At 41.2% G+C, this 121,018-nt stretch overlaps 1 protein-coding gene across 8 annotated transcripts; it reads left to right on the top strand.

The window, feature by feature from the left end:
* Nucleotides 1–29,080: 29,080 nt before the first annotated feature.
* Nucleotides 29,081–111,540, top strand: PLEKHA1 (pleckstrin homology domain containing A1). Of its 8 annotated transcripts, none has more exons than XM_027826634.3 (14): nucleotides 29,146–29,411; nucleotides 39,218–39,306; nucleotides 51,760–51,920; nucleotides 56,200–56,256; nucleotides 58,187–58,232; nucleotides 64,073–64,170; nucleotides 86,254–86,385; nucleotides 87,372–87,515; nucleotides 91,481–91,549; nucleotides 97,893–97,957; nucleotides 102,029–102,092; nucleotides 105,520–105,609; nucleotides 106,811–106,851; nucleotides 109,016–111,540. In XM_027826634.3, the coding sequence occupies exons 3-14, from the start codon at nucleotides 51,780–51,782 to the stop codon at nucleotides 109,236–109,238; spliced, it is 1,170 nt and encodes a 389-aa protein (XP_027682435.1). In that variant the 5' UTR covers nucleotides 29,146–29,411; nucleotides 39,218–39,306; nucleotides 51,760–51,779; the 3' UTR covers nucleotides 109,239–111,540. The 8 variants fall into 8 exon arrangements, with proteins under 8 accessions (XP_043406353.1, XP_043406352.1, XP_007064270.1 ...); XM_007064209.4 differs by having other exon boundaries at nucleotides 106,811–106,881; XM_043550418.1 differs by lacking the exon at nucleotides 39,218–39,306 and having other exon boundaries at nucleotides 29,081–29,411.
* The last annotated feature ends 9,478 nt before the right edge of the window (nucleotides 111,541–121,018 follow it).

Here is a 121,018-nt window from a genome sequence, read left to right as displayed (position 1 = left end):
ATGTCCTGAGCCTTTCCAGCCCCCAGAACAGCCCGGGAGCAGGAGTCCACAAAGATGGCTTAAAGCTTACCCCACCTCTTAGAGGTGCAGCCCAAAATTTGAACCTTGGTATTTAGTCAGCTAAAATCAAATGTAATGGATCTCATCTAATCTTATTAAATCCACAAACTGAGTCTAAACTACATGTTTAGGATGTTTAGGAAACTAGGATGTTTCCAGCATTATCCGCTACAATGAGAGTTTTGCTTCTCTCCCACAACAGTCTGCTTTAACATACCTCTTGATGAGAATATATATTCAAGATACTTTATGTAGCAGTAGTGACTTGGTTTTCAGGTTATTTACGTACAGTAAAACAACAGCTGCTGTGGTCTCTAGGACAAGGCATGTGACTTGAAGACAGTAGGCCAATTCTGCTCTCATAAACATCGGTGTAGTCACTCCATGTTCAACCTACTCACTCTCAGGTATTAGTCCTGGCTGTGTCACTGACTCACTCAACCATTGTTTACACCACAAACTTTTTCCTGACCTTTCCTACTGTGGTAACCAGTGGTTCAGCTCCACCAATGGTAAAAGCAATGGGAGCATTAGTGTAGACAAGGTACTAAGATCTGCTGGTGTTTTAAGCACTGTGCCACGTAGAACTGAGAAAGGTAAGGTGACAAGGCACTTAAAACACAGATGGCTATTCTATACTAGCACTCCCATCTCTGAACCCCACTGGTGGAACAGAACCACTAGCAGAAACAGGTTACAGTATTGTACACATTCATAGATAAAATACAGGCAAAAAATGTAACATACCTAACCCACAGAAGTAGTCAGTGTCAGAACTGGGATTCCAAACTATGGATGAGATCCTCATTCCTGCTCCAGCCTCTTTACTCTAGCTAAAAGGCTCAGAGCATGGAAAGCGCTCTAAAAGCCTCACTTCCAGCTGGGAGGTGATTCCCCTGGAACAGAAGCTATGACAGTTGTAAGGCTGTGGAAAATCCAGACAGCATTGCTACCCCTAGGGCTCCCTTCATTTATATAGGGCACCAGAGCTAAATTACACTGTGGGCTTCTACAGCCCTTTCAGAAGCCCAAGATCAGGAGGGTGGTAAGGGTGGCTTAAAGCCACTTTATCCTTCTCCCCATAAAATGTGAGATCTGTATTGTGCATCTCAGAGGGGCAGCACAGAGCTTCACCCCAAGAGTTCCTTGTGCCCCATCCTGTGATCAGACAACTAGCCCATGTCTGTATGAAAAATAAGAGAATGCTAACAATTATGAAATCATGCCATGGGAGAATAATGTTGCTTATTTGTCAGAAAATACATCTCTGAGGAGTTTTGTTTGATTCTCACACACACACTGTCCCCATTATAATCCGTCGCTTTATGAAATGTGACCCAATGGCATCTGCAAAGTTCTTGGCATCTCGAAACAGCTATGAATAGATCACTATATATTTCTGATTAAGCCACTTCATTTGTAATTCCAGTCAGACTTGCATTCCTGTAAATACATTTACTCTCATGATTTTTACTACATAAAATGCAATTTTCTTGCAGATATGGGGGCAGGAAAACATTCTTTTTAAGACCGTCTGCACAATTCTACAGCATGAGGTTTATTTTATGTTGGCTAATACAAAAAACAGGCAGTTCCATGTGTATTTTGTCCCTACACAAAATTTAAATATATATATATATATATATATATAAATATTTCAGCTATCTTATATTTTTGCAGTCCCTTCTGTAAAAGTATACCCAGTTACCAGATGGCTAAGTCTTTCACTCTAAACTTTTTCTAAGAATTCTACAATAAATCCTTGTTTAGTTATCAAATAGTGAAATATAAACATTGGCTCATTTTAATGAATCATCTTGTTACTGAAGTGGTTTCTTCCATTGTGATCCAATATTTTATCCATTATAGTTTCTTTATGTTCCCCTTTATCCTAAAGAATTGCCTAATGAGCTAAAATAAAAATCAAGAAGCATTTGTATTTGGAAAATAGGGTCTGCAGCAGGGATGCAGAGAGCTGGGAGACAATTGGGCACACACGCTGATCTTTTTCCACATACTCGTAAACAAAAATCTTCATTAAAAGAGAGTTAAGGTTGAATGTGCACATCAGTGGAGTCCAGCCAACACCCTTGACAATATTGTAATTTCTTTACAAAAAATTCACACTTAATTTTAAAAAAAAATTACAAGGCCAGAGCCTCTGCCCTCCAAATTCACTTTGTGCTACTGAAGTAGCAAAAATTAACTTGAAAGCTGCCCTGTTAGGTCACCAAGGATTCAGCCCACCCCATGTTGCAGGAGACAGGCCTGGGGAGTTGTTAGGAGACAGATAGAGTGGAGCCACTGTGTAATGTGTTCCACCAATGCCCAGATAGTGGACCAGTTCCTAGGGGATCTATTCTAGCTGCTCTGAGTTAGTTAAGCCACCAGTTTTGCCCTGGTAGCCTGTGACTGGGAGAGATACAAAGATGGTTTCCTGATCTCTCCACCACTGCACCCTGATCAGCTGATGATTTGTCCATAATTTTTGGAAATGGATGCATCTTTCATCACTCACTATCAACCCAGATGACTTACGCCACCCATCCATCTTAACTTTGTCCCTTAAAATTTGCAACTCCCAAACAACAATTAACATTAGCTGTGATATTTAAAAAGAAAAGTAAAGCTAAGGGTGTTTCAGCAAATGTAACTATGCTAAGTTTATGGCAAGGGTCAGCATGTGATTGTGGGAAATTGCAGGAAATGTGATGTAGTTACTGAGAGAATGCAGACAGATGTCAGAGATATTTTTGTATTTGTAAACAAACAGTTGAACACCCAACCCAGGTCTTTGCAAAGTCTAGTGGAAAAATATCCGTCAGCCAAGTGAAGGAAAACAAACTTGAATCACACAGCAGAAATACATGCTGTTTTCTTGATCCTTTCCTAGACCTTCAGGGGGAAGCGTTTGAGTGTCTGGGAGACAGGGATGGCATACTTTGTTCTTTAATCATTTCAAGAAAAAAAATCTGCCATATATATATTTGCAAAGGTACAATTTCAACATCATCATGTTCTTCCAAAATGATACCTAATTCTTTTCTTTTTTTTTTTTTCTCTTCTGTTTTTGGATACTCACCCCCACCACTAATCTCTCTTCTTTTTACATCTTTTCCACATCCGTCTGCTCAGCTACTCCTATCTCTTCCTCCATCTGCTTTGCCCTTGCCTGCTCAATATCTTTATTCCCTTCAGCCACCCTTGACCTCCCTAACGCTCAAAAAGTCTTCTGTGTATTTATGACGTTCATGACCATTGTCACTATTTCAGTATCTTTCCTGTTGTTCCTTCCCTATTGACCTAAGTAATTCACTGGACACAGTAATGCCTTCTTAACCTAGGGTCTGATTCTGCCACCATTAGGGTACGTCTACACTGCAATTAAAAACCTGTGGTTGACCCATGCCAGCTGACTCAAGCCAAGGGGCTTGGGCTAAGGGGCTGTTTCACTGTGGTGTAGATGCTTGGGCTTGAGCCCGGGCTCTAAGACCCTGTGAGGTGGGAGAGTCCCCAAGGTTGGGCTGCAGCCCAAGCTTGAATGTCTATACCGCAGTTAAACTGTTCCTCAGCCCAAGCCCCGTGACCAATGCTTAATCTGTGCCAGGACTTGCCAGGGGTGAGCCCCGGCACCTGGAGGCTTGGCAGTTTATAGCCCCGGAATCTCTGGGTTTGCTGCATCAGTTATAAATGTACAAAAATTGCTTGAGCCCTGGCACCTCTTTCATTACAAATTAAGCACTGCCTGTGACCTCAAGTTAGCTTCAGATTTTTAGTTGCAGAATAGACATACTCTTAGTCATGCTGAGATTTCAGTTACTTGTAGTTTGGAGGCTTTTGATGGCAGGAACCTTTCTCTTTAACTCATGGCATTGAAGAAATAATTATTAATGATTAATAACAAGACCTTGTAGTTCTGCAGTGTTGCCTTTCAATGCCTTCTTTGTTTCATTTTAGGTCATGACTCATCTTAGAGGTGGGTGAGGTAATATCTTTTACTGGACGAACTTCTGTCAGTGAAAGAGACAAGCTTTCAAGCTTACACAGAGCACTTCTTCAGGTCTGGGAAAAGTACTCAGAGTGTCAGAGCTAAGTACAAGGTGGAACAAATTGTTTAGAATAAGAAGCTAACACATATTGTAAGAGACCATTCAAGATGAGGTGGCCAGTTAACAGCTAAGAGTACAAGAATGGGCGTAGTGGGTCAAACGAGTGGTCCATCTAGCCCAGTATCTTGTCTTCTGACAGTGGCCAATGTCAGATGCTTCAGAGGGAATGAACAGAACAGGGCAATTATCATGTGATCCTTCTCCTGTCATCCAGTCTCAGCATCTGGTAGTCAGAGGACTAAAAAGGGTGGTCGGTGAGATACAGATTATTGTAATATGCCATAAACCCAGTGTCTTTATTATGTCCATGATTTTTAGTAAAAATATGAATTTAAACTCCCGTGCTCATCTTTTGAAGCTGTTGTGAGGTTTCCTTTGCAGATGAGGAGAGAGAGGTCACATATGGAGTGATTGCTTTGTGAAAAGTGTTTGACCAGGGGTGAGATGGTGTTTTTGTCTTTTATCATTTTTCTGTGTGAGTTCATTCAAGTGTAATGATTGTCTGGTTTCACCCACATAATTGTGACTGGGACATTTAGTGCACTGGATGAGGTACAGCACATGTTGTGTTAGGCATGTGTGGGACCCTTGGGCCTGGTCTACACTACAAGTTTATGTCGGATTTAGCAGTGTTAAATCTGAATTAACCCTGCACCCATCCACACAACGAAGCCATTTTTTCGACATAAAGGGCTCTTAAAACTGATTTCTGTACTCCTCCCCAACGAGGGGATTAGTGCTGAAATCGACATTGCCGTTTCGAATTAGGGTTAGTGTGGACGCAATTCGAAGGTATTGGCCTCCGGGAGCTATCCCATAGTGTACCATTGTGACTGCTCTGGACAGCACTCTGAACCTGGATGCACTGGCCAGGTGTACAGGAAAAGCCCCGGGAACTTTTGAATCTCATTTCCTGTTTGGCCAGGCGAGCTCATCAGCACAAGTGACCATGCAGAGCTCATCAGCACAGGTAACCATGCAGTCCCAGAATCGAAAAAGAGCTACAGCACGGACCGAACGGGAGGTACTGGATCTGATCGCTGTATGGGGAGAGGAATCCGTGCTATCAGAACTACGTTCCAAAAGACAAAATGCCAAAACATTTCAAAAAATCTGAGGCCAGGAGGGACAGAGGCTACATCAGGGACGCAACACAGTGCCGCGTGAAACTTAAGGAGCTCACACAAGCGTATCAGAAAACCAAAGAATCAAACAGACACTCCAGGACAGAGCCCCAGACATACCGCTTCTACACTGAGCTGAATGCAATTCTAGGGGGTCCGCCACCACTACCCAACCCCTGTCCGTGGACTCCGATGATGGGGGTACTCTCCGCCATGCCTGAGGATTTTGGAGATGGGGAAGATGAGGAGGAGGAGGACGAGCTTGGGGAAAGCACACAGCACACTGTTCTCCCCGACAGCCAGGATCTTTTTATCACCCTGACTGAAATACCCTCCCAACCCAACGAAGCCGGAGAAGGGACCTCTGGTGAGAGTACCTTTTAAAATATAATACATGTTATAAAAGCAAGCGTTTTTTAATAATTAAGTAGCCCTGAGGACTTGGGATGCATTCGTGGCCAGTACTGCTACTGGAAAAGTCTGTTAATGTGTCTGGGGGTGGAGCGGAAATCCTCCAGGGACATCTCCATGAAGCTCTCCTGGAGGTATTCTAAAAGCCTTTGCAGCAGGTTTCTGGGGAGAGCAGCCTTATTCCGTCCTCTGTGGTAGGACACTTTACCATGCCATGCTAGTAACAAGTAATCTGGTATCATTGCATGACAAAGCCTGGCAGTGTATGGTCCCAGTGTTTGCTGGCATTCAAGCAACATCTGTTCTTTATCTCTCTGTGTTATCCTCAGGAGAGTGATATTGTTCATGGTAACCTGGTTGAAATAGGGGAATTTAATTAAGGGGACATTCAGAGGTGCCCATTCTTACTGGGCTGTTTGCCTGTGGCTGAAAAGAAATCCTCCCCATAGTTAGCCAGGCGGTGGGGGCGGGGGCGGGGGCATTGGCGCTGAGCTGTTCGCGTTTGGCTAGCAGGGATCTTCCCTGATACTGGCCAGACAGTGAGGGGAGGGGTAAAGCGATCATCCCAGAGAATTGGATGAGGGGAGGGGGTTAGTTTGGTTTCTGCTGCTGCATGTTAACAGGAAAACCGCAGCACTAAATGGCCAACTCAATGGGCTTTGCTTGGTATGGGAAAGGAGGGCGCTGCTGTTATGAAGGTTGCAGAAGCCGAAAGACTATGGCTTACCATAGCTGTCTGCAAGCCGAATTCTGTTGTCCGGCACTGCGTGTGTTATCTCTAACACCAAAGCCACAGGCACTCAATATAAGATGCAAAATGCGACCTTGTACCAAAATCACATGTGCTATGTAATGTGAATAGTGTTGTTCACCGTGAAAGAGTATAGCCATTGTTCTGTAAAATGTATCTTTTTAAATACTTCACTCCCTTTTTTTCCTCCAGCAGCTGCAAATGTTTCAAGCCTCCCTCCTCCATCCCAAAGGCTATCTCAGATACGGCGGCGAAAAAAACGCACACGCGATGAAATGTTCTCTGAGCTCATGCAGTCGTCTGGCATTGACAGAGCTGTGTGGAGGGACACAATAGCAGAGTACAGGACAGTGGCCGATGAACGTTAGGAGAGGTGGCGGCAGGAAGATCAGAGGAGGCATGAGGCAATGCTGGGGCTACTGCGGGATCAAACGGTTCATGAACGGCAGCAGGATCACAGACTGTTGCTGCAGCCCCTACTTAACCACCCTCCCTCATCCCCAAGTTCCGTAGCCTCCTCACCCAGACGCCCAAGAACACGGGGAGGCTCCAGGCACACAACCACTCCACCCCAGTGGACAGCCCAAGCAACAGAAGGCTGTCATTCAACAAGTTTTAAAGTGGCCTTTTCCTTCCCTCATACCCTCCTCCCACACCCCACCGGGCTACCTTGTGAGTTATCTCTCTATTTTTATAATCAATTAATAAAGAATACATGTTTTTTAGATGATAGTGACTTTATTTTCTTTGCAAGCAAGCTGTGATCGAAGGGGGGAGGGTGGGTGGCTTACAGGGAATTTAGAGGCAAACCAAGGGGGCAGGTTTTCATCAAGGAGAAACAAACAGAAGTGTCACACAGTACCCTGGCCAGTCATGAAACTGGTTTTCAAAGCTTCTCTGATGCGCAGCGCTTCCTGCTGTGCTCTTCTAACCGCCCTGGTGTCTGGCTGTGCATATTCAGTGACCAGGCGATTTGCATCAACCTCCCACCCCGCCATAAATGTCTCCCCATTACTCTCATAGAGATTGTGGAGCACACAGCAAGCAGCAATAACAATGGGAATATTGGTTTCGCTGAGGTCTGAGCGAGTCAGTAAACTGCACCAGCGACCCTTTAAACATCCAAATGCACACTCTACCACCATTCTGCACTTGCTCAGCCTATAGTTGAACAGCTCCTTACTGCTGTCCAGGGTGCCTATGTACGGCTTCATGAGCCAGGGCATTAAGGGGTCGGCTGGGTCCCCAAGGATAACTATTGGCATTTCAACATCCCCAACAGTTATTTTCTGGTCTGGGAAATAAATCCCTTCCTGCAGCCATTTAAACAGACCAGAGTTCCTGAAGACACAAGCGTCATGAACCTTTCCTGGCCATACAACGTGGATGTTGGTGAAATGTACCTTGTGATCCACCAGTGCTTGCAGCACCATTGAAAAGTACCCCTTGTGGTTTATGTACTGGCTGCCCTGGTGGTCCGGTTCCAAGATAGGGATATGCGTTCCGTCTATAGCCCCACCACAGTTAGGGAATCCCATTGCAGCAAAGCCATCTAGTATGACCTGCACATTTCCCAAAGTCACTACCTTTGATAGCAGCAGCTCAATGATTGCGTTGGCTACTTGCATCACAGCAACCCCCACAGTAGATCTGCCCACTCCAAATTGATTACCGGCTGACCGGTAGCTGTCTGACGTTGCAAGCTTCCACAGGGCTATTGCCACTCGCTTGTGAACTATGAGGGCTGCTCTCATCTTGGTATTCTTGCACTTCAGCGAAGGGGAAAGCAAGTCACAAAGTTCCATGAAAGTGCCCTTACGCATGCGAAAGTTTCGGAGCCACTGGGAATCATCCCAGACCCGCAACACTATGCGGTCCCACCACTCTGTGCTTGTTTCCCGTGCCCAGAATCAGTGTTCCACGTCATGAGCCTGCCCCATTAACCCCATGATCTCCAAATTGCGGGGGACTGCAGTTTTAGAGAAAAGTATGCTCATGTCCTCATCACCCCGCTTCCGTCGCCTCCTCGTCTGGTTTTTCAGGTGCTGGTTCTACATAAACTGCATGATAATGTGCGAGGTGTTTACAATGGTCATAACTGCTGCGGTGAGCTGACCGGGCTCCATGCTTGCTGTGCTATGGCGTCTGCTCCTGCTCGGGCAATCCAGGGAAAAGGGCGCAAAATGATTGTTTGCTGTTGCTCTGATGGAGGGAGGAGCGACCGACAACATGGCTTACGGGGTTGGCTGACAGGGAATTAAAATCGACAAAGGGGGTGGCTTTGCGAGAAACAGAATGGCCCCCTCAAGGATAGAACTCAAAACTGGGTTTAGCAGGCCGTTGATTTCATGGAGGGAGGGAGGAAGGGAGGAGAAAATGAATACAAAACATATCTGGTCTATTTCTTGTTTTGATCCACTTCATCTATCTTTATACATCTTGCTGGCAGAAGACTGTGCAGTTCGACTGCTAGCCATCATCATCTCCTGGGTGCTCGGCAGAAGATGGTTCAGTATGACTGCTGGCCATCATCGTCTCCTGGCTGCTCATTAAAAGACGGTGCAGTAGGACTGCCGGCAGGACTGAATCGCCATGAGACGAAACTTAAAAGGATAATGACTTGGCTGAGTCACTCCCATGTTTGCCCAGGCGCCCCTGACCTCATCGAGGAGGGTTAAAAGAGCAGCCCAGACTACATTGACGATGGCTACCAGTTTTACTGCACTGTCTGCTGCCAAAAGGCAATAAGCTGCTGCTGTGTAGCAATGCAGTACCGTGTCTGCCAGCACTCAGGAGACATACGGTGATGGTTAGCTGCCTTTGCTCAGCCCCTGCCTGAGGGCCTGAGCCACTGACTCTTTGCTGCCCGGCCCTGACCCAGGGCTTGGGCCTGCCAATTATATAACTGTTTGCTCAGCCCCTTAGCCTAAGGGCCTGAGCCATTGACTCACTATGGCCCGCAAACCACTGGCCGGGCGTGAATAACTGTTTGTGTTTGCCTCTATTGCTGCCACTGCGAGAGACTCCCGCTGCCCGGCTAATTCCCCACCAGCAACTGGAAGGAAGTAGCGAGGCGGTGTGGTTCCCTGCTGTACCGGAGGGGAACGAACCCCAGCCAAACCCCTCTACATCATGATTAATCGCGCAATTAAAAAAATTAATTGCGATTAATTGCACTGTTAAACAATAATAGAATACCATTTATTTAAATATTTTAGATGTGTTCTACATTTTCAAATATATTGATTTAAATTACAAAACAGAATACAAAGTATACAGTGCTCACTTTATATTTATTTTTGATTACAAGTATTTGCACTGTAAAAAAACCAAAAGAATTGTCTTTTTCAGTTTACATAATACAAGTACTGAAATGCAATCTCTTTATCATGAAAATTGAACTTACAAATGTAGAATTACTGTATGTACAAAAAAAAACTGCATTCAAAAATAAAACAATGTAAAACTTTAAAGCCTACAAGTCCACTCAGTCATATTTCTTGTTCAGCCAATCATTCAGACAAACAAGTTTGTTTACATTTGCAGGAGATAATGCTATGCCCGCTTCTTGTTCAAAATGTCTCCTGAAAGTGAGAACAGGCGGTCTCATGGCACTGTTGTAGCCAGCGTCACAAGATATTTACATGCCAGATGCGCTAAAGATTCATATGTCCCTTCACGCTTCAACCACCATTCCAGAGGACATGCATCCATGCTGATGATGGGTACTCCTTGATAACAGTCCAAAGCAGAGTGGACCGACGCATGTTCATTTTCATCATCTGAGTCAGATGCCACCAGCAGATGGTTGATTTTCCTTTATGGTGGTTCGGGTTCTGTAGTTTCCTCATTGGCATGTTGCTCTTTTAAGCCTTCTGAAAGCATGCGCGACACCTCATCCCTCTCAGATTTTGGAAGGCACTTCAGATTCTTAAACTTTGGGTCGAGTGCTGTCGCTATCTTTAAAAATCTCACATTGGTACCTTCTTTGCGTTTTGTCAAATCTGCAGTGAAAGTGTTCTTAAAATGAACAACAGTGTGCTGAGTCATCATCCGAGACTACTATAACATGAAATATCTGGCAGACTGCAGGTAAAATAGAGCCGGAGACATACAGTTCTCCCCCAAGGAGTTCAGTCACAAATTTAATTAACACATTATTTTTTTAACGAGCGTCATCAGCATGGAAGCGTGCCCTCTGGAATGGTGGCCAAAGCATGAAGTGGCATACGAATGTTTAGCATATCTGGCACGTAAATAGCTTGCAGTGCTGGCTACAAAAATCCTATATGAACGCCTGTTCTCACTTTCTGGTGACACTGTAAATAATAAGAGGGCAGCATTATCTCCTGTAAATGTAAACAAACTTGTTTGTCTTAGCGGGTATGTCTACACTGCGAAGTTGTCAACAAAACTTTTGTCTTTCATGGGTACTTAAAAAAGCCTCCCCGTGAAAGACAAAAGTTTTGCCGATGCAAGTGGCAGTGTGAACGTGGCTTTGTCGGCAGGTGCGCTCTCCTGCTTACATAGCTAACGCCACTCGCAGGGCTGGAAGTATTTTGTCGGCAAAAGTGCCAAGAAAGTACCAACAAAGTGTTTATGCACGCTGACTTTTAGCGACAAGGCTGTGTCGACACAGCCTTGTTGCTAAAAGCTGCGTGCTGTAGACAAGCCCAGTGATGGGCTGAACAAGAAGTAGGACTGAGTGGACTTGTAGGCTCTGTAACAAAAAAAAAATCTACATTTGTAAGTTGCACTTTCACGACAAAGAGATTGCACAACAGTACTTATATGAGGTGAATTGAAAAATACTATTTCTTTAGTTTATCATTTTTACAGTGCAGGTATTTGTAATAAAAATAATATACACTTTGATTTCAATTACAACAAAGAACACAATATACGTGAAAATGTAGAAAAGTATCCACAATATTTAATAAATTTCAATTGGTATTGTTTAACAGTGCGATTAAAACTGTGATTAATTTTTTTGAATTAATCACATGAGTTAACTGCAATTAATCAACAGCCCATATTATATAATATTATCCAGGAAATGCATATTTTCAAATATTACATACAATAATTCATGGGCAAATGTATAACCACATGTGCATCTGGATTTACTGCCATTGCTTGATAAGTTTAATATATTTATGCACAGAGTCTAACCAACCTTCTGCCTGGCTTATCTGATTTGCTATGCTCAGTAGAAGTAATTTGCATTATAATATTGCACTGTAACATACTGTAATTGTACATTGCACTGTAACTGCCCCAGAATTGCATTACATAGCATGGTAACTGCACTATAATTGTGGCACCTTAGAGACTAACCAATTTATTTGAGCATAAGCTCACTCACGAAAGCTTATGCTCAAATAAATTGGTTAGTCTCTAAGGTGCCACAAGTACTCCTTTTCTTTTTGCGAATACAGACTAACACAGGTGTTACTCTGAAACCTGCACTATAATTGTAACAGCAGTTTTTCATGGAGTCTCCAGCATGCCATGGTACCAAACTTCTATGACACAGTCCCTGGTACTAAACCAGGCGTACCATGGCTGAAGCAAGCACTGTAGGTGCTTCAGTTGCTAAAGGTCTTTGGACTCGAGTATCTGGCACACTCCTCCCACTGCCTCCGATACCATGCTCTTATCAAAGTGCCAGAAACCCTGCCTCTGTGATTAAAGCCACTCACTCCTCATCAGCTGCCTCCAAATGCCACAGAATCTCTTATGAGGCCTTCCAATTATTTGCTTATTTGCAGAATATTATTCAGCCGCTCTGCCTCTGCATGCTGCATTGAGGGTGTAGTCCTCTGTAAACAAGGGAGACAAAGCTGGAACTCCAGTGGGGTGGGAAGTCTGATTGTGTCTGAGTTTGTAGTTGTTTTATTTAATAAACACTCCCTGTTTAAGATGGCATTTAATTCCATATACTATGACAGACTCAATCTTGCAGTTCCTATGCTAGCAAAACTCTTTTGAGTCAAATGACTGTAGGACCAGTCCTTTATTTAGTAGTCTGGGATGATTCTTAAATCTCATGCTGCTTCTCTGAAGCCAGAATAATGAATTTATTAGCATAACTGTAACAGGGTGGCATGCACCTTTAAGGGCCAGAGGCCTTGTACCAGTCAGTCTTGTTCCATTAGCCACACCCTGATACACCTATGCAGGGTTGATCATTGAAGGAAGGAAGTCCAGCAGTAGGGTGCTGGCTTGAGAGGAGACCAGAAGGCAGACAGACGCCTGTGAAAGACTCCAGCTAGTAAGGTGTGTGAGTGGCTGCTCAGAAGAGAGCAGGAGTGACCTAAAGGATCCCACGATGGGTTAAGGGGAAAGACTGAACCAAACTTGGGAAGGGCTGAAAAACTGTGTCCAACTTGGAAACCGGAAGACAGACAGACCCTCAGAGAGGTGCCCAACTTGAGGCAGCGGTGGAAGACTCATTTGTGTTTGTTTCCAACTTTATGTTAATAAACGAGACCCCCAAGAAGGGCTATTGTTGTTGGACTTGTGAAAGCCTTTTGTGGGTTACTGAGGAGTCCAAAAGGGAAAACTGAGACAGGAAGCCGCAGAGCTGCCCCAGCCCACATTCCCAGTCAGAAACCTGGCCCAAGCCACTACACAATACGATTAAACTTTGCTGCAGAGTGTGATGAGCCTGCCAAATGATGAGTGAAAGCATGAGTCATTTCTATTTTCCGTCACCCACGATAAAAATAGGATTGACAGATTCACTCGTTTCTTCATTATCCCTGTCTGAACTGCACTCAATCACATTTATAAAAAAAAAGGTAAGATATCTTTTGTAGACCAGTCAGCAACCACAGAATCACACTGGGAGTCTGTAAAGGCTCTTAGCATAGTAAAACTGTACAGTCAATTCTATTGTGATTTTTGTGACTGTTGTGACCCAGGTACCAGGGGAACAAGACATTGATACAAAGCCCAGTGAAGGCAATGGAAAAGCTCTGTTAACTTCAATTGGTATTCTCTCATAGAATCATAGAATCATAGACTTTAAGGTCAGAAGGGATCATTATGATCGTCCAGTCTGACCTCCTGCATAACGCAGGCCACAGAATCTCACCCACCCACTCCTGTAACAAACCCCTAACCTACGACTGAGCTATTGAAGTCCTCAAATCATGGTTTAAAGACTTCAAAGTACAGAGAATCCTCCAGCAAGTGACCCTACCACAAGCTGCAGAGGAAGGTGAAAAACCCCCAGGGCCTCTGCCAATCTGCCCTGGAGGAAAATTCCTTCCTGACCCCAAATATGGTGATCAGCTAAACCCTGAGCATGTGGGCAAGACTCACTAGCCAGACACTGAGGAAACAATTCTCTGTATTAACTCAGATCCCAGCCCATCTGACATCCCATCACAGGCTATTGGGCATATTTACCGCTAATAGTCGAAGATCAATTAATTGCCAAAATTAGGCTATCCCATCATATCCCTTCCATAAACTTATTAAGCGTAGTCTTGAAACCAGATACGTCTTTTGCCCCCACTGTTTCCCTATCAGGCGCCAAGAAAGTCAGATTTCTGCCTTACAAAACTCTGGTACATTTTGATATTATACAACAAAGGCCTGCGTTTATATGAAAAACGTATATGTGACATTAATTCATTGGTGTAAGTAACTTTCTAAGATGCTTCCTTATCCATATTTGCCTAAAAGTTCAGTTAGAATGTAATGATAAGCAGGGAAGGCTACATCTGCAAAGTTACCTCATTATCCCCATTCAAGTCTCTTCTTAAAAAGCTCCTTTTGCTGTGATGCCTACAAAAACCAACAATGGTTAGCAGCTGGCGTGATCAGATCACTGTGTATCATGTCTTATTCTTTTTTTGTGTTCCCCCGTGTGTTGTTTTCTTGTGTTCCCCTGTGTATCTATCTGTAGCCATCTGTTGTCTCTTCTCTTATGCCTAAATTGTAAGGTCTTTGGGTTAGAAACCAACTTTTTGTTCTGTGTTTGTACAGTAACTAGCACTGTGGTCCATAACTGGGGCTCCTAGGCACTATCACAACACAAATAATGAATAAGAAGCTGACAACAACTAGATCTTAGCTTTGTTTTAGAGAATAAGCCCCTCATGAGAGGCATTGATGTTCTCAGATGAGAGGCATTAAATATAAAGTATTATAATCTACAGTTGTAAATGTCATAGCCTCTAAAGAGCAGGGTTTCTCAGCCACTGAAATGTTACTATATCTTTTTATAACTATGTTTCGTATAGATTTGATAACTGGTAATTACTCCAAAGAGGTGTGTATACCTTCCTGTACTGATAAACCACAAACCATAGGCAACATCTGCATCTTGTATACATTGATTTAGTGCCATTAAAACCAATAGAGCAGCCTTGATTTACACCAGCTTGAGACCTGGCCCCGCATTTTTTGTATGGTCAGTGAGGAATGTAATGTAATGAGCTTCTGAAAGTGCAGGTATAGCCTGGAAAGTGATTTTAAAAATAACAATGTGATTACAGATTGATTATTCTCTTAATTCCAGATCAAACCTGTTCTATTTAGGAAAAATGCCATATTTTGAGTTTTTCCTGTCCTGCTTGTAAACTCAACCCGGGCTTTAAACATTAAGTTGAGTCTTTTCTGGTTCATGCCTCACCACTCAGAAGCAAAAACAGATTCTGCATTCAGAATTTAAATATCAGGAATGACACACAAGCCACAGTAGACTCCAGCTCTCTCTCCCAGGATTTTGTTGGCTCTGTAATGATAGAAGTAATAAATAATAAAAAAAAAGCCAGAAAAGCGTCACTAAATCAAGTGAACCAAGCTGCAATAGCTTTGACTATGCTATGGCTGTATCTATAAGGAACTACGTGTGAAATTCTCCCACTATTGCTGCAGCATCAGGAACATTAGGGTAAACTGGTCACCAGCATTCTTTTTACCACTGCATCCTATCACCTTGTAAAAGAGTGGGGTTGCCCCTGGAGCACCAACTCATGGCTGGGCATGGTGGAGCAGTTCTTGTCCCAGCTAGCACCCCCTGCTGACATCCACTTCAGGCCTCTGGTTGTTCACCCTCCCTTCATTTAGCCCTCCAGCCCAGTCACAGTTTAATCCCACCCTTTTCAGGGTAATAGGGAGTCCAACAGAAAACAATCTAATTTAACAATCCAATTCTCAGGGCTCACCAATTTTAAACCAGAAAAACTACCTGTTTCCCAAATGAAACAAAAATGCTGATTTCCCCCCTCTCCTGCAAAGCCCTTGATTACACTTGTGAAGGAAACCAAAGTAGTACTTCACTTGCAAACTTTATTTTAATGTGCCACTTCTTAAGCAGTGCTAATACAAGCCCATATAGGAAAGCTCAAGGGTCTGCCCAACTCCCATTGATGTCAGTGGAAAGACTCCCACTCAAGCCCTAATTAGGATGATGTTCCCTCAGATTTGTGCACAATGACAAGGCTAATTCTTCACTGGCATCTCAGCCCCCCTTGCCATGTTAGATGCTGACACTTGTATGAAATGCCAGGTCACACTACTGTCCATGTCCACATACATCAAGTCACCCCTTCTTGTTCAAGACCTCCTCTCCCACTCAAAAAGAGGATGGCCATAATTTGGATTATTTCTTACATAATGAGATTTTTACCCCTAATTTGGGATGAACTGATACAGTTGAACTGATACAGTTTCTCTTCATTTTTACTAAAACCATCTGCAAATATCAGCATTTAATCTAGCAGTCACCAGGATAGAAAATGTGACATATAAGCTTTCTCCTGCTTGGAATACAGATTGTTTAAAATTATAGCACGGGAGCATACAGTGGTGCCTTATATGCAGTTTCCTTCTCTCTGCTCTGTCTGTTATTTATATTTATAGGTATAGGCCTACATGCACAGTGCGTGTTAGCCAAAGCTATTGTGGAATGGCTTGACATGCAGCTTTCTATATAGAGTACAAATCAGAGTGAAAGGACCAAAGGTAAGATTCTCATCCCTGCTGCAGCCTCTTTACTCTGCATAATAGGGCCAGAGAGATGCAAAAGAGCCTTAAAAGCCCCAGTTCTGGCTGGGAAGTTTGGATAATAGGCTACTTCCAGAAGACCCCCTACCAAGCTTGAGCATAGGTAGTGGGCTGCGGGCAGTAGAGTGTGTTGGGAATGGGGCCATAGCAGAGCTTTGTAAATTAGGTTGGGGACCTCTCCAGCCCTCAGAAAAGCCCAGGATCAGAGAGCACGCACGTGGCTAAAAGCTGCCTTACCTATCCTCCTTCTGGGCTCTGAGTTCTGTATTGTGCCTCTTAGAGGTGCCACATGGAATCTCACCCCAGGATTTTAAGCTGTCTTGCTCAATCATGATCTCCCCTCTGGCACCCTGGTGAAAAAAGACATCAGAACAACTCCAAGTCTCAGAGTCAGTTTCATTGCAGTGTATATCAGATACTGTATATTTCATGATAATAAACATTATTTTTCTAGTAGAAAATCTCCATTCTGTAGTAGTCACTATTAATTATTCTTTGCAATAGTATAGCACTTTTTCATCTGTAAATCTCAACGCCGTTCACAAAGGTAGGTAGGTATCGTTAATCCATTTTATAGCTGGTGAAAGTGAGGCACAGATAGGTGATGTGGCCTGCCCAAGGCCACACGAGGTGTCTGTGGCAGAGCCAGGAATTTAATCCACACGTCCGGACTGAATCTTAGCAATAAGACCATTCAAGCATTAAGTGTTGACTTTCACTTAGGCATTTTACTGCTGAATGTAATAACAATAAAAGATAAAACAACACTCTAAGTTGAGCACTAAGTGGCTGCAACAATGATAAGAAAACTACCTGAAAGCTCTCTGGGCAACTTGCACGTATTTCAGAACAGAAAATACGCCCTTCATTCAAGCAGAGACTAAACCTTCATCTTTCAAATGTTGGAAGTAGACGGCAGTAACCCTTGACCAAGAAAAGATTTTCAAACTTTGTATCAAAAATAGTCTTTAAAGAGAATTTTCCCAGCTGTTAGCCAGGATGACTCTTGGCTAGAACAGAAAAGAGGGTAGCTTGTTTGTTCTTTTAAAAGAATAAATATTGTATCAAGCAAACCACAGGAAGAAAGCTAGGAATGTAGTTTGGTAGTTACTAGAGAAGGACTCAGATATTTTTCAGTTTAAATTATGTGCACATAGGAATGAGGAAAATATCTTTAAGAGAAATATTTACGAGGAAAAATAAAGCATGTAAAGGGCTCTTTTTGACTATAAGCAAAAGAAAAGTTTCAAATAAGACTAGACACTCAAATGGCCTCTAGGGAAAAGATTGTAAGTAGGAAAGAGGAAAGGAAAGGAGCCTTGACTGAAGGTATCAGCATCTAGTGAGAAAATGACTACATACTGATTGGTCTCAAATGCAAGCTTACATGCATACACAATTTTACTAGAAATTGCTACCGTTATTCACTTTTCCTATTAAACTAAGAATACAGCATTAGTCACAAGAAACAGACATTAAAAATACTTTGCCATAACATTGTACTGACAGTGTCTAAAAATGTGAATGCATGAGGATTTTTTTTCTGAGTGTTACAAAGGGGATCAAAATTAGCTTCATAATGTAACCTTAGTTGCAAGTGTGGCGATCCCACCTCCTCTCAAACCACATACAGCTGCAGCGCACAGACTAGAGAGCTGGTCCTATTACTTAAAAAACACACCCCTTCTTTTGAGCCTACGGAAGAGTGCTGTTAACTATCAGTTTTAGAATGACCCTTATGCTTTTTGTAAGAGCAAAAGCAAATATACACTTATTATAGCTCGGGCTCCTACCTACTCCCATTTGAAATCAATGACCAAAAATTTCTACTGGAATCAATGGGAACAGGACTGAATACAAAACTAAACACAATAAAAACAATTAGTAACTTGGTAACAATTTCTTTTCTATAAATACTGCTGCTGGATGCATTTTCAAGGAGACATAATTATATGGAAAGTGTGAAGGGGTCATAACAAGCCATTTTTGAGGTAGGTTTCAATATATCTCAATTGAAGATTTCAACAAATTGTTGGAAATCGATGGGGGATTTTTAAGGCAAACAAGCTTTTGTTTGTGAAAACAGTTCCGAAAAATTGTAACAGTAAGCAAAACAATCTAGGAGAAGTTCATACTTGGCCTGATCCTGATTCCACAAGCTGACTGCATGCATTGAAGGCTTTCTGGGCATAGAGGCTTTGATTTAGCACAGTATGTAACTTAAGCACTTAGGTAGTCCCATTGACTTCAGTGGAAATATTCTTGTGCTTAAAGTAATGCTCATATTTAAATTCTTTGTTGAATAGGGCCAAAGTCTTTGCAGGATTGGACCCAGAATCAAAGGATTTCAGTGAATGCACTCTGTTGTACACTTAGTAATTCATTGCCCTGACTCCTTCCCTGTTTTCCACTGTAATATAATGGCTAGTTTTAACAATAATGTTTTGTCTGCTGCAAAATAATTTCTTAATATCAGTGAAGGGATGTTTTGGTCATAGTTCTTTATTTCTATGTATATGCAAAGTTGTTCAGCTTCCGCTATGGGATAAAGTTACCTATCCAATCATGAACATGGCGTTAGAAAGGTATTTGGGGACTAGTTTCTACATTTCCACTTCATTCCCCAGATACTGGAGGGGCATTAAAGTGTACTTGAGAAGGAGTTTCCCAGTGATGTTAATGTTGGATCTCTTTGTCTATAGGAGATTTTTCATAACTTTTAAAATATCAGTTTTAAACTCAATTTAGAGCAAATTGTATTAAAGTGAAATATATGGCAGAAGCAGCAAATTAGTTGATATGACTATGTAGCTCAGGGGTGTAAAAATCCACACCCCTGAGTGACGCAGTTAGACTGACCTAACCCGCATTGTAAACGGTGCTATGTTGACAGGAGGGCTTCTGCTGTCGACATAGCTACCGCCTCTCGCAGAGATGGAGTATCTAGGCCAATGGGCGAAGCCCTCCTGTCAGCGTAGGTCGTGTCTTCACTGAAGCACTGTAGTGGCACAACAACGCTGGTGCAGCTGCACCACTGCAGCATTTTAAGTGTAGACCTGCCCTATGTGTAGACATACCCTAAGTTACTACAACCTCCTCAGGCTGCCCTATTTGTGGTAGTGCTGCTCGAGGGCACTGCATGCAGGAACCTTGTCCCTACTACTCCCTTCCCACTGTGACACCACCCTCTGACATTTTGGAGATCACCCAGACCGGTAAGGGGTTCTGTCACTGCCTGCCTTGTAACCTTGGAGCGCCATGATGCTGTGTTGCTATGGCTCAAGTCCGTTATACCAGGAGTCTGCCCACGAGCTCAAGGCCTCACCCTGGCTTCCACCATGCCGAGTTACCACTTGCAGGGTGACGCCAACAGACCTTCCAGTCCCATGTCTCCCCAAATTCGTCTCTCCTGAGTTCTTAACTACCAGACACTCAGACTTTTTCCTTCTGGTTCATCACCCTCAAAGGTGTGAAACCAGCCCCCCAGATACCAGCTTACTTTGGCCTCCACACAGTTGGCACAATAGAGACCTGCTTGGGGTAAACAAGAGGTTTATTTACAAAAAAACCCCACAGAATCAAAGATGAAATAGTAAGGGAGAGCAAACGTGTACAAGTTACACAGAAAATAAGCATAAAGATGCAAACTCAGGCTTTACACCCTTTTCTAATACAAGTTACCTATTGCCTTTGAACAGTTTCCCAGAGGGATCCAGAATTTCGCAGACAGCTTCCCGCCTCTAGAGGCTGTCCCTCAGTTTCTGGACATAGGCACCGACTCCGTGGGTGCTCTGGGGCTGGAGCACCTACAGGGAAAAATTAGTGGGTGCTCTTCACCCACCGGCAGCCAAGCTCCCTGCTTCACGCCCCCACCCCCATCTCTGCCTCCTCCGAGCGTGCCGCGTCTCGGCTCCTCCCTCCCTCCCAGCGCTTGCCACCACCAAACAGCTGTAGCAAGCTCTAGGAACGAAGGGGGAGGAGCAGGAACGTGGCGTGCTCAGGGGAGGAGTGGGGAAGAGGCAGAGCCGGGGCGGGGATTTGGGGAGGGAGTCGAATAGGGGCAGGGAGGGGGCGGAGTTGGGGTGGGGACTTTGGGGAAGGGGTTGGAATGCGGGCGGGAGGGGGCGGAGTTGGAACAGGGAATTTAGGGAAGGTTTGGAATGGGGGCAGGGCAGGGGTGGAGTCGGGGCGGGGCTGGGGGCAGAAGGGAGTTGAGCACCCACCGGCGCCAGAAGAAGTCGACGCCTATGTTTCTGGATGCCTTTCACTTCAAATCCCTTCCATTTTAAAAATGTTTCTAGGGTTTTTTTTTTTCCTGCGGTCACTAAAGATACTCAAAGTGGGGAAATCCCCAATTCTCTCAGTGTCTTTCCATTAACTTTAATGGCCCATCATTGTCTTTTCCTGTGTTGTGCAATGGATCATTACCTGAGTTTGGTTTTGTGTAACATCTGGCTTGGAGATTGTCTCCCCCTGTCTGATCATTCACTGCCCTGCTATGAGGTGGAGTCAAAGTTTTGAACACAGTTCTCTATATACACAAATACATAACAATTGCATATATATATATATGTGATTATTAAGTTTAAAACATTACAAGCTTTCATAAAGGCCTTACTCAATAACACAGTATACAATCAATTGATTCAATTGCCTATTCTTTGGGGTTCAAACCCCCTGTTCTCCCTTTGCGGTGTCTGGGCCCTAATTGTCATCCCCGCCCCCCATGTGAAGTCTTGCAAGAGTGTCCCTGGAAGAGAGTCTTATGACTGTCTTTTGCAGCTCCTGTGTCAGGAGAATTCTCTCAGGAGGATTCAGGGTTTTTGGAGCCCTTTTACCACATTTTAGCCCTTTTATGCAGTGTAAAGTGGTTGGAGCAGAGGTCAAATCTTACCCATAGGGTATGATTCTGATCTCACTTGTAAATCAGCAATAATTTCACTCCATTGAAGTAAATGGAATTACACAGGTGTAAAACAGGCATGAGATCAAAATCAGCCCCTTAAACAAAATGTTCTTAAAATCTACCATTTTTCCTCTCTCATTAACAATGTCCTCGTGAAATGGTAGAAAGCACAAAGGTAAGAGTTAAGCAGACCTTCCTATTTAAAATACCAAGAAAATGACACATGCCTGGACTTGAACAGCAATTCCTCTCCCAAGTCTAGTACTTTAACCTAACTACTAACAGCCAGAATATGGTCCTTTAAGGCACTTTGCCCTCCCTTGTTAACCGGGCTGGGATTACAGAGACAACATTCCTTCTCTACAAGGAATCGTTCTGTGTAGAATGAATGCCTGTAAGCACAAATGCACTGACATAAATATGATGAAATAACTCAAGGATACGTAATTGTTTAAAAAAATAGAATGGGCAAACCTCCACCCAAGTCAAACAAACAACTATGCTAAGCTGACCGTAGTTATACATGGGTATTGAACTGCTATGCATCCATCACTGTGGCACTTTAAAGACTAATAGAACATCCCGAACAATAGGAAAGTAGCAGTGAAAGACTATAAAAGGGTGGAAAAAACAACTCAAAAGAAGTCAGAAACATGAACTTAAAAAACCTAAATAAGAGAGAAACATGCAAGAAGGGTTGTTATAATGTTCATGCTTCAACCACATTCACCTATATTTCAGTCATGCAATTTGCTGTCATCTGCAGATGTATATGGGCTTGACGGTCACTATGCAAGCATTATTAATAAGTACAGATTTTATTTTTAGTAATAGGAACCTTGCTAAGAGTATGTGTAAAGACTCCCTTTCCCATCGCAATGACAGGATTCATCAACAATTTCTGCATAAAGGATGACTACAAAAGAGGTCTGTTAGCATTTTACCATGACCTCAAGAACTACTCTGGGAATACCTATCGGCTTTTGAAAGCTATAAATAGTAACATCTGTAGAGAAAAATAAGGGCCTGTCTTATAATTCCACTGGAGAACACAGGGATCTGAGCCACATTCTGTACTGAAGTCAATGTCTTAAGCCAGTGCAGAATTTGGCCCAGAAAAGTTCTGGGAGGTAGAGAGTGGGAAAATGATAGATACTTAGCAGAAAAAAAGTTTCCATCCTTCCTAAATAAGGAGTCTTTCTTGGCATATATACTTGGTGAAGCAGAAGGATGGGCAAGCATCCATGTGTGAGATACACTTTCTGTATAAAAAAAAAAAGATCCTACATCTTTGCCTTGACACCAATATATATTTAGGCTTGCTAATTTCTACACTTCATAGGAAAGATTGATGAAAATACTGGCCTCTTATCTAAACCAAGTATTTCAGTGAGTTCAGCTGAAACTTTAATAATCTGTGAACCAGTAGCCTACAGTAAAATACTGGAAAACTGGAACAATCAACAGTCTGTTATTGAAAGGAACACTTGCATTAAATAGAGGGTTAGAGATGACTATATTTAAGTTTCTATACACAGAGGGTGGTCTTAGAGAGCAAAGATTGATACTTTAATGGTTCAGTGTGCAGAGACCCTGTTGTGCCCACCTGCACTCTGTGTAATTTATGGCGGAAGAAAATCTTGCTTTTGTTCCTCTTGGTCTCTTCTTATCCGTCACAACCATTAGGGAAAAAAAGAGAGCAAAGTTAAAAGGACTTATTAAATACTACGAGCCTGGGCTCAATACCTCACGACTCCTTTTAAAATCTGTGAGTTTTCTGAAGCTCAAAGGATCAGGTGTTGTGTGAATACTTCATTTTTCTGCACCGAATGAGCCAAATTTCAAACCAGAGTAATTAGCTATAACATTTCTGATCCAATCCTGTAGGGATTCTACTTCCATGGGTTTCACTCAGGCCCACATTTTCAAAAAAGGCCACTATTTTTATGTGCCCAACTTGAGATTAGTATATATTCAGACATTGTAGACACAGCTGCCAATTAATGTATTTCAATAGTCTAGCTAACCCCTATGTGTTTCCTAAATGTAAAAGGGCTAAGAGATATGGAGAGGATTACAGCAAATTTAGAAATACTCCAGGATTTATCTGAAGAAAGGTTTGAAAAATTTAAATAAAGTATTATTACAATACAAAATGACTTCAAAGAGGAAAAGAAAGAAAAAGAAGAAATGATATAGCCCACATTATATTGGGAACCCCAGGAGATCAGAGCCAATATGAGGAAGGAAGGGAGAGCAGGGCCTGGTTCCCCCACTAACTAGCCCTGGACTCAGCACATGGGCACAGTGGCCTGTCTCCTCTTCTGAGGGCATCACTTATGGAAGGAGATCTTGCCACCTCCTGGGGAGGGTGGAGAAAGATGGTCTAGGCTGCCCACAGACGCAGCCTATAGCCCTAGTAGTCCATTCGCCCTTCTCCCTCTGTCCCCATCCAAGGAGTTAACAGACTTCTCCTGCTGCCAGCTAATGTGAATCCTGTAGCTCCAGTTGCTGTAGTGCTGAAGGCTCAGGTTCAGACTCTACTGGTGATTCATAAGGTGGGGATTGTTAAAGTTTCACATATTAGAATTTGTTTTTACCCTTTTCCTTTAAAAAAAAAAACTTATATACAAAAGAGCTATGTTAAAAGAAAGTTGTTTAGACTGCAGGGTCAAGCAGCTGAAAGTTAAAAAATGCCAGAATTTAGATTGTTTGTGCAATTTTAATTCTGTCTCTTTGTTTATAAGCATAATTAAACAATTTTTTGTTATGTGGTCACAAACTGTTTTTTCCACAGGACCCCTGTCTCATTCTGCACACAGTACAACTGTGTGCCACATCCCGTACTCTTTGCATGACCACTATTCCCCAGGCAATTTTGTGTGCACAAGTAATGCTGAATTGGGGGTCTGTTCCCCCCCCCGCTACTGTACTGTTGATTGCCTTATATTAACTTCACTAAAATACTGGTAACTAAAAATCATTTAAAAATGTATGAATAATTGTGAATGGAGTTCATTTTGAAAGGCTTCTGGCTCACACAGCTGCAAATTGTGTGACCTATCAAGGATTTGATAGGAAAAAGTTGCCATGGGAATTGTAACGCATTGTTCAGAGAGCTGACTTCAGCTTTCATTGTTGTACTCTGATTATAGCTTTTGTTTCACTGTAAAGTACAGTTATTAAATGCCAGTCTGGAACAAAGATGTATTTACATGCAAGGACTGAGTTCAAATGTATTCTATTTTTAGAGATGTCACTGCTCTAAGCTAGGAAAAGCTTTTCTTTATTACTACTTTGGACCACATTAAATATTTCAGTAGAAATGATTGTGTTTAGAGTGGAAGCAGATTATTATTAAAACTAGTTAAACATCATTATTGGAAATTGTTATTGGTCACTGGTGTCTGGAGGCTTCCAAAAGCTTAGCTGTAATGTCTGAACTTATAAGCCTTCTGTATTAGAGAGAGACACTTGCATGTGATCAGAGTATTCATTACTTAATTACTGGCTCCTCCTATTATATTCCTAAAAAATAAGAGCTCTTCAGTCACTGACATGGGAAAAAATCAATTTTATTGTTAATGAAAACAATAGCAGAGAGACTATTGAAACTAGATGTATTTGTTTGGATTCCTGTACTATCTGATGCTTTAAAGTGTGTATAGTGTGTAGCCAGTATATTAATATGATATAAAATTAGAGTAGATTTCACAAAAGCGCATAATATGGGCACCCATCCTGCAATTGACTGCAATAGATTTTTTAGTACCAGGGGAGAGTAATTTTACAGTAAATGGTAAATTACTTTGTAAAATGGGATTATTAAATATTACTGGACTATGAAGTCAAAATAACTTGAATTTGACTATGTCAGTCCAGGATGAAAATGGAACAAATCACAGGGCTGCCAAAAATGAGGAAAGACGTATGGTGGTCTGAGCATAGTCCTGAGAGCCAAGAGCTCCTGCATTCTAACAGTGACTCTCATAAGGTCTGACTCAAACCTCATTGAAGTCAATGGGAGTCTTTCCATTGACTGCAGTGGGCTTTGGATCAGACCTGAATTGACTCTGTGATCTTGTCCCTCATCCTGGCTCCTGAAAATTCTCTGACTCAGTTCCCCATCTAGAAAATGAGGTTAATAACATTTACTGTAACTGTAACTATTGGTGACTTTATCATGTGTCTGTGGCCTGGAAATAAGAAGCATATTTTTACCACCACTCATGTGTCACACCATTACTGCACATAGATGCTTCACCTGGTTGTCTTGAGGATGAATGGATGTTTATATCATGCAATGCTTTAAAGATAAAAAGTGTTATATTAATGTTAAGTATTACAATTGGAATTTCCTGTCAAATACACTGTGAAAGAACCTGTGGTAACATCTCAAACCATGTAATTATTTCCTAAATCTCTCCCTCCATATGAATTAATATGGTGAGGCAGGGAGATGTCCAGGAAACTAGCACTTTTTCAGTTTTTTAGATTGTAAAACTTTTGCACTAAGCATTGTCATTTACTATATATTTGAACAGAGTCATCATAATGGAGCCTCAACCTTGTTGAGGCCTTTAAGTGATCTGGCAACATAAATGTTAATTATAATATTGAGTGATGCCAACTCTCATGATTTTATCAGGAGTCTTGTGATAGTATATGTTTTTCTTAAAGCCCTGGCTCCTGAAATCAGGTAATTATATGACCATCTCAGGTTTTATTTTAAAGAAGGAAAGTTTGTAGTCATCATGGTTGCAGAGAAACACCCAAAAAAGTTACCAAATGCCCATAAACCAGAAGACAAATAAAAAGAACCTTAAATATCTGTAAAAATCTCATGATTTTAAGCCAATCTGATGATTTTGGGATATGACTCATGATTTTTGAACTCCTAAGGTTGGTAAAACTGACCACCTGAGCATTGTGATACCATCAGCCAGTACTAGTAATATGGCTGATGTGTCTTCACATGAATGGTCACCATGATTCCAGTGTTAGTATCCAGTGATTTGTGTGTGTGTGTGTGTGTGTGCTGCAGCAGGAGACAAGTGGAGATTTTATTAATGAGAAGAAGTCTGTCCCCGGGATTCTCACTGTATTATGTATGCAGTGACTATTTATACTATAGCTGTTCATAGGAAAAATGACTAGAGCAAATTTACAATTTTTCTCAGAGCAGCCCATCATGGATCTATGGGACTGTCAAGGGGTTAGGGTAATGAACCACCATTTGACCACTTAAGATGCTGCACTTTGTAGAAATACCCAGTTATAGTCTTTCATTTGGGAGTTTTACTGTTAATGGTAAAAATAAGTTTTCCTTTGTAGGTACTAGATAAATAAGAACATAAGAACGGCCTACTGGGTCAGACCAAAGGTCCATTAAGCCCAGTATCCTGTCTTCCAACAGTGGTCAATGCCAAGTGCCCCAGAGGGAATGAACAGAACAGGTAATCATCAAGTGATCCATCCCCTGTCACTCATTCCCCGCTTCTGGCAAACAGAGGCTTGGGACACCATTCCTGCCCATCCTGGCCAATAGCCATTGATGGACCTATCCTCCATGAATTTATCTAGTTCTTTTTTGAACCCTGTTATGGTCTTGGCCTTCACAACATCCTCTGGCAAGGAGTTCCACAGGTTGACTGTGTGTTGTGTGAAGAAATACTTCCTTTTATTTGTTTTAAACCTGCTGCCTATTAATTTCATTTGGCGACCCCTAGTTCTTGTGTTATGAGAAGTAGTAAACAACACTTCCTTATCTACTTTCTCTACACCAGTCATGATTTTATAGACCTCAATCATATCTCCCCTTAGCCGTCTCTTTTCCAAGCTGAAAAGTCCCAGTGTTATTAATCTATCCTCATACGGAAGCCGTTCCATACCCCTAATCATTGTTGTTGCCCTTTTCTGAACCTTTTCCAATTTCAATATATCTTTTTTGAGATGGGGTGACCACATCTGCACACAGTATTCAAGATGTGGGTGTACCATGGATTTATATAGAGGCAACATATTTTCTGTCCTATTATCTATTCCTTTCTTAATTATTCCCAGCATTCTGTTCGCCTTTTTTGACTGCAGCTGCACATTGAGTGGATGTTTTCAGAGAACTATCCACAATGACTCCAAGATCTCTTTCTTGAGTTGTAATAGCTAATTTAGACCCAATCATTTTATATGTATAGTTGGGATTATGCTTTCCAGTGTGCATTACTTTGCATTTATCAACATTACATTTCATCTGCCATTTTGCTGCCCAGTCACCCAGTTTTGAGAGATCCTTTTATAGCTCTTTGCAGTCTGTCTGGGTCTTAACTATCTTTAGTAATTTTGTATCATCTGCAAATTTTGCCACCTCACTGTTTACCCTTTTTTCCAGATTATTTATGAATATGTTGAACAGGACTGATCCCAGAACAGACCCCTGAGGGACACCACTATTTACCTCTCTCCATTCTGAAAACTGATCATTTATACCTACCCTTTGTTTCCTATCTTTTAACCAGGTACCAATCCTTGAGAGCACCTTCCCTCTTATCCTGTGGCAGCTTACTTTGCATAAGAGCCTTTGGTGAGGGACCTTGTCAAAGGCTTTCTGAAAATCTAAATACACTATATCCACTGGATCCCCCTTGTCCACATGCTTGTTGACCCCCTCCATAGCCTCTAAATGACAGAAAACATCAACTATCAAATTATTGTGCATTAATATCTGTTATACAATACTTTACAATTTGAAAGCGTTTTCTGATTTGTAATATAACACAACAATGTGACCCCAGATAGCAACTGTGAAAAATCAGGACAAAGGGAGGGGGGTAATAGGCACCTATATAAGACAAAGCCCCGAATATCGGGACTGTCCCTATAAAACCGGGACATATGATTACCCTAGGAGGGCCTGTAGTATGCTGTGATTCATAATGATCCAACTTACAGCAGTGGCCAGTCAGAGATGGCAGGCCTCATTAGGCTGTGTAGCATCCAAATCTGAGCTATGGCTTTACAAAGAATTTGCTTCCCAGCATGCAAAGCCCTTCCCTCATGCATCCTCGAGGTAAGGCCCTGTTTCTTTCTCTAAACATCTACACATCCATTAAAAAGGAGTGTCTGTCACTTGTTCTCATGCAGAACTCCTTCCCGTTCCAGTACAGAGGTGAAGCCCTGTGAAGACCAGGGGCCTCAAAACAGGCAAAGCGTTGCCCTCATCCAATACAGAAATGTGGCCCTGCCCGGCAAGTAGGTCCAGACTGTTGCCAACTGTCATGATTTTGCTTATGTGAGAATGTCAACTTTCATTTAACATAATCGATGCCCTGCCCACGTGCCTGTAAAGAAAAGCTTGGAAATGGGAACCTTAATCAGCTCGAAAACCTCCAGGCAAATAACAGACAGCCCAGAATTTACTGTTTTTAGAATCTCAGGGTATTGCGGCCAGTGCATTATTCAGGAGACTTGCCTCGTGATTTTTGGACACTAGGCATTGCCCGCCCTCGGCAAACACGCCGCGGTGTTACCACCACGCAGGCGCGTTAGCCCTGTGGTTCGACGCTCTGAGACTGCAAGTCCCAGAATGCAGTGCTCCCCTTTCCTCTCAGTGGCGAGAGCTCAGCCGGATTGCCTTTCTAGAGACTACACGTCCCACGATGCTTTGCGGCCAATGGCCTGTCCCCTCCCGCCCTGCATTGACCAATACCTTTAGGAGAATTGCACGCCCTGTGCTTCTAGGTGGCCTGATTGGAGGTGGAGGGGCATCGGCGCATGCGCAGTGGTTGAGGTCCAGTTGCTCTCCCGTTGCTGTTGTTTGTGCGGGAAACGGATAAAGTTTCTTCATTTGAAGAAGAAGAAAAAAAAAAAAGAAAAGTCAGTCGGCGACGCTGCGCTGTCTTGGGCCGCTGCGCTGTGCGCGGAGTGGGTGAGGCGGCGGCGGCGGCTCTCGGAGGGGAGCCGCGCTGTGTGCTGTTCCCCCCCCTTCCCTCTCCTCACTGGGGCTGCCTCTGGACCTGCCCTGGACTCCAGTGAGTAGCAGCCGCCCGGGAGGGGCCGGGCTTCCCCAGCAGACGCGCCCCGAGCGCGGGAAGGGTGTGGGGCCCCCGTGTGTGGGGGTGGGGGTAGGGCCCGGCGGTGGGGCGGGCAGGAGGCAGTGGGAGATGGGTGGGAGGTGAGGGTTATTTGCGGGAGCCTTTGCGGGTTTGGGGTTGGGGGGGGGCGCGGGGCAGAGGGATGAGGTGTATTTGAGGGGCTGGTGCCGGGGTGGGAAGCTGAGGGGTATTTGGGGGGGGCATGGAACATTTCGGGGTGTAGTGGATGGGTGGGGCCATTTGGGGGTGAGGTGCGGGGGCAGAGGGGTATTTGGGGGTGTGGTGTGGGTGAAAGGTATTTCTGGGTATGGTGCATGGATGGGCAGAGCGGTCTGGGCTTGTAGTGTCTGGGTGGGAGCATTTGGGGATGAAGTGTAGGGAGTATTTGAGGATATGGTGTGGGGGGCAGAGGGGTATTTCTAAGCATGGTAAGGAGGGGGTTGAAAGAGGAGCAGAGTATGGGGGTGGGGCGGGGGCATTTTGGGATTAGTGAATGGGTGGGGGCATTTGGGGGTGAAGTGTGGGTCAGAGGGGTATTTGGGGGTGTGGTGTGGGGGCAGCGGATGAAAGGTATTTCTGGGTATGGTGCATGGATGGGGCTGAGGGGTGGAGGTGTAGTGTCTGGGTGGGAGCATTTGGGGATGAGTGTGGGGGTGTATTTGAGGGTATGATGTGAGGGGCAGGGGGGTATTTCTGAGTGTGGTGAGAAGGGGGTTGAAAGAGGAGCAGAGTGTGGGTGGTGTGGAGACATCCAGGGTATGGGACACCTGTGTGTGTCTGGAGGGAGTTTATTTTCACTGCTGGGCAAAATACCTTATTTTACTATTAAGTCTCTTGAAGAAAGGCTTTGTTTTGTAGTAGCTTTATGGTATGAGACACGTTTCAGGCTCACTCTTAACAATCACTGCCTTGGTGAGGGTTTTCAAAGTGACTTTACCCTGGGGAAAACTTATGCATTTATGGTGTAATTAACCTGGTAAGCATTTGAGACTCTGTAACACCCCCAGAGGTAAGAGGCTGATCTCATTTTTCTTTGCAACTTCTGTCTTCTGAGTGTGAGACACACTCTGATGTTATCTACTTTGAAGCACATGTTGGCTGGTCTGTGTGTGAGAGAGAGGTATGCATGCTGGGATCAACTCATGTAGCTTTTCAAAAATTTGCATATATGTATTACATTGACATTGAAATCTCAAACTGCAGTTTAAAGATAAGATGAAAATTGTGATTGACTCATTGAATTTCCAGATTGGTGTAGCTTTGAAGGGGTTGGCTTTCACATGGACCTGTCTTGCATTAGGAAAAAACTTTTCTTTAGTATGAATCTGGTAGACTGGCAAGAGAATCCTGTGGTCATGACAGGATTGTGGACATGATTTTGTAACTTGATTGGAATCTGGGCTGGTTATTTAGCTAAGCAAAATATCTTTGAATGGATGATGCGTTTACCTGCCTGTTTGACTGTAAATTTATATCTGGCTGTAAGACTATAACTAATCTAATTTAATTTTATTTACAATTTAAGTTAACAAGCATATAGATTTCAATTTTGTTGGAATTTTACAATATAGTTAAGTAGTCGGAATAAGAAAGCATATATGACAGCCTAAATAAACATAGTACAAAACTTTCCTAAAGGGCATGTAGTACCTGTTGACATTTCTGGAAAGAAAATGCTGTCCTATTCAAACTGCTTTTTTTTTTTTTTTCTTTCAAGGCTCCATCTACAAGAGAACTAAACTATGAAAGTCAAATTGTTTTAAAAGCATTGTGTTTCATCTTCATTGTCCAGACACACCATTTTAGTGTAAGCCATTTAAACAAATGCTGTTCAGTTCCAAGTGTGGATGAGGTTTTAGTAGTTATTGCATTTATTCGAATTTGATAACGGAATTGTGAAGACCGTTCAGTTGCTTATTCAAAAGTAAAGTTAAGGTAAAAGCATTAATTTTGGCAACTTCCCTTCATTTAGATTTTGTCCATGAGTAACTTTATCGCAAGAGCATAGTCACTTCCAAAGATATTAGTAAGCCATTATACTTGTATTGAAGTCAACTGCACCATATCTGTTTTGTCATTGGATTATTGAGCTCATTATATGAACTTTGTAGTCCTTTTTAGTGAAGAGATAAGTTTCTATTCTTTCCCTTGTTCTACGCACTGCTAAATATGTATTTTATGCTGGAAGACAGCGCTATATTTGAACAAACAGTTTTGACAACACAAGTGAAAGCAATAGCTTTGGACAATTAAGTCACAGTGTGAATCTGTTGGATTTGTCTACTTTCTTTTTATAGACTTAAGCTACACTTTACCACAGTGCAGCACAAAACTGTCTAACTGAGATGAAGCTTTGCTCTGTAACTTCCAATTGTTGTTGTACGATTAAAGCTAAAACTGGTCTTGGTTTAGTTTACTGATTGTCATAAAAACTAAATTATTATAACACACTTAACTGTGAGCTTGTCTGCAATGTGTGAGATTTGAAAGCTAATTTTCATTTTAATTAAGGTAGGACCCATGTCTATACCTATTTTGTCCATCAGTTGATTTCTCCCCCTGCCTCCCCTCCTCCCTCCCCCCCGTCACCCCAACCAACGGGCTTTCAGTTAATTAGAAACTATATTCAACAGTCTGCAGAGATAGTATTAAGAGGCAAAAAGAAAAGGAGGACTTGTGGCACCTTAGAGACTAACAAATTTATTCGAGCATAAGCTTTCGTGAGCTACAGCTCACAAGTACTTCTTTTCTTTTTACGGATACAGACTAACACAGCTGCTACTCTGAAACCTGTTGTTAAGAGTTAGGTTAGGATTCTTCCTTTCAGTTATGCTGTGCGTTTTGAGCCTGTCATTAACTTCCAAAAAGTGAGTTAAAAGTAGTGGCAGGTACTTCACCTGTCCCTGTTACTGCCTGCCAACTGTTATGGCTTTGAAACCAGAATCCCATTTTTGAAATGTTTATCTTTTTGTTATTGATATGGGGGGGGGGCACATAACTGGCAGTACAGGGGAGACTGTGAACTTGACAGTACCTTATATACTGTCATTTACACTAAGTAAACAAGCAGAAAAGAAAAACCTATATTGAATTGGAAAAGACTAAGAAAAATTTATCTTCAATATAACAATAGTAGGATATATAAAGGTTGGACAGGTGTGGTTTTAAAAAACTTGATAGTGTTTGTGTTAGCAGCAACTAACTGGGTCAATAATTGGATGGGAGATTTCTCAGGCTATGTCTAGACTACTGCGGTAAGTCGATCTACGCTACGCTACGCAATTCCAGCTACATGAATAACGTAGCTGGAGTCAACGTACCTTAGGTCGAGTTACTGTGGGGTCTACACCACGGGGGGTCGACGGGAAAGTTTCTCCTGTCGACTTACCTTACTCTTCTCATCGGGGGTAGAGTACAGGGGTTGACTCGAGAGTGATGTGCTGTTGATTTGGGGGGTCTTCAATAGACCTGCTAAATCGACCGCCGGTGACTCGATCTCAGAGTGTCGATCCTGGCTGTAGTGTAGATGTAGCCTCAGAAACACTTATGTGCTGCAGAAAATGATTCAATAGTTGTCGCTATTTCCTTTGAATCAGTACTGAACTAATTCCTCAGTATGGTGTTGGGGGGAACTATATTATTGGAGGCTGCTTGGGCTAAAACTTAAAACAGTTTATGGTCCTTGTGTTGCTTTTGCTGCTGTTAATGATCTCTAAGACCCTTCATTATTGGTTTTTACCTTTTTTTTTTTTTTTTTTAAACGAAAATTTCCCAGATTTTTGAAAAAGCCAGTCTTTGGGTTTTTCTGTTTTTTGTTTTGTTTTTTAAACGTGAATTTTTACTTTTTTGGGACCCAGGAATTTTCCACAGGGAAAGCGGACAGGGCTGAAGGGCTGGCGGAGTAAGGAGGAGGCGCTGTCCTGCAAAAGGGCCAGTACTCAAAAGGTGCAGTCTTCTGCTCCGTACCTGGCCTTGGCCCTTCAGCGCAGTCCCATTCACTTCCCTGGTACAATGGGAGCAAGATGGGCAGGGAGCTGGGTCCTGGCAGCTGAGATGGCCTGACTGCTGCAGGGAGCAGAAGGCTTCCTCAGCTGTCTCATAATGAGTACCCCTTCACATCTGCTGTCCTTTTTCTGTTTTTACCAATTTTCTACTGTTTTTAATTTTTTTGAATAAAAGCTGATAAACTTCCAGAATTAAACCAGAAATGAAGGGCTTTAAAGATCACTTAACATTATTGTGCAACTGTAGAATTTTTACCCAAGGTAATACCTCTACTTCCCTAAAGTCACTCTGGTAGTTTTAGTAGAAAAATGTATTCTTTGTTTAAGCTGGTATGTTCCTCTGTGCTATTACAGTTGGGTTGCTAACTTCATCCACCTCTAGATATCTCCAAGGAAATCTTTTATCCGTCTAAATTTGTGAAGAATCTTGGGATATTTTAGAATAGACAGTGCTATGTAAATGAAAGACTTAGTGGCATGCAGGTATGTAGCAGTTGATTATAATATATATGGTGATACTGCATAGGATTAAATGTTTGAGATGGTGAAAAACTGCTACTTCCAATAGTAAAAGCTAATTGCGAAATTGTAGGTGGTGTTCTGTTAATTTTGTAGTAAAAATAAACTACTGATGTCCTCATCAGGCCATGGGGAAAATTGAGCCACACGTATGAAAAAAGGGCTGTCTTTTTATTCCCTGGCTTAATTATTAATTGTAAAAGGGAAAAACGGGGGTGGGGCAGGAGAGGATATTCAAGTGCATTCTGTGACTTTTCTTAGTAGCTCTGACTGGATTACAAAAGGAAAGGAGGTTTAATCTCCAGAATAATAAACAAAGGATGACTATACCACAGGATAAATATATATTAATCCAACAGAACAATTTTTGCAGATTTCTGGTAGTATAGGAAAAGTTTAGGGCACTGCCTATATGCATAAAAAGTCTCTGCTTTTAATAGAGAATGAAATGCTGGTTATAGTAGTGCCAAGCACGTCAAACATTCAAAATGTAGTGTGTTTCTGAAAACTCCATGACTGTCTCTAAATTGTTACTTCATATTTTTGGGGCCCCGTTTTGCAGAACTGATGATGCACGTAACAGCAAACAGTTTCTTCAGCAAGCCAGGAGCTTTGTGGAAGGAAAGTCAATAAATCTTACAGCAAGGAAACTTTTCAGCCTGGGGAAGTGTGCACTTTCTTTGATTCCAACAATCTGTCAAAATAATAGTTTGTCAGCGTTTGACTTTAACAGTAGCTTGTGATGAAAGACAGTGTCTTTTCTGTAAAACTGTTTGAATAATTAGCATAATATAAAAATACCTTTACAGTGGAGTTTGGAGCCCTACAAATCCTTGTTCTCATTTGTCTTATAGGTCTATGAGTACACACATATAATTAATTCACGATCCTTAATGCCAAAAAATATGGTAGCTCAGATATTTGCTGCCTAGAATATAACTACTATTGTGCAAATTGGAGCAAATAGTTAAAATATCGTCACTAAGGTCCAAATTATGCTGGCAGTCTGAAAATAATCCATGCTTTGAGTTTTTTATAACTGAAGTATAATTAAACAGCTCTGGAAACTGATGGGTAGCGATCTTTTTCAAAAGTGAATGAGTTTAGATTAGACCTATAACAATTAAGTATCAGAATGCTAGCGTCTATGGTCAGACAAGCAGGGTTTTAAAATACTCATATAACAGTTAATTTTTAATCTTAATTTTTGCTTTGCTTTAATGTGTTTTCATTTTATTTCATATGTAAACTGGAGAGGTCAGAACTTTACTATTCAAATTCAGTTTTTCAAGTGAAAATCGGATTTGTGTACAGACATTGAAATGAATACATACAAGAGGTATGAGCAAGGCTCTATTTCTAATAAATTTTCATACTCTTTAGGGGATCTCTGAAATTATGGCTTTGAAGAACTATTTAAAATAACTTTCATATAGGTTTAAGGAACTCTTGATATATGATGAAACCTAAGTATTTGTGTAAACGTTTACGTATGAATTGATATACTATTTTACCAAAAAGACTTTCCTGTTAGTGCTAGGTAGAGCACCAGGATTTTGTTACTATGAGGGAAGGAAACTTGGTTCATTTTCTTAACTGAAGAGTATTTTTCCCTTCAAAGGACTTGCAGAAGCATCTAGAATGTGTAGGTGTTTCTCTAATGTTGGAGGAATTGCATTAAGTTTTCTGACTGAAAGAATTACATGAGCCATTTAGCTTTGACTTGAAGTTATCTGGATAGGGAGGTGTAGGCCTTGTGCACATTTATGGCCTTCAACAATTTAAACGGTTTCCAGGTTGGAACCTAAGCCTGTCTTTGCCTAGAAAAAATCTGAATAGTTTTAGGTATTACATGAAGCAGGTTGGTTCAGTGGTTTCGGATTAAGCCTTGGACTTCGGAGACTGGCTCAGTTCCGTGCTCTGCTGCAGACTTCCTGTGTGACTTTGGGCAAGATACTTTGTCTCTGTGCCTCAGTTCCCCATCTGTAAAAGGGGGATAGTAGTACCTCAAAGGGGTGTTGAGGATAAATACATTAAAGATTATAAGATGATCAGATAAGTACCTTAGATTGCAAGAAGCAGGGGAAGAGGGCAGGGGCCGGAGGAATCCGTGAGGTCACAAAAACTGGGGCTTTGGGGACACACTATGCTAGGGAAATGGTACCATTAAGGCTGATAGGACAGCAAAGTGGGAAAGGGCATACAAGGGGGCATGGACTGAAAATCTACAGTAGGAGGGAAGAAAATAAAGGCAAATTTGTTTAAAATATTTTGCTGGGTAGAACAGCAATTCTATTTTTAAAAAAATGATGTGCAGTTCCGTTGTGTGTATTTGTACTATCAAATATGCTCAGTTCATTAGAAAAGCATAATTTTTACTTCTGTTCAGTCCTGAAGACTTGGTCTTATGGTTGCCTAGTTTTTGTATCTTGAATTTTGACCTCAGTGGTGCTATGCACATTCATTTTCTTTGAATTGTGCCTTGAGTTGACACCTGTGCAACCCTGAGTGACCTTAATGTGGTTGCACAGGTGCAAGTGATTAGACCTTGGTAAACAAATCTGATGCATAGAAGGAATAGACTGTAGCTCTCTCTCTGTTTGTTTGCTCTGCAGTTTTATAGGTCTTTTCAAAAAAGAGGAAAACACTAAAAACTGTCATTACTAACATTCAGATCTCAATACATAAGCAGCAGTCTGAGTAAGGTGGTGGTGATGATAAATGTATCCATTTTTGCATTTGGGCTGCACTTTACATTTAGGGTATTAAAGCTCAGATTTTAGCTAGCAACTTTTTTACTAGCTCTGTTGGATTGATTGAAAAAACTTTGAAATGAAATGTGATCTGTTGAATCCCCTGTATTTGAAAGACTGTAGGAAGAGAATCAGTGTTCTCCCCCAAGACAAAAATACATGTAAAGGCCAGTGTGTTTTAGAGGTGGGTGAAATAATTCTATACAGTACATAAAGTGCTTTGGGATGTTTCTGGATGCAGTGAGCTATATAAATGTAAGATAATATTACTAATACTATAAACTAAATGTGTATAGCATACGATTGCAGAGAATAGAGTTGTCAAACTTTACAAACATGAGCTTCAATTGTTAAGACTCTGCCTCAGGTGTAAACTCTTGACTGAGCTGAAATATGCTATATATTCACATGTTAAACATGGTTATTTTGAAGCACATGCTTTTTCTGGTGTGGTGTTTGGGATCAATGCAGTCTAAATTTATATCTCCAAGAAAACATGATAGTAAAATACGTTAACTGTCTCAGACAAGTAACACAACGGAACCACTAACCCAGGAACCTATCCTTGCAACAAAGCCCATTGCCAACTGTGTGTCCACATATCTATTCAGGGGACACCATCATAGGTCTAATCACATCAGCCACACTATCAGAAGCTCGTTCACCTGCACATCTACCAAAGTGATATATGCCATCATGTGCCAGCAATGCCCCTCTGCCATGTACATTGGTCAAACTGGACAGTCTCTACGTAAAAGAATAAATGGACACAAATCAGATGTCAAGAATGATAACATTCAAAAACCAGTCGGCGAACACTTCAGTCTCTTTGGTCACTTGATTACAGACCTAAAGGTCGCAATATTACGACAAAAAGACTTCAAAAACAGACTCCAACGAGAGACTGCTGAATTGGAATTAATTTGCAAACTGGATACAATTAATTTAGGCTTGAATAGAGACTGGGAGTGGATGTGTCATTACACAAAGTAAAACTATTTCCCCATGTTTATTCCCCCCCCCCCACACACACTGTTCCTCAGACGTTCCTGTTAACTGCTGGAAATGGCCCACCTTGATTATCACTATAAAAGGTCCTCCCGCCGCCCCCCCCCCGGTAATAGCTCATCTTAAGTGATCACTCTACTTACAGGTTGCAGAGTAACAGCCCTGTTAGTCTGTATTCGCAAAAAGAAAAGGAATACTTGTGGCACCTTAGAGACTAACCAATTTATTTGAGCATAAGCTTTAGTGTGTATGATAACACCCATTTTTTCATGTTCTGTGTGTATATAAATCTCCTCACTATATTTTCCACTGAATGCATCTGATGAAGTGAGCTATAGCTCACAAAAGCTTATGCTCAAATAAATTGGTTAGTCTCTAAGGTGCCACTAGTACTCCTTTTCTTTTTGTACTAACACAGTTACTAGTCATCAAGTCTGTTATAAAAAATGAGCAGTCTTAAAATATTACACTTTAAAGAATACTGTCAAGTATATTTAACTCTTGTAGGAGGATATATAATAAACTGAACTTTATTACAACAGTTGATTTGGCAGACTGTTTTTCTTACCCAGCATAAGTCAACCGTATGCCTTTGTGCACTGCTTTATGTACTAGCATCAAGAATTTCAAAAGAACTGTTTCATGGATGTTTGAACTATTGCTTCAGCAGTGCTCTTATTTCTTGGTACGTGAATTCTCATTTTGGCAGGGGCTAAAAAAATGTTACCTTAACTGCTCTTTAAGACTTTTCAAGCTAATTCAGCTTATACACAGTTAAGTCAGTTATGCAGTCAATAGTATTTTCATACTATGTAACGAACTCTGTACTTATGTCAATGCTTTCAGACTATAGGAGTTAATTATTTTTGGGGGATTTTTCTGTTTTCCACTATATGTCAAATGTTTCTCTTATTATGGGTGGCTCAGAGAAGGAAACTGACTTGTGAATTTAAGGGAGGTGAAAACAGGAGTGAAGTAATGGTATGAAAATCTGGTCATGGTTGAAGGGAGCTTGGATTCCTCATCTCCAGCATGTGCTAAAAAATGGAGTGGTATGAGCCAATGTAACTATGGAGTGATCCAAATAGCATGAGGTAGGCCAGGCCAGATTATTACTTCTGTGAACTTTATCACTGTAGTACCTGAGGTGATAGTAGCATGACTTTAAAAGCTAGTCAGAGCTAGGATGAGACCTATAATCTGCTGGAATAGATGGAGGTTCTGGTTCATGCTCTAATGCTAGGAAGCCCACTGTATTAGAACTCCCCTTTGGTTACAAGTATATATAAGTAGGGCCTTCTTAAATTCTTTTTTTAAATAATTTTATTTTTGAGTATTTCTTTTGTTTTATCCATTATCCATTATTATTATATTTACATAAATAAAATACCTCAGTCTGTATACAAATAAAAACTGAATAAATTCCAGTTTATCAATACCGTATTATTTTTTTCTTTAGAATTATGCATTGAGCATTCCATGTCTTGAGACGCTCACCAACCCCTACCACAGTCAGCTATCCCAAAATACCCTGGACACTGTGGACAGGTCAGTTTCCCCCTTGAAATTTATCTAGTACTGCAGCTCCCAGATAATCCCCACTTCTTTGTCCCCACATAGTGAGATAAATCCCATGGGGCACCATGGATCTTCCCAACCCCTGCTGCTTTCTTCTCCAGTCCCCTCTCTCTGTGTTTCTAGGGACCCCACTCCAGGCACCTCCATCCTCCCTTATGTATTCCCCCCCTTTCCTTTTGAGCCTCAGCTCCCATAAACTCATGTTAACCCCAGAAACCTCTCTCATACCCCCTTAAATATTCTCCATCAAGCTCCAGGCCCCCAGTAGTCCCGGGAACCCCAGCCTCCCCCACTAACCCTCTTCCCCCAGAGAGGTGAGAGGCCTGAGGGTTGGGATGTCCGGTCCTCGTCCCAGGGTTTGGGAGACCCTGGGCGGGGAGGAGAGATTAAGAGAGAGCCTGCCCTGCACTTCCCCCACAGTGGCTGCTTCTGTCCCCCCAGTGCTGGGCCAGGCTCCCCACTTCCAGTTTTGCAATCTCGTGCACAGGGTTCTAGCACCATTCAGATCTGACCCAGCCATTCCTCAGTGTTGATGGCAGCAGGTTGGCCAGGCCAAATTAGTTAGTTGTGCTGCGACCCCATGTGCCAGGTTGCAAAGCCTGGAGTGTGTAGCTTGGCCCAGCCCCATGGGACAGGAACTGCCACTGCAGGTTGAGTTGTTTGTTTCTTATTTTTTATTCTGTTTCATTATTTTGTGTTTCACATTTGTAAAATATACAGGACTCTGTATATAAATATATCAAACACCTATTCTAAGATCAGTATAGACAGGAGTTTTAGATTGCTATATTGTCAGTGCCAAGCTCCTGTATTCAAGTATCTTGTAATAGCATAAGGTGCTCTATTGATAACAAAAATATATAAATACACTAGATAGATGAGATTTACCAGAAACTATAAACTGTTCAGCTCCAGTTTTAGAATGTGTTAAATTGTCTTGCTTTCATACCCTATCTGTATAGAAATTGCATTAAAGCTCAAATGTACATGAATTGAAAATGTATATATTTTATATAGGATCAAAGGTACTGTTGTATAGGACCAGTAGGCCTTATTTTTCACTTTCCCAACTCTTCTCAGTACCTTGCAGTCTGTTTTTCACCCTCCTCTTTCTGCTCAGGTTGCTTTCAACAAAAGGCAAGAGTAATTCTTTCCTGCAATTCAGTTGTCTTGAGTGTTGTCACTTTCTCCTTTTCCTTGTGTTTTCAAGCAACAGTTCTTGGTTTTGTTTTGATGGTTCTCCTATCTGCCCACATTTTCATCAGCACCCTTTTGGAGCTCTACTTTCTAGAGTGGATAAAAATCATGACTAACATTTTTATTATTACTTAATTTTTTTTAAAATTTAAATCAAATTTCTTATTTACATACTGTTAGTTCTTCACTTCCATTTTATGGTCTTAAATTTTCAAAGTTTTAAAGTTTCCTAATTGTTAATAAAATTTCCGATTTTATGTAGGGTTTTTTTTGTTTTTGAGTGTTTCTTTTTTTTTTTAACTAAGAAACTTCACACTTAAAACGCTCATCTGTGCTGGAAAAGACAAGCCCAAAGGCCTCATTAATATCCCCTATTATGAGACTATGCAAACACAAAATTGAAAAGCAAGTAGCCTGTGCTCTGTGCCTCCTTTGTAAAGAGCTTTGAGATCTACTAGTGAAAAGCGATGTCTAAAAACTAGATTATATTCTTATTTGTGGCCAACATCATCATCCACTCTACTGTACTTCCACAGATCAAAAGCTGAAATGCTTCAACCATCAGGTTTTGCAGTTTGAAGTCAATGGGACTTACGCTCTAAGCACTCTTTAAAAATCCCACCCTTAGATGCTAAAAGCAGGCTGAAGAGCCTAATTACAGGCTCCAATTTTTGAAAACTTTGGCCTGTATTAAATTGTTGTTGTTGTTGTAAATTACCGGAAGTTTAAATAACTTTTTATTGTTAAAACAAAATTGTTTCACGGTTTGAAGTGACACAGATTTTATGCCATTACGTGACAGGTTCTTAATAAAAATACACTGAGTCCCTGATGCTGCAAACACTTATTTAACTTTATACAATGGGACTATTTCTGTGAGGAAAGTTATGTATCTGTTTAAGTGTTTGCAGGATCAGGGCCTTAATTTTCAATGTTTTGATTTTTGCATACAGCAGTTTTATAAAATTATGATGAGCTACCAATAGTATTATGAAAAAAAGCTTTCATATTTTAATATACTATGAATTTTAATTGAAAACTGCAATATCACCAGTTTTCAGATTAGTTTTACAAAGCCTTGACTGGATTTAAATCAATGAAGACTTTTTTTAATCAAGGTATTTCAGTCATGGTTTAAATCTCTCAATTGTGCTTTGTTTCTTTTCCTTGTCCCCCTCCGTTCTTTTCCTCTGTCTTCTTTTGTACTTCCCAGAATGATCTCATTCATTCCCTGCCACTGATTTTTATGACCTTTTCATTGATTCTCATATTTATCTATCCAACTCCAGTTCTCCACTTGCTCTAGTTCATCTTGAATGACATCACTAAACCGAATATAGTAACTTCACATGATGAAAAGTAAACTCCTGATCTTTCCTCATAAAACTCTATGCTCTTCCATCCACCTCTTCTGTCACTGCCAATATTACAACATTTTGTCTCCCAGTCTAACTCATTCCTCTTTCTCTAACCACTACAGGGCTCCAAGATATCTTCAGAGTACTTCATTCCTTCTTCTACACAGTGATTTCCAAGACATTAGACTGTACTTACATGATCTTTGCAGCCAAGATGGATTCATAATGCAGCTGCTAAGCTCTCTGCTCTAACCAATGCTTTCTCTACTTTGAAAGCTCCCATAATTCCACATCTGCATTTATCTTCACCTTCTTTTCCCCCCTTTCTTATACTCCACCCAAGTGTCCCCCTTTGTGCCCTGCTTATTTTTCACTTGCTGTTGACTCAGGTCTCCCCTTAAGCCTAGAATAGCCTCTTTGCTATTATATTTAAAGCTTCTTGCCTCTCCTCCACAAAACTTCCAAACCCTCCTTATTGTGAAGCATTTGAACTGAAGTCACACTCTTGTCTGTATGTGTAGTACCTAGTTTCACTTGTGCTGTTAGACTTTAAGCCTTTTATGGGTGAGAGTGGTATCTGTTTGCCACTTGTTTCCTATAGAGAGTGCTGCATCCATAAGTATCTACTGACAAACATTTCTAGAGTGTGTCTGATTGTAGCAGTAGGGCATTGGTTGTAACATGCACTTGGGTTTATGTAGTGGGGGACAATCAAGTCTTTATCTTTGTTTTAATTATTGGCTTTTGTCTTAATAGACATTGTCTTTTGCTTTAGCTGTTTGAAGAATGTTATGACAGTGAAAAGTTTTACATCATGGGAGGGCTTTTTCTGATTTAATGTGGAAGGGTGTTCCAAAGCCTTGGACATTTCTTTTGTTTGTTTGTACGTACCAGGGCTAAATTAGCATAAGTGAACCAGATATTCATAACTGCTGTGGCTGGCTCCAGAACAAGAGGCTATTGAGCTAACCTCAGCCTTTCCCACTTGTAGATGAGCTCTAGAAACGTGAAATGGATTGAGTGTAGAGGAGGAGCCAAATTAGGTCATGAAGCATCCCACTTATGAGAGAGGCCACTAATCCATGTATCAACTGTAGCCTCTTCCAGAAGTTCTTATTTAGGCCCAGATAGAATTACCATAGTCCAGCTGAAGGTAATGAATGGATATACAAGGGCCAGGTCATAAGAATGGCCATACTAGGTCAGACCAATGGTCCATCTAGCCCAGTATCCTGTCTTGCGATGGTGGCCAGTGCCAGTTGCTTTAGCAAGAATGAGTAGAACAGGGCAATTATTGAGAGATCCATCCCTTGTCGCTTCTGGCAGTCAGAAGTTTAGGGATAACCGAAGGAAGGGGTTATGTCTCTGACCATCTTGGCTAATAGACATTGATGGACCTATCCTCCACAAACTTATATAATTTTTTGAATTATACTTTTGGCCTTCACAACATCCCCTGGCAAGGGGTTCCACAGGTTGACTTAGTGTTGGGTGAAGAAGTACTTCCTAGTGTTAGTTTTAAACCTGCTGTCTGTTAATTTCCTTGGGTGTCTCCTGATTCTTGTGTTATGTGATGGGGTAAATAACATTTCCCTATTCACTTTCTCCACACAATTCATGATTTTATAGATCTCTGTCATATCCTCCTTACTCGTCTCTTTTCTAAGACGAGCAGTCCAGCCATCCAGGCAGAGTGAATGGCATTTTCTTCCTAGTAGAGTGTATCCGGAATCAGTAATGAGTCCAGAGTGGTTTCAAGGTTGTGCAGAGTCTTAACTATTAGGGCAGATGACTTCAGTTGAGTGTGCAATGGTGGTGCTTCCTAGTTCTTTGTAGTGCATGCATCCTTTAACCAGCTAATATCACTTGCATCTCACCTAGCTTCAGTTTGAGCCAACTGTTTATCTGTTCTTCAATTTCAGGTATTCCCTGGGATCTAGGAGACTGTGCTATCTGTACTGAATGAAAATATGTAAAACAATGTATGGTTGCTGTAGTGTTGGTATTATAACATGTCTCATCTTGCAAGAAACTGTAGTTGTTGCAACACAAGAGTGAGTTCTATGGGATTTGAAAAAATCAATGATGCAGGTGAAGAGTAACAGCTATTTATGACTTTATAGAGCATATTGAAAAGGCAAGAGAATACTTAGCTTAACGTTATTCTGATAGCTTCTGCTAGGACATACATATAAGTCAGCAGTATATGGGAGGGAGTGGGGGAGAGTTAAGAATTTCAGCATAGGCTTTACCCCACAAGAAGGTCACTTAGTGCCATTTCTGGGTTATGACCTGGCTTCAAACTAGAGTGGATGCTTGGTATTGCAAAGGTGGTTCACTGCCACCTTTTCAATAATCTTGCAGAAAAACGAAAGGATTGGGATGGGATGCTAGTGAGTGAGGTCAGCTGTGGGTTTTGGGGGGGGTTTTGAGCTTGGATTTCTCATATATTTCAAGGTGTTCATAGAATTCCTCTCTCAGAAAGTCATTGGCTGTTTTTGTTCGCATTGGGCAAAGATTCTCTTTTCACTGACCATTCAGGGGACATGGACTCAGGAAATGGGGGCGGGGAGGGGGTAGAACATATTTCTTTAATGTTACTATTTCCCTCATTTGTCAAAATGGGCTGAATTTTAACAGTGTGTGTTCTGCAAGTTTCTTTCCATCTCAAGGATGTTTAACTCCAGGCTGAAGAGCTCCTGTCTGATTTGCTTGACCTTCAGCAAAATAGGGGTTGCCATAGGTAGTAAAGTGGGAGAAGGGTAGCTATCTATCCTTTGTTAGACACTCCCCATGGCTCATGAAGAGCCAGTTGAGCTCCTCCCAGAGGCTGGCAGGTAATCTGTCAATATAGTAGCCAGAAACTTTCCCTGTTCCCTGCAATGGAACAGGTGACCAACAGGGGAGCTGCTGAGCAGCTGCAGCAAGTAAGGGACAACAGCTGCTCTGAGCACTCTTGGCTTTCAAACTACAACTGCTCCTGGGGCTGCCAGGGAAATGGGGTGAGGCAGCTTGGGAGATGGCACTGCCTAGCTCCTGCCAGCAGTGATGAAGCTGGTTCAAACAACTGAGTTTAAAAATCACAGAGCAGGATAAGTAAAACACTTTGAGTTTATAATGCAGTACAGTTATTTTGAACATAGTACTGTAGTTCCCCAGGGCCATAATTAAGAGCTTTGAAGACCACAGATTGGATATCACTGATGATGATGAATGATTAATTCACAAATTGTAAACTCTGCTTCTAGCCTTTTCTATTGTGAAGTTTTCCTTTTAACTTATGCTTTCTCTGTGTTAAATTGTTGTGCATGTAATAGCTTTAAAGATAGGGCACTTTTGGATTATGATTTTAATGTCTGCAAACATCTTTTGTAGTAAGAACATCTTAGTCCTTGAAGCGAAGTATGTATATGAAAATTTCTGAGAATATTCACAAAATGAAAAGGAGTACTTGTGGCACCTTAGAGACTAACAAATTTATTTGAGCATAAGCTTTTGTGAGCTACAGCTCAGTAGCTCACGAAAGCTTATGCTCAAATAAATTTGTTAGTCTCTAAGGTGCCACGAGTCCTCCTTTTCTTTTTGCGGATACAGACTAACACGGTTGCTACTCTGAAACTTGAGAGTATTCAGTACTTTTAATGTACATCAGGGGTCTCAAACTCAGTTTACCTTAGGGCCAGTGTCAGTCCTCAAATCCTCTCAGCAGGCCAATAATGTCACTCATGCTGCCCAGAACCAGCCCCGTCCCCATCTGCGTAAGGCTCTGGGAGGGAGTTTTGGTGGGGGAGGAGGTCTGGGGTGTGGCATTGGGGTGCAGGCTCTGGGAGGGAGTTTGGGTGCAGAAAGGGTGAGAGGTTGGGCTCTGGGAGGGAGTTTGGGTGGGGGAGGAGGTCTGGGGTGAAGTTTGGGTGCTGGGTGCAGGCTCTGGGCTGGGGCAGGGGAGCAGGAGGAGGAGGTGGGGTTGCAGGCTCTGGGCTGGGGCAGGGGAGCAGGAGGAGGAGGTGGGGTTGCAGGCTCTGGGAGGGAGTTTGTGGGTGGGAGGGGGTATGTGGGAAAGGGGAGGCGGCAAGCTCTGGGAGGGAGTTTGGGAGCGGGAGGGGGTGTGTGGGGTGGGGGTGCAGGCTCTGGGAGGAGCTGTGGCACCCACCTGGGACTCCAAGGTGGTGTGGGCTGGGGGGCCTCCACGTGCTGCTGTCCCCAGGCAGCATCTTTGCAGCTTCCCATTGTCTACAGGGCCGCTTGGGGCAGGGGCAGCATGTGGAGGCACAGCCCCGCCCTGGGGCCGGCACACATGTGGAGCGAGCAGGCAGAAGCCACTCAGCTCCGCTGCGCTGCCAGTGATGTGTGGGGCCCCGGGCCACTGTAAATCCCCTGGAGGGCGCGGGGGGGGGGGGAGTGCCTGGGGGCGGCAGGCAGGGCCAAGGGAGAGACCTGGTCCCAAAATTGCTGGAGCCCTACAGGCCACATTGGGGAGGTTTTCGGGCCGCAGATGGCCCGTGAACCAGGAGTTTGAGACTCCTGATTTACATCATGTTAATGTTTTAAAATAAAATCCCTTTCAAATGCCAATGCAACATTTTATAGAAAAGACTTCTGGTAGCAATGTACCTTCCGGTACTCTTATCAGCTACTTCTCAGGAAAAGGCTTTTGAGAGAGTTAAAGGTTAAACACAAAGTTCAAACACTCTGGCATACTCAAACATGGCAGGAAGCGGAGGTGATGATTATGCTAACACAAAAATCACAAGAATGGAAAATTGTATATTAATATTACACATGAGAATACAAAGATTTGAAGAAATGTTGAGAGGAAAAGAAAATTGACAACTTACAAGGCATGGAGGTGGAGAAAGGTAACCTTACATACTGTACTGGGTTGTTACTCCAATCTCTTTGTTAGCATTAGTACTATTAGCATAAGATAACAGTACTAATGCTAACAGAGTTAATAATTTAGGCTCTGATCATGTGGAGTTCGGTTGACTTCCGGGGTGCTCCATGTGGGTTCCATCATCATTGCCTCCATTGTTCTCAGTGCAGGACTGGTGCTTTAACTGGCAAATGAGGTATCAGACTAGGAAATTGTTAGAAACACCTGGTACTTCCTTACATTTTATAGGACACTTTTACTGGAATGTGTGCAAGACTACACCCAGAAGAAGCCAGCCTAACTCTAAACAAGAAACCAAGAGAGCAGGAGCTAATTTTACTTAGGACTTATGTAAACAAATATGAAGAACATTAACTGACCAGTCTCAGTTACATGGCTTAAGAAATGCTTCGTTTCCTAGTTTTTCACTGGGAAGCTATGGATTAGGGTTAGTAATGCTAGGCTTAATACAAGCTATTTGAAGGTATGGGGAAAATCAGGAATACTTTTTACTTCCTAGAAAACTAGCATTGGATTTTAGAAGGAAGGCAAAGGAGTTCATATGCTGCTTTATAGATTTATAGCAAAACATTTAGCCATGTGAGTGCATTACTTAAGCATATGCTTAATGTTCTGCTGGATTAGGACCTTAGTCATATAGGGTTTTAAAAAGCACCTAGGTGATTTAGGAGTAAAAATCTCAGACTTTCAATGGGACTTGTATTCCATAACTCCCTATAATATTGATGGGTACAACTTGAATACATCTACTGAATATTCATGGAATTATATTTGAATTATAACTTTTTTTTTTTAGCTTAAGTGCTGGTGAAATGTTAGATTGGTGGCCTTGGAACCAAGCTCCTTATTCAAAGAAGAGGAATAGTATAGGACTTGGACAACTCTGTCATGCCACTCTTGAAAGGATCTCTTTAGACGTAGTATGGTACTTCACTGTCTGTGTTCTTGGTCTCTCTAGGAATGCCAGTAGTAATAATGGCATTGTGAGTTAGTTGCCCCTGAGCAGTGGAAATACAGCTGCTAACTCATGTCACATAGTCCACCAAACTGCCATCTGATGGTAACCACTTTTGCCTACTACCAACCTGAATTGGATTAGAACTAATACTAATTTATTTAAGTGGAATGTTTCTATAGCATAATATAATGGTGGTAATTTTTTTACAATTGAAAGTGTTCTACTGTGATTTTAGCCTGGATTCAAGTCAAACTTATATCTGCTACATGTTCATATTCTGTGGCTTTTTTTTTAAGAAAACAATAGAGCATCTTATTAATACAATTACTAATTTTGAACTAGTGGTCTGCAGAAAAAATAAATTACGAAACTCAATATTGTAAACTATCCTGTAGTTTGTTGGATTTTCAACAAAGGATATACAGGAATCAGAAGTGGAATAGTTTTGTAAGCCAAAAATTAGGGGATGAAGTTTTGAAGCACACATTTTTCTCTTGTTAAATCCAGTATACTGACAAGTGCAACAACCCCTCTGCACTTTGGCCCCAGTTCTGCCAAGCCTTAAGGCCTAGGCTTAGTCGCACTGTCTTCAGTGGAACTAATCACATACTTCAAGTTCAGTATGTGAATAAATCTTAGCATGATTGGGGTCTTTGAGAACTGTTCATGCTTATGTGCAGTTTCAGAAATATTTGTTTTAACATCCCATTACTGTTTAAAACCTTAACCTTTCTTCAGCTGTGGGTATTATAAAGTCAGTTCTAGATTCTGGATCATCTCATCAACCATTCATCTGCTGTTCTTCTGTATTCTCTTAAAAATGTAATAGGAAACAATTTTCTGTGAAGACTCTCTAATAGTTTTATTTAGCAGGTCTCAAATATGGGCTTTTGAAACTTCATTCTCCACCTTGTTGGAAAAAATGGGTATAATTTTTCTTGTTTCAGTTTCTGTGGAGTCTCTGCAGAGAATAGAGTTTCAACCTGTTTTGACAGGAAATCCACTACCAATATTTGCTTTTTATAGACCTCCCATTTTTCTGGTCTGCCTATACTTTTTAGCAAACAGTTAAGTTCTAATTGTGCCCATAGTGTGACATAATTTTCTAGGGGGTATAAATGGTGAAATTTAGGAGGATAGGATACCCCTATATCATAAAGCTGCTGCTTTATTTAAATGAAAATATACCTGGTGCTAAGTGTGGCCAAATTATGGACACAATTTATGTAACAGCCAGTCTTGATCTTGCCATTATTTAGTTATCTTTGCAGAAGGGAAACATCTCCCCACTCTAAAATGATCCCAGGAACTTGTGAGTGAACTCTTAATAGTATGGTTACTAGATGAGGCTGTCTTAAGAACCACCATACATCTATTTCCACAGTTAGTCATATCAGCAGCATATACTATGTCTCTGACCTGAGATGTTGATCTGTAAATTATACACTGCTTGAGCAAATACTAGTCTCACAGTAAAGTCTAATATTTCCTTGAATATCTAATTTAAGCCTTTGAAATTCTACAATATTGTCAATTGCCTTTGGGTTAGTGGTTCTCAACATATTTATCAATGTGGGCTGCATATGTGGCCCACAGAGTGTTACCTGGGCTGCAGGTTGAGAGCCACAGTGCCCCCCCCATCCCCTCCCCCACAGACCCCTATGCTCAGCGCCCTCCGCCCAGAGACCCTCCATAGAGTGGGGCCAGGAGCGGAGAGCTGGGTGGGGGGCAGGGACCCCGACCCTGGACCCTGCCGTGCAGGACTGGGGGGCAGCCAGGACCCTGACCTCTGTGGGGATCCTGGACTCCGCCACGTGGGACTGGGTGGCAGCTGGTTGCCCGGACCCTGCTGCACAGGGACCCTAACCCCCATCGTGCAGGGCTGGGGTGCAGCCAGGACCCTGGCCTCCCACTTGGCCGGAACCCCAGTTGCCCAGGGCCGAGGCGGGCAGCTGGCCACCCGGGGCCTGCGGCCTTTAGCACACAGCCGAGTTGGGACACAGTTGTGTGCTAATTGGGCTGCATGTAGCCCGTGGGTTAAGAACCTCTGCCTTATATATATATATACACGGTAGTTTTCCTTTTGGGAGAATGAGGCAGCTTACTTCTAGATGAAGGGTTTAAACTCTTTACGATGTCCTCAGAAAAACTGTGGAAGAAACATCTCCTCAGATATCACCAAGTAAGATCTGACATTTCACAATTTTGCAGTCTTTAACTCCTTAGCTAGCAGACTTTTATCTAGTTTTTTTTATAAGGTGACCCATCACCATGGTATTTCATTTCCTTCCAAGTTTCTGCTTGCTAAAAGCTTAAGTTTCATTGACCATCTTTAAATTCATTGCCATATTTCTCAGTTCTTAAGTATTCCTAGTATGTTCACTTTTTTAATGGTGGGATGGCAGTGATAAAAATTAGATTTATTTTTCTCTGACTTAAAGTGAATAAAACTGTGGACTAGCGTACATGGTGACAAGGGTTTAGTGGCATACAGAAATTGGAAGCTGTAGATAATCACACCCAAGCAGGTGATCCCAAATATAAATATGTAATTAAAAATGTGACTACAAGTACCTCACATCTTGCCATGATGCGTGTGCCTGTGTGTGTAGATATAGATAATGTCAGTAGATCTCTCCTCCCCTTTCCCCCCACCCCAGTATAAATAGGGGGAGAGAGACTACCTGATGACTTTTAGACAAGGATATAAACAGTGGAAAAAAATGGATGACAACATTCTAATAAACTTTTAAAGTAAACATCACCATGTTGCTCAGTAGAGTAGTCTGAAAGCTCCCATTGGTGAAAAAATTTATATACCTAAACTTAATTGTACAGAGTTGAGATGCTAATTAAAATTGGTATTTTTAATCTGTACTGTCCCTGACAAAGTATAGAAGCATAATGCAAGACTATAAATGCTTCTCATCCTGCTTTAAAATGTATTTACATCAGGCAAGCTTTCGTATGTGAATTTTTAATGTTGGTTTTACTTGGATTTTTAGACCACTATTCCAAAAGGATGGAAACTTGCTTGCTTACAGTGTCATATTTAAGAGCCAGTGACTTTCCTGGCTCCTGAGCATAAAAGCAGAAGAGGATGATGGAATGGTCTGTAAGTGAGATGGAACAGCAAAAGATGAAGCAGACAAAATGGGAAGAGTGGTCAGCAGTATAAATAAAGACTCAGAGCTGATTTTCCAAAAAACACATGATGGTATCACAAATCAATGCCAAAGATTTTAGCTTTGAGTTTACATATTGTGTGCGTAACTACTTATAGCTGTACATGAATACTTAATCTTCCTCACCTTTTAGTAGTAATCAAGAGTGAAAGATTTCTGATTTTTGGCTGAAATTGTTGTGCTTTGTACAAGATTTTCACATATAAAGATGGCTGCCCAGAAGCCCCTCATCTGAATTTCCTTTCCCTAAACAGGTTTCAGAGGGGTAGTTGTTAGTCTGTATCAGTAAAAGCAATGTGGCATCCTTGTGGCACCTTAGAGACTAACAAATTTATTGGGCATAAGCTTTTGTGGGCTATAACCCTCGTTGTTATCCCTAAACAGAGTATGATAAGCTATCTCAGACAGTAGGGCTGCTGACAAATAACCTTTTTTAACTGCAAAAGACCTATTTGTTAAAAGTGAGAAGAAATGTAAATCTGTTATCTAACCCTTTGTGCAAATTAGTGAAAGAATCTTTGATTATCCTATGCTGATCTTGTGTAAACTAATAGGCATGCTGTTCTACCAGTATTTAACACACACATACCAAGGTTCTGAACTCAGGGTATATAAAAACTTAAATACTTAATAGTTATATTTCAAAGAAATGTATAAAAGTTACTCCTGTGGTGGGGAAAAAACACTTGATCTTAATTTGACTTGTTCCTATGTGGAAGCTCCTTTCCTGAAAATTCTTCTAGTAGTTGAAGCTGTGCTCAAAATGTACAGAGCAGTTTTATAACCAGTGAAAGTAAACTTTTTGTTTTAATCATTGTTTTTGTTTTGCAGTGTAATGTTCAGGCTCAGAAATGCCTTATGTGGATCGTCAGAATCGCATTTGTGGTTTCCTAGACATTGAAGAAAATGAGAATAGTGGGAAGTTTCTGCGGAGGTACTTTATCCTGGACACTAGGGAAGACAATTTGGTATGGTACATGGATAATCCACAGGTATGACAACATCTGGAATAAAATTGTGGAAGTTACCAGAAGTCAAATATTTTTTTGACCTAAAGCAAATCTATTGTATACATGAAAGAGGGTTTCGGAATGAATTTCATCAAATTTGCAGTTCTAAATAAAAGCTTTTACATAAAATATTAATATGTAGCTAAATCATTTGTATCCCACTTCCTCGATTAGACTACTCTGTGAAACTCTTTATTTGTAGGGGGAAAACTGTCATTAATGTTTCACAGTTTAAATAATTTTGTTAGCATTTGGAGTTCACAGTCACACCTGGAAAATTCAAGCAGACCTTGAATTCAGTGTAATATGCATTGTAGTGGCATAAATAAGGGATTTGAAATACAGGTATAAGTTCAGAAAACTCCTGAAATCAAATCCAACTTGTATTGGATAATACAGTATACAGCATGCACATCTATCATTATGAGTAAGTACTTAAGCATGGTGCCTTTTCTCTATGTTGAACAAGTTTCGTTTTTTTTTGTTTGTTTGTTTTCTTTATTTGGTCTGTGATCCAGGACCAAGGCTTGGGGAAACTTTAAAGCTCAGATATAAAAACTGTTAAAACTTCAGTTTCACAGCACTTCTCAGTTTTTACAGAACTAACATCCACTAACTAAAATACTTTTCAGTATTTTTAATTATACCATTGCTTTTTAAATTACACTCTTGATTACCATCTTGCTTTTCTCAACTGAAATTCTACTATATTTTAAAATAAAATATCTCATGTTAGAATTATAGGTTAGTGCTTTATGCAGTTACACCAGTTTTCTGCTTCCTATCTCTAATGGTCTGAAACCACAGCCCCTAAAATCAAGTTAAAAGTGGTGTGAGAGAGGAAGGGCAAGTTGTTAACAAAAACTAATTGAATTACATTTTTAAGGCTTGTTTTGCAAATTAATAGGGCTAAAAATAAATGACATACCACCACAAAAATACGGAAATAGGATGTAACTTTCAGAACTAGTCCTCATAGTTAGAAATATTTTATTTGAGATCTGAATTATTGCGTAAGAGCAACCATTCCAAACTCTGGGCATGCTTGGCAAACTATTAGAAATACAATTAGTACGTAACACTCTTTCCAAAACTCAGTGTGTGTGCTACCCTGGGAATAATGTGAGTATAGCCAAAAAACAGTGAAATGTCCTACCGGTGGCCCCTTCCGTTATACCAGTGAAATTCTAACTCATGTACTTCTGCTGACTGAAACTGTGGCAGTGTCTCCTGAAGAAAAAGGTAGTCTCTTTAAATAGGTAGGTTCCAAAACCATTTATATCTTCATTGGTCAAAACCAATACCTCAGAATCAATCCAGGAAACAGTAGGCAGCTACTACAGATGAGATATATTCAATTTGCTCACTAAATGACTCACTGTTTCACAAGCAGTCTACCAGATTCTGCATCAGCTACATTTTCTGGATTGATCCAAGATGTGTTCCCATGGGGAGTATATTGCAGTTGTCCTTGTCATTTTGATATCAGACATGGATTAGAGTTGCAAGAGGAGCATCTGAAATAAATGAGGACGTAACCTTCTGGGTGTGCGGAGATCAGAGAAGCTGATCTTCCCCGGCTTCTTACTTTTCTAATTGTTTGAAGTTTTTAACCAGATCCCCAGATTGCAAACCCAATACATAGAATCATAGAAGACTAGAGCTGGAAGAGACCTCAGGAGGTCATCTAGTCCAACCCCCTGCTCAAAGCAGGACCAATCCCAACTAAATCATCCCAGCCAGGGCTTTGTCAAACCTGGCCTTAAAAATCTCTAAGGATGGAGATTCCACCACCTCCCTAGGTAACCCATTCTAGTGCTTCACCACCCCGCTAGTGAAATAGTTTTTCCTAATATCCAATCTAGACCTCGCCCACTGCTCCTTGTTCTGTCATCTGCCACCACTGAGAACAGCCTACCTCCGTCCTCTTTGGAACCCCCCTTCAGGTAGTTGAAGGCTGCTATCAAATCCTTCTCCTGGCAATGGATGATGCTGAACTAATGCCACTGGAGTTGTCCCTGTACCTTAAAACTGTTGGTCCCTTAAAGTAGCGTTGGCGCAAATTTAGGACTTCTTATAATTGAAGTACTGCGTCTTTAGGCTATCGCATTTTTCAGTTTTAATACTTGCCTTTTTTAATGAAGTGTTGATGTTTATTTGGAAACTACTTGCAGTCCTTAGATGAAAGGTGTTATGTAAGTGCAAAATACTAAATTCTTAACTCTGCTTCCATACTTACAAGATGCACACATCTTGATGCATTGTGTATCCATATACACCTCTACTCCAATAAAACACGGTCCTTAGGAGACAAAAAAATCTTGCCGCGATATAGGTGAGACCACGTTCTATAGAACTTGCTTCCCCCCCCCCCGCCCCCCGTTCCTTGTTTCCTGACCACCACCCCCTACCCAACCTCCCTGTCCCCTGACTGTTCCGACCCCTATCCACATCCCCTGACAGGCAGTCACCGGCAGCAGCGGGAAGTGGAGCAATGTGGCCCCAGCCTGCGCCACTTCCTAGATGCGGCGCTCTGCTTCCTGCCGAAAGTGAGGGTGGGGAAAGGATGCCCCCTGTACTCACCTGCTGCGGGAATATGCTGAAATTTTCAGCAGTCTTAGTACCAAATGTTTTTACCAACCTCATCTGTAGAAGATTAGTTACAAACGTCGTAGTTTAACCTTCGCTCATGCCCATCTCCAAAAAAAAGTCTTCATTTGTCTCTTTAAAAAAAATCTAAATCAATAATGGGATTTCTATAGGTTAAAAAAAAAGACGAATACATACTTTAAAATTTTGCTTCATTTTTGTCCCAAGACCAATAATCCTGGGATTTGTGATACTTGGTAGGAAATAATTGCATCATATGTTAAAATGTTGTGTGAAATGTTTTGGTGACAGTTGTGTTAAGTCTTATTGAGAAGCATGAGATCTTAAACTTAGCCTTTAGAAGATTAATACAGAAGCAAGATTTTTTCGGCATGTTTTAAAATGAAATTTTTACTTCTGCTTGACACTCACAAAAAACTTCATTGAAGTCACTGGAACTACTTGCATACATGAGCATCTGGGCTTAAGTCTGGGAGCTCAACTTAAATTCCAGCTGATTTAATTCTCTTTAGTTTTAGTTATTACTTGTGGATGTTAATTGCAAAACTTAGTCTATTCTATTAAAATAACCAGTGTGGATGTGCAAGGGTAAGAGAGTGAGTGACAGCATAAATTAGAAAAGACTATCTTGAGTGAGAATTTGTGGTGGGAGGAGAATAAATATAGGGAAAGGTGTACATGACAAACATGGCTTCATTCCCCCTTTTTTCCCAAAATAGGTCATGACATAGCTTTTCTTGTTAGTTACTTTCTTTTTGTCCGTACCGATGTATTTTTAACATAAACTGTCCTATTATGGAACAGAAGTGAAGTGAAACTGAAGATAAGAAGGAATGATAAAATAAAGAGATGCACAGCAAGTTTCACTGGAAACAAATTAAATAGAAAGTTGACCACATTTTACCACTGAATGTAGTAAAACGTACATAATTGTTTTGCTCCTTTAAATTGCAATTCCCAACTATAGACTTGCTATGAAAAATAACACAAATACGTGTTAATATGCTAATAGGCCAGTGTGTGGTACTTGTTGCTGTTTCTAGTTTCAAGAGACTGTCACAATCCAAACTGCAATCAGGCTTGTAGGCTTAACATTGCTGGTAAGGAACTTGTACACCTTCCATTTTCCTCCAGTTGACTTAATATCCCAGTCTCTTGCAACAATACTAATGTATTTTAGAAAGTACTGTTACATAAGGAAAGCATTCTTGGAGGTAGCTGAGGAGTGGATGAATGTCTCTTTTCTATCAAAATACATAAGGTGCCATCATCTTGACTCAACATCTGTTAAGGAACAAGTGTGCTTTTAGGAGCATTTCCTGGTTACAAATCTGCAAGAATTCTTTTTCTTATAGTAAAATGCATAAACCTCTGAAACGATTAACACCAGCATTATTTCCAATAACCATTCAGTTTTAGTTGATTACCAGATGTTTGTTGAATAAATGAAACCAAATAGTTTAAATCCTGTTAAAGCATACATTGTGTTGGATGTTGTATTGTGAATGCAAGTGTATAGAATTTTTTTTGTTCGTGAAGCTTTGATTAGCTTCCTTGTATTTGATGCATATATATATAGAAAGTGTTATGTGGTAGGAGGATAATTTAGTTTCATACCAGATTATTGTGCTTTTTTTTTTTTTTTTAATAGAACCTTCCCTCTGGCTCTCCACCTGTTGGAGCTATTAAGCTTACCTACATTTCAAAGGTATGTCAGTTGACCTATAAGTGATATACTTCTTGTCTATGTGTAAGATTGTAGTTCTATCAGTAGATTTTGGTGATATTAGCAGCTATGATTTTATGAAATTGCCAGAACTCCTTACTGAATAATTTTAATTGACGAGAGTTTAGACACAAGCTGGAAGAAGGATGAAAAGATTAGAAAACATATCTTATAGACTCAAGGAACTCAAACAATTTAGATTAACAAGGAGAAGGTTATGTGGGGGAGGGGGTGACTCGATTAGTCTGTAAGTATGTGCATGGAGAACAAATATTTGATGGGCTCTTCAGTATAGCAGATAAAAGTATAACCAGAACCAGTGTCTGGACATTGAAGCAAGACAAATTCAGACTGGAAATAAGGCATGAATTTTTAATGGAGGTAATTAACTACTGGAACAATTTATCAAGAATTGTGGTTGATTCTGTGTCACAGGCAACTTTTAAATCAAGATTGGATTTTTTCTGAAAGTTATGCTCTAGTTCAAGCAGGAATTAATTCAGGGACATCCTGTGCCCTGTGTTGTTCAGAAGGTCAGACTAGATGATCACAGTGGTCCCATCTGGCCTTACCTGTGAAATTACAGGTAGTAGATTTGTGGGGTGTATCTGATGATATACTTGGGGGGGCGGGGGGGGGGGGAATTAATGTGGTTACTGCTCCTGAAGTTTCAAGAAACATTAAAAGCACTAGAGCTAGTCAAAGCAGTAGGGAATGCAGAAACCCGTCTAGGTGTTCTTTTTACCCGCTTCTTGGTGATACTTGTCTAGATTTGCTTCCAAAAAATTAAATTCCAACTATTTGTCCTTGTATGTAATAGAATTAGCATTCTAAACTGTGGATTCAGGTTGAACTCTAATTTGAACTTGTACCTATTAATCTGTGTTCCAATTTGCCTCTGAGAAACTGAAGCTATTTACAAAGGAAAGAATACTCATTTGATATGATAGTTTGCAGATCATATAATGTCTTAAAGAGCAACGCAGGAAACTTCTAGAAACAACTTAATCAGAAACTAAATACATGTAGGGGTGCAAAAATTCATAGAAAATGGAGCAGAAGGAAGCAAATTTTGAAGTTAGGTTGATAGAAAATATTACAATGTCCTGTAAGAAATAAAAAGAATTGGAAAATGAAATTGCCTTCTCTTGTCCATACATCTCATTCCTGTTCTTCCTTTCTCCAATTATTTTGATACCTTTACTTTCCTTTTTTACTATCTTCTACGATCCATTCTGCAATCTTCTTGTGTTCTAGTTAACTTTGGGTGACATTGGGTCATAAGGGTAGGTAGATGTCCAGGGACACTACCACCGATGTGCTTACAACTATCATCATTCATCTCATATTTGCTTAATTTGCCCTAAATTACACAGCTCTTCTTGAAATTTCAAGTCCTAAATCTGAAAAGGTGCACAAATCAGGTTTGGGGTGAAGGAATGTTACGGTGATGAGACACTAGAAATGCTTTAGCGGAGGAAGAGGGTTAATAAAATCAAAACTCAGAAACAAAATCCTTATTCCAGACTTTTTTTATCCCAAAAAACTTTTTGGAGTTCATGAAGTCCAGTAGGGACTTTGCTGTTGCTATTGATTTCACATTCATTATGCTGAAATACTACTAATAGGTAGCAATTTAAAATCCTAAAATAGAGATGAGAATAGCTTCCTTCACTTGTTGTGCTTTAGATACTTGGCAGAATTTAACAAGTGTCAAGGAATGGCTTTCACTTTCCAGGAATGAGATGGGTCCCTAAATGTAAGGAATAGAAGCATATATTTTATGTTTCCATGTAATGTTGAACTGTTAATCTTAAACTGAATGTGTGTGTTGTTATATAATGTACACACTAGATCTTGTACATGTAATGTCACTTACAGTATTTATTATAAATGTTAATTTTCTTATTAGGTTAGCGATGCAACTAAGCTAAGGCCAAAGGCAGAATTCTGTTTTGGTAAGTTCTAGTGTATTCCACATCTGTCAAATTGCTCTTTTTAAAATAAAAAAAATAAAAAATTGAAACCAGGGTATGTTCTGCAGTTCTAATATTAGGTACTACCGGTAGTGCTTGTTTGTTCTAAATTTATTTATATTCCTGATTTCCTTCCTAATATAAAGGGAGAACGTTGGTTTCTTTTATGAGTTTTTAATGACTTTTTAAAAACTGCAACTTACTGAGCTACAAGTGACTAGCTGGCAGCTGTTGCTGGGATGTTTTGGGGCTTTTTTGAATCAGTAGGTAAACTAATTAATTAAATAAAGAAGATGGGTTGTTCTCAGGGTATCTGACACAGATAATTCAGCTCTGAAGGCAAGTAAGTGAACTATTAAGTTGATATTGTAGATACACCAATATTAATGATGCCTGCCAAATTGTTTGTTGTGTTAAACTTTTGTCTAATGGTTAATGCTATGCTTAAGAAAAATGTTTTGTTTACTCTGTTTACTGGCAATTTAATCCTTTAGCATAAAGTGAATTTATAGCTCTGATTCTTTTTCTAAAAGCACACATATATTCTACTTTTCTTCCACTGTTTAATGTATGAAATGGCATTGGTCCAGGATTTATCATAATCTAGAATCCTGTGACAGAAGCAATTTGGATCTTGAAAGTTCTCTGCAAAAACAGAGCAGTTATTCATCCCAATCTGAAAATCTAGCCTTATATCTACATTCAAAGAAATATTTTGACACAGCTGTTCAATAAATGTTGCCGGAGATATATCTAGGTTATACTTTCTCGAACACACTAGGTAAAAGTATATGTTAAGCTTGTTTCTCCTTTCTGTTAACTATTCCTTGTATTATGGGAGCACAACTATAGATCCAAAACGGCAAACTAGTAGTCCTCTATGCTGCTTCCTCTCAATATGTAGCATACTGTGTGCAGTTGTAAAATGCAGATTGCACGGCCAGATGCTTAGACAGTTCCTGTTACCACACATAGGCACGACTCCTGTTGATCTTGGGGCCTGTCACTGGAAACACCTGTATGCATTTTTTTTCTCACTAGTTCTTTGAAGCTAAAAGCTGGTATTTTTGATGTGTTTAATGTGTCAAGACTTGACTGGAGATCCCATACAATTATGTAACAAGAACAACATAATATGAAAATAGACTTGTACAATTTGCGCATTTCTTTTCTGAAGAGCGTGTTACGCACTTTGATCTCAATCCTCACATCTGAGTTACCCATGTTCAGTACAGAAACTGAAGGGATGGACAGCAGCGAGGTGGCTCCCCCAATTCTTGAGGCTGCTGAAGGCTCTTTTAAATCCACTCTGTAAGTTAGAGAAGCTTCAGGACTGCTGTACAATTAATACCTGCCTACAATAGCCCCAAGAGATGGCTGGAGACTTCCAGAACATAGCAGTGTTATGACTGCATACTTCACACTGCAGTCTGAAGGTTATGGGGCCACCTGGGGATTTCCCAGCACCATGGGTATCTCCAGCTGACCAAGTAGCCCAGTTCTACGGTGGGTTTGTGTTACCCGGTCAGCTCAAAGCAGCCTTATAAGGACTCCTTTGGTGCGTGCTGCAATTCACATCTCCATTGTCTGTACTGTGGTGCAGCCTAGACGCAGCCTCAGTTGAAAAGATAGGTGTAATCTGTCCTCCTTTGGTGTAATTAGTCTTTGGCAGTATTGTTGGTCCTACCAGGTAAAATAGGAAAGAAAGGGAGTGGGGGAAGCTTATGCACATTTTGGTTCTGCTCTGTTAAATTATCAAAATATTTTGAGAATTATATTTTAAATAAAAGTTTGGACCTTTTTTTTTTCTGCAAGTGTTACATACTGTATCAAATTTTTAACAATCTCATTCCACAGTCTTGGATGTTGTGGATTGATAGTTGACACTACTGTCGTCAGTTTTAGCCCAGCTTGTGAAAATGTAATGGATCATTAAGAATGTCACTGACTGAACAAAAAGAAAAGGAGTACTTGTGGCACCTTAGAGACTAACAAACTGACTGAACAACGTGGGCAGCAATGGACTATGACAGAATACGTTGATTTTGCTGTTCTGCCTAAGTTTTCAATCTTGAGTGAAGATTTAACATGACTAATGTAAACCAGATCTATTCCTACTTCAGGATAAATACTTTTCTACTGATTATTAGCTTATGTTAATGTATTGGCCTTGACCTTTACTCTGGGAGCCCTTCAGTTTGGACTGTTGGTATGTGTATTGCAGCACACATGCTGAAGTGCTGAATTGTAACTACCTTGTGTAGATGCTGCTGGTGTGAACTAAAAGTTACCTAGTTTTGCTTTTACGTAGTCCTGTTTGAAGAGGGATACATTAACAAGAGCTGGGTATCTTTGGGTTTGCGCTAGCAGCATTCACACAGAACAAATTTAGCATAGCACTTTAATGCGTGCTGCAATTCACATCTCCATAGTCTGTGCTGTGGCGCAGCCTAGACACAGCCTCTGTTGAAAAGATAGGTGTAATTTATTCTCCTTTGGTGTAATTAGTCTTGGGCAGTATTGGTACTGCCAAGTAAAATAAGAATTGGCTTGAGTCAATAGACTGCTAAATTCTGATAGTAAAATAAGAATCTTTGTATACATTTTGAATATTTTCTTAAAAAACTAATTTTAGTTTAAATAAAACCAGTTATTAAATAGAGCCCCAAAGTTCATGCAATTCATGATCATGCTTCTTACCCAGGACAAAAAGTAGAAATATTAGTCTGATCTTAAGTTAAGTTGTCCCTTAAATGCTACGTTTTCAAATTAGAACAGACTTACTTATATTAGTCTGTCTACATTTAATAGTAGTACTCTGAATGTCTGTTTTATAACTTAAATGTAAATTGTGCAACTTTTATTATTTTTCTTAATCTTTCATTTTCCTCTGGTTCTTTTCCCCTGAAAATACAATTATATTTTAGTTTCTCCCATCTTAAAAATACCCATTCACGACCCCACTTGCCTCTCTGTCTACTTCCCCATCTTCTTCTCCCGTTCCATCTCTAAGATAATTGAACACAGTGTTTATGATCGCTGTCTAGAATTCCTAGACCCTCTTCAATCTTTCACCCTTTCTGCTCAACTGAAAACACAATTACCAAAGTGTCTAGTGATCTCTCTGTAGCCAAAACTCAGAACCAACACTCCATCCTTGTCCTCTTTTAGCTGTCAGCCACCTCCGACACAGTTGACTATGCTGTTCTTGAAATCTTATCCTTCCTTGGCTTCTGTAATTCTGTCCTCCCCGGTTCTTCTACTTTTCTAACTGCTCCTTGAGCATATCCTTCAGAGAATCCTCCTCCAACTTTCTGTAGGGATTCCTTGGTTTCGTTCTCTTTCCTTCTGCACCTTATCTCTGGGAAATCTCTCTCACACACACATGCATTCAATTTAACAGTTCAGATACATGTCTCTTGTTGAAATTAAACTCTGAGCCTGTCTCGCATTATCTTCCCATGAATGTCTAGCAGTCAGCTCAAGCTCAACATGGCTGCAACCAAGCTCCCCCAAGCCCTCTCTGCTACTTCCTTTCTCAATCACTGTGGGCAACATCACCATCCTGCACGTCGCTCAGCCCATAACCTGAATGTCATCTTAGACTCGGACCTTTCTTTAGGTTTTCACATCTAGGCTATGTCTAAATCTTACAGATTCTTTCTGCATAACTTCAGTAAGATACAGCCTTTCCGATTGATCCTCATAGCTAAAACTCTCATTCAGTTATTACCTCATATCTTGATTACCACAGCATTTTTTCCTCTGGCTTCAGCAATTGCAATCTTGCCCCATTCATATCCATTCAGAATGCTGCTGCAAAGCTCCTTTTTGTCTAGCCTGTTGCTTTAACCATGTCACCCCATTCTGCATGCTCCACTGGCTTTCATTTTCAGTGCTTTTCATGACTTATCTCTCATTTAATATTGGAAAGGTTGACTCCCACCTCTGATTGGCCTATGGTGCCAGCTTCTATTGCCCACTTGTAAAATTTTCAAAGAAGCACTATTGTACTTCTTCCGATGCTGCCCCTCACGCTTGGGAGAAACTTCCTGTAAATATCTGCAAAACTAACTCATTCTTCTAATATTGCCTTAAAACAGAGGTGGGCAAACTATGGCCCGTGGGACCGTCCTGCCCGGCCCCTGAGCTCCTGGCCTGGGAGGCTGTTCCCTCCCCCGCCGCTACGTGGCGCAATACTCTGGGTGGCAGGGCTGCAGAGCCCGGCCTGAATCAGTGCTCTGTGGCTGCCTGTCCTGGTGCAGCCACGCTGCCAGCCATGGGCGCTCCAGGCAGCACGGTAAGGGGGCAGGGAGTAGGGGCGGGGGTTTGGATAGAGGGCAGGGGAGTTCGGGGGGTGGTCAGGGGCGTGGATAGGGGTCGGGGTGGTCAGAGGGCAGGGAACTGGGTTGAATGGGGGCAGTCGTCCCTGGGGGGCAGTCAGGAAGGAGAGGGGGGGTTAGGGGCGAGGGGTCCGGGAGCGGTCAGGGAGAAGGGGGTGGTTGGATGGGGCAGGAGTTCCGGGGAGTCAGTCAGGAAGGAGGGGGTGTTGGATGGGGTGGGCGGTCAGGGGACCGAGATCAGGGGTGGGAGGGTGGGGCAGGAGCCGTCAGGGAACAGGGGGGGTTGGATGGGCCAGGAGGGGGGCCGTCAGGGGGCGGGAAGTGGGGGGGCTTGGATGGGGGCGGGGGCTGGGCCATGCCTGGCTGTTAGGGGAGGCTGTGCCCTCCATACAATTTCAGAAACCTGATGCGGCCCTCAGGCCAAAAAGTTTGCCCGCCTCTGCCTTAAAACTTTCCTTTCACAATAAGCCTACAAAAAAACTTGACAATGGTTAGACTGCTGTTATGATGAGACCACAGCTTACTATGGTGACCAATATTGTCTCATTGTTTCCTTGTTCTCCGCTGTTGGTTGATCTGTACCCATCTGTTGTCTCTTTCCTTACACTTAGATTATAATGTCTTTTTTTCCCATATTTGTACAGCACCTAGCACAATAGGATTCTGATCCATGACTGAGTGGTCCTAGGTACTCTGATGATAGAAATAAACAGTAATCTTTTATGTGCAAGCTAGAAAAGAACCCAGTACTCTGTGTAATGGATTGGAAAACATCCAGAGAAAAATCCTACTTGATAGAGAAATAAGTCATTTTCTGGGGAGCAGTAATGTTGAAGTGTGGCACTAACATGCCTAGACAGATTAACAATTCAAATTGTGCATCAGTTCTCCAATAGTACAATAGACAAATCCAAAAGAGTGATTAGAAGTCATTAAAAACCGATAGCTAGGGGGTAATAATTGATAGTCTTGATTGCACTTAGTAGGTTTGAGCTTATCCCAACCCCAAACAGGTTAGTCCAGGTGGATAGCGTGTTTAACACAAAAGGATAGTTGGGGGAGGAGAACTTGTTGCCAAAGATGAGAATTGGTCAGACTGGAAAGGGAAATACCCAAACTCTAACAAGCATGAAAGCTGGATATAGTGTGAAATTTAGACTAAACTGAGTCAAGGAGGGACTGCATAAGATGGCGACCTCTTATTACAACATTTTTTTCATGGCTATTTTCTTACAGCAATTCCTATGTTGGGTAGTAAAGTATTAACTGGAAAGTTTTTGAAAAACACAATTCATATCTGAAATTATCTAGCTATGTGTAAAACAAGATAAACTTAAAGTAGCTGTAAGTTGCATGAGATGATTTCTGTGACAGTATTGCATAAAAGAGGAAGATGGAATAATCCAAGTTGAGTATTTAAACTGTCTGATTTCAATTATTTTTTCAGTGCAATTTAATTACTTTCTAATATCTTAACAGTTATGAATGCGGGGATGAGAAAGTATTTTCTACAAGCCAATGATCAGCAAGACCTGGTAGAATGGGTAAATGTTCTGAACAAAGCTATCAAAATCACAGTAAGTAGTTCTATTAATTTTTCCACAATTGAGAGCATTAATCATCTGTAAAGAGACATTGTCAAATAGAAATCTAGTCAATCTCAAATTTTACATCGCCCTCAAGGATCATTGCTGATTTTTGTAGATTTTTTTTTTGTCTTTTAAAAATTGTTCTCTTCCCCTATTGCTAAGCCCCATACAAAAGGAAGAAACTGACTCTACAAGGGAAAGAGGGAAACAGACTGAAGATATTTTATTTTTACTTAGAAAATTTGACAAAAATAGATTTTATCTAGTTTTTCAATAGTAACAATAGTTTACAAAATTACTGAAGTGTACTTTTTAATGTGTTTTTAAAGTATTTGGTCTTTCTTTTTTTCTCCTTTTGTGGAAGAGGTTGATACGACCATATTGTAGTTTAACCAGTGCAGTTGTTTTCTGGTCCCTTCTGAGTTTAATTTAGCAATATTTGAAGAGAATAAAGTTTGTTACGTTATAGGGGGCTTTGATATTCAGTTGCGTCTAATGCAAACTGCTTGTATATCATGGCGTTCCACAGATCCTGACAGTGAAGGGTTAATTTAACAAATAAGCTGCTCTTATAGAGGTTTTTGTTTTGCACCAGACCAGCTTGTTACCACATGACCAAAAACGCCCACAGGTTACATCTGATCTCTTCATGAAGCAGAAGTTACTTTAGCCTATTTTCCTTCGTGCCGTTTCAGAGAAAAAAACTTCATAAGTGTGCTTCCAAATAAACACATAAGGACTCAGACTGAGCACAGTACATGTATTTGTACTCCAGCTCCCAGTTTTCAGTAACCTGCTCCTCTTTAGGGTGCCTAGGGAAGTGGCATTTCTAAGTGTTGACATCGTTGCTATTTGATTTAGTTCATTTTTTTGGTGGAATTACAAATATATTTGTAAAAATATTTTGTTTCTACTTTAGGTTTGTTACTATTGCTTTCCAGTTAGGAAATAAACTGTATCAAATCAATGTATTAGATAGTATTTAATCCTTATTTTTAAAAAATACCTAAATAGAAACTCTTTGAGGATATCACACACAGAAGTACTCTACAGTGTTAGCATTTTAAAAATGGAGTAAAATATGTTCACTTAAAACTTAGTAGGATTTTTTTATGTTAAAAGCTGCATAGCTTTCACTAATTGTTGAGTACTTTATTGCAGTTCAAAATCAAGGAATTTAGTTTGTCAGAGGTGATTATAACGTGTCAAATTTGCATTTCAAAAGGGCTGAATATGATGAGTAGGCTTCATTTGCCTAAAACAAGTCCAATTGTTTAAATACTGGCCAATTGTTTTGTGCTAGTTTGTTTTAAAGTTATTTGATAAGAGTTATCTGAGAATTCTACCTAACTTAAGGAGAAGATCCCAAGTATAATATGAAGTCATAACAGTTGACTAGTTTTTCATAAGTATGTAGGTAGTGGCATTACTTATTAGAACTGCTAACATTCTAGGCAATGTTGAATTTTACTGCATTTTTATTTACTAATTTTTTCAAAATGTAACCTGTGAACATATATCTGGTAGTTCAGTGTATTCTGTAGTTACTATTACAGATTAGAATATTCTTTTGGCACAGGGAGTCAGGATTCCTGAAATTAAATTTTATTGGGTTTAGACTGTTTTAGTTCTAGGTATCAAGTACCAGTACCACTTCCCAAATTTGGGGTTAAACTTTGCCAACTAGGTAGACTTCATTGAGTTTGAAATACTCTGTAACATAAGGATCTTATTGTCATAATTTATGGAGTGTCTCCATTATTGACAGGAGTCCTACATCTCCTCATTGGGCTCAGAGCCTGAGGGACAGATATTGCCTTCACACTCTTTAGATCACTGAACTGGCCACGGAGCATGGACTCAGGTTCTAAGCCCTCATATGATGTTCTCTTGTTTGAACAACCCAGATGCAAAATAGCTTCCTTGGCCTTGCTGGTTGTGGCCTGTCCCAAGGGAATTTAGGGCCCCATCAGTCTCTCTCATCCTCTTGTACAAGAACCTATTGAGCAGGCTTATCAGCTTGTACACCTCACCACAGGGTTGGACCCTATTAAGGAAGAAGGAATCATGGAGGAACCCCTAGATGTACTTCCACATATTTCCTCCTCTCTGGAGGACACTCTTTTATACTTGACTCCACTTCTTCGCCACCAGAGGAATTCAAGGTCTTTCAGTACCTGAAAAGAGAAGTTGGCCATTATAACAAAGCGGCCTTTGGTGGGACACTACTGAGAGTATCAGTTCAGGACAAACTGCTTAGAGCAGGGCAGTCACAGCCCAAGGCTGGGGGTCCTTCACTACCAAGGCACACCAAACCAGCTAAACAGAGAGGACTTCGGTCTTACCCCACTGGCTAACCAGAAGTCATACAAGCAATTCCCTCAGACACTTCAGTTTCCCAGTATCACACAGGCACCACTCCTTCTGGGGATGAATGGTTATGAAAACCAATACCCCAGTAAAAGAAAAAAGATTGTCCCGATCCCAAAGGACCAAGCCCCAGACCCAGGTCAATATAAAAGTCAGATTTTGCCCACAAATCACGCTGTTGCCAATCCTTTAGAATCAAAAATCTAAAGGTTTATTCATAAAAAGAAAGAAATATAGATGAGAGTTAAAATTGGTTAAATGGAATCAAATATATACAACAGTTGCAAAGTTCTTAGTTCAGGCTTGTTTCAGGCTTGATAGGATTACTGCTGATTTAAACCAATCAAGTCTTTGGACTACAAACATCCCAGCATGCATGGGTCATTCAGTCGTTTTGTTCAGAGCTTCAGTTTCAAGCACATTTCCTCCAGTGGTCAGAAGCAGGATTGAAGACAAAATGGAGGGGTTTCCAGGGCCCTTTATATCCTTTGTCATGTGGAAGGACCCCTTTGTTCTTACTGTGGAAAATCACAGCAGCAAGATGGGGTTTGGAGTCACATGGGCAAATCACATGTCCATGCCTGACTCAGTTTGCAGGTAGAACAGCCATTGCTCACATGTTACCTTGAATGTTCCCAGGAAGGCTCCTCAGATGTGGATTGGAGTCTCCCAAAGTCCATTGTCACTTAAGTGTTTCTTGATAGGACTATTCTGAGTAAGTGCCCATTCTCCAGAAGCTGACCAAATGCTTCACTGATGCTACTTAGAATCAAACACATTGAGATACCAATACATAGCCAATATTCATAACTTCAAATACAAAAATAATACACACATACAGACAGCATAATCATAACCAGCAAATTACAGCCTTTTCATAGACACCTCACTTGACCTCATTTGTACAAGATTTGGTGCAACTATAGGACCTTGGTTGCAACAGTGATCTATACGGTTACAGTTCATGTCAATATGTCACAGCCACTTTGCTGCGAGTGCCGATGGAAGTCTTTCAAGAGCATCTATGTACCCTCCTTGATGTTTTACAGACCTCCCGGCTCTGGGAAGAGTTGCCCTTCCAATGAACAAGTCCTTGCTGGAGCCCACAAAAACCCACTAGCAGACCCTGACTTCAATACTACCAAGTGCCAAAAGAATGGACAGATGATATCAAGTCCCCCAGAAGGACACTGATTATTTTTAAATTAAAACCAGTACTGGCTCTGGTGGATATGACAGCTCATGAGTGTGCTCCCACCAGTCGCATCCTAAAGCCACTCCTAAAGATGATGAGAGGCTTACTCCACAGAAGTGCTCCAAATAAGGATTCCCAATAATCAGGCTCTGTTGGAGAATTATAACTTCATTTATTTTTCTGCGATCATTGAGTTTGCGGAAAAATTGCTAGAGGGGTATAGGGAGCAGTTTATGGCTCTAGTTTCTGAAGGTCATCTTATGGAAAGAACTTCACTCAAGGCAGCAGACAGTTTCTCGGTCCATGTCCACCTCCATTGCCGTGAGATGTTTCTCTCGGCACCAGGCCTCCTGAATACCAAATAAGCTGCCCAAGGATCTTCACAAAATGTATGGTGGTAGTAGTAGTGGCCTACCTGCACCCCTTTGGGGTCTGAATTTTCCCTTACCTGGATGATTGGCTGGTATGTGGAGCCTCGAGTCCATGTGCAGTACAACCTTCTCGTTGAGACAGCTGTTCAATCATCTTGGCCTGAAACTGAATTTGGGCAAATCAAAGTTGCCGATGACACAGCATACTCCATTCGTTGGGGCAGAGCTTGATGCTACAACTGTGATGACCAGTTTTCAACCTGCTCGGTCTCTGGTTGAAACCCTAAAGTCCAACCCACTCACATCAGAACATTCCTGCCTATAGTTTTTTCGGCATATGGCATCGTGCACTTAAGTGACTGCATGCAGACTTCGCCTCATTATCATGCAGATTTACGTACCCCCACAAGTGCTTCAGTCCCTGGAGTGGTTGTTGGGACCATAGAATATTTGCAAGGGTATTCCTTTCTACCCTTTGAGCCAGCCATGACTTCAGTGAGTGGTTAGGGCACTCATCTTGACATGCTGAGTGCACAAGCCTGTGGTCATCTCAAGAAGTCTCTCTCCTCATAAACGTGCTGGCACTATGAGCCAGTGTTCAAGACCTTTATGCCCACCATCAAGAATTGGGTACTGCAAGTGGTTATACATAACTCCAGTGCCATGTGTCCTCTCAACAGACCCGAGGTGCCAGATCAGCTCAGTTGTGTCAGGAGGCAATCTGTTTATGGAACTTATGCATCAGAAATGGAGTGACACTGAAAGCTTTCTATATGCTGGAAGTGAAAAACGCCATTGTGAAGTGAAAAACACAGGATTTTTGTTGACCGTCATGAGTGGTCTGTCAGAGGGGACATCCTTCCTTCTCCAGATCATCCAGCAGTGGGGAATATCTGATGATAGATTTATTCACCACCAACCTGAACAACAAGTGCAGGTTTTGCTTCAGGGCTGGCCTTGCTCCTGGTTCCATGACAGATGCTTTTCTTTTTCTGTGTCTGGTCAGCTGCTAATATGTATTCTATTCCCCAGGGTAGTCAGAAAACTGAAGAGAGACGGCAGTGTTGATCCTAGTAGCACTGGCTTGGCCGAGACAGTGCTGGTTCACAGACCTGCATTAACTTTCTGTTAGGCTTCCTATGAATTTCTTCTGCTAAAGGGCTTTCTGTCTGAGAATCAAGATCAGTCTCTGCCCCCCAACCTTCAATCTCTCCACCTCATTGCATGGATGATCTCTGGCTAAATGCGAGTGGGAAAACTGTGTCCAAAGATATCCAAGCTTTCTGCTCTTTATCAGAACAGGATTCTAGAACTACCTGTGTCGCAAAGTAGAAGAGATTTTCTGTCACCACATTGCGTGGACATTACACCTCCACTGGATTACTTGATACAACTGAAGTAATCAGGCCTTTCAGTCAGTTCCATGAGGGTTCACCTGGCTTGCATTTCTGCAGCTTACATGCCAATAAAGGTGTTTTCGGAGTTCTCTCCCCCTCTGGCTTCCAGATTTTTGAAAGGTCTAATTAATGGCTACCCTAAGGATAACGTGCCTCTCGGACCGCATCCAAAATTCATGCCAAAGATCTTTACCTGAATTGAATCAATCTGTTCTGTTTCTAGTATTTTTTTCCTAAACCTCAGGTGACACTGAGCCAGTGAGGGTTAAGCAGCCAGCAGGCTAAATGACCCAAAATCAACCTTTAAGGACATACTAGAAAAGTACTGAAATGGTTAAACAAGGCCATTTCTTGTAGATAGTTAGCAAAGCCATGCTAAAAGAGTAGCATTCTTTAAATGTAAGACTGTATTGTCAGAGAATCAGAAGTAAATACTAATTGTATTTGTCTGTTTACCTATATCTTGTTAGAAGCTTAACAGTGTGATCTAATTAACTAGTAGAAGCTTAACTTTGGTTCCTGCCTGTAATGTTTCATTACTATATCATATTCAGAGTTAAAGGAATATTCACATTTAGATGAAACTTGTGGTGTAATATCATTCTTTATTTCTCTTTGAAGTTTGTAGTAAACTACCTATGAATGGTTACCATTTGAATAGTTAGTTGCCTTATGCTAATGAAGGCAACTAGTTACCAGTGTGTGCCTAAGAAGTAGTTTTACTTCAAAGCAACAATGTATATTACCTATTCTTCATCCAAGAAATGCCTGCTGTGATCACTGGCTGCCAAAAGGTTTATGAGCTGAGCTTCAGCTATAAAAACTTTGGGACCTGATCCTTACTATCTCAGATCTGCTTACATTTTGTCAGGGGAAGTTCAAGTCACAAGACTGAGGTCTCCAGGTCTGTTCTGTTGTTATCCCTGCAAATTCTCATGGAAGAATCTGAACAAACTCTACACATGGACTGCCCATATATAATCTATTGAACTGTTTCTGGAAGGACTAATACAAACCAGTAGCCTCACAATCTCTGCTATGAAACTGACCTAAGAATTTTATTCAGATCTGTATGTGTAATCTTTTAAATTTAGTAACTTCCTTATTTTTTAAAAAAATCTTAAATTAGTTAATAAGAATTGGCTATAGCTGTCTATTTGAGTAAGATCTGAAATATTTATTGACCTGGTGAGTAGTGTGTCCTCTCTCTTGGGATTGGTAGAACTTTATATAAGGTTTTAAGTAACCCTCAGTTTATGGACTTGACTGTCTGGATGGGAGCCAAAGACTGGATTGCTTAAAGGGAAATGTATTTTAGCTTCTGAGTAACCAGTAAGATAGTACAGAAACTGTTTTGTTACTGGCTTGGTGAATCTAATTAGAATAATAGATTACCAGTTTTGGGGATTGTCTGCCCTATTATTTGCAGTTTTCCCTGATTGAGCATTCTCAATGTAGCCCCTCCAGCGACACTTCACTCCGGTCACGCTTCATTCTTTCAAAGTAGAGGAAACACTTTAAATATTTACCATTCTACCTCAACGCCACTAAGGTGTTCAGAACCTCTCTAGTAAGCCTTATGTAGCCTGTGCCAAGAGGGTCAAAGGTCAGCCAGTGTTAACACAGTATATATCACCCTGGATTTCTGACTGTCTCAAGCTTTGCTGTGATCTTCTGCACTAGAGTAACAGCTGATTCCACCACGGCCAACTCCACTTCATCAGCCTTTCTGACTAACATTCCCATAATGTACATAGGTGTAGTGGTGACATGGTTGGCTGTACATTCCTTTTCCTGACATTATGCCTTCACTTAAGCCTCTGGTGGTGATGCAAGCTGCGGCAAGTCCATGTTGCAGTTGCTGTTCAGATTATCTGAAGTCCCACCACCTGTAAGAGAAGTGCAACAGTCACCTAAGGTGGAATGTATATGTGCACTATCACTTGAAGAAAAAAATGGTTAGTTACCTACAGTAACTGTTCTTCGAGATGTGTTGTGCCCATATGCATTCCAAGACCCTCCTTGCTACTTTGGTTAATACTGGCATAAGCTGTGAGAAGGAATGGAGAGGGAGGCAATAGATAGGCCCGTTTTATACTCTTGGCTGGGCATGAGGAGAGCAGGGATGTGTGTGCCCCCTAGTGGTACTTCTGGCAAAAGTCTGACTCAAGTGCATTGCTGGCCATGCATCAAAAGAGGAATGTATATGTGCACACCACATACGGGTTTTATCAGATAAGTATATTGGTTTATGGCTGGTATATTTGTGTGTAAATGTACTGTGGAAAAGACTAGTATGACACTTCATTGTGGCACTTTAAAAATTATTTTGCAAATATTTGATTTTTTTCCAGTGTATGTACTCAATAAAAATATTCTGGGGATGGCATTCTTTATACAAAAAAATATACATTTTTAAAAGCCCGAATTTCAATAATTGTAAGTGATCCAAGTCTTGTAGTGCTGATATCTGCTAGCTTTATTAGTTACATTGTGTGTATGATTTGTATAATTGCTACTAGGTCTAATTTTCTTGTGTATACTGTACATAAGCTGATTTTGAAAATTGAGAAAATACCTCTTTTTTTTTTTTTTTTCCCAAATGTATAATTCCTCTACTTTTGTCAGTCTGCAAATCAGTAGAATGTTTACCAAATTGGTAAACCATGGTATCACTCACTCACTTCTGGATTGGTTAGTGTTTAAAACTAGATATTTCCTTTAAAAATACTTTGCTTTGAAAGACTCCCTAGGGGAAATCAAGCTTCAGAACCACAGGGCATGGCAGAAGTTTGTCACTTTTATCATACAAGATATTCTGAGGATCGAAGAGCAAGCCTGCTCAGAAAATACACCTCCACATGCCTTCGCAACCTCGGGCACCCAATGATCAGGGGTACTGCATCTGTAAAAATCATTTTGCTACATGGTTCAGGATGGCCCACCTGGGTAATATGTTGCATACAGTAAGAGTGTAAAAGAAATAAAGGCAGAATGTCTGTTTCCCATCTGTCCAGGTAATTGGCTCTGTTTTTGTGCTGCTGGTATTAGTCTACTTCAAGGCCCTTTACGGCTAATCCCCATGCTACCTATTTTTTGATTCACTATTGTGAGATTGACTCTCACTGCCAGCCTCTTTCACCCACCAGTTAATTTTTCAAACAAGCGCTTTCGTGCCTTGTCCCATGTTACATCTCATGGTTGGGAAGAGCTCCCTGTAAACCTCCTCAAAGCCATTTAATTGTTCTCGTTCAAATCCCTCCTTTAAAACTGTCCTTTGTCATGATGCCTACTAAAATCTTGGCAGTGGTTAGACTGCTAGTTTGCTGAGAGAACTGTCATGCTGACCAATACTGTCTCATTGTTTCCTTGTACTCCTCTGTTGGTCAGTCTGAATCCATCTGTTGTCTCTATACTTAAATTGTAAGCTCTTTGGGGCAGGGATCATATTTTTGTTTTGTGTTTTGTACAGCTCCATGAAGCACAATGAAGTCCTAATCCATGACTAGGGTTCCTAAGTGCTGCAATAATACTTGGAGAATGTGGGAAGAAAGACTTGATTGAGATAAGTCCTGCTGGATCAAACTTCTCTACATGTTTAGCTAATGGCAGACCTTTCTGAATTCACAAAAATACCTTGAATTTGAGAAAACCCCTGATACCTAGGATCTCATGGTTTAGTTCCAGAGGGTCACTTTCATTGAAAATAGATTTCAGAGGCAGCTGAGAGGGCATGGCAACTTTTTCTTATTGATCAAGTTGGTATGATTGGAAGACTTCTTACCAATAATTTCCTGTCTGCTAGCAGTGGCTACCACAATTCTGAATGTCTGGGCTCATGGAGGTGGATCAGCATTTTGGCACTGCGTGCTATGGCCATGCCTTCTCTCTTCCCACTTGCCACCAGATGAGTTATGCTAAATCTGTAAATTTACATCACATTATTAACGAATACTCTGAATGTAATGAAATAACTCTGTACATTAGACCAAGAAAGACTGTCATGCTAATGATTTCATTTAATATCTGGCTTTTGGCTCACGAGCCACTGAGGTTGGGTAGAAGTGTGGGAGCTGCTAGTAGAAAGGAAATTATTAAGAAATTTTCTGTTCTGCAGCCCTAGGTCTCACACAATTCTGGATGTTTGGGAAGTAGTGAGCAGTGAATGGATGTAGGGAGGGTTAAGAAAAAAGTTTGGTAGGAAAGAAAGTACCACCTCCTTTTCATAAGCTCGCTCAAAAGTCTGCATTATTTCTGGGTTACTGCCTGCAGGAGGTAGGTCTCTGCAGAAAGCCGACAGTTCACCTTAAACTGCTTAATGAAGGTGCTAGCTATAGACCAAGTTGCCACTTGGCAAACTTCCTACGAGGGCATACTTGCTTATTCAGCCCTTGTGATTGCTAGGGATCTTCTCGAGTGCACCTTGAAACAGGAGCCTCTGACGCTTTGTAAAATTCCTCAGTGCACAGTCTAATCCACTTATCAATGGAGGGCTTGGAGGTTGTGTCCCTGGCGTTTTTGGTGGAAGGACACAGAGCATGATCTCATGGACTCTGTACACTTGAGAGAGACTGTCAACACTTTTCTGACATCTAAGGTGTGCCACGTCTTTTCAGTTGGATGTAGTGGTTTTGGATAGAACAAAGGAAGAACCTTTTTAAAAGCATGGAAGGAGAAATTAACTTTAGAGATAAAGGATTCTGTCATCCTGAGCGCTACCTTGTCCTTGTGGAACGCGCAATAAGGCTCCTGTATAGATAAGGCTGCCAGCTCTGACACTTGTCTGGTGGACGTGACAGCTTTTAAGAAATAAGTCTTAATCAATGAGTAAAATGCCAACAGGGAAGTCAAAGGCTCAAAGGGATGGTTGTTAAGGCCCCCAAAGCTTGCTGTAGGCCCCATTTTGGAAAAAGTGACCTGGCCCCTGGTCTGGCTAACTGGATTGCTCAGCGGAATCTGAGTACATGAGGGTTGCCTTCCAGGGAGCCCAAGGATCCTGCGAAAGAGTATGCTACTAAGAGCAGATACCTGACATGCAATGGTACTGGAGTGCCCTCTGTCTATGCCACCTTCTTGGAGAAAATCCAAAATGTCTGGGCTTCCTGGATTTCTGGGATTTGCATTGTGCTCTTGGCAGCTATTGACTTTGGATCTGATAGAGAAGTACGCTTTCAGTATTGATACTGTCCTAGAGGTGTACTAGAGAAAAGCAATGTCTTAATGACTCTGGAGGGCAGACCCAGATCTTCTAGCACTTCGCTTTCAATAGCCAGGCTGTTAGCTGATGCTGTTCCGGGTCTGGATGAAGAAGACGACCTTCTGAGAAACTGTCCGGTTTCCACAGAAGCTTGAGTAGAGGCTTCAATTTCAGGTCTATATGGTCTGAAAACCAATACTTGTGTTTTCTGGACCACCTTCAACAGTAGTGGAAAGGGTGGCAATGTGTAGGTCCTGTGTCCAGCTGTGTGATAAGGCATCTGTCCCCATGAATCTGGGATGGTCTCCCTGGTGAAGTATTTCAGCTTCTCTGTGTCCATATGATTCACTAACAGGTTGGTTGAAGGGAGGCTGAATGTCTGAAAGATGAGATTGAAAACCTTCTGATTCAGGCACTACTTAGAGTTGTTGATCCTGTACCTGCTGAGCCTGTCTGCCTTTCAGTTGAGATTCCCTTTTATGTGGATAACTGTGAAGGAAAGGAGAAACTGATCCACCCACCTTATTTTCTTCCACATGTAGTGCCGAGCTCCTTGTTTTCCATTGGTTATTTAAATATATAGCTGTAGTTGTATTGTCTGACTGAACCAGAACATGGTTCCCTTTTAGGGCAGACTGGAACCATTGCAGAGCCAGCTTGACCACTCATCTCTAAGGTGCTTATGCTGTGAGCCCTTTTCTCCAGCTTCTAGGAGTCTTGAGCTGTTTGGGTCTCTAAGTGTGTTCCCCAGCAATGCAGGCTGGCATTAATTGTGAGAACTTGAGGATCTGGAAGACAGGTGGCATGCTTTTGTGAACACTGTTGTAGGCTGACCACCAGTGTAGGGAGTTTATCATTTGTGTCAGAACCTATACTTGATCTTTCATGTGTTCCGGGGAGTGGTCTTACGCTTTTTGGGTGAAGGCTTGAAAGGTGGCTGATGTGTATAGGGATCACCTCATGGGTAGTCATACAACACCAGGAGGCCCAGCAGTTGAAGACACAGTGCTATGGGAGGCCTTCTGTGCTCCAGAGCAAGATGATAGAATCCTGAATTTTCATGAATGTTTCTAATGGGTAGATTTTTTGCTACCAAGGTGTCTATTTCTACCTCTTGGTGAGTTTTTTCTGGTCAACTGAATCAAGGAACTTTCCTTGACATTGATGATGAAGCCACACACCTCTAAGAGATTCAGTGTCCGAGACGTAGCTCTATGTGCTGATGATGGTGATGGAGCGCTGATCAGCATTTCGTCCAGGAAGGGGTACAGGTGGGTTCCCTGTGATCTCAGTCTGGCTATAATCACTACCAGCATCTTTGTAAAAACCCTGGGGATTGAGAACAGGAGTGTTTGGTACTGATGTTTCTGGCCATAGACAAAGTTCAGAAGTTTGCAGTGACATGGCCTGATAGGGTGTTAGATCCTGCTAGATCCATTGAAGTTAGGAAATGCTTCGTCCAAACCACCCTTGGACAGAGAGAACACTATAGAGGCCAGAGTCTTCATCTAAAACTTTTCCCTCTTCCACTTGTTGAGCCTTCTGAGGTCAAGCATGGCTCTGATACCAGCCCCTCCCCAGTGCACATCTGAACAGTGAAGAAGATGGAGTAGAACCCACAGAGCCTTTTTTTCTTCTGAGGGAATTATTTTTATCACTCCCATATCCAGAGTATGAGATTTTGTTCCGGATCAAATTTCATTTTATGGGGTCTGTCATAAGTATAAAGGGAAGGGTAACCACCTTTCTGTATACAGTGCTATAAAATCCCTCCTGGCCAGAGGCAAAACCCTTTCACCTGTAAAGGGTTAAGAAGCAAAGATAACCTCGCTGGCACCTGACTCAAAATGACCAGTGAGGCGACAAGATACTTTCAAAGCTGGGGGAGGAGGGAACAAAGGGTTTGTCTGTGTGTGTGATGCTTTTGCTGGGAAGGGATCAGGAATGCAGCCTTACAACTCCTGTTAAATTAGTAAGTAATCTAGCTAGAAATGCGTTAATTTCCTTTTGTTTAATGGCTGGTAAAATAAGTGGTGCTGGATGGAATGTATATTCCTGTTTTTGTGTCTTTCTGTAACTTAAGGTTTTGCCTAGAGGGATTCTCTGTTTTGAATCTGATTACCCTGTAAGGTATTTACCATGCTGATTTTACAGAGGTGATTCTTTTACTTTTTCTTTAATTAAAATTCTTCTTTTAAGAACCTGATTGTTTTTTCATTGTTCTTAAGATCCAAGGGTTTGGGTCTGTGTTCACCTGTGCAAATTGGTGAGGATTATTATCAAGCCTTCCCCCAGGAAAGTGGGTGTAGGGCTTGGGATATTTTGGGAAAAGGTGTCTCCAAGTGGGCTCTTTCCCTGTTCTTTGTTTAACACACTTGGTGGTGGCAGCATACGGTTCAAGGACAAGGCAAAGTTTGTACCTTGGGGAAGTTTTTAACCTAACCTGGTAAGAATAAGCTTAGGGGGTCTTTCATGCAGATCCCCACATCTGTACCCTAGAGTTGAGAGTGGGGAAGGAACCTTGATAGGGTCTTTGGAAATGGATGACAGGATGAAGACTGGATGAAGTGAGGGAGGGATTGGAGTCTGAGGGAGTATCCCTGGCTTGCTATCTCCCAGACCTACTTGTCTATAGCCAGTGTAAACAATTCTTCTAGAAAATGGGAAATTCTGCTCCTTCGGTCTCACCCAGGACTGAAGCTATGCAGTCTGTCACAGGAGTGGATTGAGGGGAAGGGCTGAAGTCTGCTCTTCACCCTCCACCCCCCTTCCCCCCACCCCCCACCTCCCGACCTCAATTCCACTGTTTTCCTTTGGAGAGTCTGTTCCTTCTCTGATACCTCTGTGAATACATAGCCAGGAGGAGCATTTCTTGAGGGCTTGTTGTCTCTAGTGTATGGGTTTTGCAAGGTTGTCAGCCACCACCTTTCCAGCTCTTCTCCGAAAAGGAGGGAGCAATTAAAGTTGGCCAAGCATAGGACCTGCTTGGAGTGGATATCCACCTTCCAGGATTGGAACCATAGGTGATGCCTGGCTGTTGGGCTGGAATCCTTGGCTTAAGCTGAGAACTTCATTGCATCCTTTGAGGTGTCAGCTACAAATCCTGTTGCTAGGGAGACTTTCTTTAAAATTGAACCAAGGTTAAAGCGATCTCTGTCCTTGAGGACTCTGAGATCTAGCCAGGAGAGAGATGCTATTGCAAAGCAGATAGCTACCTGGGATGCATTGAGGGTGGCAGAGGAGGCCTCGAAGTTCCTTTTTGAGAGTGGCCTTCCTCTTTCTATCTATGAAGTCCTTGGGGTAGGACATGCCTTTTGAGGGAATTACCATGTCCCTTTCAAGAGATGCTACAGCAGCTTCAACCTGCGGCATTTCAGCAATAGAGTCCTTCAGTTTTGATTGACGTAGAGCCTGAGGGTTGCTCTTGTTAATGTGCTTGCCCTTTTCAGGCTTATTCCTTTAATCCTTAATCAATTCCTCAAAGGAGGGGTGAAAGGGTATTGCGGTTTTGAGAGGATTTTAAGGGGAGAATTTACTCTGAGGCTTACTCTTGGGATCCTGTTCAGGTTGAATTTGAATTGTGAAGACAACCTTACTGCACATAGTCTGGAATTGCTCATGAAGGGAAAACCTCTGATATATTCTTTGAACTCAATTGCTTGCCTTCCTCAGTGGGAGGGAGAAGAGGAGGAAGAAGTCAGAACTTGTACCTCCTGGATTTTCTGTGGTTCTTCTCTGCCCCCCCCCCCGCCCTTTTTTTACTTTAGTTTTTTTTAAGCTGTTTTTGGATGTGTTGGGTAGAAGTTCTGCTTTTGCTTTTGAGGCATTTTAAAACTTGCCTTCCTTAGGGTCTGAAGCCCTCTCAAGATCTGTGTCTGAATATTCCCCCTCTGGGAGCCATTCCCTCCCAAGAGGGTGGAGGGGACTCGCCAGAGCCCCCTGGGGTAAATTGGGAGGGAAGGGTGGAAGCCCAGTTCTTTAAGACTTGTGGTGAGGAGTAGGGTGAACAGACTTGTGACCCTACAAACCTCCCTCTTTGTTCTTCAGGAGTCACCTGGGACTTACCCCTGAATTGACTGCCTGGGGTGGTTCTTGTTTTTCGATCCTCTCCCTGCTCTGCAAATCGAGCATCACTTGGCTTTCACATGGTGCTTTCTTGGCTTCTCTGCCATACCTGAATAGGGGCAGAGGAGCAGACAGGGAGATGCTGCAGCAGAGGGTCAGGCTGGGTTAAACCACCAAATTGTTAACTGACCCAGAGAGGATCAGTAAGCTGAAAAGATGAAACTGCTCACTACTGCCCAAGCTGAGAAGAAGAAAAAAATATATATATATAATGAATGAGGGCGGGCGCAATTGAACAGCCTGCTGCTGCAGAGGCAGAAAATCTGTTGACAAATGGGAACAGAGGTCAGAACGCATGGTGCCAAAACGCTGATCTGCCTCTGTGAGCTGCAAAATGGAGGGGAGCAGCCCAGACATCCAGAATTGTGGGAGAAGCTGGGTTGCAGAATCGATTTTTTTTTTTTCTGTTAGATTAAAGCAGCGGTTCTCAAACCATGGGTCACCACCCTGTTTTAATGGGGTCGCCAGGGCTGGCATTAGACTTGCTGGGGCCTAGGCTGAAGCCAAAAATCTGAGCCCCACCACCCAACGCTGCGGCCAAACCCTGAGAGCTTCTGCCCTGGGTGGCAGGGCTCAGGTTACAGCCCCCACCCTCCCAGGGCTGAAGCTCTCAAGCTTTGGCTTCATCCCCCTCCGCAGAGGGGTGGGGCTCGGGCTTTGGCCCCCCTGCCCAGGGTGGAGGGGCTTGGGCTTCAGTGCCCCTTTCTGGGGTCATGTAGTAATTTTTGTTGTAAGAAAGGGGTTCTGGTGCAATAAAGTTTGAGAAACCCTGGATTAAAGCATGGACTGTAGTCAAGGCCCCTCACGTTTTTGCTGCAGAATTTAGGTCCATCTTGTCACAACATACTTGGATTCTACAATGTTCTAATGTGACATACTGGTAATTCTGCAACAGCTTTTCGGTTTTTAAAAAATAGATTTTTAATAACTTCAGACAAAATGAATACAATCTATACAGTAACCCTGTTTTTATTTAAATGTTTATGCTGTCTCTGTTTTCATTTCTGATTCTAACATGCCACAGAGCTATGTTAATCCTAATAGATAACTGCATTATAGAAGCCCTGACAGTGGGAGAAGAGATGGGAATTTTGGCAGTGGAATGGGAACAACTGGAGCTCTTAATATCTGAAGAAGTGTTGGAGGAATTGGGATAAAGAAGACAGGCCATCTCTCTCTCTGAGCTGTTTAAGGTTATGTGAAAGATCAGGGAAGGCAACATTCTTTTACTTCATGTTTAGTTCATGTTTTGAAAAGCTTTTTCTTCACAAGCATTAGTAGATGACACATTTTCGAAAATGAAAGTTTAGGTTTTGGAGCATTGTTCAGTGGCAAAGGATTCTGCGGGAAATTCTTCGGCTGCACATTCACAGAATGCATCCTGACCAGTGAAAGGGTGTGCGAGAGAGAGAGGGGGGAGCGGACATAGCATTTTATAGGAAGACCATGTGACTACAGCACATAAAAACACACTGCTTGTACGTACGTTGACTCTCTTTCCTCCACTCTTGAGTTCTGCTCATATAGTTTGAGTAGTGCCCTACTAAATTCACAGCCACAAAAAACGCATCATAGACAGTGAAATCTGGTCTTGTGTGCTTTTACCCTATACTATACCAATTTCATGGGGGAGACCAGAGTTTCTCAAATTGGGGTTCCTGACCCAAAAGGAAGTTGGGGGGAATCACGAGACTATTTTACAGGGGATTGTGGTATTGCCACCCTTACTTCTGCACTGTGCTGCCTTCAGAGCTGGGTGGCTGGAGAGTGGCGGCTGCTGACTGAGGGCCCAGCTCTGCAGGCAGCAGCACAGAAGTAAGGGTGGAAATACCATACCATGCGATCCTTACTTCTGTGCTGCTGCTGGCAGCGGACTGCCTTCAGAGTAGGGCTCCTGGCCAGAAGTAGCCGCTCTCTGGCCACCCAGCTCTGAAGGCAGCGCTGCCACCTGCAGCAGCGCAGAAGTAAGGGTAGCAGTACCACAATACCCCCTACAATAACCTTGTGACAGCCCCTTTTTTGCGTCGGGACCCCTACGATTACAACACCATGAAATTTCAGATTTAAATAGCGGAAATCATGAAATTTACTATTTTTAAAATCCTATGACTGTGAAATTGACCAAAATGCACGGTGAATTTGGTAGGGCCCTATTTATGAGCAATAAAGGAGTCTAATATATGGGTACAAATTTTTGTAGTATCCAGATTTGACTGGGTGCAGTGTGTGGTGGGGTGCTATGGAGGAACTGGTTGCAACCTCTTGATTGTGAGGCCAATTCCAGGACTGCTGTAAACTACTCTGGCCAGATATAGTAGCTCTGGAGGGCTGTTATGCCAGTCATGAAACCTAGACTGCAGTAACTTTGAGGCCCTTATTCTTGACATATGTCCACTTCGTTGGAAGCTGCAGGAGTTGGTGGTATAGGAACTGGTTACTCTGAGTATTCCCAGCAAAAAGATCCATAGGCGTTACAGACCCATGCACCTCCAGAGTGGAACAAAGGAACTGGATCTGACCAACAAATCTGACCCACAATTTCCCATCATATATTTAAGGATATTTCCGTAGAAATATTTTTCTTCTATGAAAAATATTTCTATCTTCTCTATGGCAACTCTAAATGAACCACACATTGCCATGTCATCCTAAAATTGCCAACTACAAAATTTAGAACTAGTACCAAAGAGGAGTCAAAGGGAATTTTGTTCCTCATAGGAGGGGTGAGATGACACAGGCCGGATACAGGATTGAAGAAGTGTACATTCTTGTTGTTCAGACTTGAGCCCCCCAATTACTTGAACAAAGTTGAAATTAACTTTCACCTTTATTATTATTCTTGTAAATTACATTGAGAACATCATGAAATTATTTAAAATCTGTTAAAATCTTGAAAATATGAACCTTCACTGAATTAAGTTCATATATGATTTAATGGAATGGAATCCAATTAATCAAGATTTGTAGAAGGCTTGACTGATTTTTAGCAATTAGATTGATACAAAGGTTATACTATAACCTCTATCTATAGCATAGTCAGTTAATAATCCTTCAAACTTCACACTTAATCCTCAGATTATTGAACTTTAATGTGCCTTGGGTTATGCTAACAAACTTCAATCGAAAATGACACAAGCTGCATCGCCTTTCTTCTTTTGTGTGTATCTTACTGTGCTTTAGGAGCACAGCTATCAAAAGAATTAAGCATATTCCTAATTAGTGCTGTTTATCCAGTGAATAATTCAGCTGTACTTTCTGCAAGCAAACTGCCCTAGGTAATATTTTTCTGTCACGGCTCTTGGAAACTTTAACATCCACTTTTCAGTAGATTATTTCCAGTACCCAAACATCAAAGCCACTCAAGTAGTAGTTGTCTTTTCCCATTGCATTTGTGTTTATAAGTAAAAGCTATTATAACTGAGACTTTGATTAGACTAGATTTAAGAATTGTAAAGCTCATAAAGCAAAATACTTTCTCTTTTGAAGAACAAGAAAGAAGTTGCTTCCTTAATTATACTCCAGACGAAGATATACAATACTGAAACTATTAGATCAGCCATACATCTGATATTTTTGAATTGCTCTGCCTTTCCTAAATTGGACCTTCTTGACCCTTGTTCTGGGGTTCTGATTTGTTTGAAAGCAGGCTAATCCAAGTCATAAAGATATTACCTTTTGGAATAGAATGCGTTTGTATTGCTTCCAAGGATAGAAAACTATGCAGTTTTCAGATTTGGCACAAACTCAAGAACAGGCAGAATCAAGCTCCTGAAGAGCTGGCACCTTTTAGCTCAGCTTTAGCAGACTGACCTATTCAAAAGCATTCAAATATTTAAAAATATTTTGGAAATACTGTGTCTTGATGTGAGACTTTGCAAGAGGGCTTATTGTCAGATGCTGTGGGAGACCATTCAGTGGCAGAGGCACCATCGTGACTGCACCTCCTACTGAGCCACAAGGAGCACAGTCAAACAAGATGAAGAAGAAAAGGAGTAGCTGCTTCTCCTGATTATCAAATAGATGGATGCTTATTTTGCAACCATCGATGACTTGATTTTGTGTGAAGTAACAAACCTTTGTAAAGGTTTTTCAGATGTGGAGGCTGGGGTAGATGGTTTAGAACTTTTTGATTCCGACAAACTGGGATAAACATAGCCATTTTCGAAAATGGCTAAGGCGGAACATGAACTGCTTTTGCTTCAGGTATTTCTCAAAGGTACTACCTGAACATGTTGTTTCACCAGATAATCCTATTTACAACGGTTGGGTGTCAGTTTTAGACACTTTCAGAGATAGTTCCTAAAAGTTAGTTCCCTCAGCACTTCCTGTTTGTTTTGGAAAGTACTAGATCTCCTATTTCTTTTCTTTGGTGCTCCTGTGATACAGTGATCTACTTCATCAGTACTCAGTATGAAGAGGTAAGTGGTATTACTCAGCATAGTCCCATTTGCCTTTTGTGTAGCTCCTATAAAACACCTCACCTTTTATCCCCCTCCCTTGATGAAATAGTGCCAATTTTTGCTTGAAGGTAAGCTAATGTCCAGAGATTTCTTATAGTAGTGTATCAAGTTGAGTAACTTGCATAAGCTGCATACAGTTCTTAATGTGTCTTAAATTGCTGTGGAATACTAATCTTTGGATCCTATTGTTAAACTCATCTTGCAATTTGTACACTCCTCTCCCCAAAATTCCATGTTAATGATTCTCAAAAAGAAAAGGAGGACTTGTGGCACCTTGGAGACTAACAAATTTATTTGAGCATAAGCTTTCGTGAGCTACAGCTCACTTCATCAGATGCAGTCAGTGGAAAATACAGTGGGGAGATTTATATACATAGAGAACATAAAACGACGGGCGTTACCATACACACTGTAACGAGAGTGATCACGTAAGGTGAGCTATTATCAGCAGGAGAGCAGGGGGGAAAAACCTTTTGTAGTGATAATCAAGGTGGGCCATTTCCAGCATTTGACAAGAACGTCTGAGGAACGGTGTGTGTGTGTGTGGGGGGGGAGGAAATAAACATGGGGAAATAGTTTTACTTTGTGTAATGACCCATCTACTCCCAGTCTCTATTCAAGGTATACCTTCAAATCAGCGGCACTGCTATGGGTACCCACATGGCCCCACAGAATGCCAACATTTTTATGGCTGACTTAGAACAACGCTTCCTCAGCTCTTGTCCCCTAATGCCTCTACTCTACTTGTGCTAAATTGATGACATCTTCATCATCTGGACCCATGGAAAAGAAGCCCTTGATGAATTCCACCATGATTTCAACAATTTCCATCCCACCATCAACCTCAGCCTGAACCAGTCCACACAAGAGATCCACTTCCTGGACGCTACGGTGCTAATAAGCGATGGTCACATAAACACCACCCTATACCGGAAACCTACTGACCGCTATGCCTACCTACATGCCTCCAGCTTTCATCCAGACCACACCACACGATCCATTGTCTACAGCCAAGCTCTACGATACAATCGCATTTGCTCCAACCCCTCAGACAAACACCTACAAGATCTCTATCAAGCATTCTTACAACTACAATACCCACCTGCTGAAGTGAAGAAACAGACTGACAGAGCCAGAAGAGTACCCAGAAGTCACCTACTACAGGACAGGCCCAACAAAGAAAATAACAGAACGCCACTAGCCATCACCTTCAGCCCCCAACTAAAACCTCTCCAATGCATCATCAAGGATCTACAACCTATCCTGAAGGATGACCCATCACTCTCACAGATCTTGGGAGACAGGCCAATCATTGCTTTCAGACAGCCCCCCAATCTGAAGCAAATACTCACCAGCAACCACACACCACACAACAGAACCACTAACCCAGGAACCTATCCTTGCAACAAAGCCCGTTGCCAACTGTGTGTCCACATATCTATTCAGGGGACACCATCATAGGGCCTAATCACATCAGCCACACTATCAGAGGCTCGTTCACCTGCACATCTACCAACGTGATATGTGCCAGCAATGCCCCTCTGCCATGTACATTGGCCAAACTGGACAGTCTCTACGTAAAAGAATAAATGGACACAAATCAGACGTCAAGAATGATAACATTCAAAAACCAGTCGGAGAACACTTCAGTCTCTCTGGTCACTCAATTAGAGACCTAAAAGTGGCAATTCTTTAACAAAAAAACTTCAAACACAGACTCCAAGGAGAGACCGCTGAATTGGAATTAATTTGCAAACTGGATACAATTAATTTAGGCTTGAATAGAGACTGGGAGTGGATGGGTCATTACACAAAGTAAAACGATTTCCCCATGTTTATTCCCCCCCCCCCCCCCCCGCATCACCACACACACACACACACTGTTCCTCAGACGTTCTTGTCAACTGCTGGAAATGGCCCACCTTGATTATCACTAGAAAAGGTTTTTTCCCCGCCGCTCTCCTGCTGGTAATAGCTCATCTTAAGCGATCGCTCTCGTTACAGTGTGTATGGTAACACTCATTGTTTCACTTTCTCTATGTATATAAATCTCCTCACTGTATTTTCCACTGAATGCATCCGATGAAGTGAGCTGTAGCTCACGAAAACTTATGCTCAAATGTGTTAGTCTCTAAGGTGCCACAAGTCCTCCTTTTTCTTTTTGCGAATACAGACTAACACGGCTGCTACTCTGAAACATGTTAATGATTATTAACCATTGCATTCTTTAGCCCGGAAGATTTTGCATTGAAGTACAAACCTGTATCTTATCATTCTATAAAGCCGCTTGAACAGTATGAATAACTTTTTTCACCTTGCTCCAGATATTACAATTAAAGCCAAGTTTCAGTTTAGTTCATATTGTTTCATAGTAATTTAAATACCTTCATGCTAAGCATTAAATTGTGGGTGAAAATGCTGCATCAAGTAGCAAAGACACTTGTCAAACATCGACACGATAGCTTTGTATGAATAGTAACTCTTTGCATTACAGTAGTACCTAGACACCAAGGTTTGTGGCCCCATTGTACTAAGCACAGTTCAGACATGTAGTAAGAATCCTAGCCCCAAAGAGCTTAATGACAAGGTGGGAGAAACTATTTCTACTTTACAGATGAGAAATTGTGGCACAGAGAAACTGACTTGCTGAAGATTAGGTAGGGAGTTTGTGGCAGAGCTGGAAAGTGAACCCTGATTTCCAGAGTCAAAGTCAAGTGTCTTAACCACAGATCAGTGTTTTTTTTCTGATATCGAACACAAATCTGTTGCAAACAGTTACCTATTGAGATATTTCTTTAGAACTAGAAACTAGTTGTAGAAATCCTTCTGGAGACTGAATGTGAGTGCTTGAATAATAACTGAGGCTTTTTAGGTACCTAAGCCTGGGGACTACTAGCTTTATTTAGTCTTAAGAGAGGGGAAAACATCAAATTATTCATCATGTCTAACTTTTCAGGTACCAAAGCAGTCTGATCTGCTATGTCAACCTGATAACTCAAATCGCCAAGTTGAAAATCCGGGTGGAAAGAAACAAGTGTCTTACAGAACAGAAATTGTTGGTGGTGTTCCCATCATTACACCTACTCAGGTAATAGCTTCATAACAAGTAAGGAAATGTTATTAGTGGAAGAGTTGTGCTATGTGTCTGTCTTGTCAGGATACTCTGAGATACATTATTTTATCAATAATAAATTTGTCAACCCATCCATTCTCATCCTCATACTCTCATAAGCTTGCTTTTTAAATTGTTTACTTGATATGGTATCTAGGTGTCTCTTCAACTGTTTTACTTTTCTGTGACTGTATGAAAGATTACACTTTTAAGTTTTGACTTTTTTACTTCCAAGAATTAGACCCCCTATATGAGTTTGAATTTCTTGGCGTGAAATGAGTTTCTGACATGAGCAATGTCAAAGTTGTTCAAGTTAGTCAATTACTGAAGTTAACTGATATATTTGTTTTTGCATTTTGCAGTGGAGAAAGGAAAGATACTGATTGGCTCAGAAAGCCAACATTTTTATAAACGGTGTGCTAGAAACCTGATTGAAAATAAAAAGTTAGTAATGGTTAGATCTAAAAGTAGATGCACAGTAATTCTACTGAGCTTGACAGTCTGTGTACTATCTTATACTCTTAGGTCACATTGGGGGACTGGTTGTTCTGAAGACTTGCATGACTGGCCCAAATCATAGTTTTGGAATTATCTAGACTGTTGTACTCCTAAACAAAGTCACTCCATGGATTAACTTTTTTTAAAAGGAGTAAAGATTTTGTTTCTTATGTCTTCAACATACTATTTTTAATTGCTTCATCTGTTTTAATGTGTTCATAATCTGTTTTCAAACTGTGTAGTTTTGAGCAGTGCCTGGAGTACTCCAGTAGGCCTTATGTAGATAATTGTCACATTGATATTACTGCTGTACTGCAGTGTCAAGTATTTGCTGCTTCTAAACAAATCAGAGATGGGGTTTGTGGGTACAGGGTGAACCAAATACACTTTCATTTTCTGTTCTTATATCACTGGGCTTTGGAGCAAACGCTGAACATCCTGAACCTTTCTCTGATTCATTCTAGAAAGAAGAATTAAATGAATGTGGGGAAGGAGATGACAGAAATTACTTGAAACGGTCACAAAGCCACCTTCCTTACTTTACTGCTAAACCTCCCCCAGACAATGCTGTTATCAAAGCTGGCTATTGTGTTAAACAAGGCGCTGTGGTAAGTGATTTGGAGAATAATGCATTCCTCTTGTGAAGAACAGAGGCCCCAAAGTTATTACAGTTACTTTGCATATTATACTGAGGTCAATTGATACTGATCTTTGTTTTTTACCAAATAACACTAATGTTGTTAAAATATTGAGGGTAGTTAGAATTAGAATTTTATCAAATGGGTGGTGATTCAGTAGTAGTAGTATGTGTTTTATCTCTGTATTGGTGGTATTTCAACTTTTGTGGGGATTTTTTGGTGCTTCCACTTGTTTTTGTATTAGTTTAAAATTTAAGACCTTTTGGAGAGGAAAACATTGCTGCACATGGGTTTTAGGCTAAGTGTGTAATTAAGGGATGCTCTTTGGCATGAGAACATGCAGCTATTTTTTGTAATGAAAAGTGTATAGAAGGTATTTGGACTGAAGCAAGAGTTTACTGCATTCAGGATTTATGAAGCGTGAAGTGGTTAGGGAAAGTTTTTAGTTGTTCTGTGTGGTTTAGAGGAGCAATCGTGCAATTCCAAAGGTGTGCAGGAGATTGGTGTGTAGCCAAACAGTTCAAGATTAAGGGATTTAGCACATGCTATATTCAAAGTTCTGCAAACTTGCAACATTGAAGTCTGGGAGCATGAAACTTTTTTTATCATCAGAAGCAGGAAATCTGCCAAAGTGGCAGCGGGGCCACTAGATGGCCAAGCTGTTAAAGAACACTCAAGGAAGACACGGGTATTGCGGAAAAAGTAAATGGATTCTTTCTGTCAATCTTAACTGCAGAGGATGTGGGGGAAATACCCATATCGGAGCTATCCTTTTTGGTTGACAGATCTGAAGAACTGTCCCACATTGATGTGTCAATAGAAGATGTTTTAGAACCAATTGATAAATTAAACACTAAGTCACCAGGAGCAGATGGTATTCACCCAAGAGTTGTGATGGAACTCAAATATGAAATTTCAGCTCTACTAACTGTAGTATATAACCCATTTCATAAACAAGTCTGTACCAGATGACTGGAAAGTAGCTAATGCTGATTTTTAAGAAGGATTCTAGATGCAGTTCTAATGATTATAGGCTGGTGAGTCTAACTTGAGTACCAGGCAAATTGGTAGAAATTATAGCAAAAAACAAAATGAGACATAGATAACTCTTCCCTAACAAATTGTGTTTAACACAGCTTTTGTAAAGGTAAGCCATGCCTCACTAACCTATTAGAATTCTTTGAGAGTATGAACAGACGTGTAGACAAGGATGACCCAGCTGATGTAGTATACTTGGATTTTCAGAAAGTCTTGGACAAGGTCCCTCACCAAAGACTCTTACAGACACTAAGTAGTCATGGGATAAGAGGGAAGGTCTCTCATGGATCAGTAACTGGTTAAAAGATAGGAAACGAAGGGTAGGAATAAATGGGCAGTGGAGAGAGGTAAACAGTAGGATCCTCCAAAGATCTGTATTGGGACCTGTACTGTTCAACATATTCATGATCGGAAAAGGGAGTGAATAGTGAAATGGCACAGTTTGCATGTAATATAACATTATTCAATATAGTTAAGTCCAAAGTTGATTGCAAAGGGTTACAAAGGGATCTCACAAGACTGGGTGATTGGGCAACAAAATGGCAGATGAAATTCTGTGTTTAAGTGCAAAGTAATGCATGTTGCGAAAAATAATCCCCGCTATATGTATATAATGATGGGTTCTAAATTAGCGGTTACCACTCAAGAAAGGGATCTTGGAGTTACCATGGGTAGTTCTCAGAAAACTTCAGCTCAGTATGCAGCAATGCTTAAAAAAGCTAACCATGTTGGGGACTATTAGGAAAGGGATAAAAAATAAGACTAAGTATCATACCTTGAATAAGGTTCAGAGAAGAGAGACTGAAAAGATTAGGGCTGTTCCACTTAGAAAAGAGATGTCTAAGGGGTGGGGGACATGATAGAGGTCTATAAAAACATGAATGGTGTGGAAAAAGTGAATAGAGAAGTGTTGTTTTCCCACGGTACAAAAACTAGGGGTCACCCAATGAAAAGAATGGGCAACAGATCTAATACAAACAAGAGGAACCTGTGGAACTCATTGCCATGGGAGGGTATGATGTCCAAAAGTATAATTTGGTTCAAAAAGGAATTAGATAAATTCATAGAGGATAGGGCTATCAGTGCCTATTAAACAAGATGGTTATGGATGTAACTCCATGCTCAGGGCAACCCTAAACCTCTGACTGCTAGAAGCTGGGAAGAAAAGACAGGGCTGAATCACTCCAACTACCCTGTTCTGTTCACTCCCTCTGAAACTTTGGTATTTGCCACTGTAGGAGATAGGATAGTGAACTAGATTGGACCACCCAGTACAGCTGTTCTTATGAACTTGTTCTTCCTTTTTATTTTAGAAGGACACCAAAGAAATGCCACGCACAAATAAGTTTAAAATGATGCTTAGGTTGCATGGTTAGACTCAAATCAGAATGTCCGTTACAATTGCGTGAAAACTTTGTCTGCTCTTGTGCGTGTGCATTATGTTAGTATTTACATTATCTTGTTTCTCAAACACCATGTAGAAAACTCATTTTCTAATCTGAGATGTGTACGCAGAAATACTATGTTCATTAGACTGAAGTAATATGAAAAGTATTACGTGAACTATATGTATAACACAGTCCATATTAGGTGTGCAACTTACAATAACAGTGAAAATTTGTTCACTTACAGGCTGCATAAATTCATGGCCAAATTGCCTTTGTAGTATATGAGTACTGGCCAAATTATTCAAATATATGAGGTGATACTGTTTAAGCAGTTTAAGTAAAAAAATCTATTAAGCCATTATCACATTATTAGTGGGAAGGGTGTAAATATAAACCCCTGTGTTATATTAAACATTTTACTTTTTGATACCAATTTATATGCAAACATATTCGTTCTTTTTTACTCATAGTTTAAGCGCTATGTAGTAGAAGTACATACTTTCTTCACCACCACTATTCAATGTACTTTCCTGCTTACTGTCTTCATAGTTGACTGGCGGCATATTCCCTAGTTTTCTTTATATTTCTCTGAACAGAATAAGGTATGTTTCTGGCCTATTCATATCTGCAGTGTTGTTGTAGCCGTATTGGTCCCAGGATATTAGAGACAAGGTGGGTGAAGTAATACCTTGTAATGGACCAACTTGTCCCTTTCACCAAGAGGAGCTTTCAGTCTTACACGGAGGTCTTCATGTATTCCTATTTTTTGTCCCTCTCGGTTTACCCTTATCCCAGTTTTCCATTCAAGTAATCGTATCATTTTAATCCCATTTGTTATTCCAGGTCATTTGATGTGTATGAAGTGAATAAAGTACACGTTTGATCCATGCTACCTGTATGTAGAATGTCAGATAGAAAGTGTATATTTCAGATTTGTCCACAGCACTTTTGGAACAGATTCCTTAAATCAAGGAATATGGACCTCACTTCATCAGTGGTAATGTGTCCTGTATAGTATTGTAGTTCCCTAAATTTTCCCCAGATGCCTTTTTTCTGTTCTCACTCGTTTCCAAAGAAGCATCTAAACATTTTTTGCCACTTTCTACAGAATGATGAGTAATTGAATTACCATACTGCTGATTTCACAGACTTAGCGGCATTGTGATCCTTAAGAAAACCTTTCCAAGTGTAATTCTTGTGAAATTAAATCTTAGACTTTAGAGAACAGGATATGTGGCTTTAAAATCTAGAGTAATGAATGTAGTAAACATTATTCCTATGTATAGGAATAATTGGAAATAAAAGTGTGGCAGTTCAAGAAATATCCAATAGCTTTTTAGTAGGAATTGCTAAAAGTAATTTCAAAAATAAAAATTGGAAAATGCAGCTTCCATATAACTGCTAATGGTTCACTGATGTATTTTTCAAAAAACCTAGCTAGACTGAGTGAAAATTAAAGGGAATCATGTATTGCTTGGATTACAATATTTTCTTTTTTTCTTTTAATAGATGAAGAACTGGAAGAGAAGATACTTTCAGTTAGATGAAAACACAATAGGCTATTTCAAATCTGAACAGGTATGTTCCCAAATGTTATATGTAGCTTTCAAAAGATGTCTGGAAGTAAATTTCAAAAATACACACTGAAGGTTTCTTAATGATCTACTTGGTGTCTGAAAAAGTTCAGTGCTGCTTTTGTAACTTTCTGTAATTCTGTTCTATATTTTCAGTATTTTTTTTTATGAAAATAGGTCATCTGTTAATGATTTCTTTGGAAGTTTAATTCTCTGACCTCGCAATCCGCTGCTTTTGGGACTGATATGGTATTGTGGAGGATTGATCTCCAGTAAGGAGTAATAGTAAATAGAATGAATTTCTAAATATGCACAACAGGTGTCACTCATTTTGCATCAGTATTTTGTTCCTCTCATGCTTGGTGGATGTTCACTGCATTATAAATGATTGTCTTAAGAAATGCTGATTGTGAAATAGAGAGTCCAAGCAAATGTTAAAAGAAGCACAATGCTGTATTTAAGCTTCCCTGCATAGCTGCACAGTTCCTCCTGGCTTCCTCTCCTGCCTTGACATGGCCTCTGTCAAAAGCAAATTCAGAGGTATGCAGCTAAGAAACAAACATCCTCTCTCACTGGGAAGGTCAGCTGGCTTTCTCGGCAGAGTGGACTTTCTGCCTTTTTTGGTTCAGTCTGAATGGGACTGCCTCAGCTACTCACCCCCTGGTAAGAAAGGAAGCAGGCAGGATTGGAAAAGAACTGACAGGGAAGGAAGGGCTTCTTGTCAATCTCCATCAGGAGGGAGTGAAGCTAGAAGGGCTGCATGCCAGATGAAAGACGGTACCAGAATCCCTATAGGTACCAGCAGCCACATCTCAGATCAGCAGCTTAGCTGCTTTCTCTTCTTCCCAGTCCTCTTCACTAGTGATCCTGGATGGAAGGCACCAGAGACCACATGGATGCTGCCAACACCAGTGTGTGATAAGGGGCATTTGGCCTCGGCTCTCACCCCGTCATCTCTATAACCCTGCTCCAAAGAAACCTACTCATGTCCTATGCTGTGACATTCAGGGGAAACAGATCTATCTGGCCCATATGGATCCCGCATGCAACAATGGGGTGGAGCTGCTAGGGAGCCCGTTCTTGAACATCTGGTCAGTATTTTCCATGAGAGATTGTCAAGGGGCCTATGCTGGGGAAGGGGAGACAAATAAGCCCAGCCTCTCTGAGGATGGGTTGATTGCTCCAAAAATGTTTCCAATAGCTAGCAATCTCTGAGCCCAGTTTTGCTCCTACTTCTGAGGCATGATTACTGGGACAAACTCCTGAAGGGGGGAAAAACCATTGCATTTTCCCCTGCTCACCTTCATAGAGTGCAGCAGTGTGGATAATCCTCAGTGTCGGGTTCTCTTGCTCACCTTCATGGAGTTCAGCAGGGCAGGTCTATTCTGAAAAGACCACATCATAGACATGCTTGTTCCTCTAGGTATGCATGCGCACATACCCACAAAGCCCAGCAGTCCAGATCAGAAGCTGTGTTCCCTTTAATTTTTTACGTCCATGTGCAGAATGAATTTTATGTGCACCAATATGGAGGTGATGAGGTGTTTGGGGTTCAGGCTGTCCTGGGGCTACAGTGGGGAGAGAGGACTCCCCGCAGCCCTCTCTCGCTGCAGCAGCTCGGGGCCGGAGGAGAGGTCTCTCTCCCCAGCCGCGGCAGCTCCGGCTGGGCTGGGCCAAGGGAGGGGCTCCACTAGACAGCAGCTCCGATGGGCTTTGGGCGGGGCGCCTCTCCCGGCTGTGGTAGGTCTGTGCTGGGGCCGGTGGGGAGGGGTGTCTCTCATCCAACTACTCCAGTGAGCCGGGGAAGGTGCGCTTCTCCCCTGGTCACGGGCAAGGCCCATGCTGGGGCTGGCAGGGAGGGGTGCCTCTCCTCTGGCAGGCATGCAGCTTAGAGGGAACTTAGGTTAGAAGTATAGACTCTTTCAGGCAGAGATGTACAGAATATTGTGAAACTATGCTGAGGAGGTCTGCAGCTGCCTCTGACAAACTTATAGTAATATATCCTTCCTTCACCCTGGGAAGGTATAATGAAGGGGGTTTGGGTCTTCCTGTCACACCTAAAAGTCTGGGACGGTATCAGACTGTCATTCCCATCATCAGACTGGGATCCCTACCAGACATAAATGTGGGTATTTTCCCTGGTGATCAGGAACTTAGCATTTCTAACTGGGGGAGATATTTACCTGTAAGAGTGGTTTTGTCACTCTGCAGACCCTTCACAGGCAGCCAAGTTCAGGCAAGTACCTAAGCCCCTTTTCTTTTTGGCATGAAAACTCTCAGGTTGCATCAGATTAATCAAAAACAAACGGTGAACTGTTATAACACTCTAAGGGCCCCCACATGCTTTCACAAACAATGTAACGTGGATGGCCCCGTGTCTCTTGAGAAGAGGCAACTTCATTGCCTCTGCATGAGATGAGCATTGGCATTTTACCTGCGGAGAATGAAACAGATCAGAGACTCACCCAGACTGTTCGTTGTTATTGCCATAGAACGAGTACATGGACAAACTGTTCTCTCAGAGAGTCTCTAAGTGGATCTACTGTCAGTTGGCACAGCTTCCTCCTCCACATGGGATAAGGGCTCACTGTACATAGGGAGCCTCAATGGTATCACTTCAGGAAGTGCCTCCGCTTGATATTTGCAGGGCAGCTACGTGGAGTTCCATCCGTACATTCATGAGACATTATGCCTTGGTTCAAGGCTCCTCTGCTGACTCATCCTTCAGGACAGTGGTTCTACAAGCAGCTGTACAACATGGAGCTTTGCATCCTCCTCCTCTCTTGGTATTGCTTGTCAGTCATCTGTGGTGAAATAAAACATAGGGACCAGCACTCGAAGAAGAAAGGGAAGTGTTATTTATCTAGTTTTAACTGGAGTTCTTTGAGATGTGAGGTTCCTATCTGTATTCCACTGTTCCTATTCCTTTCCCTCTGCTTCGGAATATGACAAGATTCATGGTAGAGACGGAACTGGAGAGGTAGTCGATCTGCCCGACTCCTTATATCTTTGGTGCAGGGGCACAGGTGGAACACTGGAGACTGCTTGCAAGATTTCTCCAGTCTCAGGTGCATGGCGTACACTTGTACTTCACAGTGGAATACGGATATGGACCATGCATCTCAAAGAACTCCACAATAAGGTAAGTAACTTCCCTATGCCCAAAGGAGGTACTCATGTGGTTATACAAGAATTGCAGGAATATCTTTATCTTATTCCCAGTCTGAGTAACCCATGAAAAAGCCATGACATGAATTAAATCATTCATCTACTTCAGATCAGCACATTACAATCTCTGCTCCTCATTTCTATTTCTAGCCTCAGAGGTTTGGGGACAAACAGAGCAGGGCCCTACATGAAACATCTAAGTAAGTTTTTATAGGAGGCTTGTCTTCAAAGAATTTCCGTTTTACCATCCTCAAGACAACTCTTTTATGTTTTGCAGCTGTCTGGCAGCTCTCTTCCCATAGTCAGTCATTATCTTTTGAAATTACATGTGCTGCCAGAGTCTTTCTCCAGGATCATGGCAGCAATAATATTGGCATTAGGGAAGAAGGAAATTCACTTACCAGAAAAATTATCTGGGAAGAGAGAAGGATTATGTACACAGAGAAAGCTGAAGTAAACACATTGAAACGGTTCCTGAAGTATCTTGGATTCAGGACAGATGCATGGTGCCAGAAAAGTCAGTCGTAGGCCTGGGCTGACATTGAATACGATCAAGTGCTAGGTTTCACCTCAGAAGATTAACAGATTATGATTTCCATAAAGGAAAACAAGTGGCATCTTCAGCTCTCATAGAGATCTGCTGTTGCAAAATCAGTCCTCCATCCAGGACCAAAGATGTTTGAAATAAACACTTGGAAGAAGCGTAAGCTCATTGGGGCAGGGACTGTCTTTTTCTTCTGTTTGTATCATGCCTCGCTCAATAGGGTTCTGGTCAGTACTAGATTTGCCATGGCGCTGGGCCCACAATCCAAAGGGGCCCCGGCCCCGCCTGCTTTTCGCCGCCGCCCCCCCACCCCCCCCACCCCCCGCTTTCTCCTGTGAGGGCAGAAGCTTGATGCTGCCGGCTCCTGCTGCAGCAGGGCAGGCTCTGCTGCCAGCCAAGTGCCTCCCCAGCCTCTTCCCTGCACGTTCCCTCCCCTCCCCCACTCCCTGCTACCGATCAGCTGTTTGGTCATCCAGTCATAGCCAATGCCATTTTCTTTATTTTGGTAAGAATATAAGAACGGCCATACTGGGTCAGACCAAAGGTCCATCTTGCCCAGTATCCTGTCTTCCGATAGTGGCCAGTGCTAGGTGCCCCAGAGGGAATGAATGGAACAGGTAATCATCAAGTGATCCATTCTCTGTTGCTCATTCCCAGCTTCTGGAAAAGAGAGGCTAGGGACATCATCCCTTCCTGTCCTGGCTAATAGCCATTGATGGACCTATCCTCTGTGAACTTACCTAGTTCTTTTTTGAACCCTGTTGTTCTCTTGGCCTTAACAACATCCTCTGGCAACAAGTTCCACAGGTTGATTGTGAAAAGGTAGAAATCTTCTCCATGCCTTAGTGCCCAGGGGAAGATAGAGGAGATATTTTATCTGTTTCAGATGCCAATATTTAACGGAAGATCTTGCTTCCCAGGCACTGTGGAGGCACATTTCTATGAAATTTCCATTGTAACGGATCTGTGGGCCTTAGCAGAAAGAATAAGAGAACTTGTCTGTGCTACCTGAAAATTTCCTTTCTTTGAGTAATAAGGTTAACAGATCCGGCCCTCCGTGTAGACAAATGGATCATCCTGAACAGATAAGGAATGGAAATTAGCATCCCAGGATTTGGGTGTTTGTTATTAAATGGAATTTAGTATGCTCTGTAGGAGAAATCATTGTGCTTTTCCGCAAAGTATAGTTAACAATCTATAGTTTAGGGTAAGTAGATTTGAATCATCCTGGCTGTGCAATTTCTCACTGAAGGTAACTTCAGGAGGTAGGGCATTCCCCTGCTGCCAATGAGAGACAGGTCTTGTTCTTCCTTGAAGCTGCAAGTTGTCAGAAATACCTATAAGTAACCTTAGTATTAAAAATAAAATTTCAGGTAAGGAGAGAGAAACTTTCTTATTCCCTCCAACAGCCACATGGTGGCACATGAAACTGGAAGTTGAAAGGCCAGTGCTGAGGTTTATTTAAATGTTCAGGAAATAGACCTACCTATAACGGAGAAATGGCCTGAAGTAAATAGGATGAAATTCAATAAGGACAAATGCAAAGTACTGCACTTAGGAAGGAACAATCAGTTGCACGCATACAAAATGAGAAATGACTGCCTAGGAAGGAGTACTGCAGAAAAGGATGTGGGGAAAAGGATGTCACAGTGGATCACAACCTAAGTATGAGTCAATTGTGTAATACTGTTTCAAAAAACATGAACATCAATCTGGGATTTATTCGCAGGAATGTTGTAAGCAAGACATGAGAAATAATTCTTTTCTGTTCTACTCCAAGCTGATTAGGCCTCAACTGGAGTGTATTGTCCAGTTCTGGCTGCCACATTTCCAAAAAGATGTGGACAAACTGGGGAGAGTCCAGAGAAGAGCAGCAAAAAAAGGTCTAGGAAAGAGGTCTAGAAAACATGATTTCTAAGGGAAGATTGGGTTTGTTTAGTCTGGAGAAGAGAAGACTGAGGGGGGACATAATAGTTTTCAGGTACATAAAATGTTATGATAAGGAGAGAGAAAAATTGTTCTCTTCAACCTATGAGGATAGGACAAGAAGCAATGGGCTTAAATTGCAGCAAGGGTGGGTTAGGTTGGACATTAGAAGAAACTTCCTAACTGTCAGGGTAGTTAAACACTTGAATAAATTGCCTGGGGAGGTTGTGGAATCTCCATCATTGGAGATTTTTTTAAGAGCAGGTTAGACAAACACCTGTCAGGGATGGTCTAGATTGTATTTAGTCCTGCCATGAGTGCAGGGGACTGGACTAGATCTCTCGAGGTCCCTTCAAGTCCTACAATTCTGATTGTGTGATTACTGTGCCATGCTTTGGAAAGAAAGAGGTGGCTTAAATCATGGAGATCCTCTTGGACTTTATCCAGTTGAGTATAATGGGTAGCTACACAAAGTTCCAAATAATAATTTAAAAAATAGTTCATAATGCTTTCATGCTTTAGAATTTGCAGAGGCGTTCAATGCTTGTGAGAATGAACAAAGTCTTAGCTGGAGAAAGCCATAATGAATCGCTGCCTTGGAAGTCTCCCTGTAGATCTCTGTTATTGCAAATCAGTCCTGAGTAACAAAATCCTGGTTTTTGAATCTTGAAAGAAATTAGTCCACTGAAACCTTTTTCCTTTTTTGCAGGAAAAGGAACCTCTCCGGATCATACCTCTTAAAGAGGTCCATAAAGTTCAGGAATGTAAACAAAGGTGAGAAAAATTAACCATTGATGCAAAATTCTGAAGTATCACAGTAAACAGTGTTGTTGGGGCTAGAATGTAGGATCAGCCAAACGATGTGTGGCTTAATTCCAATTAGTTAATTTAGATACATGTGTGATAGTTGGTGTATTTAGAGACAAAAGATAGCTTTGTATTTAAGTACCCTGTTGTATCTAAACAGTGCAATTTATGATGCATAATATGAGATCTCGATATTGAGGCTTGCACTGCGTGATCCCTAGCAGTGAGTTAAGGTCAGAATGAACCATAAACGACAAAATCAAGGAAACAATTAAACCACTAATATCAGTATATTTTGAAGTGAGGCTGGAACCGAAATGTCTACTTCGGGTATGTGTTGGTGAAGATTCTGCTGTAGGTATGCTTGCACCTCACATACATGAGATTGGAGTCTTTCTGAATAGCAGTGTGTGTCAGGGTCATGCGTGTGCCCTGTGCCTCCTTGTGCTCCCTTGTGATAGCAATAATGTGACCCTGCCTCAGTTCCTTCTTACCATTCGTGGCAGACCGCAGAGTCTCTGTTCCTGATTGCATGGATGCTGGCAGGCAGAGTACCACTGAAAGAGACTGCTCCTTGCAGATTCAGGAGATTTTCTTCTACAGAACGGAAAACATCTGTGAAAGATTTGCGCCTCAAAACGAAGGAGCTTCCCAACACAGTCTAGACCCTTTGCAGTTTCTGTTGCCAAAGATCCTTTACTACTTGCTGCATTTAAAAATAGCCTCTTGTTCAGCTCCATCAGTGTCCACCTTACGACAGTCTCGACTTGTTACCTTCTAGTGCAGTCGTGCTTTATCTTCTCTGACTCACCTGTGCCCAGGTTCCTCACGAGCCCGTTGCATGCTTACTGCCAGGCATGCACTGGGATTCCCTCCACGGCTGTTCCAACTCTGTTTATCCAGAACACTTTGCCCAGTTCTGGGAGACGACTTCATCCAATTCTCTGGGTCCAAAATGCTCGGTTCGACTCCAGATTTCGTCACTCAGGTTATTTTGTTTGGCACACAGCAAAGCTACACTTGAGTGGATCAGACTCAAACATAGGGCATGGGTATAGGGCCTACCATACATCCAAAGTTACATAGAAAACCTCTTCCTTTACATACATTTACACATTATTGCATTATATGCTTCATGATTGGCTTGGTTACTTGTCAGAAACTAATCCATGTACATCCCATTCTGTTCATGTAGAATCTGATCTTTACATCATCTCTACATTCCTAACTCCTCTTGCCAATTGTTGGTAAATGGTTTCCTGAGTGTTCTCCCTCTTATCTTAGCAGGCTCAGACATTCTGTCTTTTCAGATTACTGACCTGTTAACTTACTTAGCACAAATGTTGTTTTCATCCTCATGATGTGTTTACCTCCCTAATTCTATCCTACAAGAAACGACGCCTCACTCCAGAAGTTAATTGCTCATGTCAGACCGGTCCTCAGCGACATTAGGGACCCTGTTCTGGCATGGGATCTCGATATTGTCATCCTGAATCTTAGGGAGCCCATCTTTGAACCTCTTTCAGTATGCTCTTTGCACCAGATTACCCTCACCCTTTCTGGTTGTGGTCACCTCAACTAGAAGGATTAGAGAGCTTCAAGCACTCATGGCTGAGCCACCCTACATTGTTTCACAAGGAACAGGTATTGCTGAGAGTAGAAGAAGCTTCAGACTCTGGATGTCTCCAGATCCTTATTTTATTACTTGACAGAACCAAACTATTCAGACTCTCTGGTTATTTGTAGACATAGCTGTGTTTGAAAGGTCAGGCTTTTTAATTAGAGGATTCTGTCACTGAGGTCATAGCTTGCGTGACTTTCTGGGACCTCCATGACTTCTTCCACAGCGGCAGGGCTGGAGCAGCTATCAGCCCTGGGGCCGCCAGAGCAGTGGCCCCAGGGCTGAAACAGCAGCCGGGATTGGGTCAGCCCCCCTGGGGTTGAAGAGCAGTGGCAGTCAGCCACTGTCACAGGAACAGCAGTGGGGCTGGAGCAATGGTAATCCGCCCCAGATGCAGGAGCAGCGGCGGTGATGGAGCAGCGGGCTGGCAGTGAGCCCCAGGGACGCCGGAGCAGTGGGCCGGCCCCCCCTGGGGCTGGAGGAGTGGTGGTCAGCCTGACTTAGTCCCCCAGTCCTAGGGTATTTTAGTAAAAGTCAGGGGACAGGTCTGGGGCTTGCCAGTTCTGGGTTTAACCAGCTGGCTCCTCACCCCCATTGGCCTTGGTTTTTACAGTGGTTGGGATTTGATTACCTTGGACAACTAGGGCCTAAGCACTGTCAGATCAGGTTATTCCATACAGTTACTTTCCATATCGCCTCCCCACCCTATCTCTTTTGAGAGGGGTCCCTGAAGAGAGACTGCATCTGGGGGCTGTAGAGAAGGTCTGCCTGCATCATTAGGGGCAAGGTTTCTGCTCCTCGTATCTCTGGTTCTCAAGTCCAAGGGAGGGATGAAACCTATACTTGACCTTTGCAATCTTAACAAATACATCATGTACATGAGATTCCGTATGGTCACACTAGAAACTATCCTCTCCACCTTAAATCATAATGACTGGTTTGCTACCCTGGACCTTCAGGGTGCTTATTTCCATGTAACAATCCTTCTGAGTCATAGGAGGTTCCTTAGGTTTGTTGTGACTGTCCGGCACCACCAATACACCATGCTGCCTTTCAGCCTATCTTCAGCACGCTGGGTTTTTTCTGAACACAAGTGTCTGGTAGTGGTAACAGCATACCTCAGGAAGAGAGGAGTTCCTGTCTTGTATCTGGATGATTGGTTACTGAGGGGTAGGTCCAGAGCGGAAGTCCTCACTCATGTGCACTTCATACTACACCAACTCAGTCGTTGAGATCTCATCCTAAACAGCGGGAAGTAGGATTTGAATTCTCAGGGAGGGTTCTGGCCACTCCTCCCCTATGCTGTTAAGAGGCACAGTGTTCATGCACAGCCCTGATGGAGATGGCTATTCAGAAAACTGATCTCATGTCAGATACACACTGACTGCAACATCTTGAGGAACCACATTTACTATAGGGTAAGTAACTATTCTTTGTATTTGAGATTAAATTCAAAGTTAAGAATTTGCCAATAAAAGTAAAATGCATTCCATCAATGTCATGGGGGTAATGTACCCTGTTGCGGGATGTGAGTCGAGGTGAAAAAGGGGGTGGAGGAGAGAGAATTTACCACCTTTGGTGACTGTGACCCCTCGCATTCAGGGGAACGAGGCCTAGCAGCCAGAGTCTGAGGCCTCCCTTTTCCTCAGGTCAGTGAGGCCTAGCGGCTCAAGTCCTTGATCTCCAGGCACTCATGCTTAACTTTCACAGTTCTGGGCTGTGGTGCCTAATACCTTGGGCAGGTGGTGCACCCAGCAGTAGGCTGGGTAGGTGGACCTGGTCCCACCCTACTTCACCAGGTCCTAACCCAGTGCCCTGTGAAATCAGTAGTCCTGGTTTCAGGTTCCAACCTCCACAAACACATTCCCTGAGCTGCTTTCTACCTGTGATTCCAGCTCTGGCAGTTCCTCCAGGGCGGCAGCTGCTGTCTGTCTCCCTCTATCTCTGCGAGTCCACTGAGGACCCCCAGTCAACTGGTGTGTTTGGCCTCCGCTGTCTGGGGCTTAAGTGGCTTTCTGGCAGGAACCTGTACCATGTGTCTGCTCTCCTTCTCAATCAGCCCAGATTGAGCTAAATTGCTTTCTTTTATACCCAGCTGGAGCATGCCCAGCAAGGGCGAAGGGGTGTGGCCTCCTGAGCCTGCAGTGAGTGATTAACCCTTGCTGGGCTAGTGCAGGGTTGATACATCCCATCACAATCAGTCATATAACTTTTCCTCTAATAACTGCTTGATTTCAATTACTTTGATTACATTGATAGTGACTACCAACTCATCAGGAAAGATAAAAGTTTAATTTGAAGGGTGATGGTTACAGAGTTCTGCATACTCTGATTTTCTAGTTATAACATTGTTTTTAAGTAGAGCAGTTTAAAAATCTAAATTCCTATTAAGTATTTGTTTTGTTTTGTCTTTGCAGTGATATAATGATGAGAGACAATCTCTTTGAAATTGTAACAACTTCTCGAACCTTTTATGTACAGGTAATCTTTCACTCTGGGTAAAACCAGATCATTCTGCAAGAAAATTAAGCATAAATACTTTACTGTTAAAATTGTTTAAATACTTGATTTTCTTGAGAAAGTAGTCTTCAGTCTTCCTCTCAGTTGCACATACATTGGTTGTGAAATACTATAGTATTTCAGACCTTTCTCCAACTGTCTTTTCATGTTAGTGTAGGTTTTCTTCTTTGCAATTTTGTTCTGAAATCCATATGAGAAATGTCAGATTTGCAAGCAAGAATGAATTACTATTGAAGTTTATGAAAGTCCTAAACAGCCTGTCCTTTATTAACTTAAATACTTTTTTGAGTTGACATTTGGCATGAAGTTATTTGAATTCTATAGTGTGAGGTCAATACACTTACAAAATTTGTATTTTTAATTAAATTATTACATTTTTATTTATAGAAAATTAGTTTTTCAACTCACTGTGGATTTAAACTACAGAGATCTAGGAGATTAATGGTCAAAGATTCAAACGAGTAACCTTAACTGATGAATGTGAACTACTGCAGTGTAGCTCCAATAGCCTTTGTTTGTAATATCTGTCTAAAAAATGAACTTTCACTTTGAATGTTCTTGATTTGTTGGCTGTATGTGGTGCTTTCACAACCAGAAAATACTTCAGTGATTCTTGCCATATCTTACTGAACACTTAACAGTACATCCACAAAACAATCTGCTCACATATCCTTACCAGGCTGATTTTAAAAACTATACATACTTTACTTGTTTTAAAAATCAAACAAAACCCACCAAATTTACAGTCTCTCTCCAGATGTGTGAGAGTAGACTTTAGCAAGGTAGCTTTAATGATGATATGTTAGAACATTCTTCCCATATGCCCGAATGAGGAAGTTACATTTCGGAAATAGAGTTGAAACCAAAGAGTTAGCAAAAATTTGTCCCCAGATCATTTGTTTGTGAAACCATTGGTAGGAACTTGTCACTATAGGGGTTCTTCCTTGCAAGTTCTTGACATAAAAATCTCCAGAGTAAGGTATTATGAAGACTCTTTGTTCCCTTTATGCAAGATACTGTTGTTCTTATATGAGGTATTGTCAGCTGCTGTTTTATAATAACTTGGTCGATTTGCTAATGCAGAAATTGGATGTCTTATCACATTAATGAATTTCTAAACAAGAAAAAGTTTTTTGGCACATTGTGTACATCTGTCCTTTTTAGTTGAGGGTTAAATAATTATTTAATAGGATAATGAACATAATGGAGCAGTTGTTTCTTTTTACCATTTTTCTGCTTACTGTGAGTTCTGCAGACCATAGACCTTTTTAGAATTCTTTAGTGAAGACATGCTAAATGTAGTGGAGAACATATTTACCATATACCAGCTTCATTTAATTTTACCCAGATAGAATCTGGGCTTTCAGCTGTCAAGAGATACTAATGAATTAGTTTCAGAGTAGCAGCCCTGTTAGTCTGTATCTGCAAAAAGAAAAGGAGTACTTGTGGCACCTTAGAGACTAACAAATTTATTTGAGCATAAACCAAGTGAGCTGTAGCTCACGAAAGCTTATACTCAAATTTGTTAGTCTCTAAGGTACCACAAGTACTCTTTTTCTTTTAATGAATTAGTGTAGCTCTAAGAACAACTCCTAACTTGGTATCTTGTCTCGCTGCAATGTGCAAGTTCCCAGACACTATTTTATGACTGATTTGGTTAGAAGGTTTTAATATGTTCTTGTCAGCCCACTGTATGCTTTAGCAAGGTTTTCTTTTGTTTGTTGCTGAATATTTATTCTGGCATCACATTTTAAAATGGTTCAGTGAATATTGGACTGCTATGAATTAAGTATCTTAATTGAAATACATATTTCACATTACTGGTAATAGTGAAAGCCCTAGACCAGCTACCTCAAAAATGCGATTAGTGCAGTGCTTGTTTCAGTAATATTACTTCAGTCACTACTACTGCCATGTTTTGACTCCTTGTTGAATCATTGAGCGCTGAATTTAGATTTGTTTTTAGGCTACAGCAGCTATTTGTATAGCATTTCAGTCTAATGTAATCAGCATATGTGCAAAGAAAGTGTACCAAACTCTGCAACTTCAGATATATTTTGAAATATTCCTATGAAAGCAAATTGATGAATGGGGATCTTGTGTTTATATCCCAGACACACAGCTTTAAGATGGAATTAGTGTTGAGAATTAAAATATTGTCAAGAATTTTTTAAAAAATTTCAACTGCTAAGACCCAAGAAATTAAGAGTTAAAAGTTATATTTAAAAGAACCCCATACATGTGAAAGTATGGAAATAGGTAGTTTGAGTTACCCTCTCCACAAAGCCCTTAATTTTAACCTATTAATACGTGCCCTGAGCTAAACAGAAATTGACAACTTCATCAATCCATACTGGTTCATTGATGACTAAAAACAAGTGACAGACAACAAAAGCAAAGAAAAAATTACAAATTCTCACACTCACACTCACTCTCTCACACACACCTTTCCAATAAGAAGAGACAGTGGAGTTTGAGAAGCAATGATTTGTCCCAGTATGGTTAACTGGAAAATATAGTACTTGTTTTAATAATTCCAGTTGTTTCCTATCCTATAATGTATGGATTGAGATAACAATCAGTTGGTTGCTGTGTGCGTGCACCAATAAGGAGTTAGGGGATTGATTCTTCTAAATAGTATGTTAATTTAATCAAAGTAAGAACACAATTTATTTTCTGTATCATCTGAAGTGTGTGTAATACAGACTTTTTTGTACAGTGTGTTGGCATGTGTTCTATGTAGTGTTTTGAGAAGGTAGATGAATAATTTTCATTATCTGCAAATTTGGCTGATCCCTAACTTAAATACCAGACCTTTTCACTCACTCTCAGTGTGTGTGTGTGTGTGTGTGTGTGTGTGTATATATATATATATAGCATGTCACCAGCAATAAATCATATCGGTTACTTTGTGCAGTATTTCACCAGATCCCTCACCTGACCACGTTAGTTTCTGTTTCATAGGAAACAGCAATAGTGAAGAAGAAATATGAGGGTGTGGTATTGGACAAGTCCCCTTTATATACATCACTGAAAATGCTGTGAGAATTACAATGATCACCTTTAAAAAATAAACCAACATGTAAATCCAATTCTGATGGAAATGTTATCAGAGTATTGACCTGGAGGAGTATTACAAATATGATGTAATAATCTTGGGTGATTTTCACAAGTGTCTGAGTGATTTAGGAGTATAAATTCCACTGAAAACCATGGACACTTGTGCTCCAATGTCATAGGTAGTTAGAAAAATCCTACCCCTGCTTGCCAATGGGAAAGAAAGCTAGGCTGGTCATTGTATTCCTAGACTACCCATATAAACAAACAGCATCTTCACCCAGCTTAAATAGCCATCTAATGTTAATTTAAAATTTTTATTTCGATTTAGGCAGACAGCCCAGAGGACATGCACAGCTGGATAAAAGCGATCTCTGGGGCCATAGTGGCACAACGGGGACCGGGAAGATCAGCAGCTTCTGTATGTGTTTGATATGTAGATAATATATGGCCTCTAAGAGGTGTCAATCTAGTACAAGAAATTCTGTTTTGTTCCTCTTTCATCTCCCTTTCCCCCAGTCCTGTAGTGACATATCTCCTTTGCATGAACTTTCATGCATATTAAATTTGCATAAAATATTTTGCATTTCTAATTGAGTGCTCATTTCGTGTTATCTGTATGGAGCTTTGTATGCATTGCATTGTCTGAAACGTAAAGACAATGCAAGTGCTGAGTATGAAGATTTTTGAGTTCAGTATGAGCTCTTACCACTAAGCTTTTACTAGCTGAAGAACTACAGTGAAACTTCGCTAATTCTGGCGAGATTTTTTGCTAATTACAAATTTTGCAATCAAATTATATAAAAGATTGATTAAAAATTATCTTGGGTCCTCAGTTTGCACATCCTCGGGATTAACTATTGGCCATATGTCACGTTAGCAGCTGTGGTTCCAAACTGAATGCGTTTTGGGCCGGAAGGGGATTGCAAGTACCTCCTATGAATTAGAAGTTTTGCTGTTGGAGACCCAGTGTGAATACCATCTAGCATTACTGAACTGTGTGTGTACAACTGTGACCTAAATCATAAGTTGTTAAGCATGTGGATGTCAGCATTCATATATATTTTTCCATTAGGACCTACATTAGAAATGCTCAGATTTTTTTTACAGATTATTGTATTTCATGCTAAAGATTGTAATAGTGTCAGTGTCATCAAGTATGTCCCAAATTATCATGGAATACTTCACAGTTCAGATGCTGCAAGGTATGGTTTTCACTTTTTTGCTATGTGATATTTTGTAATAAACTGAGTATATCTACCCCCATAATACATTGGAAATCTACATTTTGAAATCTGGCTATTAAATGTGCAGCAGTCACATAGATGGTGTGCTAGTGTGATTGCTATCAATTGATCTAAACACTAGTATTTGCAGCTAGTAATTTTATAGCTGCTTCGTGTTTTAAGTAAAAGTTGCTATCACAAAATAGACTCAGTTTAAAAGTTTTCTGGGGGAGAGGAAAAGAGGGAGATGGGTATTTTGTTAGTGTGTGTATGCTTTGTGGTGGGGCTGACTAAGCAACCTAGCTATAACTATTGGCAACACTTTCTCTTTTTCCTCCCTCTATTCCCTTCTTGAAGTATGGGTTACTCTAATCTTAGCTTTGCACTGTGTTCCAGATGCGGCAGGCCAGAAGGCTGTCGAATCCTTGTATACAGAGGTATACATCAAGAACTGGTGAATGCAGCACGTATGTGGGCTCTCATGTAAACTTGCCTTCTTAACAGAGGGCTAGGATTTAAAACGCTAATGTACACTATGTAAAATTAACTCTTAATCCCACTGCTTTTTTCAGTTCCCGTTATTGAAAACTAACTCATAAACTACTTCACACCACTCATTAGGTTTGCAGTTAAGTGTTACCTATTGATTTCTAAAATAAATTTGTTTTTTTAAATTAGTAATGGCAAAAACAATGATGCTAAGTCATTTTTCACATTCAAAGTACAAACGTACTACCCTAAAATACATAAAATGCAATTTAAAGAGAAAAGTAATTAAAATTTTGATTAATTTGCATGAGAGTTCATATTTCCGTTTTTTACCTTACAACTTTGACACCTTGTAACAGCAAAAATACAAATAAAAGCTATCCCCAACTAATACAGATGTGTGCACACACACAAGCATCTTATAACTGCAATAATTGGAAGGATAATATTGCAGCCTGATTTGCATGGCTTTTAAAACTCATATGCATGAAATTATTAGCCAGAATATAGAAGGGGTTGTTACTTGTAACTTGTACATTATGTTAAAAAATATTTTAAAAAGTAAAGCAGCTTAATGTCTTAAACTAGGAATTTATCAGAGGAGGTAGCAAAATCTGAACAAAAGTAGTTTATTAGAAAACTTGGCATAATGATTCAGCTTTCCCATTTGTGTAACTGAAGTTACTGATGAAAATAGATCGGAATGCCAGATAAATCACTGAACCATATAGCACAATTGCTTTTTTTATAAACAATGTTTGCTATTAGAAATAAGTGGTGTGGCAAGTGGGCTATTGACCATAAAAACATGACAAAATAATGTAAAATACTTTCCCTGGAATTGCTCCTAAAAACAATGTGAAAGGCCAACAAATTAAATTCTTAACACACATATCCTATTATGATGCATGTACAAATGCATAATAGCTCTGAAAATATAAATATTACCTATTTAATATATTGGTCATGTTGATTTGGCCAAACCAACACTGCAAACTTAATTATATCTATAAATCTATCCAATACCATGCTAAATTAAACTGACAATTGATATGAAAATGTTTTCAGATCGTTGACATAGAGGATCTCTCTTTCTTTGACAGACCTATTATGGTGATTTATCAAAGTAATTATATTAAAGTCAAAAGTGGCATAAGTATACGCTAGCCTATCTGAATCATAATGTAATAGATAAGGATAGTTTGATTGCCCCTTTCTGACAAGAAGGTATTTAAATAGTGGTAGATTTATTGCCTGAATTTGACTCTTCCAAAATTCTCATTCAACGGAATGGCAAGTATCCATAATAAGCACTTGAAAATGACTTCTGTACAATTAGTAGCTTGAGTTGTTCTGAAAAATTTTTTTTTTCAGTATTGCTCTTGCAGTTTAAAAAAAGACTGTTTATCTAGATTCAAAAGCATTATTTTAAGTATATTTTCTAAGATTTCAGCAATTAGGTTTCCAGAAAGGGATTTTTGAACTTCTTACAGTAGTTAATTCATCATATTTTGCTCGGTGGCTTAGTAGAATAAAATGGAACAAAAATAGGAAATAGATCAACAGTTGTCAGTGAACAAAAGTGTAACGTGCTTTAACTTGATTCAGCAGAGTATTCTAAGGGGAGGGAGCAGTGAGAGTTCCACAGTGCTTCAGATTTTGGGATGTGAATATATATAATATATATATTTGTATACCAAATATCCTTTGAAAACACTTTTCTCTTGCAATTAGTTTTTCATCTATGACATTGAAGATGTGAGCTTTAACGTGTATTGAAAACAAACACAATTTAATTGCCATTAAACATATTAGTAAAAAATCAGTTTGGGCTTGCTAAACTCTCTTGTATCAAAATGTAAAGAGCTGCCAAGCTTGACTTCAGGAACCTAACTTAGTTTCTTCCGCTGCAGTGGATGTTTGCTATCACATACAGCAGTAAGCTCACATTTAAAAATGCATTGCCTTGGGAAAGCACCCACTTCCTGCTGCCATGGCTGATGCTTTGCTTTCTTTTTCTGTTTTCTTAGTTTACAGAGTAAAGTCTGGAACTGAGTTACTAACATGCCATTAATAACTGACTCCATCTGACAAACACTTATCCTTTTACAGGAGCATTCCAGCTTTTCTTCAGAATCCAGCTATGCTTTCTGTTTTGCCAACACCGCAGCCACCTCACATTCCACAGCCTCTCACAACAACGCTCTGGTCTCAAACCTTAACGCCAAACGCCTTGCCTTGGAGAAGCGAGGATTTCACGAATCTTTTACCAAGGCCAAGCCAGGGAACTTCAAGGTCCAGGCTGTCCCTCCAAGAGAACCAGCTTCCAAAGTGACTGTACAGAGCCTATTGGAACCTCAAAGTAAAAATGGCACTCAGGAACAGGATCCTGGCCCAGTGGATCTGGATGATGCAAGCCTTCCAGTCAGTGACGTGTAATAATGGAAGTGTTTGGAGAATGATCCATGTGTTTGGTCCTCTGATTTCCTTGGTCAGACTTGTAGCCAAAGAAGATTTTAGGAAGAAAGAACAAAGAGAATGGAACACTGATTTTATGTATGTGTGTATAAACATAGGTATGTGTATACACAGGTACATGCATATATAATTATATATATTAAATAATTATATACTGCCTTCAAATTAGGGTCAGAAATGGACCTTCTGCTTTTTTCTCACAGCCTGATAATAAATCACTTTCTAATAGGAAGGGGCCAAACTACATAGTTAAGATATGTACTGCTGTCAGTAAATAAGGTACCAGCAACTCTTTATCCTCAATTTGGCAAATCTAAAATTACATTCAATATTTTAATGCTATACTATAGAAAATGTAATGCCTACAAATGTGATTATTTAATTTCATTATAAACCAGATTAAGACTTTATGCATATGTGAGAATTATTTCTCTCCTCTTCTGAAAATGTTATGACTTTTTCAGATACTGGGATATGCACAAAAGTCTCTTTCGTTCCTATCAGATCAATATTGTTAACTGAAATATTACCAGACTAAGAATTCTACGCTCTCTTAGAATTCTAAGTATATGGTGCTGTAAAATTCACATTAGAATAATAATGCTATTTTGAACTTTAAGCCTATTTTTGATGCTCTCCTAAAGATGAATTGCAATTTTTTTGCACATTTGATTTTAATGGACCACCTACACTGGTGTTTTGGATGGGGGGTGGGAAATCAGACTACTACATCTTTACACCTTTGAAGTAAACCAGTTTTATATTGCATTACATTAAGCTTTGCTGCAATTACTTTGTATTAAGTGTCTAAACATATACTGTTTAGGATTACTTTTTTGAGAGATTTTTTTCTTATCAGTACTTTGTGAACAGTTCTTGTTTCTATATTTGGATCAGTGAAAGACCTCATTTATTTAGTTTGATGTCAAAATTGGTACTGAACTGTTTATAGTCATGCAATTGTGGCCTGTAATTTTGGTGCACTAATAATCTATTAAAGTGCCTGTGTTTTTTCTCATCTTGTTAAACATTTTGAGACTCTGTGTACACGGACCTTATTTACATGGTTTTGAACCTTGGGGTGAAATTATTTTGAGTAACGTAGTTCAAAACAATTATTTAAAATAGAAAATCTTATGCTAGGGATACCAGCATGCTGGTATTGCATCTACTAGCTGTGCAATATGTGATTTTTATAAAACTGAATATTTGTTACATGTGTGCATTGTTATGGGTTCAGTGATGCAAACAAAAGATATAAGAACTTTTACATTTCAAATATTTGATTAGCTTGAGCATGTACTGGTTTCATAGTTAGGTTTTAAAAATGTTTGCTGTAACCAAAAAAAACCAACCAACCCCACAAATTCCATATGCTGCTGCTTATTGTGATTCACATTTCCCACTGTTGCAATACTGTTAGTCTTCTGGAACTTAACAAGTACATATCAGAAAAGTCCATCTTTGCTCCAGCTTCCAAACTGACTTCTGACCTGAGAGATAGAGGGTTTTTCTACAGTAACTTGTTGATCCAAGGATAGAGTAATTGGTGTAATGTGAGAATTAAATATTATCTAGTTTCAAAACCATTACATCAGCATCTTCAACTTTTTAATCCTTAAACTAACCACTGTTTTTAGGTAATAGTATTTGGAAATTACACTTTTTCATTTTACTCTTCAACATCACATGAAAGCTAGTGCAAGGTTGAAATTATTGTGGCAGTCTAAACAAGTAGTGTAGTTTTTAACTTGTACCAAAATAAGACAACAGTTCTTTGAAAGCTTATTTTTCACAAGTACACACTGTGTGGGAGACACTTTGAATTGAAATATTTTTACTATCGTTCTCACATTTAAAATCACTTGCTCTGGTACAGCTTTGGCACTGCATGTTCGTTTTACTATATTTTGGTATTGGCAGTTTTATGTATTAGGTGGAGGTAAAGCAGCTCCATTATGGGACTTATTAAAATTAGAACTACTCTTGTGGTTCAGTAGCATAGGAAAATATATTTGTGGTTGGTAATTGTCAGGGTCTCCTATTTATCAGTACTTTTATAAATCTATAAAAATTGTTAAATTATTTTAGAACCAGTGCTATTTCCTGTAAATATGTCACATTTAAATTGTCAATAAATCAGTTTGGATAACTTAAAAGAACTGTTGACATTTTTTATTGGACCATTTACCAGAAAAGGATACATCTTAGCATACGAGTAAAGTGATTTCTTGTCCTTTGGTACATTGCATCTTCTGTTTCATTCTTCCACGTTTAATTGATTGAGCACTCTAATGGCTTCACGTAATAGGGTATACTGGCCCCAAATCTTTAGCACCTGTCTTAACGAATTGCTGGAGCACTGACTTCAAGGTACAGTTAAATCACTCTATTAACCCATCAGTTTGTAGGTGGTAGACTGAGGCCTTGTCTACACTATAAAGTTAGGTCAACATAAGCCACATTGCGTTGACATAGTTGTGCATGTTTCTATGCTTAAATTTGTTTCCTACTGATGTAAATGCTCCGTTACTGCAGTACAGTAACACCACCTTCCTGAGTGGCGTTGAGCCATAGTCAGTGTACTCAGGTTGATACAGCGCCTGGGTAGACACTGTTACTTACGTCAACCCGAGCAATCCTCCAGCAGCTGTCCCACAATGACCGACACTCTGGTCGCAACTGTGAACTCCACTGCCCAGGGGTCAGAGACTGGAAGGCTGCACACCCCTTTAAAGCCTCACAAAGTTTTGAAATGACTTTTCCTGATTGTCCAGTTTGGTGAGCAAACTAGCCGCTCTCCATTGTGTGCAACTGCACACTCCAGACATGCTCTAGTTTGGAGTGGACAGAATATTGGCTCTCCGGGGCTTGTGGGAAGAAGCGGTTGTGCAAGCACAGCTGCAGACCAGCTGTAGAAATGTGGACATGTATGTGCACGGGGGATGCAGGAGAAGGGGAAGGACAGGGACCAGCAATAGTGCCATGTGAAAGTGACGGAACCACATCAGGTGTATCAGAAGACTAGAGAGACCAATAGTCAATCCTGTGCTGAGCCGCAGACCTGCCACTTTTACAAAGAGCTGCATGTTATACTTGTTGGGGATTCTACCATCACCCTGCGGACCACTGTGGATACATAAAGGAGTCTGGGTCACAGGCCCCTGGCTTGAACAGCAAGGAAGATGAGGAAGAGGATGGGGGGACATGTGACCAGGGGGTTTAGTGATGCCATGACCCAGGACTGTTTTGAAATTCCACCTCAGTCCAGTCAGTCCCAGCCATTGAGCATGGGCAAGCTTGATGGAGGGAAAGGATCCTTGGGTAAGTGTGTACATTTATTTCCCATTACAGTAATGATGCCCCCAATTTAGCAGGACACAGCCATTGCCTTTTTTTCATTAATTTATTCTTATTAGAAGAGGTAGCAGTACGACAAAGAGGCAGTGTTATTGGCTTTTTATTCCCCTGCAGAGTTAGGCAAGGGGGCCATATGGAGCATTGTATAAACACAAGTATGTCTCTTCCCTCCTGCGAGATTTCAAGGAAACTTCCATGGAGGTACTCTGAAATCCTCTCCCAAAGGTTTCTAGGGATGCGAGCTGTTTCCTTCTCCATGGTAGGATGCTTTCCTATGCCAGTTGGTGATAACTTTGGCTGGCACCACTGCATTACACAGGCTTCGGTGCACCAGCAACAGCTGTGCTCTCTCCCTTTGTTACCCTCTGGAATGAGATATCAGCTAAAATAACCACCTGTGAAAAATAGGGCCAGTATTCAGTGCTGTTGTCTGATACTCAAGTTTGGTCCAACTGAGCAATTCCCTCATTGTTTCCCTCACCTTCGGCAGTCCATACTCACCATGGCTGGTGCTGAGAGTGGCACTGTTCACAAGCAGAAGTGTCAATAAGCATGTCTTGGTTAAAATTTCAGTGAAGCAAGGGAAGGGAGTTCTGATCTTAACTTTCGCTTTCCATTGTGACTATATTGACAATGGCACCTTTGTGTGTTTCATCTGCTGCTGTTGCAGCCTTGAGGAGTTCCCCCTCCGCAGCCATGGACCATGTGAGCCATATAAGGAGGAGAAAGAAGAGGACTCGATGATATGTTCAATGGGATCCTGCAAGCCAGTGCTGCGTCAGACCGAGAGCAAAGAACCTGGAAGGTGAACATTGCGGACAGACTGGAGAAGGAAAGAGCGGACAGGATAAAATCCCAGCAGGAAAAGGAGAGAGAGATGCAGCAGGACATAATGGGGCTTCTCTGGCTGCACAGACAGTTGCTGCAGACTCTTGTGGAACTCCAGGTTTAACAACCACTGGCAAGCCAGCCACCTCAACATTCCATGTGGCATCAGGGGTCACATCCTACCTCTGCCACGCCAGTCCACGGTACATTAAGGATAACCCCAGCTTCACATACGCTGACCTCTGAAAGCCACAGTTGCTGTATTTGAAGGTAAAATTGATATGAATGTCCTTTCTCTTTGAGTTCTGTTCCATTAACTTAAGCTTTTCATGTATTTGCTTTTAAATTGCACAATTTTTCTTGCACTGGTTTTCTTACTGAATAAAATTATTTGGAAAATATTTGACAACAGTTCTGAAAGCAACCACCCACTTGTTACTGTACAGTGTGACACAATGTATAGGATCAGTGACAAACTGTAATATAGCAAGCACTGTAAAATTAATAGGTACATTGACTTTTATTCATAGATGTACACCAATCACTACACAATTCCTAACAGGCCCCAAAATAGCTGGGGCTGATAGAGCATGTATTACTGTGGCTCACTGTTAAAGTGCTCTTCCAAAGCCTCCCTGAACCGTACCGCTCCAATTGAGATTGTCTAATAGCCCTTGTGTCCGGCTGTTCAAACTCAGCAGAGAGCTGCTCCACCTCCATCCTGGTGGCAACTTTTCCCCTTTTGCTTCACAGATATTATGCCAGATGAAGCAGGCAGCTATAAACATTGGGATTTTTTTCCACTGAGATCCAATCTTGTGAATAAAAAAATCACAAGTGTCCCTTCATTCTACCAAAAGTGCATTCAACTATCTGTCTGCACCTGCTGGGCTGGTAGTTGAATCTTTTCTTGGTGCTGTTGAGTTGGCCAGTGTATGGCTTCATGAGCTAGGGGAGCAAAGGGTAGGCTGGGTCCCCCACGATCACTATTGGCATTTCAACAAAGCTAATGGTAATCTGCTGGGTGGGAAAGAAAGTCCCTGCTGGGTCCCCCAAGATCACTATTGGCATTTCAACAAAGCTAATGGTAATCTGCTGGGTGGGAAAGAAAGTCCCTGCCTGTAGCTTTGTGGACAGTCCCTCGTTCTTAAAGATATGACTTTCCCTGACCAGCCCACGTTGGTGTTGGTGACACGTCCCTGGTAATCCACCAGTGCTTCCATAAACGTAGGAAAGTAGCCTTTTCTGTTGATGTACTCTGTGTCAGAGTGGTCTGGTACCAAAATAGGGATACGTGTGCTGTCTATTGCTCCACTGCAGTTTGAAACCCCATTTCTGCAAATCCATCCACTATGTCCTGCACATTGCCAAGGGCTGCGGTCCCTTGCCCATTGCTGCAAATCCAGCCACTATGTCCCGCACATTGCCAAGGGCTGCGGTCCCTTGCCCATTTCTGCAAATCCAGCCACTATGTCCCGCACATTGCCAAGGACTGCGGTCCCTTGCCCATTGCTGCAAATCCAGCCACTATGTCCCGCACATTGCCAAGGGCTGCGGTCCCTTGCCCATTGCTGCAAATCCAGCCACTATGTCCTGCACATTGCCAAGGGCTGTGGTCCTTTGTAGCAGGAGGTAATTAATGGCCCTGCACACCTGCATGACAGTGGCTCCCACGGTAGACTTTCCAACTCCAAAACAATTTCCCACTGCCTGGTAGCAATCTGGCATTGCAGGTTTCCACAGTGCAGTCACCTCTTGCTTCTCCACTGTCAGTGCAGCTCTCATTCTGTTGTACCTGCACTGGAGAATTAGGATGTGCTCAGCACACAGATTAGGGTTGCCAACCCTCCAGGATTGGCCTTGAGTCTCCCGGAATTGGCAGCCATCACCTGGTGACTATTGAAAGCAATCTGGGAGAAGTTAATAGATATTTTAAGAAAATGAAATTACTTCCGGCGGGGCAGGGGGGAGAGTCTCCTTCAGTCAGAGCTAGCAACCCTAACGCAGATCCAGGAATGTGTTCTTGTGCATCCAGAAGTTCTGTAGCCACTGCTCATCATCCCAAGCATTCATTACAATCTGTGTTTGTTTCTTGGGCTTTAAAGTGGTACTCCACCATTTGTGGCTGCTCCCTGGACAACACCACCACCAACCTTGAATTGGTTCTTGCTATGTCCCACAGCAATCTGTGCATCCTGTGTTTGCAACGCTTATGACAATAGTGCAGAGCTGTACAGGCTCTGTGTTTCTGTCAGAGATGAAGTCAGCAAGTGGGACCACACAGCTTAATGGGGTTTTTAAATAAGGCATGAAAATTATGGGATACAGATGACATTATGGGGCAGAGACAGTTGAATGCTTGGAAATTGACCCCTTGCTCCCAGTCACCCCTCTGCAACTAGTTTCCACTGCACCATGCATTGCAAAACTTCCCAAAAGACAGTGCATTGGATGGTGGCAGCTTGCATGCTGAGTACTTATCCGTGGTGCCCTGCACTGTGCATCAATACAAGCACTCCTGGTGAGTGCATGCAGATCCAAGGCAGAGAGTCAATATGCACGTGTAAAAGTGTGATAAATGAGGGGGGTAGTTCCCTTTTATGGACAGCCAGCCAGTTAGCTATAAAATCCCTGCTAGTAGCTGTTCTTTACTTGCTTTACCTGTAAGGAGTTAACAAGTCCACAGGTAAAAGGAAGTGAGTGGACACCTAACCAAAAGAGCCAATGGGAGGGCTAGAACTTTTTAAAATTGAAAAAAGACTCCCTTTGTCTGTGTGTTGTGGTTCTCCGGAGAAGAGGTGAACAAGACAGCAGTTATGCTGTGAGAAGCTGAAGGCCAGGTATGAAAATCATCAGAATCATACCTAGAATTGCTTATTTGGAAACCCAGATATGTAAGTAAATAGGATTCTTAAGAGGTTTGTGCACATGTTTTTTAGTTAACTGGTGGCAACAGCTAATTTGTTTTCCTTTCTCAGCTCTTCCCCGGAGGGGTGTGTGTGAAAGGGCTTGAGGATACCCCACAGAAAGGAAATCCCAAGTGCGCCTTCTTGGATTCCAAGGGGCTTTGCATTTGGGTAGTGGCAGCATCCACCCATCCAAGGTCAGAGAGAAGCTGTGACCTTAGGAGTTTAATACCAGCCTGAAGTGGCCAGTATTAATTTTTAGAATCCTTGCGAGCCCCCACGTTCTGCACTCGAAGCCCCAGAGTGGGGAATCAGCCTTGACAACGAGCAATATACTAATGGTAACTTTATGCAAACGTAACTTGCATTGACTAAAGTTCAGAATGTAGATGTGGCCAGAAGTACAAATCGGTTTCAAAAACTGCCAAACTTCTTTTAGGAGGAGGGACATAACATTAGTTCCGTGGTCCATTAGACTCTTGGTAGGAAAGCCTACTGTGACGCATGGCTATAAGGGGTTAAACCTCCTGCAAAATAAATAGCCCACAGAAGACATGTAGGGAGATAATGTTTGTGGTTTTGTGTTTACATATGCATGAGTAGGGTGGACAGTCTAACCAACAGTCCCTGTCTATATTGTATTTAGTATTTATCTCTCTTTGAAATGTACTATGAATGGTGGAGGAACAAGCAAATGGCCTTATGTTAATTCGTATAGTTAAGTACCAGTGATGGACCTCCTTCAAAGTCATCCTAATTACCTTTTGTTCCCTGAGGAAATGTCAACTTGTCAAAGAGGACATGAAATTGTGTAAAAGATCCTTGGCCTGATTCTGTTATCTCAGATCTGCTTAGACTTCATCAGGGGAAGTTTGAGTCGCAAGACTGAGGTCCCAGTTATGCTGGTACGCCCTGAATATGAGATTTGGACATTGAACTATCACCTATGAACTGAATTCTAAAGGAACTCTTTGCAACTACAAAGCTCACCATCTCTGCTGTGAATCTGAACCTCAATGGACTGAACTCATGTCTGTATGTATATTGATCTTTCAACCATACTCTTGGTTTTTAGTATATTTTAGTTTAAGTAATAAGAATTGGCTGCAAGATCTGAAACATTTGTTAACCTGGGAGGTAATGTGTCCAATCCTTTGGGATTGGTAGAACCTTTTCTTTTATATGATGAAATAAGATTTACAAAAAATTTCATCATATTTGACGTGGGTACCTGGATGGAGGCCTGAGGCTGGATCACTTTAAGGGAACTGTGTCGTCTGGACTTCTGAGTAACCAGTAATGTGACAAAAAAGCTGTTTTATGCTGGCTTGGTGAATCTAAGTATTGGAATATCCACTAGCTGTTGGAGGTTTGGCTGCCCCATTCTTTGCAGTTCACCCAAATTGAGTGACCATAGTTAGCCCCCACTAGGACTCTGGTCACACCTAGCCAAGATGATAACTGTACTTATTCCCTAGCAACCACCAGGGCAGTTAGGGAGTGGAGGGGAATGGTCTGTAGCTACCGCGTTGCATAGTCAAAGATCAGGATACACTTTTGGCCCCTAGCAGTCTTTTCCAGTGGCCTTACAATGTCCCTGTCTACTCTTTTTCAAATAGGTATCACTAAAGGACCCCTATCATTCTCTTTAGGTGCCACTTGTTTGCACTCTGGACAAGACCTGCAGAACGTAGCCATCTCTCTTTCTAAATGCTTGGCCAAAAGAACCGTACCACAACAGGTGTTCCAGGGTTTCTTCCTGTCCAAGGTACCCTGCACGTGGAGTGTGCAGGCCAGCTGCAGGAGCTCTCTCGAGACTGACTGGGGTACTAGCAAATGGTGTCTTACATCCTTTATATTTACATCCCGGGCAACTTGATAAACAAGGTCTCTTTTTTTTTTTTTTTTTTTCTTTCTTTTTTTTTTTTTTTTACAAAATGGCCAGTTCTGTGTACTCCACCTCACTAATGTCAAAAATGTCACAGGCGACACGTGAGCTGATTTTCAGTGGCATTCACACTGCCCGGGTCCTGGCCACCGGTCCAGGGGCCTCTGCATTTTAATTGAATTTTAAATGAAGCTTCTTAAACATTTTAAAAACCTTATTAACTTTACATACAACAATAGTTTAGTTATATATAATGGACTTCTAGAAAGAGACCTTGTTAAAATGTATTACTGGCATGCGAAACCTTAAATTAGAGTGAACAAATGAAGACTCAGCACACCACTTCTGAAAGGTTGCCAACCCCTGCTCTAAAGGGTGTCATGCAGGATGAAAACAGAAAGCTAATAACATACTGATCATTGATATTACTGTATGGTGTATGGATGGAGGACAAATGCAAAATGACAAACATATCAGGAATTATGTTCTTAAAGTGTGTCTGCCAGGCAGGGCTGAAGTTACCTTATCCTCAAAAAGGAATGTGGCTTTGCCACCTGGAAGGTACTTCCAAGGTAAATTAAGAGACAAAAGGAATGCATTTACATAAAAGGTAAACAAAACAATCATGCTAACAAGGGAGGAGATTGCAGGAACAGATAAAATTTTGCATTTTAGCAAACACCAGCATGGGAAGAAACCAAGCATGGAACTTCTTTCATCATTAGACTCCACCCCCTTCCTCACAGTGGAATGAAATTTACTTTGAGGAATAGCTTTCAGAAGAATTGACTTCAAAGGTTCACTGGACTGTAAAAGAGAGAGGTAAAGAACCAAGTTATTTTTCACCTAAGAAGACAAAGAAACCAAGCATTTAGGACTTTGTGGGAAATCCTGACCCAGGGGATAGTCCGCCACCTTGTTGGAAGGTAGTATGGCAAGAATCTTACATAGACCCAAGATTGTAGTTTTGTTAAGTCTTAGATTATAGAAAGTGTTTTTCACTTTTATTTGCTTATAACTCTATTCTTTTATACTTGAACTCACTTAAAATACTATCTCCATTTGTTAATAAGCTTGTTTTAATCTAAACCAAACCATAGCTGTTTGACTTGAAGAAGTTAACTCCAGTTAAAGTGATAGACTGTGCATTTTGTCTCTTTAGAGGAAAAAACTAACCTTCTTATTCCTCTAAATGGTCCAGGAAATGAGGTTTTCAGTAGCAGTGCCCATTCAGCCTGCGCATGCACTCTACATAACCTTGTGCCCTGCACTGTGCAGGTGAATTGCCCCGAGATCCTCCTTACCTGTCTGAGATGGAGCTTCAGCAATTATCTGCTTTGAGCTTGCCTCTTTGATGTTTCTTATCCTAGTTCTTAGTTTAGTTAGTGTTTGCTAGTAGCTGGTTTATCTGAGGGCTTTTTTTGTCCCCTTTATTTTATTCTCTCTCCAGGGAGGTTTACCTCACCAGGAGGGTGTGCCTAGTTCAGTGGGGCTCAAATCCTGCCTCACATGCTGAGAGGCTGTCCTGGTGAGCGACCGGCATTCCCGGTATGTTTATTGCCTTAGGGAAATACACATCCTTCAAAAGTGCAACTTCTTCTTAGCACTTAAATCTAAGGCCAGAAAAAAACAGAAAATTAAACTGAGACTCCCCCCTCTACTCTTTAAGGGCCAATGTTATGCCCTTCTGCATAACAAACTGAACAGAATGAAATTTTTTTTTTACCGGTTTGATTCTTCATTACCAAATTTCTCTTATGGAACCTATGAATGCGTTCTGCATGGAAACCACAAAAATCTTCCCCTTCATCCAGCTTTTCTAGCTCAATAGATGTTCCGTAATTGCCTCGTTAGCCATTTGAAAGAATAAACTTGCTGCACATTTAAGAAATTCCAAAGGCACTATCAGTTCAGCTTTCTTAAAGTGATCACTCTCCTTATAGTGTGTATGGTAACACCCTTATTTTATCCTTCTGATGCTTTTCTTAAAAATAATCTTGACCTCTTCCAGACCTCTGAGGTCACATCTGTTGTCATTCCATGATTCAGATACAATGTCTTAGCTCCTTTACAAATGTCTGTGGATTTATTCATTTTCATTCAGTGAATATTTGGTGATACACCTTTTCCAAACTAAGGACCAAAATATGCTCTTGATTACATTGGTGCAAATTAGCCGTATCTTGATAATTGCAATGTTGTGGTTTTAAGTTCAGCTGTCAAACACTAAACCCAAATACTCAGATAACGGGCAAATGCAGTGGTCCCTAGGTAGTGGGAAGTATAACCTACTGGGATATATCTTTTTTTCTAATACACCGTTGGGTAGAGGGTTCTCTGAAGAAACCTTAGTACTGACTGTGTGGAACACCCAGATCTTCGCACTACCCTGATTTCACACAGTAACTGTTTAAAAAATATGCAAAATTAAAACATTTACTCTCATCTCAACTAGTTAAACTGCAATCCTGCAACAAATATCCTTCACAGCACCATGCTTTCATGTGAAATCACTGAGCAACTCAAGGTAAGTTTGACAGAGGCAGATTAAGGTTTCCCTGGGCCACAGCGTGTGTGTGTGTGGGGGGGGGGGGGGGGGGAAGCGGGGGGCCTTCCCACCCCTTCCACCTGCAGTTCCACCCCTTCTGCCTGTGG

The sequence above is a fragment of the Chelonia mydas genome, chromosome 7 (genome assembly GCF_015237465.2).
Source record: "Chelonia mydas isolate rCheMyd1 chromosome 7, rCheMyd1.pri.v2, whole genome shotgun sequence".
NCBI lineage: Eukaryota > Metazoa > Chordata > Testudines > Cheloniidae > Chelonia > Chelonia mydas.
Note: the sequence above shows the minus strand (reverse complement) of the source record. Positions and strands in the feature narration are given on the sequence as shown.

Coding starts and splice junctions, on each gene's coding strand:
- PLEKHA1 (XM_007064208.4), top strand. CDS start 51,780: ATGCCTTATGTGGATCGTCAGAATCGCATTTGTGGTTTCCTAGACATT. Junction 86,386..87,371: donor CCATCATTACACCTACTCAG/GTAATAGCTTCA, acceptor GATTCATTCTAG/AAAGAAGAATTAAATGAATG. Junction 102,093..105,519: donor CTCGAACCTTTTATGTACAG/GTAATCTTTCAC, acceptor ATTTCGATTTAG/GCAGACAGCCCAGAGGACAT.